The sequence below is a fragment of the Capra hircus genome, chromosome 5 (genome assembly GCF_001704415.2).
Source record: "Capra hircus breed San Clemente chromosome 5, ASM170441v1, whole genome shotgun sequence".
In the NCBI taxonomy this organism is placed as follows: Eukaryota; Metazoa; Chordata; class Mammalia; order Artiodactyla; family Bovidae; genus Capra; species Capra hircus.
The window spans coordinates 64,845,606-64,989,784 of NC_030812.1; the positions used below are offsets into that span (position 1 = coordinate 64,845,606).

Consider the following 144,179-nt stretch of genomic DNA (forward strand, 5'->3'; position numbering starts at 1 on the left):
TATTTTAACTGTTTCATAGTGTTCAGTACCATGAATACATTCACTGTTACGTAATTGTTCCTTCTACTGTGGACATTGACTTTTACAGATTTTCACTCTAACAGACAGCACTTCAGTGAATATCCTTGTTCTTTCCTTCATGTACATGTGGGTGAGAGGACTTCTCTAGGACAGAAGTAAAATCGATGGATCACAGGATATGGGTATTTAAAATCTTAATTATTATTGCCCACTTGCCCTTCAGTGAACCAGCTTAAACCATCTATAACAAGATACACATGAGAATATGTTTTCCCATATTCTAGTCAATACTTGGTATTACCAAACTTAAGAATTTTGTCAATATGAGTAAAAATTCAATTTCATTGCTTAATTTTTTATTTTCTGCTTACAAATGAAATTGAGCTCTTTTTTTCCAAACACTTTTTTTTTCAACATAGAAAAGACAGCCATTTGTATGTTTATTTCCATGAGTTCTATGTTCATATCTTTTGCCCATTTTTTTACTAGGTTATTTGTATTTTTATACTGACTTACAGGAATTTTATATAGCTACTGGATACTTCTACTTTTTTACATTTCATATTTTATTTACTTATTTTTAAAATTAATTTTATTGGAGTGCTGTTGCTTTACAATGTTGTGTTAGTTTCTGTTGCGCAGCAAAGTGAATCAGATATACACATAAGAATACATTCTTTTTCGAATTTCCTTCCCATTTATGTCACCACAGAGCACTGAGTAGAGTTCCCTGTGCTGTACAGTAGGTTTATACATAGTAGTGTATATATTAATATGTTAGTCCTAGTCTCCTAATTTCGGAGAAGGCAATGGCACCCCACTCCAGTACTCTTGCCTGGAAAATCCCATGGATGGAGGAGCCTGGTAGGCTGCAGTCCATGGGGTCGCTAAGAGTCGGACACAACTGAGCGACTTCACTGTCATTTTTCACTTTTCACTTTCATGCATTGGAGAAGGAAATGGCAACCCACTCCAGTACTCTTGCCTGGAGAATCCCAGGGATGGAGGAGCCTGGTGGGCTTCCGTCTTTGGGGTCGCACAGAGTCGGACATGACTGAAGCGACTTAGCAGCAGCAGCAGCAGAAGCAGCAGTCTCCTAATTTATCCCACCCACTTTGTCCTCCCTTGGTAACCATAAGTTTGTTCTCTGCATCTGTGACTCTATTTCTCCTTTGTGAATATGTTCATCTGCGCCATTTTTCTAGATTCCATACACATATGAGTGATATTATTCAATATTTGTTTTTCTCCTCTGACTTGCTTCATTTCTCCTTTGTGAATATGTTCATCTGTGCCATTTTTCTAGATTCCATACACATATGAATGATATTATTCAATATTTGTTTTTCTCCTCTGACTTGCTTCATTCTGCATGACGATCTCTAAGTCCACCAACATCACTGCAAATGGCATTATTTCAGTCTTTTTTATGGCTGAATAATATTCCACTGTATATATATATCACATCCTTTTTATCCATTCCTCTGTTGATGGACATTTAGGTTGCTTCTATGTCCTGACTATTGTAAATAGTGCTGCTATGATTGGAGTGCATGCATCCTTTTGAATTCTGGTTTTCTCCAGATATATGCCCAGGACTGGAATTACTGGGCCATATGATGGCTCTACTTTTATTATTTTATTATTTTTTTATTTTTTAAATTTTAAAATCTTTAATTCTTACATGCGTTCCCAAACATGAACCCCCCCTCCCACTCCCCTCCCCATAACATCTCTCCGGGTCATCCCCATGCACCAGCCCCAAGCATGCTGTATCCTGCGTCAGACATAGACTGGCGATTCAATTCTTACATGATAGTATACATGTTAGAATGCCATTCTCCCAAATCATCCCACCCTCTCCCTCTCCCTCTGAGTCCAAAAGTCCGTTATACACAGCTGTGTCTTTTTTCTGTCTTGCATACAGGGTCGTCATTGCCATCTTCCTAAATTCCATATATATGTGTTAGTATACTGTATTGGTGTTTTTCTTTCTGGCTTACTTCACTCTGTATAATCGGCTCCAGTTTCATCCATCTCATCAGAACTGATTCAAATGAATTCTTTTTAACGGCTGAGTAATACTCCATTGTGTATATGTACCACAGCTTTCTTATCCATTCATCTGCTGATGGACATCTAGGTTGTTTCCATGTCCTGGCTATTATAAACAGTGCTGCGATGAACATTGGGGTACATGTGTCTCTTTCAATTCTGGTTTCCTTGGTGTGTATGCCCAGCAGTGGGATTGCTGGGTCAAATCTCCATACTGTTCTCCATAATGGTACCAATTTACATTCCCACAACAGTGTAGGAGGGTTCCCTTTTCTCCACACCTCTCCAGTGTTGATTATTAGATTTTTTAGATGATGGCCATTCTGACTGGTGTGAGATGATACTTCTTCGTAGTTTTGATTTGCATTTCTCTAATAAATAATGATGTTGAGCACCTTTTCATGTATTTGATGGCTATCTGTATGTCGTCTTTGGAGAAATGTCTATTTAGGTCTTCTGTCCATTTTTCAACTGGATTGTTAATTTTTTTGATATTGAGCAGCACAAGCTGTTTTAAATTTTAAAACATATATAAAGATATATGGGGCTTCCCTGGTGGCTCAGTGATAGAGAATATACCTGCCAATGAAGGAGACATGGGTTTGATCCCTGGGTCGAGAAGATTCCCTGAAGAAGGAAACGGCAACCCACTCTGATATTTTTCCTGTGAAATCCCATGGACAGACGAGCCTGGCCAGCTACAGTCCAGGTGTGTATATGTCTGTTAGTCGCTCAGTCATGTCCAACTCTTTGTGACCCCATGGACTGTAGCCTGCCAGGCCCCTCTGCCCATGGAAACTTCCAGCAAGAATACTGGAATTTGTTGTTATTTTCTTATTTAGGGAATCTTCCTGACCCAGGGATTGAACCCATGTATCCTGCATTGCAGGCAGATTTGTTACCATCTGAGCTACCAGAGAAGCCCAAGAGGTTGCAAGGGTTGGACACAACTTAGTGACTAAACAACAACCACAACTACAACATGAGGATATATATATGCAGATAGTGAGAAAACAAACTTGGGATATATCTGTATTGGAGAGGTAATGGGGTTTGCTGATGAATTTGATTGGAGCATGAGAGAAAGATATCAAAAAGGACTTAAGTTTTTTTACCTGAGCCCCTGGGTGAGTAGTGGTATCATTTCCTGATATGGAGAGAATAGCAAGTTTAGGGGAAGAGGATTATGAAGACTTTCCCTATTCACTCTGATAATACAGCATAGAAATTAAGAGCAAGGCCTCTGGGGTCAGATAGGCCTGGGCTCACAACTGGTGTTGTGTTTTGAAGCATTTACTTAATCTCTCTGGACCTTGGGATCCCTATCTGCAAAATGGGTGTATTAATAATATCTCCCACATAAAGTTGTTGGAATGATTAAATGTGACTATACATGTACCGACTCGATGGACATGAGTTTGAGCAAGCTCCAGGTGTTGGTGATGAACAGGGAAGCCTGGTGTGCTGCAGTCCATGGGTTTGCAGAGAGTCGGACATGACTGAGTGACTGAACTGAACTGAATTCACTAATACATGTGAGGTACTTAAGCGTTCATGGCAAATAGGCAGTACTCCCTCTATAACACTTATCTATTCATTATTTTGAAAGGACCCCACAAGGATGCCCAATGTTCCTTCAATTGCAACATTCTTTAATTTTGTTATCAGTGTGCTAGATTTGGAAAACTGATAGAGTATCAACGTACAGGTTAGATGGGAATGGGGAGATTTGTTATTGTTTATTTGCTAAGTGTGCCCTACTCTTTGTGACCCCACAGACTGCAGCACACCAGGCTCCTCTGTCCTCCAGTATCTCCTAGAGTTTGCTCAGATTTATGTCCATTGAGTCCATGATGCTATGTAGCTATCTTATCATCTGCCATCCCCTTCTCCTTTTGCTTTCAATCTTTCCCAGCATCAGGCCTTTTCTGATGAGTCAGAAATGGGGAGATATGGAAGTGTACTACAGCCACAGCCCTTAGCACACGGCTGTGGCTGTGCACCGTTACTGACCCCCACACCCGTCACCCGGCGACACTTACCCAGTACCATTAGTACTCCTGCTCTGCTGTTGGTCCATGCCTGTCAGAAGGCCCCTCCCAAAAGCAACCAACTTCAATGAGCAACCATTAGTGGCAGCAACCATCACTGCCACAGTGGGCCCCTCCCACAAGCAACAAACTGTAAGTGAGCGACCGTTAGTGGTCCCATTTGTTGGTGGAATAGTGGTCCTCAAGCAGAGAGTGAGGTAAGAGGCAGATCCTGACTGTCTCCCCTGGGGCCCCCAGCCCGCCCGGCCCTGGGCCAGCGGGTGAACTGGTGTTTCAGGGACCAGACTGGGGACTGCATGTTCCAGCAGCAGGCAGCCCACTGGCCTTGGCCCAGGTCTTGAGGGAGCAGTGAACCTCTCTTCCATCCCTGTCTCTGTGACCTAAGGGCAGCAGTAGTCTGCCTGGGTCGCAGTCTGTGGGATCTGGCCATCCCCCACTTCCCCTCCCCGTGGGGTGGCCTGCGGAGTCTGAGGGCCATTTGGGTCCTGGGCACTGCTACCGTTGGGCAGGGTCTGGGGAACTGGCCCTGAGGAAGCTGCCAACTGAGATCTGCCTTCTCTTAGTTAGGACTGGGCCATTGTGGGGTGAAAGCTGTGCCTTGGAACCTTGCCCTTTCTTGTTACAACAGAATAACATTTGTTTGGTAGAGGTTTAACAGGAACATCGTTACCTGATCATGACCTGACCTCAAGAACAAAGCATCTGACAGGAAGAAGTTTGCAACCCATGTGCCTCCCTCACCTTTCCTAGAAAAGGGCTTTGCTGAAATTTTATGGGGAGTTCAGGGGTTTTTAAGGCATGAGCTACAAACCTCCTTGCAGGGCTTTGTTGTAAACCTTTCTCTGCCCCAAAGTCAGATGTTTTGGTATTGCTTGGCCTTGTTGTTCATCAGGCACACGGACTTGTGTTCCAGTAACATGAGCAGCATGCAAGCTAAATTGCTTCAGTTGTGTCTGACTCTTTGTGATGCTATGGACTGTAGCCCACCAGGCTCCTCTGTCCATAGGGTTCTCCAGGAAAAATACTGGAGTGGGTTTCCATGCCCTCCTCCAGAGGATCGAACCCACGTCTCCTGCGTCTCCTGAGTCTCCTGCATTGCAGGCAGATTCTTTACTTCTGAGCCACAAGGGAAGCCCAACAGGAGCAGAAATCTTACTAAATTATTCTTCGAGAGACATCAACAACAGTGGTATGAGAACAGAAGGGAGGGAGGAAATAGAGACTGTGCTACAGAGGAAACATAACAAGATTTGGCAAATGATGAGCTGTGAAAAAGAGGATAAAGGTACCTGACTTCCTAACTTGGAAAAATTGGGACAGAATCATTAACAAAGATAGGAAGGCCAACATATCAGCTTCCCAGGTGGCACTAATTGTAAAGAATCCACCTGCCACTGCAGAAGATTCAAGAAGTGAGGGTTCGATCTCTGGGTAGGCAAGATCCCCTGGAGAAGGAAATGGCAACCCACTCCAGTATTCTTGCCTGGAAAATTCCATGAGCAGAGGAGCCTGGCAGGCTACAGTCCATGGGGCTGCAATTCCAAACACATGTATTCCACAGGAAAGCCAACATATAGAGTAGCCTTGGGGAAAGGAAAAGACACCTTCAGTTTGAATTGAGGTACTAGCAATACTAGAAGTTAGGTATCAAGTAGAATCGTGCCTAGCATACAGTAAGTGCTCAATATCTATTGAATGTTTCATAGATCTTCTGGGTAAGCACTGTCTGATAGAAATACAATGAGAGACACAAATGTAAGCCATGTGTCATTAAAAAATTTTCTAGCAGTCACATTTAAAAAAGTAAAGAGAAACAGATGAAACTAATTTGGATAATATATTTTACTTAATGCCAAAATATTATTGTGCCAACACTTAGTCAATATAAAAATGCCCCCAATACTAATATATTTTCATGCTCTTTGAAATCTAGTACATGTTTTATACCTATAGCATATCCCAATTTCAACCTGCTGTCCAGTGGCTGCTGTACTGGACAGTTCTAGGTGGAGGTGATTGTCAGGCAGTGGATTATAATGACTGAATTCCAGAAAAGAGATCAGTCTAGCATCATCTTCATGGTGGAGAAAACCAGATGACAGGATGGACTTTGTTAAGGGAGAGAAGCTAGAGGAAAAGTGAACCCAAGGCAAAACGGGGTAATAATTCATTTTGTAAGAATTCAACTTCTCCATTGGATTGCTTGGCCCCAGAAAAGAGATGAATTAGTAATACTGATTTGATCCATGTTTTCTTGAATTGCCCGGTTGTTTTCTCTACTATTTGAAAGTATCTTGTTCATATATTTGTCTACTGTCCATATTCCTCTTATTATAATGTAAGTCTCTTTTGTCCATTATTATATTCCCAGGATAGTATTGTTCATACATTAAGGCTCAGTAAATACCTGTGGGTTAAAAGCCAAATCTCTGCCTTCAGAGATTTACAATATGATTAATAGACAAGTGTTCCATAGAAGAAGAAATAACATCATGATAGATTATTAGAGAATTAAAGTCCTAATGAATAGTACTGCTAATGTGGGGTCCAAGAGTTCAAAAGAGATAGATCTATAGGGTTTCAAGTAGCCTAGAAAGACAGAAATGAAATATGCACTGTGTCTTTAATGGTGGCTAGCCTTTGAATATTTAGAAAAGAGGGGCATATGCAAAGATGGAGATGAATAGAAATAGTTTAGTTGTAATAGATTTTGGGAAAATGGAAGATATCAAGTTGGAACAGTAGCCACTGAAGTTTCTGAGAAGGTGTACAAAGCAGAATTTTACAAATGGTATATAAAATGGATCAGAGAAGCAAAAGCTGCTAGGCAGTTATCATATCCAGAAGGTGATGAGGTTTGGATTGTGGTGATGCTTCTGGGGATAGGCAGGAGAAGAGAGATGAGAGATGTTTAAATAAAGGCCTTAATGAATTTTGTTTTGGAGTAAATATGCATTGGATGATCGAATGTGTTGCTCAGGACAGCTCCAAGTTTCTGAACTTGGTTGACTGAGTGATGGTGCCATAAACTGAAAGTTCCAAATGGTAAATTCCTTTCAGGGGTGGGGGCTGAGGGAGGAAAATGGTTGAAGTCAAAATGATGGAAGATATCCAAGTGGAAATTTCCAGTAAGCCTTCAGATGACTAAGGGATTCAGAAAATGTAGGCACTTTCCAAAACGTCTGTTCTTTTTGCCTATATACAAAGTGTTTACTTTATGTGTTTCCCTGTGGCTCTGTTGATTACATTCTTAAGTGTGGTTTGAGGCTCCTCTGGCTTCAAACTTATATTTGTTCTGAGCATGGTTGGAGTAGAGTGCTAATGAGCACAAGGTCATAGGTTTGATCCCCAGAAGGGCCAGTTCATTTCATGGAGAGGAAAATTGTGTTCCGCGGTTCACAGACCTTACCCTTAATCCTGTCTCTAAACTATGTAGCATGGGTCTCCAGGGGGCCCAGTGAGAAAGTGTGAGTGGTTGTTTGCAAATCATTAAAACTACTGGAAGAATGGCTCCATGTGGGTTTATCTGGGATGCCTCTTCAAAAAGCTAGTCTTCCTTCCTCCCTCAGCTAGTGGGACAGAGGTCAGATTTTCAGGGGCAATTACCTGACCAAATGCACATGGAACTGTCCTGGTGATGGCCACCCACATCTGGTTCCCACATTCATTTACTTCCTAGGTAAAAAGCAGTGTACTGATCCAGGAATATGTGGTACTCAGTGCAAGAGTTTACTTATGAGTTTTGGAGTTTTATCTGTTTGACTTTTAGAATTGGCTTATTAATACTAAACAAATAAACCCTGGAGGGCTTAAACATGCCCCAGAGCCTCTAAGCAAACCTTTCACTGATTTTCCTTATCTTATCCAGCTGCTTTTAGCTTGCTATGTACTCTTTCTGCGAAATACAACTCTACACTCAGAATTCTTGCAATAGTCATACAAGGATACAGTATAGAATGTGCTGTGTTTAAGAGTGATGGTCTCCACAGACGTTGGGCAAACCCACAGAAGGCATCTTCCACAGAAGTGTAGAGTTGCCAGCGTTTGCTGGGATAGTATCTGAGGTCTGTTCCTGTGGACACCGCATTTTCAAAAATCTATCCCAGAGATTCTCAAGTTGCTTTTCCAGTGACTGATACACCCCTTGGGTCCTGCAGGAGTAACCCCAAAGAGGATTCGGAATAATGTTACACACACAATGAAAGATAAAAAATAAATTCTTACAGCTTAAGAAGACTTGAAAATATATTCTCTTCTCTTTCAGGGATGTGTTTGCCTCATGAAGGATATTTCTATTATTTGATATTATGGAAAACTGAAAAAACTGAGAAGTAAGAGACCAGACCATCAAATATCATTTAATAGCAATTGCTAAGAATAATCACGATGACTTAGAATACAAATTGGAACAAATATGACTAAAAGTAAAAGGCAGAATAATTGAAGGTATGTGCTGAAAAAGCCAGTAAAACTGGTTGAGAAATTATTGAAAAATAAAAGCCAATGGAGATTTTGCATGATGACAAATAACTGACTTATTTGCATTGTTTCTTTGAATTACTTATATTAAATGTCTTGGTATTATTTAGGAAGGGCCTGAAAATATCATATAAATAGTTAAAAATCATTATATGGAAATTTTGTCACTGTGCTGACTGGGATGGGCTGGGCTAGGGAGAGGGAAGAGAAAGGATTAAAGTGACACAGCAAGAAAATGTTAGAATTGAACTTTTACATTCGCTTTTGTAGTATAAGGATTTTTTTTTTGGCTCAAACATTACTTTCCCCCTGAAATGCTAAGTCAGAGTAAAATTAGGGGAGGAGGTGGTCACTTGTTCAGAGTAGTTGGGGCCATGAGTCAGCGTGTACATGGAAAAGGGTGTGACAAAGCCCATGGAGAGAATTGTGCCTTGAATATCTTAGATCCTTGATAGGTACTGTCATTCCTAATAATAATAATAGAAGTAGTGACAACAAAAGTATCAACAAGAACTGAGGAGCTGACTAGTGCTGGGCTGTGCCAGTGTTTTCAGCCATAGAAAAACCAAAAAGATGAAATGGATAAATTGAGATGATGTGATGAATTTACCATAAAGAGTTATTTATTAAATTTAAGAGACTGCTCTTTAGTCTGAGATTATATTCATGTCAAGTTTTCAAATGATTCCTTTTGAATCACAGGGACGGTGGCCGGGAGGAGCTACCCCATGTCTGAGGTCAGGTGCGACGGCCGAGAGGAGCCACCCCGCGTCCAAGGAGCGGTGGCTGCGCAGGCACAGGAGGGCCTAGATGAGCCATCCCACGCTGAAGTTCAGGAAGGGCGGTGATGAGGAGATACCCCTCATCCAAGGTAAGGAGCAGCGGCTGTGCTTGGCTGGAGAAGCCGTGAAGAGATACCCCATGCCCAAGGTAAGAGAAACCCAAGTAAGATGGTAGGTGTTGCAAGAGGGCATCAGAGGACAGACACACTGAAACCATACTCACAGAAATCTAGTCAATCTAATCACACTAGGACCACAGCCTTGTCTAACTCAATGAAACCAAGCCATGCCCACGGGGCAACCCAAGATGGGCGGGTCACGGTGGAGAGGTCTGGCAGAATGTGGTCCACTGGAGAAGGGAATGGCAAACCACTTCACTATTCTTGCCTTGAGAACCCCATGAATAGTATGAAAAGGCAAAATGATAGGATACTGAAAGAGGAACTCCCCAGGTCAGTGAAAGTGAAAGTGAAAGTGAAAGTGAAGTCACTCAGTCGTGTCCGACTCTTTGCAACCCCGTGGACTGTAGCCTATCAGGCTCCTCCGTCCATGAGATTCTCCAGGCACGAATACTGGAGTGGGCTGCCATTTCCTTCTCCAGGGGATCTTTCTCACCCAGGGATCGAACCCGGGTCTCCTGCATTGGCGGCAGACGCTTTAACCTCTGAGCCACCAGGGAAGCCCTAGGTGCCCAATATGCTACTGGAGATCAGTGGAGAAATAACTCTAGAAAGAATGAAGGGATGGAGCCAAAGCAAAAACAATACCCAGCTGTGGATGTGACTGGTGATAGAAGTAAGGTCCGATGCTGTAAAGAGCAATATTGCATAAGAACCTGGAATGTCAGGTCCATGAATCAAGGCAAATTGGAAGTGGTCAAACAAGAGATGGCAAGAGTGAACGTCGACATTCTAGGAATCAGCGAACTAAAATGTACTGGAATGGGTAAATTTAACTCAGATGACCATTATATCTACTACTGAGGGCAGGAATCCCTCAGAAGAAATGGAGTAGCCATCATGGTCAACAAAAGAGTCCGAAATGCAGTACTTGGATCCAATCTCAAAAATGACAGAATGATCTCTGTTCGTCTCCAAGGCAAACCATTCAATATCACAGTAATCCAAGTCTATGCCCCAACCAGTAATGCTGAAGAAGCTGAAGTTGAATGGTTCTATGAAGACCTACAAGACCTTTTAGAACTAACACCCAAAAAAGATGTCCCTTTCATTATAGGGATCTGGAATGCAAAAGTAGGAAGTCAAGAAACACCTGGAGTAACAGGCAAATTTGGCCTTGGAATGCAGAATGAAGCAGAGCAAAGACTAATATAGTTTTGCCAAGATAATGCACTGGTTACAGCAAACACCCTCTTCCAACAACACAAGTAAAGACTCTACACATGGACATCACCAGATGGTCAACACCGAAATCAGATTGATTATATTCTTTGCAGCCGAAGATGGTGAAGCTCTATACAGTCAACAAAAACAAGACCAGGAGCTGCCTGTGGCTCAGATCATGAACTCCTTATTACTAAATTCAGACTCAAATTGAAGAAAGTAGGGAAAACCACTAGACCATTCAGGTATGACCTAAATCAAATCCCTTATGATTATACAGTGGAAGTGAGAAATAGATTTAAGGGACTAGATCTGATGGAGTGCCTGATGAACTATGGAATGAGGTTCGTGACATTGTACAGGAGACAGGGATCAAGACCATCCCCATGGAAAAGAAATGCAAAAAAGCAAAATGGCTGTCTGGGGAAGCTTTACAAATAGCTGTGAAAGGAAGAGAAGCAAAAAGCAAAGGAGAAAAGGAAAGATATAAGCATATGAATGCAGAATTCCAAAGAATAGCAAGAAGAGATAAGAAAGCCTTCCTCAGTGATCAATGCAAAGAAATAGAGGAAAACAACAGAATGGGAAAGACTCCAGATCTCTTCAAGAAAATTAGAGATACCAAGGGAACATTTCATGCAAACATGGGCTCGATAAAGGACAGAAATGGTATGGACCTAACAGAAGCAGAAGATTAAGAAGAGGTGGCAAGAATACATGGAAGAACTGTACAAAAAAGATCTTCATGACCCGGATAATCATGATGGTGTGATCACTCATCTAGAGCCAGACATCCTGGAATGTGAAGTCAAGTGGGCCTTAGAAAGCATCAGTATGAACAAAGCTAGTGGAGGTGATGGAATTCCAGTTGAGCTATTTCAAATCCTGAAAGATGATGCTGTGAAAGTGCTGCACTCAGTATGCCAGCAAATTTGGAAAACTCAGCAGTGGCCACAGGACTAGAAAAGATCAGTTTTCATTCCGATCCCAAAGAAAGGCAATCCCAAAGAATGCTCAAACTACTGCACAGTTGCACTCATCTCATATGCTAGTAAAGTAATGCTCAAAATTCTCCAAGCCAGGCTTCAATAGTATTGAACCATGAACTTCCAGATGTTCAAGCTGGATTTAGAAAAGGCAGAGGAACCAGAGATCAAATTGCCAACATCCACTGGATCATCAAACAAGCAAGAGAGTTCCAAGAAAACATCTATTTCTGCTTTATTGAGTATGCCAAAGCCTTTGACTGTGTGGATCACAATAAACAGTGGAAAATTCTGAAAGAGATGGGAATACCAGACCACTTGACCTGCCTCTTGAGAAACCTGTATGCAGGCCAGGAAGCAACAGTTAAAAATGGACATGGAACAATAGACTGGTTCCAGATAGGAAAGGGAGTATGTCAAGGCTGTATATTGTCACCCTGCTTATTTAACTTATATGCAGAGTACATCATGAGAAATGCTGGGCTGGAGGAAACACAAGCTGGAATCAAGATTGCTGGGAGAAATATCAATAACCTCAGATATGCAGATGACACCACCCTTATGGCAGAAAGTGAAGAAGAACTAAAGAACCTCTTGATGAAAGTGAAAGAGGAGAGTGAAAAAGTTGGCTTAAAGCTCAACATTCAGAAAACGAAGATCATAGCATACCGTCCCATCACTTCATGGCAGATAGATGGGAAGACAATGGAAACAGTGAGAGACTATTTTTCTGGGCTCCAAAATCACTGCAGATGGTGATTGCAGCCATGAAATTAAAAGACGCTTACTTCTTGGAAGGAAAGTTATGACCAACCTAGACAGCACATTAAAAAGCAGAGACATTACTGTGTTTACGAAGGTCCATCTAGTCAAGGATATGGTTTTTCCAGTGGTCTTGTATGGATGTGAAAGTTGGACTATAAAGAAAGCTGAGCACCAAAGAATTGATGCTTTTGAACTGTGGTGTTGGAGAAGACTCTTGAGAGTCCCTTGGACTGCAAGGAGATCCAACCAGTCCATCCTAAAGGAGATCAGTCCTGGGCATTCATTGGTAGGACTGATTTTGAAGCTGAAACTCCAATACTTTGGCCACCTGATGTGAAGAAGTGACTCACTGGAAAAGATCCTGATGCTGGGAAAGATTGAGGGCAGGAGGAGAAGTGGATGACAGAGGATGAGATGGCTGGATGGCATCACCAACTCAATGAACATGGGTTTGGGTGAATTCTGGGAGTTTGTGATGGACAGGGAGGCCTGGCATGCTATGGTTCATGGGGTTGCAAAGAGTCAGACATGACTGAGTGAATGAACTGAACTGAACTGAACTGATTAGTTAAGGTCCAGAGAGGGGAGCAGAAATGATTCTAAGTATTTTAATCAGAGGATATTTAATACAGGTGATGGGAGAAATAAGTAGTCAAATAAGAGATGGGAGTCAATCCAGAGATCAGCAACATCAGGAAGTCACTACCATCTCTAGAACTGGGGAGACACAGAGAGGAAGTCATGATCCCACCTGAGAAAAGCCATGTGGATGGATCTAGGTCCACCTGGGTAACAGTGTGCTGTTCTAAGTGGGAGGCAGAGCCTGCAACTACTGCTGAAGATGCTATTTGAAGCAGAGAAAAAAAGGAGGAAACACCCCGGCTTATTCCTTCTTCCTGATCTCTATTGCTGTTAGTGCCTCCTTGTCAGCCAAACCTACCTGGAAATCAGAGAAACAGGAGCTAGAAAATATAGCTCTTTGTGAAACAGAGCAGATAAACAGAACGTTGGGAAATAGATATGAGAGTAAATAGATGAACATCCAGTACATTCTAGCATAAATATATAGTAAATTATTTCACTGTATCTCTTACTACTGCAGTGAAGACTAGAGACACCAGAAGAGCGTTTTCAATATTAACTAAGAGAATGGCTCAGATGGTAAAGAATCTGCCTGCAAGAGACCCAAGTTCAGTCTCTGGGTCGGGAAGATTCTCTGGAGAAGGAAATGGTTACCCACTTCAGTATTCTTGCCTGGAGAATTCCACGGACAGAGGAGCCTGGCGGGCTACCATCCAAGGGGTCGCAAAGAGTCAGACAGACCTGACTCAGCAACTAGCACTTTCACTTTCACTTCAGGAAAGGAATGGAGATGTTTCCATTTCCAAAAGATCTTTAAAGGAGAGAGAGACAGAAAAAAAAAAAAAATAGGGAGAGAATATTGGTCCTGGAGTAACCTTATCTGAATATTTTAGATTCTAGAAGAGTGGCTGAATTAGAAGATCTGGGCCAAATAAGGTGTGAGAGTACAATCCTGAGTATGCTTTCTGCCTCTCTTACTGCTGTCTCCTTCCCACTCTAGGGGGGCACTTTCTCCATCTGTTTGTCTCACATCCTTTAGACACTTACACTTGAGTTCTGTTTGTAGGGTGGAATGGAGGATTCAGCCACAGCACTTGTGTAGAGAAGTTGCTGTGATACAGACTATGAATCCCCCAAATTTCCATTTGGAGAGCCTCTCCCCAGTGTTCCCTCAAGTGGAGGAGTTTGAGGACTAGTGGGAGCCACTGACTTCAATAAATGCAGTAGGGTTAGAAAGTCATAGGACAGTTACTCGCTCTTAACTTGCCTGGTAGTAACCATTATAAAGAGAAACCTCCCTTCTAGGCCACATTTCCGACCTTGCTTGAAATCCAAGGTCAAATTTTACTTCTGATGTATTGCTGCTATTGTCTCAAATCCAATTTACATATGTTTCTGTTTTCACTGATTGCTTTATTCTTTTCCAAATCATCTCATCCCATCACAGGGTGAAGGAAAGAACATTTAGAAAACAGATGTTGTATTAACCATAACCATTATCCTTTATTGGATCCCAAAGAGGTTTATCTCTATCCATAAACAGGTGAGGGAGATACAAGATTTCAGCTCAGCTCTACACTTTAAATGCCTCACTGGGAAGAGGGCAAAGGCTCTGCCATCCATCTGTCATCATGACTCAGGTAGGATCATAATTGTTGTATTCAGCCCTATCATACCCAAAGCTCCCCTTTTTATAGCAAACATTTTATGATATACTCTTTAATATCCCCAAGTGAAATTCACAGATAATACATACACAAGTTCAACAAAAATAAAAGTGAAGCCTGAACTGTAATATAAAGTAGAATGAAAACAGTTTGTAGCAAAATAACTTGCATTGCAGAATAGAAATGCTAAAGCTCAACTCTATTAGAAAACATAGTGAACTAGTCAGATATTCACCCCATGTGGAAAATTATGAACATGACAGCTGTAAGAGGACTGATACAGGGAGAGAATGAAGAGATTCAAATAGCACAGTTAGCATTGCCATCAATGATGCTTTTTCTGAAACAGTGGACAATGCCTGATAAAGTTCCAAATGAAATAAGTTACCACCTTCCACTTAGTTTACAATGGTAGCATTCCTGGAAAATTCAATTTATGTTAAAATCATGCTTAGGTAATTATAAATAGGTTTATCATCTGCCTGAAGTGTCTGGAGCTCTAACTTCTGCCCAAGAAATATCCATAATACCCCTTAATCATTTTGATTGACAACTCCAAATGTCCCTGCACATTTCCCAAATGCCATTAGGGCAAGAACTATACCCACTGGGAATCCCTAGAGTGGGATAACTAAGGCCTTTTAGAAGGACAGGGATATAGAAACTAGGAACATGAACTCCGGGAGCCCATATTTTTGTCTGTGGAAGCCTTGCTTCAACCCTATTTCTTGAGACCTCACTGACTGACAAAATGTCACGAGAACAATAGGTGTATTGTTGCCAGAGCTCTTGGCAAGATTCTTTGTGATCAGTTTCTAGTTTTACTTTTTTAGAAACAGTTTATTTCTGAACTATGTAAGGGCTCAAGACATACCTTTCCTGGCTGAGACTGATATTCCCTTGGGTATTACATGCATGATGGGAAGGGCTATCACAAAACGACACTGGGATGTGGACTGTAGAGGAATGGCCGTAGGTAAGGTTAAAGGCCCAGTTAGATATATTGATTATTGAGCAGAAATGCTGATTTATCTTAAGTTCATATTCAAAAATAGTTTACCCCTCAGACGTCCAATTAGCTCTATTTCTGCCTTGTACAGCCAAATATGAACAAGAATGTATCAGTGTATAGAATTGTCTTTGCATCTGGATTGGGGCATGAATGATGAAGTAAAAGCACATGTTTTGATGTCTTCAAATCCAGCTTCCAGGCTGCTCTGCCTGTCTCTGACCTTCAGCAAGTTAAATAATGTCTTTGAACTTCCATTTCCTCATGTGTATAATAGGGCTCATAATAGTGCCAAACTCATAGGGTTTTTATAAAGACTAATGATAAAATATAGGTGAACCACTCAGTGTAGTGACTGATCCATAGTTAGTGCTCAGCAAATAATAACAATTGTTGGGGTGGTGATAATTTATCACTCACACAGATCTTATAGGAAGGAAAATATAATTTTTAAAAAGAGACTATAATTTGACCTTGATGATCTTGAAAGAAGACAATTCTTTGGGGACAGAATTGCTCTTTTGTTTAGGAAAGAAACAACTTTTGGGCATATGCAATGATAAAAGGTGAGCTGGCCTGCCCCAGTTCCCACTATGGGCAAAGCTGTGGTGGAGAACTGTAGCAGAATTTTCTTGCAAATTCTTTCAAGGGGAGAAGATGAAGGGTTGGATAGGAAGTAATTTCTGGGAGAGTTTGCAGAAGAGAGGAAGGGAACTTACTAAGATGACAGTTATGTTTGGCATCTTTCTGTCCTCTTACTTCACCACCCACAAAACTTCTAATGAAAAGGCTGTACCCAGATTAGCCACACGCTTGTCACATGCTGTACACAACGCACTTAGAAGCTTATGGTCACAGGAGGCATGGTGCTGAGCACAAGCAGAATGAGCAAGTTTAGTCCTCACGTTGGTCCTAGGAAGAACCATGGAGACTCTGAGTGAGTGAAATTGGGTGTAATGGTGAGCCCCAGGTGGGAAAATGATACAGGAACCTTTAGTAATATTATTAGTTCCTTAAAATCAAGTGTAAAACTTGTGAGCCTTTTTTACATTTAGGTAAATTTCCCAGTAATTCACAGAGGGTTTAAGTAAAGGGAAACAGCATGAGATGCTTTCAAACAACAAGAGGGAAATTATCAATACTAATTTCCACCTGGTGCTTCCACAAATGCTACTGTGAGTTTGATATTCACAGTGTCTATTCAGTAAAGAATGAGATTTATTGAAACAAAAATTCAGTGTTGAGAGATCACATTCTTATAACATCTCTCCATATGGGAGTGTATTAAGTGCTGCTTGTATATTATGTGCCCTGCGTGATAGAAAAGTTTTTCCTAAATGCTTTGTGTCATGAGTTATAACTCACTGTTGGATTACAGTGAGTGGGATGGCTTACTTAAAACTGCTTTATTGTTAATGCATCTATCATACAATTTATACATCTCTTATATAGTTTGTACAAGTTCTTTGAAATATTTATTTTTAAAAATAACCTGTAAATTTTGTAAGATCTCTCCATTCTGGTGTATGATTAGTTTTATTTTCTTGGTAAGTTTTCATGTTTTATTTGCTGCAATGATCTTAATAAAAATGCTACATTACAATATAATTATTAAGGAATGACACATTACACCAACATTGTCCAAAAGAACTAATTAATCAAACATGATTAATTTTAATGTAATTACTAAAGAAAGATATATCATTTTATTATGACGCTCTAGCCATACATTTTCAAAATATGCTTATTAAACAGTAAATGTCAGATAATGATTCAGTTAGTTACATTTTTAGAAGTCATTAGGATTGATATTCCTCTGCCATAAATGAATTGAATAATAATTTCAAATACAGAGTTATTTTAATAAAAAATATGTTTTGAATTAAGACAGATATAATGAATGACCAATCATTATTTTCTGGTTTCAGAGTAGCAGGGAAGATTAATTCAGTGTCTCTAAGTTTACTTATCACACTTGGCCTATAAATGTGATAAAAACAAATGAAGCAAAACACATGAAGTAATCCCAGGTTTCAACTTCATTAGCTCTTTCAGCAAAAAGAGGTCTGACATAGTACTTGGGGCCTTTGTATAAACTGAATACAAGCTGCATGATGTTTGAAAGTTTTTGATATTTGAATAGACATTTTAATAATACACAGACACAGATAAGAGATGTGAGTAGGTGGCTTGAGGTTTCAGAGTCCCTCCTGCAGTGTGTTTAGCAGCAGGTACAAGATAAATATCCAAAAAAATCAGATTAAGGGATTAACAGTAGTGATTTTGCTATGGGTAAGTGAGTGGGGCCAGTGGGTGGTTTGGAAGGGATTTTTGAGTTCTTCTTTCATTTCTCCTACTTTTACATCAGTGCATTTAGGCCTGGGCAATTAAAAAAAAAAGCATATCCTAAGGAGAGTGAAGGCCATTTGAAGGCGACAGGTGAGATTTAGCAGGGGTTAAACAGGAAAAACTATATCTTAATTTACATTTCAATTGGGCAGTGACATTCAAACTTTTGTGTTCTCTTTTTAAGTGGTTTTTTCTTGAAAGACCTTATCAATGACAGTTGAAGAATGGGGAGAAACGGGGACCATGTTTAAGATCAATGTGGCTTCATAAATTAAGAAAACAGGTGAAATGTATGTTTTAAAAGAGGTCCCTTTCATTTCAGGGTTTCAGTTTGGTCAGCCCTCTACAAAATTTTGAGACAGATACTAAATGAATAAGGACTAAGAGGAAAAAAAGAGTTTCAAAACTTCCCTGGGCCTCTGTCTCATCTATGAGAGGTTCTCTACAAAAAGTATTGCTCCAGATAGGATTTGATTGTTTAAATTTGTATCTTTATCCTGTACCACACGCACTTAAAGCTCAGACAGTCATCTCATCTCCTTTTTTTTAAATAGAAATCACACAAAAAAGATATCTATGTATCAATTTCTAATACCTAACAGAAAAGTCTTTTAAAATATTAACATAGCAATAAGCGAATATGTACTATAGGATTAAACACTAGCATCAAAAACAAACAAACAAACCCAAAACAAAGAACCAACAAAATTTTCTCTTGTTTTTTGCCCCTTTCAGATTTTGGACTTTATGAGCATTGCAGGAGAGGGGCATGAAGAATCACACTTATTTTATTTTAAAATTTTAAAATAAATGATGCCATAATGATGCATAAATCAGATGATTCTTTTGAAAACATCAATGGGAAAGCCCAGGTGATTTGAAGGGAAATGCTCTTTCTAATGAAGAGAGCCAAATAGGATCTGTCTCTAATAAATTAGTACAATCTTTTAAGATTAAAAATAGCAAACACATTTTTAAATAGTCTGATTATAGCTTCAACAAGTCAAACATACATTTCTATCTAGCCTATAGCTTTAAAGAGTTAGTCTATGTGGGTTTAACTTATCATCCCTTATTCCAATATAAAAAAAGAAGAAAAAAACAAGTCATATTTGAACATTAAGATATTCATAAAGACTGTATAAAGTAAAAAACAAAAACAAAAAAATCTTCACAGATTGTTAGCCATCTCTTTCAACGATTTCTCATAAATTTTTCTCTGTCCTTATCAGTAGATAACCCCCATCTCAGAAGGAAATACTTTCCAACACTTCCCAATGAGATCAGTGATTGCTTTTATGAGAGCTACTGCTCTTTGAGATGTTTAGGTGAAGGGAGAATATCTTCTATTAAACCAGTTGACGCCAAAGAACTACTCAAGGGGGATGTGGCAGAAGCTATTTTTAGCAGGTGAATCTATGTCTTTTTCTCTTTGTTTTTATTTTCTCCACTTGCTGAGTATGTTTTAGAGCAAAGCACATACACACACACACACACACACACACACACACAAAGCAACGAGTAACTCAATCATCTTTTAAATTCTGCCATTTGCCTATAAGGTCTTTTTTTTTTTTCTTTTTTCTTTCCCTTTTATACTCCATGCTCCTGAATTAAAGTGTTCAGATTGGATAATATATTGCTAATTTTGTTGAGTTTGAGAGCCAACAAAACAATGGAGCCTTCTAACTTAAAACAATTTTCATCTTCTGCCTTTGCACCCCCAAACTCACAATTTGGTGAACAGTACACTACTTGCAAGTGATAAAAAGTCGAAAGGTGGTGGTGACTAGACCTAATGCTATTTTCTTATGCCATCTAGCTATAGAATTGTTGTTTTCATACTTTAAAAAAATATGTCTATGCTTTCTTTTTTTTCTTTTTTTCTTTTTTTTTAGTCAAGTACTTTCTTAAAGAAACATTAGCACCACATTGGCATAGCCGGCCAAACAATAAATGGGAAAGCAAAATGTGCTACATCTTCCATTTTAAAGCATTCTCCCAAGTGCATAAACTAGTAACAGAAACCCTGAAGCCACAGTGCATGAGATGGTTTCATCTACACAAACATTGACATTCCAAGGAGGGGAAGGATTCTCAAGGGATACCAGGCTTTTTTTTTTTCCTCTCAAAGATTTTTCAAGGAAGTGATTTCTTCTCAATATTCCACTGGACTCTTAGGATGAGTGTCTGTGTGTGTGTGTGTGTGTGTGTGTGTGTGTGTGTGTGTGTGTGTGTGTAGGGTGAGTATTGGGAGAGTTTTTCCTTATCTCTAGAAGAGTGGATTCTGATGGAAAGATGCTTTCACTTTTTTAGTGGGTCTTCCTCATTTTAAAATGTTCTAATAATACAATTATACTATTTGAGGAACTGGGAATGGACATTTGACCTAGGTATTCAGTGTTGTCAATTAAACTGGAAACCAATCCATAAATTGAAAGCTCACTCTTACACGTATTTATAGTTCTTTTGTAAATATCTTGATATTGCCTCATCTTAAAATTCTAAGGTAAAGCTTATGAATTGAGTTGTAAGATATTATGTGCTTCCTTCTGTCAATACTGGGTCATTCTGCTGTACTATACAGTGATTAGCTGGCTTTTGGAGTTGACAGCAATTTGACTTCTAGTTTTAAACAATTTGAAAATAAGATAGTGGGTTAGCATAATTAACTAATTTTTAATTAGCTGATTTATGATACAGTTGAATAGGACTATGTGTTAGAAAAAAATAAGAAAAGTAATACGGCTTTCTATATTTAAGCTTTCCTCACTGGGATATTTTTGTTTATGAATAGAATTATTAGTGAATCAAACAAGTCATAGACACTCTTAAGAATCAATATATTCACCTATGTCTGGAAACATTAAGTCTGTAGAAGGTTTCATGTAACATGTTATTGGTAGTCAGTAATTTTAAAAGGTATACACTAGGAATAAGAAATAAAAATCAGAAGTGCCATTTTGGGAAAATGGATCCATTATCTCAATCCACAGAACCCATATGTCTAGAAAACAGATGAAGAGCAAAACCACCTACGGTTTCTTTTACATTGTCCACAGTGATCAGAACATAGCTCAGCATGATGGAGGTGCTGAATTCAAATAACACTATGGACTGAGGTTAAAATACCAGTTGGCTGAAAGGGACATCCATTAAAGAGGCCTCTTTTTGCATAAGTTTGGAGATATAAGAAATCTGTTGTTCTCTGGCCTCTGAACCTTGAGGTGAGCCAGTGGGATGGAAACTAAGGAGGCTATTTTTGTTTTGCATGTACACTCTCCAAGAATAAAAGGATATAATTTACATGAAATAATCAAGTCTGGTTGCTTTTTACCAAAAAATTCTAAGGCAGATAAAAAGATATGAATGATGAATGATTTGTTGTTTCGATGAGAAAACCTTGATATATAGACAGGAAATATTTTTCTAGGTCAGCGTGGACTCGTTCTTATCATTGGGTTTTCTTGATACCAATTTTTAATTGAATGGATAAGATACATCCACAGAGGACTAAAAGCCACTCTTCTAAGCAGACATGAGTTATGAGCTAGAAAATTTCTATCTGTGAAAGAAACTTTTGTCTCTCAATTTGCAACTCTAGTTAAGCATATTTTTGTCAAAAAATTTAAAAATATATGTTTATGGATTTACTTCCAAGGATAAAAACAAAATACATTCAGGAAAGTAAATTTGTGACTTTTTATTAGTTATTATTTCAGCATTTGAAATCTTGGTCTTAAAGAGAGGAAATAACTGTGGCTTTCAAAATGAATATTCTCATTTATGATATTAAAATAAGTATTATTAGATTGGGTTTCCCAGGTGGCTCTGTGGTAAAGAATCTGCCTGCCAAGCAGAAGATGTGGGTTCAATCCCTGGGCTGGGAAGATCCCTTGGAGGAGGTAGTGGCAACCCACTCCAGTATTCTTGCCTGGGAAATCCCATGGACAGAGAAGCTTGGTGGACTATGGTCCATGGGGTCGCAAAAGTGTAGGACTGATTGAGTGACTAAACAACAACAAATTATTCGATTATTAGTAAATGCCTGGAAGAGTCAGTATGTGCTAACAAAAGGAGTAACCATCCTTTCACTTGTAGAAACCTTTTTTCCTCCTTCTTTCCTTTCTCTGTTTTCACTTTATAAATCTAAATGCAGAATTCAAAATCAAATTGTAGATTCAAATGTTTCTAAGTTATTTTGAATAGTGTTTTAAAAGAGATTGAACTGTTAGCTTTTAACAGATAGTTAGTTGGATGGCCTCACTGACAAGAACTGGCATGTCGAGGGCATTCAGCTTATCAATTTTGTAGCTATACTGTGAATGGGTTGTTTATAGAATTCTTTGCATCCTAGCAACTCAAGGGCTCTGATCTTGATGCCCTCATAACAACTCAGGATAAAAATCTGGAGCTTTATCTTTTTAATCCTCATACCACCCCTGTGAGGTAGGTAGATTACATATTGCCCCCATTTTGCAGATGAGGAAACTGAGGCACAGAGAGGTGAAGTGACTTGCCCAAGGTCACACAGTGGTGAGTCCGTGGCAGAGTCGTCAGATGTTTGTTTCTTCAGCGAGAATAAGAAACCAGGATTATTAAATTCCTAGCCTTCTGCTTTTTCTACTCCTCTCTGGACTCGCCAATCAAATTTGTTATCAGAGGACTTTGTGTCTTATTTTTCTTGGAAGGCATAATTGGGGAGCTTTTCTTTCCCAAATGTTTGAGTTTTGAGTACCCTTCCCCTCTGTGTCACCTTTGGCTCCAGGCTTCCTCTTTAGTTTTGCTTTCACCTTTTACTGCTTTGGCCAGACTCTTTCATATAACAAACTACAAAATAGCACCATTGTACTAAAAAACAGAGTTTTACATACTGTTTGATATATCCTGTATTATTGATATGCTAAATTTACATAGTGCTCTATATGGAAGAAATAAAAAGAGAGAAGTACTGATCAGGTCACACACTAACTCATCTCTTGAAGGAACCATTCAGAGTTTGAGACTTTCTATGCTTAAAACATACACCTAAAATGATTGGCCTCAAAGTTGTAACTACATGCATCTTTTAGCAAGATGTAGAAGAAATAAAGCTTTGTGTCTAAAATAAATGCATCCAACTTATATTTGGTACACATGCCACAGATGGAATCTTGTGGGTTAAAAACTGGTGTGCTACTTAACTGCTTGCTGCTGCTGTTTAGGAGGCCAAATTCAGCAAATATAAAGGTGATGGAGAAGGGAGCGGGATAGAGGAACAAGATTATCAGACACTGTAAAACAAATAGCCTGTGTTGCGTAGAAAGAAGTGCAAATAAAAAAATTTATAAACCACTTAGACAAGCCTGCTGAATGAATGTCACTAGCAGCCAAGATTCAGAGATAAATTTAGTGCAACTGGATCTATACAACACCCATGCATTTGTGGCTCTTGAGAGGCAGGGACTAAGATCTATATATATATTTTCTCTATAGAACATTATTGATAAAGGATCAACAGCAATCTACCAACTCCAGGGTCATTTTTGCAAGGTGCAAAGCTTTGAACAATCACTCCTAAAGACAATGTTGGAATGTTTACTTATTTCATTGGGGGAAATGCCCATCTTTTGAAATGTTATCAAACTTATTTTTGGTAGGTCTTCTGGTGTTGAACAGGTAACTCGTGCAGAGCGAAGGATCCTGCCGGTGGCATGTCATTCTTCACTCTTTAGGAAGGTCTTCCTACATTCTGTAGTTCTTGTTTCCTGCACTCCCTCTACTTGTGTTCTTCAAATGTACTTCCTAAAAATAAGGGAGAAAAATGACATTAATTTGATGAATGTTTATGTGTCCAACCTATCTATTTCTAACACTGGATCTCAACCTTCATACCTTATGTCTCACCAGTCAGTTTAATAGACAACTTGGGCCAGGGTTTTCTGAGAAAGACATAAACAAGTGGATGGCCTTGGGTTTTTAATTTAGACAAACCTCACTAAAGCTACTAATATTTACCCTTGATGGCACGGGGACCACAAATTGCTTTGTAATCATACAAAAATATGTGTTTATTCATCTGCCACTATCACAGGTTCCTTGATAGGAAGGGAATCCTTTAAAATCCAGTCTTCTGGCTTGGAACATCTTTTTCTAGTGAGAAAAACAATCACATCCTGGGATCATCCTCCATTGTTTTATTGCTTTTGGTTCTGTTTTAGTTTCTGTAAAAAGGAGATTAACTTTTCATTTTTTTCTTTTTCTCCTCTGGAGAGAGGCAGAGGTTTTGAAGTAGAAGATTGGGAAGCTTTGTAGCTGATTTGGAATCTACAAAATCACAGACATTCCGAGCTGTGCTCAAATCCTGGTTCTTCTATTTTCTAGCTATGTGAACTTGTGTAAGTGAAAATCTCCTGTGTCTCAATTTCCTCCATAAACTGGGATAATAATGGTTTCTACCTTTTAGGACTAAGGATTAAAAAATTAGAACATAAAATCACTTGTAACAGGCCTGGAACACCATGAACACTACATAAGTATTATCGTTATTTGCTATTATTATTATTATTCAATCTTTATTGGAAAGGAACTATTCTTGGATTAAACATTCTGGGTTCCTTGTTTTGGTGCTACCATTCACCTGTCAACAACCAATTCTGTTATCCAAGGAATACTGAGTTTTGCTTAGAATAGAAACCCATGATAATAGGGACATGTCTCTGCTCACTGTTACACCAAATCTACAGCAGTGCCCAAAACATTTCAGGTGCTCAATAAGTACCTGTTGAATGAATATAATGAACCCTCTGATAATGTGCAGGATCAAGTCATTATACTTCTTCCATAATTATTAATTTACCCTTGAACATACTTAAATAGCAACATTTATTTAGACAAATAAGCTGTAAAATAAAATCCAGAAGGAAATGACATTTACATGCATAAACATCAGGTGCTGCTTCTCTTGATTTTCCTTCTAGTCAGGAGGCCCTTAGAGAAGGATGTAATGGATAATTATTGGTGCAGAATGAGGTTTAAGGATTCCTTTTTCCCAGGAACATTTTCCATCCAGACCAAAACCAAGGGTTCTCATCAGAAGCACTGGAATCTCCAAATCCTTCCTTCTGGCTAAGGAAATGATCACTCTCCCAATCATTGTAAGACATTTAAAGATCATTGTGAGGGACTTTGGAGATCACTCAGACCTGAGAACTGGAGAGGGTGAGAAAGTGGGGCAGAGTCAACTACTAATCACTGGAAATGATACCTATTGACTCAGACCCATAGGGATTTGATCATTTTTCTTACACATATTTTCAGCTCTACCTGGAACATCAGAGTGATCAACAAGTCCTTTATAAAAGCAAATTAGTACTTTGTACGTTGATGGTGAAAATGTCTTATACCTCCTGAATAGAAGGAGGATGACATCATTGTGTAAAAATGTTTATTAAAATATCTAGCTCAGTGGCCACTGAAAAAAAACTCTTTGTGGGAAGAAAACGGGCATTCATGTAGGAGAGCTTGAGATGCTCTCTGTTTACAATCCTGGCACTTTCCCCTCTAATATCATACAGCTTTTACCAGGTTTACCTCACATGCACTTGTTGCTCTACAAAGCATCTGCTCTTAAGCTACCAGTAAAGTTTTTATTTCTAACCTTACACCTTATTCTGCTTCCTTAAAGGAGTTCTCTGGAAAATGGAAGAAAGACATGCAGCTACAGAGTAGACATACTATTGTCCCAAACTCCTTGAAATATTTCTGTTCAGTTCTCAATAGACCCTGCTGATGGTATATGGCTCATCAAACCCCCATAATCACTATTATTAAGGACACTATTGCTCTATCAAACTAATAACCGAATTAATTAACAGGACTAAAAATACCCTAATTTGGGTTTTAACCTCTTTTTTGTTTACAAGGTATGACAGCTTAGAAAAAGGATTTTAAAGAATCTGAATAAAGCCCATTCTAAGGAAATATTCCAGAATGAAACGGTCACAAGTAAAAAGAAAGCACATGAGGTATTTAATCTCCAGTCTTCTTCTCAAGCCAAATTAATCACAGGTTTCCAGATGAAAAAGTTCAGGTATCTTCTATACCTCTCTCTTCACATTCATGATTGCTGTAGCAAAAAGGATTGAGGTTAGTTTGGCCAACCATATAGATCTTATCCCTTTCCCCGATTCAGAGATTCTTTCTTTTCTCTCAAAGCAGAAGTGTAAGGTGTGAAGTCTGAGTGGAGGGATCTTCTGGACTGTTTCTTCGGGGTCTGTCTCGGCATCACAGCAAAGTCCTGGGCAGAAGCTCACTTGATAAAGCTGACACCGCTCCAAGTAGCATGGTCCCCATGCACACAGGCGTATGATGGAGGCCATTCAGAACCAGCTGGGATGTCGTCTGGTCTGCATTTGGCTCTCTCCCCAGGCTCTCACATGTGACTTCTTTGTTGCAGACAATGACAGTGACAAAACAAAAGCACTCAGGGATTTAGTCTCAGTTGCATCTGTTGCTTTGCTCATTGTTTTAATTTAATGACGCGGGCCACACTTGACAGTGGGTGGCAAGTGGAGGCATGCTAGAAGCAGCCGTCGGAGCTGGCACCCTCCTTCAGTGCACTTCTTGAAGGGGTTATGAAACTGTCCCACATTCAGCCAAGCAAAAACTTTTCACTTCAACAGCCTGTCCAAGACAAACAAACCAGCTAAAACTGTGTCTAGTATGCAACTAGACAGATTTTTGAAAGAAAAACAGTAGTGAGTAAATACTGTTTCCTATTGACACCAGAGAAGGTAAGATTATTTACAAAAAAAAATAAGTTGGTCCTCAAGCTCACTGGGGTTGGCTGAGGAAACATACCCTCTGAAGGAAGGGTTAACTGACTCATGAGGGAATAGGCTTGATAGGGGTTCATTTGTGATATACATTATTATACAGTAATACAGTGTATGTCATACACAGATATATAGGAAGCTAGAAAATGCCATGAAGGGATCATTCACATTCCCCCATTTTCTCTTGGCGATCCTAGCTCTTAGTTTTCCAATGGAAAACTGTCCACAAACTTTTTAAGCTCCCTGAGAGCTGACGACAATGGCAATAATAGTCATCTTGATTAAAATTTGCATACATTTTACAGTTTATACAGTAATCTCCGTGAATCCTCCCAACAACCTCAGGAGATGACGTTGTTTGCATTGATATCATTCACAATCTAAAGCTCCTGAAGACTTAGTGACTTGCTTGAGGTCACATAGGAACAAACTGATAGACCTAGAACTAAAACCACCTATTATTTTCATAAAAGAATAACAATTCTACCAGTTGAACATGTGTATGTGCTGGTCACTGTCTTATAAGTGCTAATTGTAGACATTTTCTTATTTAATTCTCATAGTTCTCTCAGAGATGGGTACTAGTGTCTTACCCATTTTACCTTCATGAAATATGAATAAAAAACAACGTGCCTGATTTCTTACAGTGAAGATGTAACCGTGTTTGGGATTTGTATTAGTCGCTTCTGATCCTGGAGCTCACCAGACAGATACTCAACCACGGTGCCTACCAAAGAGGTAGACCAGTATCTGGTGTTGCAAAACCCAAGTTTCTTTCCAATAACAGTAACTGATAATGTCATGAGGTGCCCATGATCCCAGATGGTGGCAGATGCTGGTTTAGAGGGTAAGGCAAGACTCTAAACTAGGGAAGTGGGTACCCTCCCTTATCCCAGTATGAGCTGAGTTCCATTTGTATGCTATTAATGGAGGTCTAATAGCACAATATTCATTTAGCAAACGCTAACCCTGTGAATATGATAAGCCCTTATTTTCTCCCCGCCTATCTTTGTGAGACATTGCCTGAGAGGCAGAATCTAAAAGGATGATAATAGCCCCTTTAAATTTTAGGGAGGAAGCAGTGATGTTTTCAATAGACTATGTTTCCATCTCCACCCACTACAAACAAGTTAAGTATTGTATGACATAAACTCTAAGAAAAGCCTGGAACCCTATAAAAAATGCTGGGAAAATACTGCCCATCATGGAATGTTAATAGCCTATTGTACAGCCTAAAGTTCTAACTCAGCATTGACTTTCTCCTAAAAAGGGCAAAATAGGAAAAAAAAAAAAAAAAAAGGCAATGGATGATTGAAGAGATGGCCCAGATGTCAACTTGTTGAAAGGGATGTGCCCTGGCTATTTTGCTGGCTTAGCCTGGAGAAATGTGAAATATTGGATGATGATTTAAATGTCTCAATATCAACTTTGATATCGCATTATTTTGGGGGATTACAAGTCCAAATTCCAGGAGAGCGAGGTCAGTCTTTCATCTCTGGGAGCCAAGTAGAGTGAGTGTCATGGGGTCAACTCAGTGCTCTGGGATGTGACTTATAAAACCGAAGGACAAGAGATGTATGCTCTTGGTAGAGTAACTGCCTCTTCAGCAAAGAGATAGGTGTAATAGTCTGGGCACAGTGTTGGTCTGCCCAGCCCCCTTTCTATTTATGTTTTTCTGGAAATGACCTCACTCTATCTTTTATGTGGTTAGAGTGGGAAAAGACATTTTTTCCAACATGATCATCTCCTCTGACCATGCATGGTAGATGGGCCCCACAGCCCCCTCCCATAGCTCAAGAGTGTAGTGGGGACATCAGGGCAGACCTAATTTCGGGGAAACCCAAGACTTCTTTATTGGCCATCTTTGGCTCAAGGACTCCTCAGCGGCTTTGCTGACTTTTCTTTAGACGGTACAGCCATCTAGGATGCTTCTCCTCAGTCATCTCTCCTCCTCGCTTGCACTGAGGTCAGACTTGCACTTGCTTTCTGCTGGCTTGCTCAGGCTTCCCTGACCCTCTCCTATTGCTTTTCACATGGGTATTTCCCCTCATCAGACCCTTGCTCCTTTAACCCAGGATCATATATATTTCTCAGAGAACCTGGATTTATATACCTAGCTTGGATCCCAGCTTCCAACACAGAATTGTGTGACCTTTGACAATTGTTACGTTGTCCTCTCCTTCTCAGTCTCCTGTTCTGTAAAATGAAGGGGGGGAGTAAGAGAACCCACCTCATAATGTTGTTATGATTACATGTGATCACTCTTATACATCTGCCTACCGTAGTTGTGTGCAAGAGAGCCAGCTGTTTCAAGGGCCCTTGGTTTAGCTCTCGTTTGTGAATTTGATGGCAACAGCTGTCTGTTCTGGCTTCTGTGCTGTCAGAATCCACTCTGGGTCTGCCTTTGTTAGAGCACTGATGTGTTGTGGAATAAATTAGCTAAGTGTTTGCTTTCCCACTAAAAAGTAAACTCCTTGAGGGCAGGTAGCATGGCCCCTTCACTTCTATGTCCTCCTTGGATGTGTGAGCAAAGTGGTGAACCAGGAAATGCTTGTTAAATTGATTTGCATTTCCTGCAGGAGTGGTGGAATAGAGTTCAGGTTAACAGCAAGCCTTACATGGCTTCCTACTTCTTGCTGAGCACAGAGCCCCTATCCTGTCTTGGAACTTACAGCTGGCAGATTGCAGTACAGTCAATATCAGTGAAGAGATGGAGAAGAGAGAGCACAGTGCATAGTTCACATGCGAGTGAGTGAGTGAGTGAAGTCGCTCAGTCGTGTCTGACTCTTTGCGACTCCATGGACTGTAGCATACCACGCTCCTCCCTCCATGGGGTTTTCCAGGCAGTAGTACTGGAGTGGATTGCCATTTCCTTCTTCAGGGGATCTTCTTGACCCAGGAGTCGAACCCGGGTCTCCAGCATTGTAGACAGACGCTTTACCGTCTGAGCCACCAGGGAAGTTCACATGCTGGAGTCCATCTTGAGTTTGGATTCTGGTCTGACCACTTGTTGGGGCAAGACCTTGGCAAGACATTTAGCCCCCTTAGTCCAGGTTTTCTAATCGTACAGTGGGGGGGGGGTCATAATTATAACATTTACCCTTCAGGCTAATGGTGAAGATTAAGGAGGTGATTTGTGACAGCCTTTACTTCAGGGCATGTGCCTAATTAATAACAGCTATTATTATTGCCTTTTTAGAAATAGTTCCTGTTGGGAGAGCACACCCCATGCTTGAGTACTGCCCTTTCTCTGACTGGGGGGTAATAGCTACTTACCGGGTGCCCAGGGTGCCCTTGACTGATGCACTAGCAGATGCGTACCTCTTGTTTCTAGTGACAGGTCCATCCCTAGGAACCCCCCAGTTTAGGGAATGTGTTTATCCTATAACTATTCACAGAATATCCTGTCTTGGCAATTCCTTACTTTTCAAAGGATACCACCTGACTCTGTTTGAAGTATTTTTGTCCGTGATGTAACAAATCACTACCAAAATGGTTTAAAAGCCTGAAAAAAGAAAAAGGAAAGGGAAAAAAAAGCTGAAGGGTATTTGCCCTTGCTGGCAAGAGTTATTTATGTTGCCTTTAATAGTCCTGAAGGATGTTGTAAAATACTCCAGGGCTGCTTAGGCTGTTGATTTTATGGGCAGCCTGTTTTGTTAGCTGTTTCTGTTACATTTTTAAATTAAAACAACAACAACAACAACAACTACACTTTAAGCACACTATCTTTCCCAGAGGGAGTTGATTTTGGAATTGCTGAAAGGTTCAACCGTTGTGGTATTTAAAAAAGTGAAACACCAGATTCTAGCAATTTCACTGATATGTGCTAAAGATTCAGCATATTTTTACCTAAAAACTGGATTTGATTATTTTTTTCTCTTTAGCCTCCAAAATAGCATTGTTTCATCTGACATAAAACATACGTTGGAGTCCTTAAACTCATGTATGCAGTAATTTATATTCTAATATTCTGGAGAGATGTGAGGCTCAAGGTTGTTACCTTTTGGTATCATTTCAATGCAATAGTGATGAGTTCAGAGATTAGTCGGAAAGGGTGTTACCCTCTTTCACTCATGCTTTGTGTGTGTGACAAATCTGGGCAGAACATTCAAATACTGTGTTCTGAATTTTCCTCCTCTGAATTGAGAGAAATTTTGCAAGTTTGGAAGGCTTTTCTGAACTTTTAGGATGAACAAAATAACACTACGACGAGTTAAAGTGATTTGCATCTGTTGGAGGTTGACGTGAGTCTTCAGCATATAAAAGTAAACATGTATGGTGCCAGCCAGTGCTTTTCCAAGACAGAAAATGGTGCAAGAACAATTCATGTGTTTATACAGTTTAAAAAAGATCAGAATTGTGCCCAAAGTAGTTTTACTTCCATCCTAGTGTTCTTGGAAGAAGGAAACAAGTATCATTATTGACAGAGACAAACCAGAGCACCCAACAGTGGCCTTGGTCCATCAATACTGACAAAATAATCCTATGTATTTTGATCCCTTTTATATTTTTCATTTTTCTCTAGTCCTCCAATGCCTCATGAATGATTCAAGTTTGCCACACTCAGACTGTGACATAAATATTACATATTCTCAAGTCTACAATAGGATTCCTTATCTAACCCTCAACCTGCCATGGTCTTACTCCTAATCATTTAGAATTTTTGTCTTGCCATAATTGTCATCTACAGCTGTGAAAATACCACATCATATTTTCATGGATGGCAGAGCTGGCTGGTCTTTGATTACATGACCTCTTGGAGCTGGCCAGACAGAAAGCTCCATGTGAATGTTTATATATTTTACAGAGTATTTTGTAAGAAATTCTGGCATGTGAATCCCACTGTGTACGCGCACACACACATACACACACACACACACAAGTAAAGAGAAAATAATCTTCTTTCTCCCAAAACTATTTGCTGTAGTTAACTACAGATTGTAAGTTACCACCAAGGATATTTGGAATTAAAGTTGGATGGACCTTTAGCATTCTTATTTCTATCAAACCTCCACTTTTTCAAGACTTAGTTTTCTGTCCAAATAGATCTTAAAACTATAATCTAATCAGTGAATAAAATAGATGGGAATGTTTGGAAATGTTTTCTAGCTCTTATTACTGATGGAGCAGTAGCCCACTGAGCTATGATTGAGTTCCTAGTGTGGTGAGAAGTTTCTTTGCTGATCTCTATTAGTACCAGACATGAGCTCAGAGGCCCATTGTCCCACATCTCTCATAACTTCCTTGCTGTTCTCAATTTCCATTTCTCTCTACTTGAGTTTAAATGTAAGTCTATATTTCTAAACCATCTCTTTTGGTTGCAGGATAAAAACAAGGTAGCCCTAAGGGTATTAAAGTATTAGTCGCTCAGTTGTGTCTAACTCTTTGTGACCTCATGGACTGTAGCCCACCAGCTCCTCTGTCCATGGAATTCTCCAGGCAAGAATACTGGAGTGGGTTGTCATGCCCTCCTCCAGGGGATCTTCCTGACCCAGATATTGAACCCAGGTCTCCCGTATTGCAGGCAGATTCTTTACCATCTGAGCCACCAGGGAAGCCCCCCTTAAGGGGGTTAAAGCAGTCCCATTAAAGAAGGAGTCCTAAATAGATGAGTATCAGGGAGTGGTACTCAGATTTCAGTTAGAGCTCTTGGATGAAAAAACTGATTTTGACCTTGCAGATCTGGAAATTTAATGGCCACTGAAAAACTTTTCCTAACCTTGCCTGGTCCTTCTTTAAAAATGGACTTATCAAAAAAAAAAAATGGACTTATCTTGCCTAGGCCAATACATATTGTCACTGATTTTCAAAGGATTCAGGAGCTGGGCTTTTAATCACTGGAGAATTCTATAGTAGATATTTAAAAACTCGTAAAGGCACTCTGCTTCTTTTAAAACAATTTATCTTTATTTTTATTTTTTATAATTATTTTCTATTGGAGTATAGTTGCTTTATAATGTGTTAGTTTTTACTGTACAGCCAAGTGAATCAGCTATATGTATGCACATATCCCCTCTCTTTTAGATTTCCGTCCCATTTAGGTCACCACAGATCACTGTAAATGATTTATCTTTTCATTGTCAGCAAAGGCTTCCACTTTACCTCTAGACTATCAGTTTTGTCCTGGATTAAAAGTCAGCTCTCTGTTGTCTAATAAACGTTGCTCAAAGCCCTATTCCCTTCATACAGGCAAGCAAAGAGAACAGACTTCATCTTCCTCCATGGTGTGTAACTGGACTTGAGAAATGGCAAGCCTTGTTAGTTAGGAAAACATTGTTTCCTGTCCGTGAGTGGTGGGAGGGAGAGGGTCAGGAGTCGGAGGGGAGAGGGAGGAGGGGCTCTCCCGGAGCTGCTTTCTCTGCCTCCTTTTCCACCCTTACATCCTAACAGCACGCACATGAGAAGCTGTATGAGGTTTTGTTTGTTTTCAAGAGATGTTTGAAAGAAGATCAAATGCTTGTGAGAGGCACTGAATCGGCAGCCCTAGAAACTGAAATGTCCCGGAAGCTGTGTGAGCCCGGAAATATCCCACATTTTTATTTATTTTGGCAATTTTACTTTAAACTAGTAAGGGCTGGAGTTCATGCTACAATTAAATTTTCCTCAGGCACTGTGAAATGAAAACACATATTACATTTGATTTTAACTGGTTGAGAAAAATGGTGGTTTTCTGAAAGTTCTTTTCTACAACCTCAAAATAAAAGTTAACAGTTCCTCGTACAGGACAGTGGAGCTTCCACTGAAGTTGGATAATTCATAGAACTGGGGTTCTCTGGGTTGGAAGGGGTCTTAGGTCACTGAATTCTCTTTCTCCTATCATGTGCTTGAAAGACACTACCACATCACTGGAAAGTGTTGGTAAGCTTAAGCTTGAAGTTTTTGGTGACAGGGGACTCACTTCCACTTGATGAGACCTGTTTCTTTTTCAGATGGCTCTAATTTTAAAAACTAAGAAAAATAATATCAACTAAAACTTTAATAGTGCTTACTATGTGCCAGGTACCATTTTAAACACTATAATTTATATTTGTACATACACACACAATCTCAATAAATCCTCACAACTCTTATGAGGTAGATTCAATTATTACTCCCATTTGGCAGATGAGGAATCTGAGGTACAGGTAAATTACATTATTTTCCAAGGACATACAGCTATTAAGTGAGATAGCCAGGGTCTGAAACCAGGCAGTCTGAGTCTAGATTCTGTACTCTTAACCACTATGTTTTATTGCCTCTCTTATCTTTATCATTCTCCTTCATGCTTTGTACAGAGGTTTACATATCGTGGGTACTCAGTAAAAATATTTTTCAACAATTTAAGGATCATGAATCCTTACATATTCCTGTTAGTTTTACACACAATCATCAATTTGCCCTAAAAGAAAGAGTTGAAACAGAGGGCTTTTAAATTATAATGAATACTCTGCCTACTTCAAGAAAGCATTGAGGGGATAAATAGGGAACGTAACGTTCACTATAAAGTACTCACTCAGGTGGTTTCCACCTTTAGCAATAAGTCCTTGAATGAATTCAGTCTTGGCTTGAGTATAGGAAATTCCAAACACGCAAAATTTGTGCAAGCACAGCTCCTCTGCCTTCCCTCGTTTACTCTGCACTTGCATCACCGTCTTAGGCAAGGACAAGAGGAATTATTTCATCTCAGCAGTGCTTCCCTGGTGGCTCAGACAGTAAAGAATCCACCTGCAATGCAAGAACCCTAGGTTTCTTCCCTGGGTGGGGAAGATCCCTTGGAGAAAGGAATGGCCAACCACTTCAGTATTCTTGCCTGGAGAATTCCACAGACAGAGGAGCCTGGTGGGCGACAGTCCACGGGTTTGCTAAGAATCAGACATGACTGATCATCTAACACATACACAGTGCTACTTAACTTTTATGGTCTATTTCCCTACCACTCTTCCCCTCCCTGTCTCACTCATTTGACCATCCATCCTTTCATTCATCATTATATGTCATGTATCACTAGTGCTTCTTCTAATAGTAAAAGGGATGAAAGACATCAATAGATTCTTTCTGTTCACTTAATTTATGTTATTTAGAAATCACATGTAGGCATTCAAGATGACTGCTTTAGAGTTAATATAACCCATTGCAAAAAGAAAGAAAGAAAGTGAAGTCGCTCAGTTTTGTCCAACTCTTTGCAGCCCCATGGACTGTAGCCCACCAGACTCCTCCATCCATGGAATTTTCCAGGCAAGAGTACTGGAGTGGGTTGCCATTTCCTTGTCCAGGGGATCTTCCTGACCCAGGGATTGAACCCAGTCTCCCGCAATGCAGGCAGATGTTTTACTGTCTGAGCCACCAGGGAAGCAGGGTTTTAACTAATAGTTTGATGGTGAAGCATTCTTTACCTGGAAAGTTTTATTGCTTTCTTTTCCTTTTAAGGTCTTTGCCTTTTTTCTTGAATGAAGTTCATTATTGGGTATAATTGTCATTTATCCCTGTGTTATAATTGCATTGATCCAGTCATCAATGAAAAAGGGAAAGGGTAATCCTCTAAGAAATCCCACAGGACACTGACTTACTTTTCTGCCAAACTGTGGTCCCTTGAAAAGCCATCTCAGTTTGCAGGTTACTCTCAGGTAGTAGAAACAGTAGGTGTTGGCTTATGCTTGAGGCTTATGCCTGAGGCTGGTTCCAAACCATAGATGTATTAACAGGAGAACTGGGAGTCTCCTGAAGAAGGTGGCTGGCCAGATGGGCTCAGGCTCCAGCCTGGCTTTTATCTTTTCTGATAAGCCAGGACCCACTTTGCAACCACAACAGCAATGTTTTGGCTCCCATACGATACTGTGACAAGCTCGTGATCATACTTTTTCCTCCTGGCTTGAGACTTGGGCATATCTATATATCATATATCCTGGGTTTTCAGTGAACCATGGACAAAGGATGACCCTGAAGTAGAAAGCATGGCTGGGGCATGAAGGACAAGTAGAAAGGATGTTCCTTTACACCTTGACATCTTCAAAGTGGGCTATTTGGATGAAATGCTTCACTGTTTGTCTTATCATCTTCTTACCCTGTGTCGTCATTTGCTTAGCTGAGCACTTCTCTCTTGCATCCTCCCTTAGCTCTTATAATTCACAATTTGAATGATCTTGAGACTTTTTGCTTTATTATCTATGAAGATACTAATCCTACTGCTTAAATCAAGGAAACTGAAGGAAGAAAATCTTTAAGACTCAAATTCTGTGATTCTACCTGGTGTTTCTTTACCCTCAAGAAAATTGAGTGCTTTTGTTCTCATTCACTCCCATCTTTTCCTTTTGGAATTCTTTCTTAGTCCATGTTGATTTTGTGCTGTTCTCTGCTGGCCAGAAAGAGGGTGTGGCTTAGAAACCAAGCCATTTTCAGCCATCCTTCAGCCATTTCTAGATCTCAGTATCCTTATCTTTAAAATGAAGGGACTGAAGCAAATGATTTGAGTCCTTTTGCAGCCCTGACATAACATGGCCTTGGTATTTCATGGAACATAAACTCATAGGATTTCAGGTCTAAATATCTAGGGGGAGGGGGGAGGGGGCGGCATGTGTGAGAGAGAGAAGTTTATAGGTGATGGAATCATAGGGCAGTAGTCAGACATCAGGAGTCTTTGGTTTGGGGCTGACTTGTGTCCCCCACCCCACCCCAAATCCACAAGTTGAAGTCCTAACCCCTAGTACCTCAGAATGTTACTGTATTTGGAGATGGGGTCTTTACACGGATAACTTAAGTGAAAATAAGATCATGACGATCATATTTTAATCCAGTATAACTAGTGTCCTTATAAGAAGAGGCAATCTGGGCACAGAGATTTGTACAGAGGGAAGATGATGTGAAAACACAGGGAAAAGAAGGCCAAATCCAAGTGGAGGAAAGAGACCTGAAACAGATCCTTTGCTCACAGCTCCCAGAAGGAACTGATCCTGCCAATACTCCGACTTTGGACTTCCCGCCTCCGGGAATGTGTGAAAACGAATTTCTGTTGTGTAAGCCACCTAGTCTGTGGTGTGGTACTTTATTCTGGCAGCCCTAGCACATTAATACATCTTTTATATCTGATTCCAAAGTGCACACACAAAAAGTTCAGTGACCTCCTTTCATAGGTAAGCTCTCAGGCCTCACGGGCCTTTAAGCAAATACTGGGTGCCCTTTGGCCTGAGCTTGACTAAGAAATGCAGCCTCCAGTCACCCTGTAGGGAAGGAAATCTGGGAATGTTTATGACACAATTCAGTCTTGCTGAAAATTTGGGGCTAATATTTAACTCTGGACATTTGTTGACATGAAAATTCTTGTAAAATTCACACAAAAAATTAAAATGCATATAAAAACCTTGATTTTTATTTTAATTCTTATTTTTCTGTGGGGAAGGGAATATTGCTTTATTTCCCTCTTTTGTGATTTTTGCTCATGTTTTCATTCTTGCCACTGTCTTTGGATTTTCTCAGGCATTATACGTTACTTTTCCATTTCTCCATGTTTATCAGCCTCTTCCTACAACAGGTTTCTTCTCCTCCTTCTGTCCCATGCGTTCTCTAGCTCCAGCTGGCCTACTTTTCTTCATTTCCTTTATAGCATCTCCCACTTTTCTCTCTTGCTGTCTGCTTCTCTCTCATCCTCCTCACCTGTCTTAGTCTTTCTTTCCTCCGTGTTCCTTTCTTGCCTGTGTTCAGTTTCTAGCTCCAGTCTCTCTCCTCTGCTCTTTCATCTTCCCTTTCATCTGCTGACTTGCTTCCGTCCCCTCCTTCTGTTCCCCTCCTGGGTGTTTCTTTGGCCCACCTTTCCTTCTCCTCTGAGACTTCATTTTCTTGTTGGTAGATGGGAGCTGATACTGTAAACATCACAAAAATAATTGCATTGAGAACAGGTGGTCCCCTTGGTGTCCCGGAAGACCAGAGCCTTTGAATGCCTTGGCTCCATAGATGCAGAAGACAGCACTGGTGCTGGAGAGGTGTCTGGACCTCAGTCACTATCAAACCTGCCTTTCCGGAACTTAGGGACTCATCTCTGACACTACCCACCCCCTCCCAAAGTAGAAATTGAAAGACATTGGGTCACCTGGAAAGAGAAAGATTTAACCTGCCTCTGCTTACCTTGAGCACACTTCCCAGTCACATTCCCCTAAAAGGTATGTGGGGCTTGGTCCCTGACACATCAACTGGCTCCTGTGATCTCTCTGAATCAGATTGTGCCCAGTCCCTTCCCATCACTCAGGGTGGCTCCCTGGGGTCACATCTCTGCTAAGGCCCCTGTTCCAGCCTCAGCTGCAAATGAGGACCAGGAAGCAGCCAAGGTGTCATTATGAGCTTCTTGATCTCTTATCATGTGCCCTCTGCACGATGCTAGTTTTAACTCCAAAGATTAAAACCACTAGTTGGTTGTTTTTCAAGAGAGTCCACAGGGAAATCTGAGAGCATTTAACTTTCCTTATTCATTCTTCCTCATTTTCTTCACCTTCTCTTTAGTTCTCATTCTTTCTACTTAGTGACGAAAATGTAATCACTTACATACATTTGTTCACCCATTTATTCACTCACTCAACAAAGGTTTATCAAGTGACCAATGTGCATCAGATCAGATGATTTACATATTTTTGATGGCATAGACAGTACCTCTAAGGCTTGTTTAAAGTCTCGCTCTTAGTACTGACACCTGCAGATTTTGATCGTTAGAATTTTCTTGCTGTTCTTAGAGCCAAACTGAAATTTCTATTTTATTCTTTGTGTTTGCCACTAAATGTGAATTTCTATTAGTTCCAATTTCAGAGTGTTATTTTTCTTTGCATGTTTACAGAATATCAGGACTTGAAAGGTCACATGCTTTGTTCATACAGTTATGACAGAGCTTAACACTTGTCTGATAGTCACTTTGTCCAGTGTGGAAAGCATTGCAGGCACATTAATGACCTGATGAGGTAAACGGTACTGCTATCCCATCTTTACTGATAGTTTCATCAGCAAAGGCTTGGGAGGCTGCATTATTTGGCCACGGGCTCTCAGCTGGTGATTGGTGAAGCTAGGATGCCAGTTTTGTCTGATGCCAAAGCCCAGGTTTAGTCACTCTTCCCCACCATCTTCTGGTGATCAGATGGGCCACAGCAGTAGAAGGGAGAATTTATAAGGTGGAGTGAGAGAAAAGATGAACCTCTCAGGGGAGAATGGAGCTCTTTTGACACTATGAGCCAGAAGTCTATGAGGGTATTAATTACTATTCGGATGCTGCTGCTACTAAGTTGCTTCAGCCGCATAACTCAGATCTCGCGAAGATGGGCGACCCTCACCGCCGCCCCTGGTGGGCTTACCTTCTGAGCCTTGGGCATGTCGGTGTGGCGCTGGGCACGGACTGAGCGGGCTGACTTGGTGGGCTTGAGAGGCGCACAGTACATCTCCAGCCTCCTCAGATCACAGCTCCGGAAGCAGCACTCATCCACGATTCCTGTCTGGGGCGCTCTCCGACTGCTCGAGCCGTACCCCGTGGGCTTGTCTGTTCAAATCAGAGAGAGGCCTAGTTTTAGAGTGGGATAATACGCTGTGTTCACTGCTACACCCAGCCCCTGAAAACTCCTCTCCCCATACCATGTCAACCCACACCTTCATAAGTTAGTCTTCTTTTGAAGCTCCTCCAACAACTCTTGACCCTCCCAGATTTTTCCAGATTCCAGTATATCTCCAGCAGTCAGTGCTACTCTCACTGGCAATAGCTCATTCATCATTCATTTGTATTAATTGTCCTCAAATTCTTAGCCACCTGTAGTCGAGGATCTTGTCTATGCCCAATCCTCACCTCTCCTTATATATTGGCTTAATTGAGAGACTGCTAGGAAAATTAATTAAAAGATCATGTTTTCCATTTTCTTAATCTTTTTAGCAAATCTGCATGGTTTTTGTGCATAGGATGGCTCCAGTGTTTGTTCTTTGTCTTATCTGCTTCCATTATAACATCAGACTGAAAATCAAAGAGGTTTTAAATCTGGGAAGGTCTCATCCCTTAACTGATGTGGAAACCTAGACTCAGAGTTGGGAATGACATAAACAAATGACAAGTCATTTAAGTTTCCTAGGCCTCAGTTTAGCCATTTGTAAAGGAGAGTTAATATGTTCTTTCTAATGATCGCTTAAGGATTACATGGCATACTGTATTAAAAGTACTAAGTGCATCACTTGACATCTACTGGATCCTAAATATATGTTAGCTTGCTTTGAACGTCACTTTCTAGGATCATATAGGGTCTATGAAGAGACAGCATTGCTACTGACCACATCTAGAAGCTTTGGAACTTGAACTGATAACAATACCAGTGTGATAGGACTTCTTCTATCACCTTAGAGGGATCAGAACCATTAGCTCTGTTTTCTTATAGAATAATCACTAGACTAAGAATGAACTAAATGTCCACCTTTCATTTGATTCTGATTGCCCAGAGGGAACACCATGAATCAAATTTCTTTTGATATTTGCAAATCAATTAGGCCTCTTTATTTGGCAAGTAGGTTTTAGTTGGATTCTATTTTGTTTTGTTTTGACTTGGACACACTTTTCCTGGCTCTAGAATTAAAAAGAGGGCAAAACAAGTTATATGAAACTAAATTAAAAAGGTACTTGAATTCTTTGTAAACTTTTTGTCATAGTAGGACTTTTGTTACACCAAATCTTACTTATACATCAGTATACAAAATAGACAAAAGTGAAACTGCCATGGCTTATGCAAGAAAGCCATGGAGCTTGGCTTTCTCTGCCTCCTGTTCCTCCCCTGGGAGGTGGAGGGCCTCAGTCTTCTTCACTGATGTCCAGGCTTCATGGAAAAAAATTTGTGAACCATTGACCCAGAAGGATCCAATTAGTCAATGTGATGTATGTTCAATCTCAATTTCTGACACAGAAGACAGCATTATATTTTAAACAGAAATTCTTACATTCATGTAATAATGATGCTGTACTTCAGGATGGAGTTTAGAGAGTCAAAATCCCTATCTATATTTTGAACTCCCTGGTGGAAGGAGATCAGACCCATGGTCATGGCCTGCTACCAAACTAGTTTGGCCGCCTTGCAGCCCAAGGGGCCAGCCATTCATTGAATCTTCTGAGGATCCAAATGTGTTCCTGATGCTTGGCACTGGAACGTGGGGATGCCTCCTCCCTTTAAGGCAGGTTTATCGTCATTCTTAGGGCAGCTGGGGATAGAACTCAGCGAGGGCCCAATTATGGTCTCTCTGGGTGGGGTGTGCTGCTTTTGCTCAGGGCAAACCCTGTGGACTCCTCATGGTTGAGGGATTTGGAAGCAATGGGGCAGCTGTGCCCAGCTGGAACCTCAATGGTGCTTTCACTTGCCATCGGAGGACTGCCCAGTGCAGAAGACTCTCTGCCTCTGCTCGCCAGCCGGGGCAAACCAGGGCTCATATGGTCCCTTGAGCAATGTAAACAATGCTTTTTTGCTGTTGTTGTTTTTCGTTTGTTTGTTTGTTTATATAATATTTTCCTGGAACTATAAATTAAAGACACAAATGGGCTTACATGGTTCTTTGTGACCCACAAAGGACTTCTACATACTTTTAGCTCAGTGGCCATTTCAAGAGGCTGAAGGAGTCAGCCAGTGGAGAGTAGCTGATACATTTTGGTTTTCTCTTGGGGTGGGAGAGAGGGCAAGGTGACTCAGCCTACTTTGAGGTAACTGTCCTCATCATCCACCACAGGTAACAATTGCTTTTTGCTGAAACAATGCATTTCTTAATGGGATATAACTGAGATTCACTTGTTGACTTTGGAATGGTAATTTGAGGTTTAGAGGTAAAGTGGCAGGAGTGGTTTCAGAAACCTTCAAACTTGGCTAACTTAGAAATGACTAATTTCAAAATTCATCCTTATGGATTGAAGATGGGGAAGGATAACCTCTGTGATCCGAGGACCTACTTAGCACCTCTGTTTTAAGCATCCCTTCTGTTTTCCTCCTGACACTCCATAGGTTCTGGAGCTCCTTGCGTGCCACTGGAGGAAGACTCTAACCTTCATCCGAGAATAACATTAAATGTTGTGTATATTGCATATTCCCTTCTTTGTGACTGTTGACAGGCATGAAACTCACCACAGGTCTGTTTCCTTTTGTGAGACAGAAGGTAATCATCAGCACAGCAAAAAATAATAGCACACACCAGGCATCTGGTTTGTCACCTCTTAGATGAGCTCAGAGTTTGACATAGCTCAGTCTATGAAATAGCTGTGCTTTTTAGTCCATAGATCAGTGAATTTAGGAACAGAGAAATGTAGGACTCTTCTGTAATGCTCTAAAAAGAAAGTTTACTTTATGTCTATATCTGTTTTTTAATATTGTTGAAATATTATAGACTTGGATTTTGACATAAATATAACTACCAGTTATCTCTAGCCACCGCAATGCTAGAAAGATGCTTTGTCTACTCATAATGTCTACCGTGGACTAATTGTACTTCATTGAAAATATATGAATATGACAAGTGTTTACCTTGCCTTTTAAAGTTTAATTGATCCTTTGAAGTATCTTATAGACTTGATTTCTGGTTCTACATCAAGATATTTAATAACAACAGAAAAATTTCTCACCAATTGAGAGGCCAGTGTTAGAGGGTCAAAGTTTTTCTCTTTATCTTCAAATGCCTCATATTTCTTATTTTTCCAGAACCAAAATAAAGATATTTGTTGCTATGGGCTAGAACTGGGAGCCTGATGCAATGCGGTTTACCAGGAAAACAGTAAAATAATTTGCAACAGTATCAATTTTGAGAAAAATAGAGATTTCTAATGATCTCAAAATTGCACCTATTGTCATTATGGGCTATTTTTAAATGAGATGGAATGAACAGTTTTAAAGGGATCCTTACATTTAAAAACTCTTCATTAAGCACTTGTTATCAATAATTGTGCTCCAGTGGGCAGAACTGTGGAGAAGGCAATGGCACCCCACTCCAGTACTCTTGCCTGGAAACTCCCATGGACGGAGGAGCCTGGTAGGCTGCAGTCCATGGGGTCGCTGAGAGTTGGACACAACTCAGTGACTTCATTTTCACTTTTCACTTTCATGCATTGGAGAAGGAAATGGCAACCCACTCCAGTGTTCTTGCCTGGAGAATCCCAGGGACAGGGGAGCCTGGTGGGCTGCCGTCTATGGGGTCGCACAGAGTCGGACCCGACTGAAGTGACTTAGCAGCAGCAGCAGCAGGGCAGAATTGTTAGGTGAACAGGAAACAAATGTTGAATTGATATAAGGAAAAAATGTTTAACAATTTGAACTCAAAATTGTTAAAAAATGGGACTGACTTCTTTTAAAGGTAATGAATGTCCCATTGCTGGAATCAGTTATGTAAAGGCTGTATGAACATCTGGTAGAGATCCTAGGAGCATATTCCTGTATTGAACAGCGTCTGACTGCTATGGTCCTTTCTATTCCAAACATTCAGCAATATGTAAAGAAATGGAGAAAACTCATCAAGGCCAACTAAATGTTCAGTATGATTGGAAGCCACTTACATTGTCTTCAAGAAAGAGTCCAAATATTTTCTAAGTTAGAAGGTTAAAATTTGTTTTCTGTTTGTCACTTGAGTTCCTGAAGATGCTCAAACTATTTTTCTGTACTCAATACTATAACAAAAGACAGGTGACTGGGATAATAAATATTTTCTACAACTAAGTATACTCCCAGAGTTCTGTTATGCCAACATTATGAAAGGTCCATATACTTCCTCAACTGTTAGAGTGAACAAGTATGTATAGAATTTCACAGAATTTTCCTTGATGATGAAGTATTGACTTTGGAAATCTATATATTTATGTATTTATTTTTCAGTAGATTTGCTTCAGAGCACGCAGACCAAAGACTGCTTAGCAGACAAGTTGGCTACCACCTAACTAGGCCTGAATCCTCCATTAGCTGACACAAAGTACCATCATAGCATTCTACTCTATCTTGAAAGTTGGCCAACAGACAGAATTCCAATGATTAAACAGCTGGCTCCTATAATTACAGCACTTCCTTTTAAATAATGCATGGTCAGTGGAGTAATTCAATAATCTTCAGGGCAAACTTGCTAGTTATAAGGGTTTGGGGCAGAATTGCAGCATCATCAAAACCATCCCAATTAGCTGAGTGTCACATTTTGTCATGGATGCAAGATGCTTCCTTCCATCTCTGAAGAAGAAGGGCTAATACTGAGATTAAACTGGGGTCATCACTTCTAGAACAAAGAACTCTGGTCATTCATCATTGGGTAAAAACAAAACAAAACAGTACTGCTTTTATTGATGCTACATAAACTGGTGTTTCTTATAGCTTTCTGAGAATGTAGTTGGGACATCGTACTCAACTTTAATTTCCTTTAAAACTTCCCCTCTTGGTTATTGAGAAAGCTTTCCTTTAATTATTTTAACTATATCATTAGAAAGAAGAGACATTGATTTGAAAAATCAGTATTTAAATAATGAAAAAAGCAAACATTTTTCAAATAGGGAAATCTTCAATTCTGAAGACATACAGTTGTTACTCTTTGAGTTCCAAGGACTAAAACTGTTCTCTAGAAACTGCTAAAAGAAGAAAGCTGAAAAGTTGATTGTATTTTGAAAACAGAAAAAAAGTAAGACAGTTCACATACAGAGTGAAGCAAATCAGAATATCAAATATTGTATATTAATGCATATATGTAGAATCTGAAAAAAATTGACATAGATTATCTTAGTTACAAGGCAGAAATAGAGACACAGACATAGAGGACAAACCTATGTATACCAAGGGAGAAAGCAGGGGTGGGATGAATTAGGAAATTGGAATTAAGATATATACATGAGCGATACTATGTCTAAAACAGATAACTAATGAGAACCTACTATATAGCACAGAGAACTCTACTCAGTGCTCTGTGATGACCTAAATGGGAAGAAAATCCAAAAAAGAGTGGATTTATGTATAAGATATAGCTGATTCACTTTGCTGTATAGCAGAAACTAACACAACATTGTATAGTAACTATACTACAAAAATTTTTTTAAAGAAAGAAGTAAGATGGTTCGAGTTGTATTTTCAGAGCTATTTCTAGAAAATTCACCTTTATGTGTCTGGTAGAAAACACACATGGGTTATTAACTAATACAAAACAAATTTGCATTTAACTTTGATCACACAATCAAACACTACAGTTAATACGTGTAGAAGTCAGACACTTAGGTTTCCTACACCAATTATCTATCCAAAACCTCTAGATGTTTTTAAAACTTAGAAAATTCTAAATTTACACAATTTAGGATAACACAGAATGATTAGTTTCTTAGGCAACAATGCTCCATGGAACCACCTTATCTAATAAAAATTCATCCAGTTGACATAATTCTGTATGGGATGCTAGTAGGAAAGTTTGGTAAAATGTGAGTAATCTTAAATTTATCTCCAAGTTAGCATTTTAACTGTTATTTGCCTGTGTGGAAACGTGAGATTCACTTCTCAGTCTTTCCTGTTTTATGGCTTTATGTGGGAAAACAACTCCTTTCATGAATTCCTAACATAAGGAAAATTGTGATAGGGCCATTACCTAGATCCCAACTGAAATACATTGAATGGTCAGTATTTCCTGAGTTCATAGGATTTGCATTTATTAAAGCCTTTTGATGAGTCAATATTTGCCTTTAAAAATTCCGCAGAAATTACACTTGAGTTGAAACAAACATTGAGATATATGTGGTCATGTACTTAGGAAAGGTATGGAAAGATGCCTTCACTGCTGTTAAGATTATACGCATCATAACGCATTTAGAATAGCAAGAGTCTATACACACACAGACTCAAACACATATTGGGGAAGTAAGCACCTGTCATTATCAAGACTATTGTCAAAATATTTTAAAATTAGGATTGTTTTTGAAGAAAGTTTTCAAAATATATACCTATTGCCTGCCTCATATGTTGCTTGTGGACTCTGCACATTTCTGCCTTTTCTGTAGGTCTTTCCAAGTAGGTCTGGCCTTTGGCATTTACAAAAGTGAACACTGAGAAAATGTCCTCTTTTCTATGAACAGCATGTCATAAACTTTTCTTGAAAGCCTATCAAATTTCATCATTGATTTCACTTTGGCCTGTGTTAATTTTTAATTGCCAGTTTGCTGGTCCCACTACTTCTCAATTGGACGAGGTCATCTTTTCTAGGAACTGTGGCCCTATTCGACCTGCCACCACCCCCACAACTCAGCAACTCATTCCCAGCTACTAAATCCCCATAACCCCAAAGACCAAAGTCTTCCCATTACCCAATCAAGTCAATGTTTGTGTATCTCTGGGCAGGAAAGGAATGAAGCAGAGCTTGGTGAGGCTGCTCCTTTCTCCAAATCTGCTTTTCTTTTGGAAGCCCCAACTCAAGGGCAGGTGTGAAACTAGTGCTGTTCAGTCTGCCTGTGTCCCAAAGGCCAGGGAACTAAAGCGTAAGGCCTACAGGCAAGAAAACTAGAGATTCAAAAAAGAAACATTACTGTTTTAGGGCTCTTTGGAGAAATGGGCCGACAGAGTGGGAAGCAACGTGATGTATTACTTTAGCCTGAGACAATGCCCTGGAGGGCGAGCGTCTTGCCAGGTCAGCAGAATTTACTAGTTTAGGTTTGATTCCAGGGCTTGGAGGAGACAGATGTAGCCAGCAAAATTATACTTTGGCAAGAGAAATGCTTTGCTGGACAGAAATGTTGTCCTAAGGGAATGGTTAGGTTTATCAATGTCTAAGGTAGAAGATAATCAAATGCCAGGAGGTCATTTTTATGTTTGAATTATTTCAGTTGGGCCTGCTATATAAATTAGCTACCATTTTCCAGTTACATAGTTTTCATTATTTAGGACATACTGCAGGATTTGAGTATGATCTGCCCGTGACATCTGTCATACCAACGAAGGAGGCAACATGTGGCTAAAAGCACAGGTTTTGGAGTCAGACAAATCTGGAATCTGCCACTTATTCATCATTCACCTTGGGCAAGGCACCAAATCTTCTAAGACTTAGATCCTCTTATGTAAAAAAGACTGTTGTGAAGGTTAAATGAGAATGTATGTAATCTACAATGTCTAGGTAGACCGTTGCGAAGGCTAAATGAGAATGTATGTAAAATGTTTGTACAATGTCTGGTATGCAATAAACTCCATTAGTTCCTTTTTTTTTTCAATGAGGAACTGAGCCAGAGCAATTGTTTCTTTAATTGGGGTTTATTTATTTATGGCCACACGACACAGCATGTGAAATCAGGGATTGAACTTGCGTGCCTGGCACTGGCAGTGCAGAATCTTACCCACTGGACCACCAGGGAATTCTCATAAATGTTAGCTGTTATAATTACTATTGTTATGGAGTTGAGTTGGTCAACAGGGCTAACTGGGAAGGAATGCTCCTCCCTTCTTCCTTTTAAAAATGTGTCTTTCCAAAGCTTTGTTAAGAGATGGCTTTTCTAGATAAAACAGGACTATTCTCTATTAAAGTGAATAGTTTTAATCTGGAATAGGCACTTTACAAGAACAAATCCTCCAACTGAGTCAAACAAGTTATGTGGGCTTATCTTGAACTCTTGTCGCCTTTGATGTCTCCCAAATAATCCACTCACTAAAATAATTGGTTTTTCAGCATTACTAACTATTTACTTATTTCAAAACAATGCTGCAAGGCATGGGATAAGTGTAGACAAAATACATGGTCAGAAGTAGTTCCCCAATCACTTTCTTTTTTTTTTTTTTACCTTTACAAATTTACTTATTTGGCTGGGCTGGGTCTTAGTTGTGGCATGTGGGATCTAATTCCCTGACCAGAGATTGAATCCAGGCCTCCCTGCACTGGGGAGTCTTAGCTACTGGACCACCAGGAAAGTACCCCCAATCACTGTACACCAATGTATGTACTCCTCCCTTCTTTCTTTCTCTTCTTCCTCTGTATCTATTCCTCTTCTGCTGTCGACAATCACTGACATTCTTTTTCTCACTGGTGCACTTTAGGGCCAAAGCTCATATTATGCAGAGTTCATAGTAGGGTAAGAATTAGAGTTAAGTTCCCTTTCTGAAATGACTGAAATCTAAGGCTCCCTTTCCTGCCAACCATGCTTTGGAAATAAGCAGCCACCAAGTATACAATGTCACCAGTCCCACTTAATCACTACTCCACCTTGGACCCATGCCTGAATGAGATGAAAACAGACAAAACAAGAGAAAGGATAAGAAGGGATGTTGAGGAATCACATGTATGGACCTGAGTTATCTCACTTTTTTGAGAAAGACTGTGACGGAAATTGTAAGATGAATCCGGCTCCAACGTAGAGATTGTAGCCATGCCACCACCAGCATTATCTCCGATACTTACACTGTTATTGTCAGTTTACCCTTTCAGGTGTGGGAAGAGAGGCCTCGTAGGCAAAACATAAGGCATTCATGAATAGAGGGCAACGCCCCTCTTTCTGGTGCCACAGGAAGATGAATCAGCCAAAGGGGTATTAAAACACATTCTCTTTATTTTCAGTTTCACTCTAAAGTCTATCATCTCTCTTTTCTTTTCAATTTGGCACCTGCCCTGTGTTCTCAGGGGCCCTACTCCCCATCCGTCTCCTCGCTCAGGCCTCTGTGTTTTGCGCAGGGTACATCTGGAGATTTTCCCAGGGGTGGGTGTGACACGGTCAGCATGGCAGGTGAAGGGGTGGCGGCTGCCAGGGCAGTCTGGCGTGTCTGAGAGAGAGTGTTGGGAGGTGGAGGCCCTGTAGGGAGAGGCATCCGGGCCTGCATCAGGGAGTGAGCTGTTGGAAAACAGCCTCCACGGCAGCAGAGACAGCCCTTGGCATCACTGCAGAGAAGCAACAGCCAGAGTCAGCGACAGGTTGAACACAGGAGAGAAGCAGGGAGGGAGAGGGGGAGGGAGAGGTGGTTAGAGCATTACAGGATATAAATAACTGCAGTGTGTGCACTTCAGTGCCAGTTGGGTTGTATGTGATGTCCCTTTCATGCTGCTGTGTCAACAGCGTCGTTCCTGAATTGAAAAGTCCTGGGGAGTGTTTCTATAGCACCTAGCACTGTGCCATATGCAGAGAGGAACTAAGAAAGCAGGCAATATGGTATACTGAAAACAACATTGGCTTCCAGCCGCAGATTTTTTGTGCAAACTCACAAGTCGCACAGATTCTCTGAGATTCAGTTTTCTCATGCAGACAAAGTACTGGGTAACATCAAGCACTCCTCCTAACAACGTGACTCTAAGGGTTATCTAGATGGCCCTGGGGCCCACTTTTTAATCAACAATGCATATATGGCACATAAGTGCTTTTCCCTGAAAGTGAAAGTCGCTCAGTCATGTCCAACTCTTTACGACCCCATGGACTATACAGTCCGTGGAATTCTCCAGGCCAGAATACTGGAGTGGGTAGCCTTTCCCTTCTCCAGGGGATCTTCCCAACCCAGGGATCAAACCCAGGTCTCCCACATTGCAGGAGGATTCTTTACCAGCTGAGCCACAAGGGAAGCCCAAGAAGACTGGAGTGGGTATCCCATCCCTTTTCCAGCGGATCTTCCCAACCCAGGGAATTGAACCAGGGTCACCTGTATTGCAGGCAGATTCTTTACCAACTGAGCTATGAGGGAAGCCTGCTTTTCCTTAATGATAGAGAAGAATCTACTGAAGAAAAGTCTGATGAAAGAACTAGGACTTTCCTCTTTGTCAGGTTTAATTTTAGACAAAAACAAGATTGATATTTCAGAATAACTTAAGAAAAGTAGGGATCAGCATTGAGTATGATGGAGGAAAACAGAGAAAATGTTCAATATAGAGGTGGGTTTGAGTAAGGAAAGGGGACAAGACCATGTAGGGGGACTGCAGAAGCCAGATCAAAGGCACGATACAGGTGTGAGTTAGGAGGCTAAGAAAGTTAAGAGAGTCATCTGCTGGAGCTGTTGAAACAGAAACAATTTCCATCTCAAAAACTGAGATCCTAAAGGTTTTAAGGCATGAGGAAGTGGCCTTGCTTGTGTGGGCACTTGGAAATCAGAATGAGTATGAGAAAAGTCTTTCTAGAAATCACTGGACATGGTCTTTTAACATTTCACAAAGCTGTATCTTCTAAAGGTAAGTGATAAGTCCTAGAAGGGTTGTTAATATTGTTGACCAGAGCACTGAACATCCTAGTATTCAGTATGGGTAACACTTTATTTCACTGGCTTCCTGAGTGTCTGTCTATGGTATATGAATCCTCTGTGTGATATTCAGTTCCTTCCTGGGGGGACAGGTGCAGAGTCCCCAGAAAACTCCATCTACAATTGCATGTTATTTTATCTGATAACATGAATGGGCATCCAGATAGGTCATCATCTCTGTCATTGGTATTCAACATCTGTCCAGAGGACAAAATAAAAAGAGGACCATTATAAACATGGTTTTACAAATGCTGCACTTTTTTTTTTTTTGATAAAATAAACTAATGCTGAGCTTGTTAAAATTTTGAAACCTGTACAGGGAGTTCTCAAGCAAGTGATAGTATTAATATGATTCATCAGAATACCAAGCAAGTATGCAGACTGAGGCTGAATGTTTCCTTTGGAGAGTGATTATATTATCTAGGGGCTTCCCTAGTAGCTCAGCTGGTAAAGAATCTGCCGGCAATGCAGGAGACTTGGGTTTGATTCCTGGGTCAGGAAGATCTGCTAGAGAAGGGATGAACTACCCACTCCAGTATTCTTGGGCTTCCTTGATGACTCAGTTGGTAATGAACTCGTGTGCAGCGCAGGAGACCTGGGTTAGATCCCTCAGTTGGGAAGATCCCTTGGAGAAGGGAAAGGCTACCCACTCCAGTATTCTGTCCCGGAGAACTCCATGGATTGTACAGTCCATGGGTTCACAAAGAGTTGGACATGACTGAGTGATTTTCACTTCTACTTTCTTTCTTTCTATATTATCTCAGAAACTTTCAGCTAAAATCTGGACTCAACCTATCATTCTGTTTTTCTTTTTTTTTCTATAGAATTTTGCTAGTATAATTTTCTTCCCTCCTCCTTAATGTTTACTTGCTTAAACATGACTAAGACTTCAACAGTTTTCATCAAATTATTGTATTTTATTTTTTATTTTTATTTATTTATTTATTTATTTTAAAATCTTTAATTCTTACATGCGTTCCCAAACATGAACCCCCCTCCAAAAATTATTGTATTTTAGAAGTTCTTGTATCTTTGGATATGATAGCTGTCCTTGACGTTGACTTCAAGGTCAACTAAGAAGTATCTTAGTCATCTGACAATCAAAGAACTCAGTTTTAGCCACCCCACTCCTCCAAACCTCCTTCCCTACCCCCAAATATTATTTTTCTGAATTAAACAAGTGAAGTATGAATAAAGAGAGAGATGTGGCTAGGTTGCAGCTCATCTCCAAGCTAAATCCTGTTTTCCTCTTTACTTCTTCTGGGATCAATATCATGTCTGTTATCTCCAAACCTCATTCAATGCTTTTAGCAAATATTATTATCAATCAAGAAACATCTCTGCTTCTCTTATTTATTTTACTAACGGAAAACATTTTCAGCTTGTAATTTTGGCTGGAGAAACCAAACATTTTCATTTTTATTTTTTCTCACATACTCAAACACACTTGTGAATGACCACATTACTCTACTCTGGGACCCCACTCAGAGGCAATGGCCTCTTGGCCTTTGAGCCAGTCACTCACTTCTGTGAATTTTCTTTCTGAGAACTGGAGACAATTGCCCCAGAAGTCATTTCCCAATTTATCACAAAACCTGTCCATGGCTGCAGAATTAGTTGGCCTCACTAGAAGCAAGCAACGTGAGGCCTGATGTGTCCTACAGCTGCAGAGGCTCCTTTGTGCAGGGACACTGGGCCAGGGTAACTGCTTGTGGGATATTTTATTTCCCTTAACACTTGCCTTCTGTCTGCTCGCTTTGGCTCAGGTCTGGATTTGGGAAGCCTGCATGAAAGCACTGCTGATGCTAATATTTGGCATGATTGTTGTTGTTTAGTTGCTAAGCCATATCCGACTTTTTTGGAACCCCATGGACTGTAGTCTGCCAGGCTCCTCTGGCCATGGGATCTCCCAGGAAAGAATACTAGAGTGGGGGTGCCATTTCCTTCTCCAGGCGATCTTCTCAACCCAAGGATCGAACCTGTGTCTCCTGCATTGGCGGGCAGATTCTTTACCACTGAATCACCATGATTAGCTCTGACCTAACTCTATTGGAAAGTCAGGGCTCAAGTTCAGGAGCAAAATGCATATCTGTCAAACAGAGCAGCCTCTATTCTCTCTTTCCAGACTTCAAGCAAGTACCTGCTTCCTTATAATCCTATAAGTAGCCTCTCACATGTCTGAGAAGGGAAAATAAAAAATCCAGTGACCTCTTAATGGGTATGGTCTCCATAATCACCACAATGTCAGTTAACTACCTATTTGTATAACATTATTTCTATAATATTTGTATAACTGCATGTATAAACCTTTACGATGATGAGAAGAAATGATTGTCAAGGTCTTGCAGCACCTTCTGTGTAATAGGGATGGGAGGAGAAGTGAAGCGTTTTGACTCTGAGTAGCAGGAATTCTGATAAGAAAATGTAGAGAGAGTTACAAACATTCTCATTGTTGAGATATCAGTTCAAGTCTTTGATAATGATTTTCACAAGAAAGAATGACAGGAAAAAGAGGGCTGTTGCTTTAGAAATATTTTCATCTACTTCTAAAGACTTGCTAAATTTATTAATTTTTCTTCTCAAGCGAGTTCTTGCCTTCCTCTTCGTCCTCCTTTGCTCTTGGTTCAGGATGATACTCTGAGAAAGGTGTTCCTAGTCTTCCTGTATCTTCTCAATGAACCAGTGCTCCAGCGGCCCACTGAGATCTGCCCTCTACAGGCATTTCCCGCGGTCAGACTATGAACCATCATAAATTCCTTGCATTCTTAAGAACATCTGTGCCTTCTTTTGCCACATCTTTTTTCCTGGTACTCAACAGGCCACAAATCATGCTGGACTTCTTCTTCCAGGCTGTTGATGTCTTAACACTCTCCTTTCAAACCAAATTCCTCTCTTGTCCTTGGCTGTGGCTCTTGGCTTTCCAGCCTTCTCATCTCCCCCATCTGGGTTAGTCATCTGTGGCATCACTACCTGTGGTTCTTTCTCCTTGCCTTCTATCTGGCCTGAAATGATGCATTTCTTCAAGTGTCAAAGTTACTAGGCAGACCATACTACCTGGTTTGATGCTTAGTTAAGCTTCCTTATTGCCAAATTCAGACTGAAATTGAAGAAAGTGGAGAAAACCACTAGACCATTCAGGTATGACCTAAATCAAACCCCTTATGATTATACAGTGGAAGTGAGAAATAGATTTAAGGGACTAGATCTGATAGATAGAGTGCCTGAGGAACTATGGACGGAGGTTTGTGACATTGTACAGGAGACAGGGATCAAGACCATCCCCATGGAAAACAAATGCAAAAAAGCAAAATGGCTGTCTGAGGAGACCTTACAAATAGCTATGAAAAAGGAGAGGCAAAAAGCAAAGGAGAAAAGGAAAGATATTAGCATCTGAATGCAGAGTTTCAAAGAATAGCAAGGAGAGATAAGAAAGCCTTCCTCAGAGATCAATGCAAACAAATAGAGGAAAAGAACAGAATGGGAAAGACTAGAGATCTCTTCAAGAAAATTAGAGATACCAAGGGAACATTTCATGCAAAGATAGGCTCGATAAAGGACAGAAATGGTTTGGACCTAACAGAAGCAGAAGATATTAGGAAGAGGTGGCAAGAATACACAGGGAAAAAAAAAAACTTCACGACAAAGATAATCACGATGGTGTGATCACTCACCTAGAGCCAGACATCCTGGAATGTGAAGCCAAGTGGGCCTTAGAAGGCATCACTATGAACAAAGCTAGTGGAGGTGATGGCATTCCAGCTGAGCTATTTCAAATCCTGAAAGATGATACTGTGAAAGTGCTGCACTCAATATGCCAGCAAATTCAGAAAACTCAGCAGTGGCCACAGGACTGGAAAAGGTCAGTTTTCATTCCAATCCCAAAGAAAGGCAATCCCAAAGAATGCTCAAACTACTGCACAATTGCACTCATCTCACACACTACTAAAGTAATGCTCAAAATTCTCCAAGCCATGCTTCAGCAATACGTGAACCGTGAACTTCCAGATGTTCAAGCTGGGTTTAGAAAAGGCAGAGGAACCAGAGATCAAATTGCCAACATCTGCTGGATCATGGAAAAAGCAAGAGAGTTCCAGAAAAACATCTATTTCTGCTTTATTGACTATGCCAAAGCCTTTGACTGTGTGGATCACAGTAAACTGTGGAAAATTCTGAAAGAGATGGGAACACCAGAGCACCTGACCTCCCTCTTGAGAAACCTATATGCAGATCAGGAAGCAACAGTTAGAACTGAACATGGAACAACAGACTGGTTCCAAATAGGAAAGGAGTACATCAAGGCTGTATATTGTCACCCTGCTTATTTAACTTCTATGCAGAGTACATCATGAGAAACCCTGGAGTGGAAGAAACAAAAGCTGGAATCAAGATTGCCAGGAGAAATATCAATAACCTCAGATATGCAGATAACATCACCCTTATGGCAGAAAGTGAAGAGGAACTAAAAAGCCTCTTGATGAAAGTGAAAGCGGAGAGTGAAAAAGTTGGCTTAAAGCTCAACATTCAGAAAACGAAGATCATGGCATCCGGTCCCATCACTTCATGGGAAACAGATGGGGAAAGAGTGGAAACAGTATCAGACTTTATTTTTGGGGGCTCCAAAATCACTGCAGATGGTGATTGCAGCCATGAAATTAAAGGATGCTTCCTCCTTGGAAGAAAAGTTATGACCAACCTAGATAGCATGTTGAAAAGCAGAGACATTACTTTGCCAACAAAGGTCTGTCTAGTCAAGGCTATGACTTTTCCAGTAGTCATGTATGGATGTGAGAGTTGGACTGTGAAGAAAGCTGAGCGCTGAAGAATTGATGCTTTTGAATTGTGGTGTTGGAGAAGACTCTTGAGAGTCCCTTGGACTGCAAGGAGATCCAACCAGTCCATCCTAAAGGAGATCAGTCGTGGGTGTTCTTTGGAAGGAATGATGCTCAAGCTGAAACTCCAGTACTTTGGCCACCTCATGCGAAGAGTTGACTCACTGGAAAAGACTCGGATGCTGGGAGGGATTGGGGGCAGGAGGAGAAGGGGATGACAGAGGATGAGATGGCTGGATGGCCCCACTGACTCGATGGACATGAGTTTGGGTGAACTCCGGGAGTTGGTGATGGACAGGGAGGCCTGGAGTGCTGCAATTCATGGGGTCACAAAGAGTCGGACACGACTGAGCAACTGAACTGAACTGAAGCTTCCTCTCCTTGACTTAAAAACAGTGGTGCAGACAACATCTTCATGTGCAAGAATACTTGGGAACACTAAAACCCAGAGGCTATTTATTAGCTAGTGAGAAAGTAGGAGCTGTATTAAGACCTAACGGTATAATAAAATGAAGTTTGAACCTTTTCCATTAAATGCAAGTTTCTCTGGAGATTGAAAGGGGCATTTCATTCTTCTGTCCATTTTACGTTTAAACCTATTTCTTTCACATTTAGAACAGATGGATGCCTTTGCAATAATATATTACCAACAGTTTCCCTTTGTTGAATACTTTCTATTAAAATTGTGTAGTAAATATTACTTTTCTTGTCTTATTTCATTTACAGCATCTGCATGAAGTAGGCATTATTACTATATCTATTTTACAGAGGAGGAAACTGAGATTTAGCAAGGATAAGTAACTTGACCCAAATTATATAGCTAGGAGATTACCAAGCCAGTTCACCTCAACTGGGGATGCCTTGAAAGTGAGAGAATTCTCAGATGAGGAAAAATCCTGAAGCTGATACCATTACTGGGATCCTCAAAGGCACATCATGCTAAAATCCATGATGGATATGGGGAAGGGTATCTAAATTGGCCCGCCAACTCCAGGGTTAGGTAGAGCTCATGCGGCAGACGGAGGTTTAGCCTGTGTATCCCAGAGAGTGCCAGAAGGAATGCCACGCATGGCTTTTGCCCTCGAGAAAAAAGTCTGGGCAGCCCTGCGGTTTAAGGCATGGCTTGGCGTTCACATCTCACCCAGTACACTGCGATTCTTTCCACTTTCAAAAGGGGCAGTCAGCTCTGTCATGCAGCCAGACCATCTTATTTCCAACCCCCTTGAATTGCACAAAGTCATAACAACTTTAGCAGAAATTGAAAAGAGAAAACTTAACCAGACTCTTGCTATCCTAACAAATCAAATATCATAAGTAAAATTTTATTTTTAGTTCTCACCCAGATGCACGCAGCATTTTGACACAGGTACAGTCAGCCTAAATTCAAGGTAGTATTTTTGTGTTTTTTCACTTAACATTATATTGTAGGCATTTTTCATAGTGTTATATAATCTTTATAATTATAATTTTAAAGCCGAAGAATATTTTCTTGAGTAGATTTGCCACCATTTATTTTTAAACCATTTTCCTGTTGCTAGACATTTAGGCTATGTCCAGCTTTATCACTATTTTAACTAATGCAACAATAAGTGTCTCTGTGAACATAACTTTCTACTTCTAGATTATTTGTAAGAATAAATTCCCAAATAATATTATCAGACAATCCTAATTTGATGAAAGCCCACAGTTTCTTATAAGGACTAAAACAGAGAATTATATCCAGATTTTCCCCCAGAAATAGAAAAAAGACCATCAAGGTGAAACATAAACAGGAATCTTACCTGCATCCCATGAATTAGAATAAAAGAACCAATTTCTGTTTTCAATTACTAGTGCAGTAATTGGACTGCAGTTTCCTAGTGCGTCCAAAAGTTTGCCGAGTAGAAGAAATACCAGGAAAAATGAAATTGATGAGAAGAGACCTTGGTTCTCAGTTTTCAAAATCATCAAGTGCCTAAGAGTTTCCTTCTCTGGGGTGGGGGGAGGGGATCCCCAGGAGCATAGCCGCTGACAGCATCATACCCCCATAGGGAGTGGAGGAGTTTGTGGTCCAAATAGCAAAGGCTCTGCTCTCATGATCCTTCTGAACTCAGGTCCTCTCTGGAATACCTTGTCCTGCCCAGCCTGGAGTCTCTCAACCTGACAGCCCATCTAATTCTAGATTTGACCACATCTGTCCTTCTTTTACTACATTATTCTTCTCTTCCTTATAATCATTCCATCACAAATGTTCATTGAACACCTACTATATTCTAGACACTGCTCTCAGTCCTGAGAATAAAACATGAACAAAACAGATGAAAATGGGATCACAGGTGGCCATGCCCTCAATGACCCTAGTTCCTGTGACAACCTGAAAGGAAGCTATAGTGCAGAGATGCTGGCCTCAGCAGTTCAAAGATCACTGCCCAGAGTGGCTGGAGTCTGAGTCTGGCAAGGGAGTTTCCTTCCAGCCCCTGAGAGAACTCTTGTCTGAGGGTTTCATTCCCTCTAACCTCTTTGAAAGTGCAAAATGATTGTTTTGTGCATCACAAACTAGCACTTAATCTATACATTAGTCTTTGTTTTCTGTTTTATTTCAAATGGTAAACATTCTCCATCCACATAACTGCCTCCTAAACCCCACTGAAAAGACCAGCTTCAGGTTCATATGCCTGTGGGGACTCTTGAAGCCGCCAGGGCCCAAGGTGACTCAGACGTCATGCGGTGGGTGGTTACACAGTGATATGTATCAGTGCGTCTCAGGTTGTGCATCTATCAGTATCATCCAGAATTCTGGTTAAAACAACACTGTTGGGGTCCACCCTCAGTTTGTATATCAGGAAGTGTGAGCTGGTGCCTGAAAACCTGTATTTCCAAGTCTTCAGATGATGCCCTTGTGTTTCTGGTCTCCGTGGGATACAGGCATCTAACATAAGGATGTCATATATGACTAAGTGGCAGAGTGCTGCTTAGGAGGAAAGGGCCAATGAGGACTGACATCCAGAGAAGGACCCCTTACCCTTTCAGGACTCCATAAAGACTTCCTACCTCTTTTGATAATTGGCTAATAAAGGTAACCATATGTTAGTCTGGTAGCAGATCTAGTTTTACTGCAAGAAGGAAAAAAAAAATCATAACCCTCCAAAGTAAGAAACTACACTGAAACAAAAACCACATGTTGACCTTTTTCCCTTCCCTGCCTTTTTTATTTGCATGGCCTGTGTCATTCTGACTGTAGCTAGCACCTGAAGACAACAAGCCAGGTTGCAGGGAGGGAAATTAGAGCCCTAACATATTCCCTGGCCATGCGGAAAGCTGGAAACACAGGGACATCCTCTGATATAGAAAGCTGCCTTTTCCAAGGACCAGGTTCAATTTATTCTTACACTTCCAAATTGTCAGGTGGGTATTCAAGCCAGTCTGCTCAATTGTAAAACTTATTTCTAGATGACAGCTTTCCCAAGGATCCACATCTATCGTTTCTATGTCCTCACCCTTTAACCTCCCAGGCTAATGTAGAGAAGCCGAACAGGGGGTTGGATTTTTGGCACACTCTCAGGACCACATCATCAAAACCTCTTTGCAGGGGTCATTCAAAACTCATGGCAAAGGAGTGTGCAAGGGAAATACAGAACCGGGTGGTTATATCTACCAGAGGGCATCCAATTTTGCAAAAAAGGAAAAAAATCATAATTTGCTATTTGTCAGTTAGGCTACACGTACGCATCAGCATTTCTTGAGCAAGTGTCAGGATCAACCCTGCTGAGGAAACAGGGTTAATTAATCCAACTGCTTCCATGCAGAAGTGGCAGGAAGAGGACAAATGCTGCTCTATTTCTTTGCCGAGCTCTTCTCTTGAGAGCGTCTGTGAGGCTCCCATAGCTTTAAATCAAATGGTGCCCTGCAGGCAGGAAATCCATATCGGGAGCAGGGGGAGGAAAGCAGGGGCCACTGCTGGCTTGGCAATTATAACCTTCCTCCAGGTCCCTGTTTCCATTTCCCTTTAAAGAAGAAGTTGGGTTTTTAATGATTCCCTTTCTAGTCACTTCCTTCCCGTTGCCTTGCGAGGTCATTTCAGTGCACGCCTTCTTCACAGATCTATTTCTGGAAAACATCAGAGGGAAAATGACCTCATTCACTAATTGGGAAGCCAATTGGGTATCCCCAGGGTTGGCTGGTACTTCTGTGTTGAGGGGTCTCCCCACCCTCCCTGGCTGTTACTTATCAGCATCCTTTGCGAATTGAGCATTCCATCAAGGCTGAAGGAGCTTGGGAAGAGGTACAACACTTGGTCTAGCCCCAAGAAACTCAGAAGTTAATAAGAAACATGAACCAACAGGTCAACATGAGAGCAAAAACTTAGTAGAACTTTAGTACCAAACAGGTCCTTAGAAATCCTTTAGTCCAGAGATGAGTTCTGGTAAGAGGCCTGTGAATCCTCTACAGGGTGTGTAATTATGTGTGTTTGTGGATTTTCCTGGAAAGTGGAAATTCAGACACTCAGAAGGTCCCATGATCTGAGGAAAGTAGGGAAATACATGCCCAGGCTTGCAAGAGAAGCCAGTCGTGTTCCTATTTTGCTTTTAACAAACATCCAGCTGGCCTGCACAGCATATACTAAGTGCTGCAGTCAATGTCAAAAGACATCATAGGATCTAAGACTCCCCTTCAGCCCAGTGTTCACCAAAAAGCCACGCAAAAAGCTTAGGAAACAGCTATATGTGTTATCCCGTTTTAGAGAGTCTGAAAGTTCACCAGCCTGTTCAAGCTTGTGAGAGATTCAACAGTGAAGAAACCTATCTGATAGTAGTGAAGTCCACTCTCTCTATATTTAATGGACCATTGGACTTCTATTTTCCAGAAATGTCTATCAAATTCCTACAGAACTAAGGCTGAAATTCCTTAGTATCCTGAAATTCCTTCCATTTATCACTGCTTTTGATTAAAGCAAATGAAAGAGTCCTTTGGAAATGTCAATAATTTACTAAGGAATGATGCATTATCACAGAGAAGGCAATGGCACACTACTCCAGTACTCTGGCCTGGAGAATCCCAGGGACAGGGGAGCCTGGTGGGCTGCCATCTATGGGGTCACACAGAGTCGGACACGACTGAAGTGACTTAGCAGCAGCAGCAGCAATGCATTATCAGGCTTCCTTTGTGGCTCAGCTGGTAAAGAATCCGCCTGTAATACGGGAGACCTGGGTTTGATCCCTGAGTTGAGAAGATCCCCTGGAGAAGGGAAAGACTATCCACTCCAGTATTCTGGCTTAGAGAGTTCCATGGATTTTACCCATGTGGACATGACTGAGCAACTTTCACTTCACTTCAAAACATTATCAGCCGTCGACATCCCAGCAAAAGTGAAGTCTAGGGCTAGGAGAATAGACTATAAAGAGGGTTGGTTTGCTAAGGGGGATTGGTTCAGAATAGCAGACCCCTGTTACATTGTAAGATCTTCAGAGCCACCCCCACCCCCTGGGAAGCTTTCTCCTTGGGAAATCTACCACATTGAAGACAGCTACCATCTGGACATCTATCATTCCACTGTTTCTTTCAGAACATTTATCAAGATTTGATTGGGTTCTGTTTATTTATTGCCTGACTTGTGTTTGTTTCCTTCCTCCCCACCCCCACTGGAATGCAAGATCCATAAGATTCTGTTCACTGCTATAGCCTCAACACCCACTGCAGGCCTGCAAACAGTACGAGCTTAAGGAATACATTTTGGTGGTATACACTGTATGGACATGCTACTGAATGAACAGAGAAATTGTGATTTTTTCACTGCTGTATCCCCAGTGCCTTTCATTAAGGCTCAAAAAGATACTGAGTCAAATGGATGGAGAGAAGTGGTGTGTATTGCTTATCATGCTCAAACCATGCTTGTGGGTATTGGGAGAAGTGAGTGATATTCAGATTCATATGTGAGTGAAGTTGCTCAGTCGTGTCCAACTCTTCACGACCCCATGGACTGTAGGCCACCAGGCTCCTCCATCCATGGAATTTTCCAGGCAACAGTACTGGAGGGGCTTGCCATTTCCTTCTCCATCAGATTCATATAGGATTGATATAAATTTTCCTTTCTCAGTGACTGAAATAATATACTTAGAATGTTTTTCAGGTTGTACGAAGGCAGGGAAAGATTCTCAAGCATTAGGAGATAGGATTACAACTTAAAGTGACCTTTAATCGTTTAGAAGGGGGTGGTCGTTAAAAACAGGAAGATGTTTAAAGTGAACAAAAATAGGCTCCAGTTGGCAGAGACAAGTACTACAGCAAGATACCTGTGGACTCTGAGTGAGAAAGTTCAGCAACAAAACTGTAATATAACGCGGACGTATGTCAAGAATTATGAAATGAAAGCCTGGAGAGTAATCTTTCCACAAAACTTGGCATTGCTGAGGTTTTAATTAGAGTGGGAACTCAGATTTCATTCTCCTATTTTAAGACTCATTTGGAGAATCTGGAAAGGATCCAGATAGGAGTAAAAAAAAAAGATTAACTAGGTGGAAAATAGAATGAAAATTCAGCCCAAAAAAGGAAAGACTAAAAGGTGGCTTAATCTTCACCACTAGGTATAATAAGGGTTATTACATGGAGTATTCCTTCTCATCTCCACTGAGGACCAGACAAGGGTAAACAGACTTGTGCTGCTTTGAAAGTGTTTCTACTTTAGCATCAGGAAGAATTTCTTGATTGTAAGGGGGAAACATGCTGACCCAGTGTGCTGTGGGAAGCTGCCCTGGAGATCTTTAAATGTAGGATGACAACCATCTGCCTTGGAAGGCTTAGATAGAAGCAGGGGACTGGACCTAAGGACCTCTTGGCTTTCCTTCCATCTTTGATTCTGTGTTCAGAATCCCAGCCACTAAGCACCCCATTCTACACTAATCCTCCATTCCCGTCATAAGACAGACCCCACACTGTCAAAATCCGAAAGGCTTCCCCCCGGGAGGAGCTCAATTGTTCTCTTCTGAATAGGAAGGAAACTGATAGTGTTGCTTCAGCTGCTTCCCTTCTCCAGCCCCCACAGAGAGAGGCCAGCTCTTGTCCTGATGGGCCTCCCCAAATACTGGGATGGGTCTGCTCTCCATCTTGTGTGGGACTGGAAGATGTGCATCCAGTTGGAGACAGTTGATACCTCCAAGAATCAAGGAACATCGGAGCCGCAAGACATTTCAGAGCTAATCCAGTCCAATCACCTGCTGCTCAAGTGAGGAGACTTCAAAAGCTGCAATGACTGTCTTCAGGTCATGCAGCCAGTTCTCTCTGCTTAGGACTAAAATATACACCTATTTTTCTTTATTCCGCAGTGGCTCCTCTCTAATTGTATGTTAGTTGGAAGGAATATTTTAAATGCAGATAGAATGTCTAAAACCATATCTGCAGTAGCTTAACTGTAGGTGAAAAGATAGGAAAGGAAGAGCAGAAACTCCTCTGGCAGGTTATGGATACCTGGGAGTATCATTCAACTGGAATGAGTATATACATGTCACCCTTACTCTCTAGTAGGTCACCGTCTCCTGTTAGTGAGGTCAGTGGACCAGGAATATTTTAAGGCTTATTCCACTGCAATATGTTATGATACTGTGATTTTAAATTTTTGTTACCAAATAATAGTGAATAGAAACTCAGTTGCTGGACTAAAGGAATGAGTTTGGGGGGAAGATTATTTGTGATGTAATCAGATAGCTGCTCAGTTTATTCGAGACTCCAAAATGACAGTTTTCTTTCTTTTTATTTAAAAAATAACTTAAAATTTTTACATTGGGGTGGGGGATGGTCAAGCTTCAGCTGTCACCTGTGCAAAGAAATTTCCAAACCTGTTCCTCTGGACTGTCCTCTCTGAGCTTCAGACCACCACCACTCATGAGCCTGGGGATTATCTTCTGAATGCCCCATTATTATTCAGTATCTCTAGAACCAAAGTGAAAGTCCTTGCCATTAACAAAAGTCAACCCAAGTCAAATATTCCTCTGGACTTGCCCATGTCTGCACCATTATCCTCTTGCTTATCCAGACCTGAAATCCTACAATTATCTTTGACTACTTTCTCACCCTTTTTCCTTTTGTCCAGAGAGGCAACATTTTGTATCAAGTCTTCCTCTATCATAGCTGACAGATTTCCCAATTTCTGCCCATTCCCACTATTCCTGGAAAATTCCAGGCACTCATGACTGTTCTGTCTCCAGCTTTTTTCTGCCCTTGTTTATCTTTCAGCTGAACTAGAGCAAATGAGGCAGGTGACAGAGGATTGCAGTTTCAGAAGTCAAGAGCGATAACTGGGAGTGGGAAATAGTTGGAAAACAGACTATGGCTTGAACTAACTTGGGAGAAGCGTGGCACCACAAATCCTCAGAGGTTGGGCAGTATATGGATTTTCCACAGAACGTGGAAAGGAGGTCACAAGACATTTTGTATAGATATTAGATAAAACTGTAACCCAAGTAGACTAGAAAACTTGGGGACATCTGGTTTATCATTTAATTCTTGAAACAATTCTATAAGATAATAATTCTGTAATAATTCTATTCTTCCCATCTTACCAGTGAAAATAGTGAGCATTATAAAAGTTTATTGATGTCTCAAGACCATTTACCTACTAAGTGGCCAAGCCAGAATTCAAACTCAGGTCTGTCCAAGCACTGAATCATTCTACCACAGTAATCCTGCCTAGAGCATCTTAGAGCATTCTCAAAGAGGCACTGAATGAAACACTAGAAAATAAAGCCTAGTATACCTGTTAATCCATTTACTTGATACAGCAGCATGGAGAGTACCAAAAGAGATATATTTTTATTTACCCTTTTCCGGAGTGACTTCTAACATTATTTTGCTTGGCCTAATAAAGTTATGTGAAAACAAATGATCTTTGCATTATGAAAATATACTCCCTCCTTCCATCATTTTAGGCTCCTTTTTAAGTTCTGCTGATCCTAATTGTTATCTCTTAAGGTGCTGAGAAGCTTGTTAATTGCTTTTGTCTTGTTCAACACCATCTAACAAAGGCAGAAAGGAAAGGACAACTGAGGATAAAGTCATTCTCTTGGGTAGCCATTCATTTGCTCTAATACAACTGATTAATAGACAGGGCATGAAATTGCTCAAGAAACATGGCCACTGGGAATTTTGTTAATATTTTCTATACCCAACTTTGAAAGTGAAAAGTGAAAGTGAAATCGCTCAGTCTTGTCCTCCATCCATGGGATTTTCTAGGCAAGAGTACTGGAGTGGGTTGCCATTTCCTTCTCAGGGAATTTCCCGACCCAGGGATCGAACCCAGGTCTCCCACATTGTAGACAGATGCTTTATACCCAAGTTCAAATAGTTTAAAATCTGGAGCGAAGCCAGCTTCATATGCAAGCAGAATGATAAAAATAATAATAAATGTTAGCTGAGCATCTACTATGTGCCAGGTGCTAGTCTGAGCACCACTGGTCACTTCGTATCATCTTATAGGAACAAAGAGAGTGTCCCTATACCTGTGCTTGATAGCATGGAAAATAGTCCAGAGATCACAGAGCTCATCAAGGAATGCTGCCAGGACTGGCATCTGGACCTGGCTGATGCTAGATCAACCTTTGATTCTGTGGTGCATACGTGAGCACCTAGCGGTATGACTTGTATTTTGGGGCGGTCCTTCTGGCAGGGATTCCTACTCATTGCTCAATACCCATTTTCCCTCTTTCCATAATAACAGAAATCCGAATTTTTAGTTAACCGTGTTTCTCAGACTCCCTTGCAGCTATGTATGGCCATTTGCTGACATTCTAGACAATGGCACATAAGTGAAAGTATTATGTGCCAGCTTCTAGAATCCTCCCTTAAAAGACAACAATTTTTTTTTTTTTTACTTTTTGAAAATCTTGCTGACTGGAATGCTGTTCCTAGATGTTCCAGGAGCTAGTGTGGGCCATAAAGATGGGGCCAAAATGTAAGGATGATGACATAGCAAGCTATTAATAGAAGGAGCCTAGATCTCTTAGGACTTTGTGAAACAGAGCTCGTGTTCAACAGCCCTGATCTATGTATCTTGGGATGTCTGCATGAGAGAGAAATAAACTTCCATGTTGTTTAAGCCAGTATAATCCTAGAACTCTGTTACTTGCAGAGTATCTTAATGATAACCACTTCTTCAATGAACAAAATTCGCTGGTCACCGAATGACTCCTGCTGCCTTGAATGTCCCTATTATAGCTTTGTTCATTTGGATTAGGGTATACTTATACTGGGCTTCTTGGAGAAGGCAATGGCAACCCACTCCAGTACTTTTGCCTGGAAAATCCCATGGACAGAGGAGCCTGGTAGGCTGCAGTCCATGGGGTCATGAAGAGTCAGACACAACTGAGCGACTTCACTTTCATGCATTGGAGAAGGAAATGGCAACCCACTCCAGTGTTCTTGCCTGGAGAATCCCAGGGATGGGGGTGCCTGGTGGGCTGCCGTCTATGGGGTTGCACAGAGTCGGACACGACTGAAGCAACTTAGCAGCAGCAGCAGCAGCAGACTGAAACAGGAGAGTTATGGTCATACAAATAAAGCGTTCTCCCAACACTGCCTCAGTTTCACAGGGAAAAAAGAGAGAAACCTCTGTAAGCAGTTATTCATGGATGTATTTGCTCAGAAATTCATGCAACAAATGTATTTACTGAATGCTATTTGGTAGGCATACTTTTGATGGGTTAAATATTAGAAAATATTAAGGAAATTCAAATCTATGGTGACAAAATAATTTCTAATCTAAATAGTCTTCTGCAAAGTTAAAATCCAGTTTAAATACAAATCACTTTAAAAAGCAAACAAAACTGTTAATAACCTACCATGTTTAAGGCACCGTCCTAAGTGTTGAGGAGTATGTGACAATGGCTGGGTAAGGCAAAGCCCTGGCCTTCACAGAGTTTCTGATTCTGCAGCAGAATGAGATAGCCCATCATATAAAGCAGAATGAGTATAAGTGACATAGCAGGTACAGATACAATGAAGGTCAGAATAGAAACCCTGCTGAATCTCCACTCGCGAGAGAGACGACTATCTCATGGATTCCTTTAGTGCTCCATTGCTGTGGTTTTCTGCTTGCAGAATAGAGGAGGCAGTGGAGTTGTTCTACCACTGATGTCTGCACTACTGTGGGATTTCAGCAGAGGCTTTCTGTCAGGACATTGATGATGGGACTGCTTTCTCAGAAGAGAGATTTTATGAGTTGAAAGGTCTTTTCCAACCCTATAATTCCATGGTTCTTCTATCTCCATTCTTAACAGAAACTCTTACCATCTGGACTACCTAGAGTTTCTAGGTTTTGTCATATTATATGTACTCTGCAGAAGGAAAATATGAACATGGGTAGTTCAGAGACCTCCAAGAGATGCTACCTCATGGATTCTCTTTTTCATCTCTTCCAGTAGAATAGATAGAGGTGCCCAGAGGAAAATGTTCAACAGCATTGAATGGGGGTTGTGAGATGAAGACTTAAGCATTTTGGTAAAGGGATGGATTCTTTAGAACTAGGAAAATCCATCCAGAGTATATCTGGATGTTATACCTGTGTTACAGGTGTGTGTGAGTTTTACACAGTAGATTCTTTAAAGAGGAGGCACTTTTTCCCAGGGCTTTTACATTATTCTCCTATCACTGTTTCTTTCTCTCACCAAATTTCATGCTTTTCTTGCCCACTTCACTCATTTGTTGCTCAAAGCTGAAAAATCTCCTTATTTTTACACAATTCTCATAGAAATTGCTCCATTACAAACAGTAAAGGAGTAGCACAAAAAGCTAAGTGAAACATTTTGGTTGTGACAGAAACCTTATTTGCCTTTTGGCCCCGCTTTCTGGCTTTCTTTGTGAAGTCCCTCTTGCTCTGATGGCCCCAGCAGCTTTTCACCATAAGCGGAAACACAGCCACCAGGCAATGCTCCACTTGGAGACAAATGAACTCCTGATAGCTCGAGGACTAAATTAGATCTGATAAAATACTGTCTTTTTTTTTTTTTTTTGACTCCTCAATCTATTTTCACCCCTCATTTGAAGGTCAAGGGAATGTACCGTCTAATTTGGAGACTATAATTATTACCATATGTTGGCAAATACAGATAAAGGACATATTTTCTTTCTCTTAAACTCATTTTGGTGCCCTTAAATTCTATTGATATTTTAAATTTCATTTTCTCAGTATCTACGTGCTGCTTGTCAATATTATGTTATTCTATCTGTGGATCTAGTTTTGATTCATGATTTCCAATTTGAGTAAGGCTGTAATAAATTGGGTAGATTTTCAGAAGAAGGGTCTTGGGTCATTTCTCCTAATCTCCTATTTATTGCAGGCTTTGGGATCTAGGGATACAAAATTGCTGAGGGTTAGCCTTAAAAGAAGCTTCCTATCATCCTGTTGTACAAAGTTAGTCTACTAGTGCTAGAGGAGAACAAAGAAAGGATTTTTGAAAATGAGAAATGTTACTGGCAAAAAAGTAAGCTAATGTCAAAATATACATCCTAATGCCATATCAAGTCAGTCTCACATCTGGAATTTGATCAGTGGTTCCCCACACATAGTCTAGCTTCTATATTCTGAGAACTGTTTCAGGGAGACCAGTTGGCTCCTAGATAGGGGATTGGGTTCATGAAAGAAGTTTGATCAAAAACAGCTCCTTACAGACTCGAGCTTCAGGGGTCAGAGAGACCATTGCTTTTTCTTCTACATGATCAACTGTATATTTCTCAAGCAAATAACTGGAATACTGCCTTTTTAAAAAAACCATTTTCTATTTTGTTTGTTTGTAGAGTTGGTAATAAATTTCTAGGAAGTTAGTGCTTCCAGAAGTTTGAGAGCAAGATGCCAAGTTATAGTCCCATGGAGATTTTATGGTGACCTTTCCTTAATACCTTCCCAGGACAAGAGACAGCAGTGTACCTGGAATTTCTCAATACATGTAGGAAAACAGAGAGGACCAATGCGTCTGACTCCAGATGGAAACCAACATGTCACACAATTCAAGTTGCCTTTCTTGGTTGGCTGGGTTTAGAGGAAAGATTAAGAGCTCAAACTGAACCTAACAGTGAGACTTTCTTGAGAGAAGAAATTTAAAACCAGTAACTATATCAGTGGCAATGCATGCTGTTGAGAGAAATAAGAAGAAAATAAGAAGAAAAGGGGGAAAGAAGATGGGAGCTTGAGTAGAAAGATAGTCTTATAGTTGGTAAGGAAGGAAAACTTGGTACTGTAGAGTCTCCTCCAGAAAAATCCAGGGCACAAGGATCTCACCAAGCCTCATTCTCCCTTAGCACTAGCATCCTGTATCTTTTTGACAAAACTCTAAGCACCTAAGGCAGAAGCCCTGTCAGTCTGGTTCAACACTATATTCCTAGAACCTGCTACAGAGTCTGGTGTATAATAGTTGCTCAGGAAATATCTCTGCACTGAGTACATTTTATTTTAGCACTCAACTCTGCAGAAATATAATGTCCAATATGCATAATGCTCTTGCCAATTAGAAAATTGGAGATCATTCTATGTGCTTGTTTGTTTGACATCCTTCCAGAAGGCAGAGTGCTGTGCTTGTTGTTGTTCAGTCACTCAGTCGTGTCCAACTCTTTGTGATCCCATGGACTGCAGCATGCCAGGCTTTCCTGTCTTTCAGTATCTGTTGTCATTGACTGAGTTTCAAGGTAATTAAGGACACACAATAAAAGTATAATTTTAAAAGACGATAAGACCTTCTTTTCCTATGGCTATGGGAGAACAACATCTTGCAGGCCAGAAAAGAGTTGGGTGAAGGAGGAAGAGCATAGGCTGGAATCTGCCAGAGCAGTTTGGCCCTCAGGTATATCTAAGTAGCAAAGCAATTTAAGGACATGGGCCCTAAAAAAGAAAACAGCACCTGCCTTGCTGAACAGTCTAGTCTGGAAATTGCTAGGTTAGCAACACGTTGCACCCTGTGAAAACTTGTGACTCAATGTGAAAAAAAAGAGGTTTTAATTAAATTGGATGTTTTTGAGTCTCCTGTAGGGAGCTGGGATTGGGGGGTTGAGAAGCTGAGAACTTTATTAGGATAGAGGGAGCCTTCTCAGAAACCCTGGAACCCCACAGTCCTTGGTGAGAGACTTCATCCATGGGTGGCTGCATTTTTGTCTTTAGAAGCTCTGTTACCATTAGCCTTCTTTTGCAGCCAAGCAGGACTGAACCTGGAATCGTGTTCTTGGTCTGTGGCCTGAGATAGTCCACATCGTGCTTTTCCAAATGGTTTTTTAATGAGTTGTAGGTTTTCAGGAGTGAGAGAGTTCCCTGTGAGGCGTAAGATTTCTTAGGATTTTTTAAAAAATTGTTTTGAATTTAGAAAGATGATCTTAAGGAGGTGTGGTGGGATTAGGGGACATTTGGGTCCTCAGCCAGTGGACTCTGATACTCAGTTCAATTCAGGCAATATGAATTGAGTACTTGATACACGCAAAGCACTGTCTCAGGTTCTGAGGATTCTAAGGGGAATAAGATGTCAAATCTGGCTTGAAGAAGTTCATAAATGAGCACATCTTGAATTCTAATGTAGAAAAGATTGGAAAAAATAATTGTAGGTAAAAGAGAGAAGCCAGGAATAGGGAAAGATAAATTCTTGCTGACAAAGTTAGAAGAGGTCTCACTAAGGAAGGAATATATGAACTTGGCCTTAGAGGTTAGCCAGTACCTCCACAGCTAGGGAAGAAGGAATGAGGGGGGAAAAGCAAAGAATAAAGGCATGCTGGAGGTAGGCAGCTGAAAAGGCAGCCAAGGACCATGGGTGCTGGAATTAGCTGCCTGAAAAAAACTTCAGTTTTGTCTTACTCAAAAGCTATGTGGGAACTTCCCTGGTGGTTCAGTGGTTAAGACTTCACCTTCTAAAAAAAAAAAAAAAGACTTTACCTTCTAATTCAGGGGCTGGGGGTTTGATCCCTGGTAAGGGATTAGGATCTCACATACCTTTCAGCCAAAAAAACAAACCCAAAAATAAAAAAAATAAAATAGAAGCAATATTTTAACAAATTCAGTAAAGACTGTTAAAATGGTCCACATAAAAAAAAAATCTTTAAAAAAAAGCTATGTGCCCTTAAATACGTTATATATTTCTGGGTGCCTCAGTGGCCTCACTTGTAAAGTGAGGAGAATGAGAGAATTCACTTCACAGGTTTCTGTGAGGATGAAAAGAGTTAATACATATCAGTGCTTAGAATAGGATGGTGCACACAGTAAGAGCTCAGAAAGTGCCATTATTATTCTTTAATACAAATGTTGCTCTAAGCTATCTTTTGGGGCTTATCCTGAGCGACTGTCCCCTAGCAGGTGACCCCTGCACATGTGTCCCCTAGTGTTTGCTCCTGCAAGAATCCTCTACATTCTGTTTATATGCTTTTCCACTGACTTTGTTTCTCTACCCAGTGTTTCCCCATCTGTCAAAACCCTATCTATTCAAGGTCTACGTGAAATACCAGATATGACTTCCAGACAAAAGGGAGTAAACTCATTACACTTTACAGGCACTGTGGCCAATTTTTGGAAGCTCCCTTTCTGAAACTTGCCATTAACCAAGGCTATTACTGACCCTCTAGAGTGACTCCTGAGGTCTGGGGAATGTCAAGGTTTTCCCTCCTGTCTCCCTAGAGGGGAGTGCATGTACCTGGGGAAGGGCCAGTTTGTTCTTCTGCTAGTCCTAGATTTCCCTGAAAGGTGACAGCCACACAGAAGGAGCAAGGTAAAGCTGGCCAACTGCGTGTCCCAGTGTTTCACTTAACCCAATCTGAAGCCCACTGCCACCTTTGTAAATAAGCCAATACTTAGAGCTCTTCATGAAGCTCCTGAGAACATTCTAGGCCAGCCTATTTTAGAAGGTTGAAATTTGTTCCATAGTTGAAGCTGAGAAATCACCCAACTGGTTAAAACATTTCCCATCAAGGGGTCAACCGAGTCAGAGGTCAACATTAGCCATTGAGTCGGGCTGTTGGACAGAACCCCAAATATTTGATGGGGAATGCCAGGATACGTGGGAAGAAGCCTTTCCTATTTTCTGTTTACCTAGCAGTCTGGGAACAAATTGATGTTCAGTCTCACGTTTCCACATCCCACTGTGTCAGAGAGTCCAGCACAATGCAGTGCTCAACAGAGAGGTTCAGGACTGAGAGCTTCTTTTCTATTCCTTTCTCTCCAGCCTGGAGAATCCTGCCTGAAGGGGTGAGGGAAGGGAACTAGAGGAAGGGAGAACATGGCCCCAGCCACCCACCGTGCGATTCCTGGGTTTTGATGAGAGAAGAAATCATTGGCTCTGACACTCTTGAGTTGCAAGATCCAAATGTATTTTGACTTTTTAGAAGAACCGAGGACTCAGGTTTCACAGGAATGATCCCACTCAGAACTTCTGACTTACAACCTAAAGCCGCTTGGCTTCTGAGTGGTGAATGCACAGCAAGTGCCGTGAGCAAAGTGACATTGTGATGCCTGCGAGTTGCACAACTGCATGATGTCAGCCTTCTGATGGGATCTGGGCTGTTGAGCAATGCCACTTGGAAGAGAGTGGTCACACACAGAAACCTGTCCAACGGTTCTAAGAATTTTATATCTTTAAAAATATTCAATAGATGTCTTTATGTGTTGGAAGCCAGGCTTTCAAAATCCCTGATTAGTGTTTTTCCAGAAATCTCCCCCTGAATCTTGGGTCAGGCAAAGAATTTCCAGTTGACAAGCTAAGTTCTCTTTAAAATATGCCACAGTGAAACCAGAATTGGGCATTTGAAGTAGAGGAGGAATCTCTCAGACTGGTCCCTGCTTATTACATCTGCCCTTTCCTCCCAGTTATCTCTACCTATAGCCTCTTTCTTTCTTTTTATCAGGTATAACTGCTTTACAATGTTGTGCTAGTTTTCACTGTACAGCAAAGTGAATCAGCCAGGCTTATTCATAAATCCCCTCTTTCTTGGATTTCTTTCCCATTTAAGTCACCACACAGCATTGAGTAGAGTTCCCTACAGCCTCTTTCTTAATGCTGAGTCTGGAATAGCTGGCATCAAGACCTTGCATGAGGCAAGGTGGGTGGACTCAGGTAAGACTTTTTCCATTGCCTCACCCTAGCAGGCGGAAGCCATGCAGTCTATTGCATTCCATTGCGCCTGGTACAGCACGGAGGTACCCTGCTGCTCCATCCACAAACCCTCGTCCCAGGATGAACCTGGCAGACAGCTTGGATGGGAAGCTGCCATTTCTCTCCCTGGCCCTGGAAAGAGATGAGTCATAGACATAAGTAGAGGACAAGGAGCTGGCTAAGTAGGCCTGAAGAGCTGGGATCCCTCTGCATCTTCTTCCCTCCAGAAGGAGAGAAAATCACTGCATATCTTGACCACGTGCTCAGTAACTGCAACCTGTGGTTTGGGACCCTTCATAGACTGATTTTTTACTTTATCCCTTTAGTCATTATGCTCACTGCTAATATGTTAATAGCTGAGGATCCACATGTACACAGTAACTCGGGAAAGAGTCTCCTTTGTGAAAAGGAGAACTTTGGTAATAGAGCTTGGTGACCTTCTTGAGAGGTGTCTGAGGGAAGAGTTTTGTCCTTTTTGAATTCCTAACTTCGATAGTCAATTTTTCCATTTTTTAAAAAAGGTATGTGTGTGTGTGTGTGCGCGCGCACGTGTGTGTGTGTGTGTGTGTGTGTGTGTGTGTGTGTTCTAATCGGGATGGTAAGGAGAGATCCTGAGGAGCTGATAAAGTATGAACAAATGTACTTCAAAGACTAACAACTAAATTCAAAACTCAAATGAGAAGAGAGTCTTCATTTAGGGAAAATCAGAGAAAATACCACAGGGAGGAAAAGGTATCAAATCTAACTGTTAGCGTGTCATAATATTTTGTCAGGAGTTTTTCCCTCATTTCTGTTCAACTACCGACTTTCAGCTAGCATTAATCTTCTAATCAAAAGGGAGCAAATCTATTTATAATTGACATAAATGATAGTCCTATTTATAGTTCTCTTTGGCGTTCTATGTTTCTCTGTGGGAGATTTTCTCTGAAACAAAAGCCTACTTTCTGAAGCAACTGTGTTCCAGGGACAGCCTTGATCATTTCTGTTGCCCGAGAGATATATTTAATTAACCTCTTATCCTTACTCACGGGATGGTGGATTATGAGAAGCACTGACCAATAATACAGCTATTCCTGCTTCTGCCCTTGTAATTCTAGTCCATAGAAAGCACACATGCCCCAAAAAGGAGAGGCTGCAGAGGAAGCTCTCGAGGAGGATGCAGGAATTCAATGCCATCCTGGCTAACCCACTTGCAACCTCAGTATGTACTCCAGTCTAGATCAGGTAGGTATTTCACTCAGTTGTGTCCAGCTTTTGTGACCCTATGGATTGTAGCCTGCCAGGCTTCTCTGTCCATGGAATTTTCCAAACAAGAATACTGGAGTGGATTGCCATTCCTTCTCCAGGGGATCTTCCTGACCCAGGGATTGAACCTAGGTCTTCCACATTGCAGGCCACCAGGAAAGCCATGCAAACACTTCCTTCAAAGTATCTCTGGAAGCTTATAGCTGGCCTTGATTCCCTGAGCATTTTGTGATGACTCCATGGGTATTATCTAAACTGATACTCACAAAAAACCCTTTTGGGAGGCAGGGAAGGGCTGACTGTACCCATTTTACAAGCAAGAGAGCTGTCCAAAGGTACCCAGGTTATAATCAACAAAGCCAAGTCTCTTCAGGGTCTCTTCACCTCGAATTCAGAGCTTCTTCTAATACCTAATATCTCTTTGGTAACAGAAGAAATATTCAAGTATACCCAGGCATTCATAGTTGGATTTCTGTTTAATTCAGAAAATCTCTGCTTTGAGGAGTTCTTGCGCTGAAAGAAAAGGAACCAGCGATGCCCATGTTCTTTGGGTCAGATCGTATCTGGACTAGGGGATACGGAGGATCAGGTGGGAGGGGGAAACTCATGACTCCAGGTAGAATTTGCATTGAACTTGTAATGGAGCTGTCCTTGGGTTGTCACTGGACATCAGTTGGAAAGACTGGTTCAGCAACTCCACAAAAGGAAGGGTTCTTTCATGAGCTTTCCATCAACTCAAAGTCAAAGCACTGTGTTTGCCCTTATTTCTGGCCTCTCTCTGGCAATATAACTCATTCATACCTCTACCTAGTCAAGAACCCAGGCAGATAGAAGGTACATAAAAGTGAAAAATTCCACCTTACTTTTAAATATCAGTGGAAAACCTCATAAGATGGTAGATAGGGAGAGGAAAATGAAAATTCCTGGTCTTCATTTGTAGACATGATTTGAAATCGGCCATGTTCTAGAGGAATAGGAAAAAAAAATGCCATGTTTGTATTTATTGTTTATTTTATTGCCGTCAGATTAGCTTGATGATGACTCCTACACATGGGTAAGTGCTACATCCTTGAGCAGGTTTAAGACAATCTTAAGGCTGGTTTGATGTCATACTTTGAGAATTTAATAAGTGCCCATTAATATTAGTTGTCTCTACTGGCTTTCTTGTTTCAGTTTTCTTGATTTCTAGCCCTATCCTGGGTACACAGTTGTCCATAACACACTGCTGAATTAAATTACAGTTAAGAAGAGTGGCTTTCTTATTTTTTGGTTCACAGTTTACAACTGATCGTTTTGATCAAAATGGTTGGATCCATTTCTGAAGTCACTGAGTTTTGACTTCATAATCTTGTAACTTGATGGTAGCCCTTCTGCCAAGGCAAGAAGGACTGAGAGCACCTTTCTAGGCATTCAGTAACTTTAGAAATGGACATTTTGCTGTGTAGTATGCAGAGCTCTTTCTATTTCGTTGTGTTTTTTTTTTTTTTTTTCCCCCTGGGGCAGTTGTGCTCTACCTGGCACTGGCTCAATCCACTCTTTCAGCCAGGCCCCCAGGAATGGAAGGACTCCTGTAATTCTGACACAAAATGAGCATACAAAAGGTTTGCTGAAGTTCCTTGTGAGACATGTGATAGTGATTTAATCTGACGATCATAGCAGCTTCCAACGAAAAGGATCATGTTCTGTTTACCTATATTCCCTCAGTAGTTCCCTTTAGATACAGCGTTTCTCATTCCCTACTTGAAAATGCCTAAAAGTCCACAGGAGTCTTCCAACTTAGCCATGTCTGCCTGTCAACTGAGTTACTGCCTTCTTGTGGGTATACACAACTACTACGGGCTTGACAGGCCAAAGGAAAATGGATAACTTAATTAATTCCATGCAAACACAGCCTGTGCCATCTGTGTACAAGGGGGTAGGTGGGACTCAATGGCCTTCACCTTTGAGGTGCTTTTAGTGAACTAGATGGCATCAAGCATGAATACTCAGTAAACACACACACACACACACACACACACACAATATAGGATAGATTATGTGTTGTTAGAGGAATATTATCGCTATTCAGAGGAAAAGGAGTTAACATCTGGCAGAAAATTGTACAGAGGAGGTGACATTTAAGAGAGGAACAGAAGGAAAACTCAGGAAAATAAAACGTGTGGTAGTAAATTGTCTAGGTCGGATGTTGGAATATGTAGGGGGCATGTGTAAACTCGGATGCCTATCAGAGCCATGCAAGTCATATAAAGGAGTGAAGTGGACCAGAATAAGGCAATAGAGAATGGTGAGGATTTTGGTAAAGCAGAAAATATGGGCCAATCTAGAGGAAAGAGTCATCTAGTAAATATTGAGACAGACAATTCAGTTTCATGAAAACACTGTATTTGTCAAACAAAATACTTTTGAAGACTAGATATCACTTACAAACTGCCAGTTTGTGAACACTGCTGTAGGGAAACACTAGTTAGACATTAGAAACAAAACATTACAAACAAAAATACATTTGGGAAGTTAGATAGAGACCTTGTATAAAATGCATTACCATAAAGCTGGGGAGTTTGGATTCAATTTACTTAGCCATGAATGGTCACTGGAAATTGTTTAGAAGAGGGATAAAGTGATTAGGACTGTGCTTTAGGAAGATTAATCTCATGGGTGGGATGGCTGGTGTCAAGCACTATTGGACACAGAGCCATCACTGAGGAAGCTGTTGCAATAGTTTCAGTGAGTGATGAGGGGGACCTCAACAGTGATGGGAATGGAAGGAGGCACACATGTGCAATCTTCCAGGGAATTGGTAACAGCTGTTCTGGATCTTGGTGCAAAACAAACTACAATGCTACAACTCGCTTTGTCTGAAGAGCTGGGTTTGATGGTCTCCACTGTCCTAAACACTCTGAGTGATTGTGCAACTTGTCCATCGTTCTGGCTGGGAACCTGGCCTTTCCTGCTTTACGAGGTCACTGACCAAAAACTCTACTTGCTCTTGAAGAAATATCTCTTTGATGATCTCTAACTTATTGAATGTCTAGTTTTTCAGAGTTAAGTTTTTATCTTTACCAAGGGGATTTTCTTGTCTTTTCAATGCTACCTGAACTGTACTCTTGCTATGTTTGAGGAAAGCTGCAGAGTTTGTTAAAAATAAGACCAGTATCTTATTCATATGCATTGGCAGTGGCTATCCTAGTGCCTGGGTGACAGTACACAAGCAAGAATTGAGTGTTGAATTGAATAAAAAGAAGGATAGACGACTGGTATCCAAGGAAATCTTGCATATCTGGAACAAGAGTGTCAGGGATCAATGTATGCTGAGGCCATATGGGTATATAGATGAATAAATCAAGCCTGTAAGGCAGTGGTCCCCAACCTTTTTGGCACCAGGGACTGGTTTCCTGGAAGATCATTTTTCCACGGACCAGGGGGTGGGGATGGTTTCGAGATGATTCAAGCATATCACCTTTATTGTGCACTTTATTTCTATTATTATTACATCGGCTCCACCCTGTATCATCAGGCATTAGGTCCCAGAAGTTGGGGATCCCTGCCCTAAGGTACTGTGATCAGCTGGAGGGGCACATACGCCACTTAGAAGGCTCTAGCCTATAGCTGCCACGCAGGAACACCAGCCAGCAAAGTTAGATCACCCTGTTTTTCAAGGGAAGCTGTTAATCTTCATCTCTATTTAAAATCTCTTGATTTTTAAAATTTCAAAATTTGAAAAACTTATCAAGTAGATCAAAGAGAACGTGTTTGTTGACTAGGTTCAGGTGGGGTGGGAGTAGGGTCTGGGACCATTTGGTGACATCTGTTCTAGAGTATTAACTCTATGAGGGTAGGGGCAGTGCTTACGCGTTCCTTTCATCATTTCATGTTTTGCTAACTAGAAGGCACTCAATGAGTCAAGTGCACTGGAATAAAATAGGGGAGAATTATTCCTGTCTGAGTCAAGCTTGGGGTTGTCTGATTGATATAATTTTTTAAATTGCTTACTACAACTTTATTTAAGATCCTTTTACAGTGCTGATTTCCTGTGCAATTTAATCTGGAGTTGCCATGATATTAAGTATCTCTTAATAAGTTCAATGAAATTCTGAAGGGATCCAGTTATGATGTCATAATAATGAGAGATTAGAATGAGAAAATGCATAAAGGTCCAAGTCCAGAAAGAATCCATTGTGATACCAATTTGATAGCACAATGAATATGATAGAAAAACTATTACAGTGCATGTCTTTGCAGAACCACATTGAGGGATGTGATTATAAATGGATGCCAGTACATATTTTTTACTTGATATATAATGAGTCCTTATTTGCTATTATGAAACCTCTTTGAAGGCATGGCTATATACTCCCCTGAGTATTGCTTAGGACAGAGCACATGACTAGCCAATGATGCTATAATGGAATTGATTAGTTAGTGCTATAATTTTACATCCATACATTTTACTAAAGTACTGAACAACAGCAATGAAAGAAGAATGCTAATAAGGCAATATACATGATCCACATCCAGTTAGATCCCTTAAAGATTTTTACAGATTTCCACGAAATTACAATAAATGTCAGTTCTGGAAAGGTCTTAGAAATTATCTTGTCAACATTCTTTCAATGGGTAGAGTGCCAGAGTCAGCGATATTGTTGTGTGAAAATGCTGTGGGTTTAAGTCTAAACAAATTCAATATATATGTGTGAGCTAAGTCCAATACCGCCTTATCCTAGAGTTGAATACAGTGAAGATGTGGCAGGTACTTAATTTTAAGAAAAATGTTTGTGAAAAAACATGAACATTCTATCCATGGCTTATTCCCCTCCCCTACCCCTGGAAAGTTGTGAAAAGAGATCCCAATAATCCCATTTCAGAAGCAGACTGTCTTGGTTCATCCTAATACCATTGTTCCAGGGGAAACAGGTTTGAAGACCCATGGGACTAATCACCAAATTTATCAAGCTATTTCCTGGAAGAGGTCTGAGTAAATCCAAGATTCCTTGACTTCTTAGTGCAAATCCTCCCTTTCTTTTAGTGTCATTCAAGGAAGAGAAGTTACAAATGGGCTTTCTCTCACTTCTACCTACCCAGCTGAGGCATCATGTCTTTCTGAGGAAGCCATGTCTTTCAAATAACCAGACCTTCACTAACGGGCTCCTCCTGAGGAAACAGCCCAGCTCCAGAATGGGTCTAGTGAAGGCTATCAATTGGGGAACCAGCTGTCCCTTTTAAAAGCAGATTTAAAGTTTATCCCTCATCTCTCAGTAAGTGACAGAAATCCACTTTTTCTTAGTTTAAAACTATTTCTCTTACATCCCAATGGGCATCCTAATGGAACTAATCAACTTGAAGCTAGAAGAAATAATACTAGAACCTGGCTGAGGATGACAAAGGCAGCAATATGATATGAGTAAAACACACATTTCTCCCCTCAATGCAATTAGAAATATTTTTTTAAAGGACTCTTGCTTGGCTGTTCTTAAAAATGTAACTATTGAAAAAGAAACTGGCAAGATCTTAAGGCCTGGATCTCAGTTCCTGGCCCCAGTGATGGGTTTGGAAACTGCAGCCACAGCAATTAGGAGTTCCAATTTCCAGTTCACAGAAGGTCAGGCCATGGGGTTATGCGTGGAGCAGTTCTATATTTCCTCTGAGGAAAGACTCCACCAACTTCAGAGGATTAGGACTTGATACTGTCGAATCAGCATATACATTGTTAACCATCACAAGCAAGTTTGGCCCCAACACCATTTTTCAACTCCTTAGTGAAAGTTTAGATCTGAATATTTTGTGTTCTCTCTCTTAGACGAGAGAGAGAGATATCAGTCAGCAGGTATTTGCTATTTCCTGTGATTCGGTAGACCAGGTCTCCTCAAACCCTCATGTGCATAAAATCTCCTGGGTATCTGCAAAAATGCAGCTTTTCTTTTAATTAGTTGAGAGTAGGGCCCCTGGTTCTGAATTTCTAACTAGCTCTCAGTTGGCTTTGAGTAGCAAGACTCTAGATCCATCTACACTAACCTGTAGTTTTACTATGTGACACTGTAACATTTGTTAATTAAACCCAATTTTCCCATCATTAATAAAAGATTATTTCTTGTCACAAAACGCTTTCCCAGGCCTTCAGTGACGTCTGGCTTCTTCTAAGAAATAGACTATTTTGTTCATTATTTTAGCTATTTTTGCAGGGCAGCATTGAAATCATTTTTATTGACTGAAACCAATTACCCATGGAATGACTTTAAGACACTAAGTAATCAGTGCCTACTTCAGAACCAGCCAGAAATAAGCCAGAAGGACTTACTTTGATGGTGGTTGAGAACAATGTTACTGAATCCTTGTCTGATCTCTCTGGTAAGGGAGATCTCCATAATTGCATGCAAAGTACTGGTAACCTACAGAAATGCCAGCCAGATTTGTGGCACTAATACTTTTACAAGTCTTATGATTCATATGTTTCAGGGCCCTCAGGATGTCTCTCTTAAAGTAACCCTGAAATAATGCCTACAGTGGGAGGAGGTCACTGATCTTCTCAAAATCTATCTCCAAATATCTGTTCTATAGTGAGAGGCAAGACTCAGAGTAGGACACTTTGGAGAGCCAAAAACATCTCTATACCAAATGGAGAGAGTGGAATTATTAGGTGAATGAAATTAGCTGGCAGTGGCATCTATGCCTAAAACATAACCATCCCTTTAATAGAGAACATTTGCTGTGCTTGACAAACTCAGAGTGAAATGGTTGGATCCATAGGAAGGAACATGCTGAAAATGGTTTCAATATGATCCTGCTTTTTCACTCAATAGCCATTGATTGAGGGTGTCCAGCCAAAAACAATGAGAAAATGAGCCAACAATAGTCTTACCCTTTGACCATATTAGGTATAGTTGCAGCTGAAATTTATTACATGTTTCAGGAATAACAAAGCATCCATATGGAACAAATATTTGGCAGTATGGCAGCTGATGAAACCAGGAAAAATTAGACAAATTATCAATTGCTCACTCCCAAATTACCCAAAAAAAGAAATTAGATCCATTTCAGTAGCTTTGCTTTCAAATTTCTTCATTCCATGAGTCACCACTACCTTCTGCCAAACTAAATATGTCTATGAACGGCTGGAAACTTTAATGGAAAGAAACATAAAACTCAAAATACGTAGGAAAATTTAAGCTTCTTCATGGAAGGCCTTCATGGAAGACTAGCAAATCAGGAATGTTTAGAGACAGAAATAATGCATCAGGAATACCTTTTGTTTTGGGTCGCTTCTGAGTTAACAAGCAATACAAAATGCATCAACCAATCAACTTGCTAAAAGGGAGAGAATGATTTTCCATTTTAGAGGCCATTTTCCAGTCACATGGCCTCTAAACGGAAAATGGCCTCTAAAACGGAAATTCATTCTTTCCCTTTTTGTTTGTTTTAAGCCTGCAAACCATCAAACTACTAGAGTCTGTGAAGATCCATAGTCCTACAGTCAGGTTGATCAGATTTGGGATAAAAAGACTTGATAATATTATCCAAATGGGTGATAGAAATTGGGGAAAAGTTCTTGTGAGTGGTTAAGGGCTTAACTTTTCAAAGACTATTCCGATGCATGACACCAGAAGAATATGATATAGCTGTTCACTTTGAGTTTATGAACTGTGGTTACTAGTGCTACCTTCATATGGGTTTATCAAGGTTAAGTGTAAAACATCCAGCTATGCAAAGAGCCCTAAACAGAAGGGTGAGGTGACTGAATTACCGTCCTGGCTTTCCCATCAGCATGCTTTGTGACCTCATGCACATCATGTTTTCTCTGGATTTTTGCTTCCCTCATCTGGAAAGTGAGAACACTGAACCAGATTGCTCTATATGGTTCTTCCTACCTCTCCAGTTCTTCAGTTATACTTTGGTAAGGAGAAAGCACTTGTGTTCTCTAAAGGCTGGTGCTCTTGTTGTTATACCTACCTTAGGACTTATTTGCCAGGAATATACCACTTGTTACATATCTTCCTTGCCTGTCACTTGTCCTTTTAGTATGCTTGCCTCAGTTGAAGTAAGAAACAGGAATTGAATGGAGGTTCTGTTCTCAAAACCATTCTCATAGGTGAAATCTATTTGTGTGGAATCCTATGATAGCTCTTAAAAATTCCCTATTGACTAGAATTAGCTTACTGCTGATCTAGAAGTTTTCACTGGGGCCACAGTTAAGGAGTCCCAAGGGGTGACACCTCAGGTAGATTTTTTCCTTCTATACCTTCAATCTCAGATCCACAATGGCAGCAGTATCAAATGCAAAGTCATGGGGTATTCCCTGGGGACTGTTAGAAGGAGATAGCTTTTGGAATGCCTTTTTAAACATCAAGTCAAGGAGTGTTATTAAGTGCCCTGCATGCTGCAGAGGACAGAAAAAAACTTTCAAAACTTAGTCTCTGTTTTTTTTTTTTTAAGAACTCAAAGGATAATTCATAGTGGCAGTAACCAGTATTTGACTGTGGGTTTCTACATCAAATGTTGTGTCTCCAGCAGTAGCTGTATGTAAAGCCTCTGGGCTAGAAGAACCACATGTTCACATGTCCATATGGTGATCAGACTCAGAACTTTTATTTCACCAAAGCCATGCTCAAACAAAAAATTCAAATCTTCTAAGTCAGACTATGATAAGGAAGCAGTTGAGGTGGACAAAGATACTGCGAGTACAAAGATACTTTTTTGATTACTGAGTATATTCCCTCTGCTGAGCATTGCTTCTTTGAGGGTAAGCAAAAATCACCAGTAGCTGACTTGGGAGAATAGAAATCTTTTTGCTTATGTGTGGTACCTCAGTGACTACCTAACCACTATCTGGAAACTAACTCTTTGAGCAAGCTCAGTGTGGTAAAGTGATAGGTCCCATTTGGTTTTTTTTTTTTTTTTTTTAAATACTTTCTCCAATAAGGATATAAACAGTAATACTGAGTAAGCATTCTGAAGATCCATTAATAGACTTTTGGGTGGTCTAAATTCAAAGTGATAGATGAACAGAAGATACAAGCATGCTTTTATTTTTAATTAACTAGGTTGAGAAGATACACCACCAAATTAGCTTTTCTACACTGTAATTATTGCAGAACCATTGAACTAATGGTTCAAAGTCACTAAAGGCTAAAGTCAAACCACTATTCAATTCAGTCCACTAATAGTGACATATCTGGATTCTCTTTCAGTTTCCAAAGCCTTTCTATAGCTGAGCCTTCAAAGAACTCTGTGGTATAGTATTTTTAATTCTTATTTTAAAAGTGAAGAATATAAGACCCAAGGGAATTAAGTGGCTTCTTCAAGAGCATGCAGCTGTTAAGTAAGGGGGCTGGGTGAGCCCCAAATGTGGAACCTCTGATTTCCAAAGTAATACTTTATTGATCTCTTTCTGCTTTCTGGTGGGCCTGTTTATAGATAATAAAATGACTATAATGATACTCAAATAGGAAAGACACAAGCAGGGAAAAGGAACCAGGCTTTTTCACTCTGAATTGAAAGTCTATGACCAAGAAGGGAACAGCCACAAATACTGAAGTCAAAGAAAAACCACTTTTTTTTTCATTTATTCCAAGTTGTCATACTCAAATTTCTAAGCACACAATGTTGCTTATTTCTGCCTTCCCATACTTCTGTTACTAAAATAAATGAGTTCCATAGTTATCAGATGAAAAGGAGGGCTTGCAAATACCTTTTTTCTTTTTTTGGTAGCCTATAGGAAGAGAGCTTTATTTTCAGAGAGAAGCTTTCAGAACTCCAGTAATTCTTCTCATTGTTTTACTCTGGGTAATGAACCATAGACCCCATTAGCCAGTGCCTGATAATTAGTTTGTGTATCTCTTGCACTCATGGCTTTCCCATCTCTCTGGCTGCTTTTCTTCTGGAGCCAGCTCTAGTCCAATAGTGCTCAACAAGTGGAATTTTGCACCATCCCCCTCCCCAGGGGATTTTGGCAACACCTAGATGGATTTTTGATTGTCACAACTCGGAGGATGGGACTTCTGGCATCTAGAAGGTAGAAGTCAATCAAGTATGGTGCTAAACATTTTACAATGCACAGGACAGTCCCTCTCCACCAGCAAAAAATTATCTGGCCTAAAATGTCAACAGTGCTGAGGTTGAGAAATCCTGTTGCCCATGGCACTGCTGGGGGAGGTGAGTAGGGAGCGGGAAAATAGAGTCGAATTTTAAGACAGGCCACTTGGTCTTACAAAAGGGCTGGGGCTGGAGGCAGGAAGGAAGGAGGAATGAGGAGGCTGAAATGTGTATAGTGTCCCCAAGTCAGCTGAATCCAGGATTCCCACCCTTCGTGCTCCTTTCCCCAGTTTCAAGATTATCAGGAGTTGGTTGCATGTAGGTTGGCTCAGCACAGACTTTCTTCATCACTTGCCTCTGATGAAAGACCCATTTCATCAGGGTAAATGGCACAGAGGTAGGACCATCTTCTCAGAAACACTCACAGAATTGACTCTATGACTAACCCATTCTGAAAGCTTAAAAAAACCCTTCCAACAGCCTTTCTAGTACCTCAGAGAGACCACAGGTGAAAGAAGAAAAATCTGAAGAGATTCATAGAGTATTTGCTTGGAAACGTGCAAAAAAAAAAAAAAAAAAATCAGGTGTAAATTTCTTTTGGCTTAGGGCTGTCAGAGAAATCTCCAGAAAAGAAGCGGATCCAATGACTCGTCAGGCTGTTTCAGATTTTCCAGGAGCACAGCTTTGCTAAGTCATTCCAAAGCAGTCCTACCCAAGTTGACATTGGAGAGAGTGACCAAAGAGTCAGAATAATATAATATATAATAATACTCTAAAGCATGACCTGAAGTGGATTTGGAATGCCCCAGGCACATTGAAAGACCAAGTCATGGTATAGGAAAAAGGCAGGGAATACCTATGGTTTGTACAAATTTCTACAGCAAGGGAGTAACAGTCTCTCATTCTCTGAACTCTCTAACTTCAATCTCAGGAAATTTATTGGAATGAGAGCATCACCAAGATCTATGTTCATTTGGGTGAGACGGATTGAAGGCATCTCCTGGTCACTGAAATTCATCAGGTAACTTAGACATAAGCGTGGTCCATCACAGATAAAGGTAGAACACAGCATGAAATCAGGAAACAGAATCAAGAGTATCTCCTCCTTCTTACTTCTGTACTAATTAGCAGGGGCATGACCTTGGACATGTCCCTTCTTTCTGAGTTTAACTTCTCATGTTTGACTAGATTATTTTTCAAGGCCTTCCAAGCTTATAGCAATCTTCAATTTTACTTTCTGTGAACAATTAGGTAGTTTTATTACAGAGATACATACTTAATCAAGAATCGGGTTCTTGGGTATCTTCCCAGGGACTTCAGCATGCCCATTCTCTCTCTCTCTTTTTTGGCATGGAAACCCTTATCCCTGCACAACGCCTGAGCATTTAATGCAAAAAAGGTTTTCATTTAAAAGACTGTGTGGTCTCTGCTGATTGCACAACTTCTCTTTGTATCCATGCTGCTGCTGATCAAATATTGCAAAGCCATTAATTACCTTCGGACAAATGCAGAGGGCCATGTGCAAAAGTTCTGGCCAACTGCGTAAAGTAATATGCCAGATGTAAAGTAAGTGAAGGGTTTTTTGTGGTATTTAAGGTTCAGTGAAAAAGTAAGAGGGGCAGCTATGCCAAGAATGAAAAGCCAGAGCTTGCCAAGTGCTTCTTTAAGGGGCTTTAGCCAATGTGAGACTAAACAATGCATTAAATAAGCATACAACTTACTGCACTTAAAGAATCGCACGTCAAATAACAGCTCTTTGCTATGTTTTAAACATGATCTCACATATAGATAAAGACAAGTGAAAGGTTCTGTTGTCATCTCCTTAGTCTAACAGCTAATAAGGCCTGGGGACTTGAACTTTCCAGGCAACCAAAAGTAATTCTTTGTGATGTTAGAGCTTGCTGATGTTCCACAGAGAGGTGTAGGATGGAGCTCTGCCAGGGCAGCAGCTCGGTACAGGAATCATTTTTTGCCACCATGGTTGTCGAAGACTCTGGCTGCATGAAAGAGCAAAGGTTTCGTAGCCCATTATGAAGAACTATGAGCAATCTCCTTGGGAGAAATTTCCCGCCTGTTTGCAGAGTGTCTGATTCTTTGGTGTAGGCTCTGAAATCAGAAGAAAGTCAGCTAGAGGCTTGAAGTTGGCTCTTTACAGAGGCCTTGAGAAATACTGGCATGGTCCATGATGTCTGGACTAAGTATACAGAGACCCAGCTGTTTGGAAAACACCAACACTCTTCTGGATCCAAAATGGAGCTATGAGCCTACCAGCCATGAACATCTGAGACCTTCCAATACTGATGGTCTTCAAGCAACTGGCAGAGAGGCACCTGCACTGGTGCGAGCCTCCCAGCCAAAGCTTCTGCAGCTCCTTCCATGTCAAGTTGGGGAAGACACTTCCTGCCTGGCTTACTCTCAGGCTTAGGTTGCCTTATGACCACTTCTCCTTTACCACCTCTCTTCTAAAACCCAGAGAGAGAGAGAGATGCCTGGTCCAACAAACAGTTCTTCTTCAGTAGGTCTCTGAGGAAAAACAGCAGAACTCATAGCCACTAGGAAAGAAGCACTGGAGGTCTGGTGGCCAAGAAAGAAGAAAAGTTGAAGTTGGCCGAAGGAAAGAGTCCCCCAGATCATAAGGCATATCCCTGTGCTCAGCAGGGAGCTGCGGTGTGCCATCTGAGTGGAGTCCGGTCTATGAAGGTAAGGGACTCAAATGGCAGCAGCCTCTAATCAAAGAAGCTTTTCTTGTGCAGCCTAAAGAAATTCTATAAGTATTTCCTAAGTTTTTCTAGAAGGTAAACTGAAGGGTCATTCCATGGATGTCTTCCTTGAGTCTCCTTTCAAAGAAGTTCAGAATCAACTATGCCCCCAGGGGTTTTTGTTCCTGCTCTCCCAGAAGAGGCCAAGGCTTTTTGGAAGCACATCTCTACACTGCAACACTTTGGACCTTTAAGCAATGTGAATGGGCAGATGGACATGCTTCTTGGACACAAGAGACCTTGACTTTGGTTCTGGATCCATCCAGTAAGATAAATCACAAACTCTCTGTGTCTCACATTTCTCACTTGTCCAGTGAAGCAATGATTTTTACCTTCTAAGACTGGGGTAAAGACATAGTGAGAGAGCTTCTACAATTGAATTTTGAAAAAATGAAAATGCTAGTCAAGCATAAGACATACTTTGTGCTACTGATACTACTGCAAGTGTTACTATTAGCAACAGGTTTTATCAGCTGCCCCTACAGAGAGAAATAGGTTTCTCTGGTGGCTCAGTTGGTAAAGAATCTGCCTGCAATGCAGGAGACCCGGGTTTGATCCCTGGGTTGGGAAGATCCCCTGGAGGAGGAAATGACAATGCATCCCAGTATTCTTGTCTGGAGAATCCCATGGGCAGAGGAGTCTGGCAGGCTACAGTCTATAGGATTTCACAGAATTGGACATGACTGAAGCAACTTAGCACACATCAAGGGAAATGAGTGTGTAAATGAATTGGGCTGCCCAGACGTTTGCAGTAGATTCTGTGACTGATCCCAGAAGAGAATAAATAAGTATAATTGCTAATGTGTTTATGATGCTTACCATGTGCCAGGCAGTATTCTAATTTAATATGTTCAAATAGATTAACCAGTTCTGTGAGGTAGTCCTTGTTTTGGAGATGAGGAAATTGAAGAACAAAGAGGTTAAGTGACTTGCTCGATGCCACCCACCAAGTAAGTTACAGAGCTAGAATTCACATCCTGGATTCTTGGCAGTACAGACCACACTTGGCCCTGACTCCCTCCCTCTCTTGCTTCTTGTTCATCAGGGAGAAGATGGTCTTGAGATGCTTGACCATATCAGAAAAATGCAAATTATTGCATTTGCAATATTGCAATATTTTCTAAACTTGCACAGAAATCATCACTTTCTTAGAAGTCCCTTGGTTGCCCAGACTAGTCCTCTTGGGCATATTTAAGGAGTAGTAGCCACTAGTGAAGGTCAATATGAAAACTTACTGTTTCTCTTTAAGAATATTTGTGGCCTGTTAGCTTAGTGGTGCTAATGAGACCAGGGCCAAGGTCAAATCCCACATGTTCCAATTAGCTTCAAAGAGAAAGTCACAGCCAGTGACTGTACCTCTAACTTTGACCAGCTGTCACACAAATGCATAGCTGGAGGTCTAAGGGGTGCCAAGCCAAGGAATTCAAATGGTGTAGCTCAAATCCAGCCCCACTCAGAGCAATGCTAGTGGTGGCTGAGTGTGTCTTTGGGTGTTCCCAGCGCTGTACTCTCTTCTTTAATTGGATAGGCAGTCTTAAAAGCCTGGGAAAAGGCTTTTAGTCAAGGTTTAGAAGACTATAGATTCAATCTGCCCTTCTAATTTTTAAAGAGCAGTTAAAAACTGACCTACTTAACTGTCCTTTACTTTCAGGAGACTGAAAAAAATGTAAAGATGAGAACAGTCAGTTAGTCCTTCCTAGCAAAGAAAAATGGCAATCTGTTTTCATGAGGTGTGTGCCTCTTTGGCCAGATGACTTGCATGTATTTGGTCATGTCTGAGCTTCTATTCCATCCCTGAGGGGTTGGAACTCAGCTTAAAACAAAATAAAACAAAGGCACTGGCTTCTCTCGCTTTAAGTAGGTGGGGTCCCCTATCTGGAGATGAACAGAAACCATGTGAAGAAGATAAAGGAGTCTAAAATGTTCTTTGGTCACTATTTAGATCCAAGATTCTCCTTTCTTGAATAGTACCAAATCCTTGCTAATTACAACCTAGACTATGAGTCTGTTAAAAGTTAGAAGAGGTCATTTACTTGAACAAAATCCCCTTGTTTTATAGACAAGGACATTTTGGCCCAGGAAGTTTAAATGCCTGCCAAAGTCATACAGCTAATGAATGACAGGTCTGGGAGCAGTTTTCTGAGCACTATATTTCAAATGAAAGAAGCTTGACTTAATAATAATAACCTCAATCTAGGAAGGTTGTTGCAATCAATAACAATGAAATTCATTGCAAAGTTTTACTTAAACTCTTTATAAAACAGTATGTTTTAACACATGAAGAATGCCATTCATTTATTCAGACCTGTTCTTAATAAGCATGCATTGGAAGTATATTTTACAAAAGCTATAAATCTGGACTAACCAACAGGGCATCCAACTTTCCTTTCTAATTGATTTACTTCTCCTTTTCCCCAGACCGCGGAGATAAAGCATATACAGTTTATTTAAGGGACTGTTTATAGACTCTTAAAACTAAAAAGGACCCCAGAAACTCGCTTTCTTTTGGTTGCTCTTAATTGAAACCATTCAAGGTGGTTGGTTGTCTGTCAATTTTTAAAGTACCTCCAAGGAGAGAAATTCCACAAGCCTCTAAAGCATATGTTAAAATGGTTAATCACCATGACTGTCAAAAATAGTATCTATGGCAAGCTGAACTTCCCCTATTTTTCTTGAAGCTCTTTTCCTCTTGCTCTGTTCCATGCACAGCAAGGTTGTGACAAACTGCTCTCTATGAGCCTCCTCCATCAATCTGGAAAGATAATAGCTAGCTCTTCCCAATGTGCCAACTCCATTAGGCCACCATTTTTCTCCCAAGACTATGGAAGTATAAGACTGGCTGACATGCTCTCTTACTATGATACATAGGGAAGAATCAGAACTTAGCTCTTCTTTGCAACTTTCATTGCATGTAATGTCTGGTGAAGCTGTGTTAATTATAGAGGAACTTTTGCACTTATGCTGGGAAGATGTTTTCAAAACAGATAATCGAGAAAGGTGGCAGGCTCTGTGCTCTAGTGGAACTTAGGCTTATAGAGAAATACGAACTCATTTAGAACATTGGGTTGATCGATACAAAATAAGTGTTATCCCCCCCCCCCCAAAAAAAAGTTATTCAGGACAGTTCTGTCTCTTAATAGGATTAAAAATTCCCCTTGTTAAATATTCTGGCCCAGTAAAAAAGATAGTTATGGAGGTAACATGTTTTTAGATGTTTGCATTTCAAACTAAGATCAGAAACCCCCTTCCACAGTTAGGAAAAATCCATACATTCAAAATGGATTTGAAGCAGCTTAAAATGAAGCACACAGCCACAATAAAACTTTGAAAGGGGTAAAAACAATAATAAGAGTCAATTGACAGGGGATAAAGGTAGGGAAGACTGTTTTCCTCTAAAAAATATTTCAAAGGCTATAAATGCTTAGAGCTGACTTCTTCACACACAGTAAATCTCAAGGGACAAAAAGGAAACTCAATAAAATTTGTTGACAACAGTTAATGCCTTTAAGAATAATTGGCTCAGACACGAAACAGACCATCAATGTAGCTTAGGGAGGATCTAAATGCCGCCTCTAAGTCATTGTTGGCATACATTGTATTCAGTTGAAAAGAGATAAAGTTTTATCGAATAGCTGGGTAAATATGAGCCAGGAAGAATTGTCCAAAGTACCTGACAAACCTAATTCTTGATGATTCTAAAGACTAAGATCCCAAACAAGTCATGCCATTACATTCAATGGGATTCAATTCAATTCAGTCCTGCCAGTTCAACAGTCAAAGTTGAGCCGCAGCTATCTCAGCCAGGCATTGAGCTAGATACTGGGATTCAATGGTAAACAATCTGGCCTTTGGTATCAAGGAGCCCATTGAGAGGGTAGATCTTGGTCAGCTGATTTTAAAAATGGGAAAAGCATTTAGGAAAAGCATAAAGGATTGCATTTTTCTTCCATGATTATTTTCCTCTATGATACTTGATAATAATTTTTTTTTTTAACCTCCTAACTAGATTGTGAGTTCCTTGAAGGCAAAGTTAATCTCTCATTCATTTCTAGGTATCTCACTTATGCCTGTACAGTGTCTAGGTTCCATCAACATTCTGAATTAAACAGTTTAAAGGGGTTAACTTCTCTTGGGCAAAAAGGCTAGTCCAGTTGACTAGAAAATTAACAAGAATAGTTTTGTGCATGAAAGTTTAGGTCAGACAAATAATTTACATCGTCACAGAGTGCTGCAAACCAGAACTTCTGAAACCTAGACTCTCAGTAATAAAACACAATTTATAAAACCACTTTCTATCCAAAGTTATATTCTATACATTAAGAGTTGCCATGTAGAAACTTCCCCATTCAAATTATTAAGATAGAATTAAAACACATTTGTAAAATCTGATCATTTGAGTAATAGAATGCCTTCCAATGAGTTGAAATCAGTTTCCATCATAGTTGTCCAATACCCTTAATTCTTTGTGTGAACATATATAAGTATCAAAGGGTAACTCGGGATCCGATTATTTTTTTTCTTTCTCATTTTTTGTCATTTAATTGTAAGCATCACAGTCATAGAAAGATCCAGTTTCCATGCACTGTGCATGGAAATCCTGGAGCATGTCACATCAAATGTGGCAATTCAACCTGGCACATAACCCAAGACACTTGGGGGCTCGGCCATTACCTAGTGAACTGGATAAAAGGAAATGGCACAAATGGATTATCAAAGCGAAAGAAAGGTCCTCTTGGGCATGATAGCTGAGACCCACTTATCCATTTTTTAAAATGTGGGCCAGTAGTAGCAAAGCACAGAGTGGTGACAAGCCATCGCTGGGTGATGCCGATGTCACACATTTGCCTTCTGCCAGATATTCTGAAGGTGAAACGGGTCTGCTATTCGAAAAGCACTCACCCAATGAGCTCATCCGCCTGCACAGAAGCGGAGAATGGGATAGAACTGCCTTATTGCCAGAAAAAGAAGTGAACTCACTCAAAGCGTTGGCTGGAAACAGAGAGTTGGAATTTGCCCATTCAAAGAGTAGAAAGCACTTCTCACTCTCTGTCACTAGTTGTTGAAAAGCTATTTGTCACCGAATCTACGATGAGTACAGACCATCAACATGCCTATCAACCTCTTCCTTCCCTTTCCCCCTTCCCATCCCAGACTGCTACACTCACAGACCCCTCTCCAGTCTCTCTCTCTCTCTCTCACACACACACCTTCGTGGGAAGAAGAGAGAGACTGGAAGTGTGTGAGTCATCACAGGAGCTATTCAAAGCCTAGTGGGTAACTGAGGTAAGCTGTCTACACTTAAGCCACATGAACCTCTAAGAATGATTCACAGTCCTGAAGACCTGAATGTCAGTTTCCTGAAACTCCCTAAACTTGCAAAGAATTAAACAGAACGAGCATCTGGCTTTCCATCACTCAGTGTCCTGTAACATACATGAGCCAGATGCCTCTGAGGTGTGTTCTCTAAGTGATCCATTCCCTCAGGCAGCAGGGACTCCCGTTTGTGTTTATTATTTATCCACAAGCATGGACTTGGCTGTCTACTTTTTATTGACTGTTGACTTTTTAATCACCTGAGACCTACTTATGGGATAAGTGACCTTGCACTTGTCAGAAACTCTTTTCCAGATGGAGACATCACTGGAGAGCCCCAGAGAAGGGTGACATCAAAGGAAGGCAACAACAAAGACTCAAGGTCAGCGTGAACCGAGGGCAAATGAACTCAGCATTTCAGTTTGCATTGAGCGAGAGCCTGTGTCTTTGCAAATGTGCCTTTCAGCGACTCTCACCTTCTGTCTGTTCGGGTGATTTCATATCACATGGAGACATCTGGGATGTGCCCCTTTGCCAAGCCCACCTTCCTAGTTTCCTCCAAGTGACCTGGCACTTAAAACATCCCTACACGTTCACATATGTTGCCATGTGCACCCACAGATCTGGAAAACCAAAACCCCAATCCCCCCGGGCCATTTTGTCCTGTCTTTCCCCGGAAGGAATGGAATAGTGAGGGCAGAGCAGAACAGTTGCGGGAAAGTCTAGTGGGAAGTAGTTAAAAGACAAACTGCTAAGGAGGAAAACTCCATCCAAAATCTGCAAAACGTGCCACGGCCCCGCTGAAACACTAGGCTCGCATTAAGGTGAGGAATCTCGGAGGCTGAGGATGGCTGCCAGCCACAGGCAGTCATTCAGTTCTTCACACACTCCCCGCAGTTGTAAATCCACAGAGCAGCGAGAGGGAGGCTACTTACTGAAATAAAAGCCCCTGTCTCCACACACGAACTGGAGAGCATCCACCAACTCAGCCCCGCAGAGGGTCTCGGGTCCCGCCGTGGCAGAGCTGGTGAAGGCGAGCAAGCACAGGGCCAGATAGAAGAGATGCGAGGAGGATGTGACTGGCATCTTCACCTGCTGAAAGAGCAGAAGGAGGGTCATCTTCCTCCTGGGTCCTTGCCAGGGGAGCGGGAGCAAGGCAGGGGTGCCTTTAGCCCAGCTCTGCATTCCTGTTATTAATCAAAACTATCCCCTCAGGAGTGCAACAAGGTGTGTGAGTGACCTCTGAGCAGGTCTTGGCATCATGCTATCTGACTTTAATCCTCTTGCTACTGTGAAACCTTGGGGAAGTCCTTCTTGAACCCTTTCTTTATGGGTTCCTATTACAATTCAATGAGATAAATGTCCTGAAACATTTAATGTGCGAAGGTGAAAGATGCTCTTATTGCACACCACTCAGAGGTCCTGGTAAACCTTTGGAATCATCAAAGGTTAATTTGTGCTCAGTCCAGACTTGGGACCAGATATGTTTTATTAATTTAAATTCTCTCAAATTGGCCATCCACAGATGGCATGTGCATTCATTACTGACCAGAATATTAAATTAACCAGAACGTCATTCCCCAGCTACTGATTAAAGAGAATTTACTGCAGCTGAAAAAGAACTTGTGAAAATACTATATATCATTATAGCTTTTTTTTCTACTTAAGAGAGGCAGAGACAGAGAGAAACAGAGGGAGAGAAAGAGAGACTGAGAGATTTCTTACCTGCAGAACATCAGCAGTTAACAACGACAAGCAAAAGTTAAAAACTAGGAACAGGAAACATCTGAGAATTTCAGAATGAAACTGGTTTATGGTAAGTAAACCCGACTCCTTTTGCATTCTAAAGCCCCTTGTGTCAAGCTCAATGTCAGATCAACACATGTGTAGACAGTGCCTTCCATGAACAGGGAACTGGGCTCAAAACCTGCAAAAGTCTTTTTTTTTAAGTCTCAGGAATTCTGACTTCATCTGTTGGAGGGACTTGAGTGTCACTGTATCCTTTTTATAGCAGAGACCCCTGGTTGGCTTGACTTAGCCAGTGACAGACAGCCAACTGTCAGCCCTGCCAGAGGCAGGATTCCTGTGGCTCAAGTCTCCATCCTTGCTCTCAGCAGTGAAACAATGCAAAGGTGATCATTAAGTTTTTCCACATTGCTACTTGTGGCACAAAGATGTGGTTTCTTCTAGGAAACCTCCCAAGGTGAGTAGCTTTATCCCTCTCAGATGCATTTACTTTCAGAAGCATCAGCAGAGTTAGTGACAGGATGTTAAACCAGGGACCCTATCAAAAGGTCATAGAGTTAAACTGGAAACTATCATTATGAAAAGAGGCTTTTCTGAACATCCCAGTGGTGGCAGGTCCATTCAGCTCCATCACTTTCAAAGAAACAGGATCAGTCATTTATTTTCCGACCACCTTCCTTGCCCTCCCTGGACTCTTAATGGCTCGCTACATCAGTGGCAAAGTTTGCTCCATCACTGTAATTAAGATTTCCATTTTTGTGGCCAGACTTTCAGTTCAGCAATTGGGGAAAAAAACCCTAACCCCCTGATTCTCGTTAACACAACATAAATATTTAGTTAATGCTTGTGAAACAGTTGAAGATGAAAAGCGTCCTCTATTTGCAAATCATCATAAATAACAGACATAAAATAGAAGAGGAGGTGAAAGCTTGATGGAGAATTTCTTCCATTTTCTCCATAGGACCTGTTCATGGAAACCCTCCACCCCCACATAGCCAAAGCCACAGGGACTGCTAGAAACAAGTTGTCATCCAATCCTCATCTTTCTTAGTTGTAAAATAATTGGTGGGAGTTTTCCCTTTCAGTATTTCCAGTGGAAATCTCAACAAGCCCAAGCCAACTGGACTTCCTTGCCCTTTTCAAAAGAGAACACTCATAATTGATCTTACAGAACATACCCCACACTCTGGTAACCAGCCAGTTCTAGAACGTATGTTGTTTTGCCAGTCCTGTTTCTCCATTGCTCCCTTCTTTGTTGAGTTAATGGTGAAGCTTAAGGCAAAGCACCTGCAACTGCAGATGCCTCCAGGTTCTTCAGTTGTTGTGAAATCCAGGGAAAAAGGAACTCAACTTAAAGCCTTATGGAATTGAGAACTTCGTTAGATGTCAACACTATACTTTTAATAGCTATTTCTTTTGTATAACACATTTAAACTCAGCAATACCTATCAGTCTCTAGCATTTAAGAATTTAAGATTTATTTTTTACAGATTTCCCCCTATCTTTCTTCCTTTGTTCCCCTTTTTGCTGAGTTATGTTCTCAGATAAATATCAGCACTTATAGTTCTAGGACAAGATAGAACCTCTAGTGCATTTTCTTTTAGTTCAGGAAACAGTCCATCACACCCACAGAGAACCAGAGAATTTATCACATTATGTTCCCCCAAAAGAAAACAATGAAGAACTTGCTTAGGAGTTAAAAGTTTGAAATGAGTGGCCCCATATGTTCATCATTTCCTTGGTCTTTTATTTTTCCAAACACAAAAGAAATGAAGAGAGAGAAAGGAGAGATCTGAAAGAAAGAAATGAAAGAAGAACTAGAAAGAGACGAGCAAAAAAAAATTCCAGAGCACTCTTTCTCAAAAATCATTCACAAATCCAAAATTTTAAAAACCTTTCTTTTTATCTTAAATAAATGGAATATCAATTGGTTCCAGATGTCTGGGTTATAATAAAAATGCCCAGCAAAATTTGAGGGCAACAGTCATAAGAAAATACTCACTGTAGGTGTAACCATTTTTGTTTGTTCCAGATCTTTTACAGCAGGTCAGGGTGGGTATTATGAGACTGATGTGAATAGAAAACTGAGGACTTAAAAACATGTGCTGCTTTCTGGGTGGGGTTTGTGAAAGCATCTAGTTACATTTGGACACCCAGGCAGGTATGCTACGAGCCTGGGTAAACTGCCTTTTGTCCATTCAGACAACAAACAAATTGCACGGCTGGGATCTGAGTCAATCTTTTCCTCCCAATCAAGCCACTGATTTCCATCGTGTGCCTATTGTAGCCGTCCTGGACAAGGACCGAAGCTCCAGTCCTCCCCTGTGCCCTCTTCCCTCTGACTCAAACACTTGGAAATATCTTGAGACTCACAGTACAATCAGCTTGTGAGCTCTGCCTGGCAGACACCTTTACTCATTGAATTACATTTGAAAGAACCACGTAGCTCCCTGAAACCACTTCCTGCTTCAAGTACAGGAAAAAGCAACAACTTATGGCTAGCTAGCTCTACTTCTGAAAAGTTCAGCATACACAGCATGGAAAGTTCATTTGGAGTTTTCCAAACTTGTAATTAATGCAGAGATAACACTACACAGCCCCTTTTAGGATCCTCTAAGTAGGGAGACAAAATCCCCAGCTGTCAGACCACATAGCATATGTGTATACTGACTTCATTTCTTTTAAAAGCAAGGTAGGCAGTGTGCATCTTGGCTTCTCAAGGGTGGCAGGATCAGGTGCCCGACAAGGATGTATTCTTAACTCCTAAGCCACTGACTTGACTAAGAAACGTCCTAGTGGTGGAGTGCTTGAAAGCGGCAAATGAGTGTTGGACTAAGCGGTAGGGACGGATCATGAATTGAGCCCACAGGCAATTGCATCGGGGAGCCAGTGACAGCAGCTTAAAAATGCTTGCAAATTGGAAAAATACAAGTCTTGAAAGATATAATTTTGCTGAGAATGGAAACTTGAACTAGGGCCAGTTATTGGAAAGGCGAAGTCAGTGCATTGACAACGCTAGCCAAATTTACCTAAAGAGACTTTACAATCCCAAATACAAAATCCGTGTTTTACAACACAAAACCCCAAGTCCAAACTTCGCCCCTGAGAGTCCTCTTCAAAAGAAAAAACTTGGAATAGCAGTTGCTAGAAAGTTTCCGCTTTCCATATACAGTGTGCATTTGTTTAAATTATCCGAATATGCAAGGTCAGCAGGAGTTCTTAAGGAGTTCTTTTTCAGAAGAGCAAACGAAACTTCACTCTAACTTTGACTCTCTGGTCATAAGTGCAGAGAGTTCCGGGACCTTAGCTCCAAAGATCATATTTAAAAGCTTTAATATCATTTAAAATGTAACTCTTCGTATGTGGCATGCCTTGTAATCAAAAGTCCTGGCCAGTTACACACACGCACACACACACACCACACAGTCCTACATACACATGAACATGGTCTTAAAAATAAAACATCTGCACCTGCAAAAAAAATCCAAAAGTTCATATCCATGCCCTATAGCCCTTAACCATAGACAGGATTTAAAGGAATCTTCTATAATGACACCACTCAAGCTCTGAAGAAGTGGAGGATTTAGCATAAGTACCTTGCAATAGTTTTTACTCATACAGATATCTGTGCAAAGGCATTTATCTCCCGGAGCTATTTTTTCAGATCCCACAGAATTGCATATTCAGCAATTTATAAATAACTCCCAGTGCCGAAACAATGAAAATTCTAAAGTGAAGAACATTTCTAAGCAGAAGCAAGCAGTACACAATTTAAAGAAAATTCCCCAATGACTTCAAAGAGTAAGAAATATTTACCTTCAAGAAATCACAAAAGCAGCACTTAAATAATTGGGTTGGAAGACTGCTGATTTTTCCCATTGCTTCTGAAGTGCAAAGTCTGGAAATGAATTGGTTAGCAGGAATAATGAGGCAAAAAGAAATCCAGGGAGATGGGAGATGTTGAGAGCAATGTCACATTTCAATTTTGAGGACTTTATTCCATTGCGCAGGCTCTATCTGCTCTGAATTTAGCAGTGACAGTGAGATTTAGCAAACAGAAGAGGGATTTAGAGAAAATCCTCACATTTATCTACAAAACACAGACACTGTAGACAGGAAACAGCTGGGGGAACGCTTGCCTTCTCTCTCTCTCCCTCTTCTGGCAAAGTTATCGAGTAAGGACTTTTTTGGGCATGGTGACAAATAACATCATACCTTTGCATTTTAAAACTAGAGCACAGAAGCATTTTTTTCCCTTAAAAGAATGTGTGTTAGTGACAAGAGGAGCAGACATTAAAATCCTGATGCTGTCCTCTGATTAACTTTCTACCGGGCATGAAGACACACACATCTGCTAATACACCTTACCCGTATGAAAGGAATATTCGTGGAGGATGGGTGAGCAATTTTATATTCCAGAGCCAAGACAAAATTTAAAAAACAAGAAATGAAAAAAAGACCATCTCAAGCATACTCTATGATTTTAACCCTCAAACGACTGGGGTAAACTAGACTGGAAGACGGCGCTGGGATGACCCCTCGTCCTGGTTGCCAAGTGAGGGGAATGATCTCATTTCCTAGAACCTGGAAAGGGGCAGGCAGCTTTGTAATTGGCTCCCCTCAGGACACTGTCTCATGCTTTTTGCCCACGACAGGGCAAAGATTTTGCTGAGCTGTAAAGCCAACTGAAAAAATAAAATCGAATCTCTTTCTTCCTTCCTCTACTCTGCTGCTTGGCCCCCACCCCGACCCCCACCCCACACCAGGGGAAGGGCATCTGAGGGGCAAATGATTTTCCCACTGTTCATATTTTTCTGCATAACTTGAACCTGTGTGTGTGTGTGTGTATTTGTGTGTGTGTGCACGTGAGTGCATTTTCTTTCCCCCCTTTTTGTGTATTCTAAATAACACCAGCTGGCTAGCAATACCCTCTCAAGGGTTATGATGTCATTCAAATCTCTCAGCAGGATGAGTGGCCAGCAACATGGTCCAAGCCAGCTGTTTTGCTATTTATAATGTATACTTGCCTTTGCCATTGAGGATCAAGTTGTGATCTTTTGTCGATAGAGTTTGTACCAATTTCTCATCAGTTTTGTGAAGGAGGCGATAAGAAAGCGGATTATGAAATAAGATTGCAAAAGCCCAGCTTAGACATCCCACTTTCCCTGGGGTCTATTGGGGCATGGTTTTCTGGAATGGTGGGAGTAGCCTGGACCTTGTATTTCTCCCTCTTGATTCTCAGGGGACACAGTGATCCTGATGCTTCGACTATAAACAAAGGTTTGCTTGAAACTCTTGTCTAGGTCTTTATGGCCATGGCCAGGAAGCTGTTGCAGAGGTGGGTGCCCTTAAAGGAAAACCTGATTGGTTTTGAAAGGGGGTTGAGTTCGCTCAAGCCTTCTCTGTGATTAAACTTGGGGCAGTGTTTACCTTTAAGAAAGACAAGTTAGACACGAGGAGTGATGCCATTCCAACAGTGCACTATATTCAGCATTCAGTGAGTGCGCTCCTACTGTGTGCTCAGTTACACACACCACAGGGCCTTTCAACTAAGTGGCAGAGGCAGAGAGGAAAACAGCACTGTCACGTGGTGGGATGCGCTTTTAAAAATATGAAAAGTGCACACTTTCTCTGGAAAGTCAGGGAAGTGAAACTACTGAGAATCCAGGATGGAGGAGGAGGGGTGTGTCATGAGGAGCTTTGAAATGCAAAGTTGGGAAGTTTCAGGGGATGTGTTTTGACCTGAAGAGATACACATCATCAAGAGGTAGGCGGGGTGGGGGGGCATCTTCAGGTGTGGGGGCAAGTCCTGTACTTTGAGAAGAATCCAAGACCTCCTTTAATGAGCCCCACTTCATGCATTTAACTTAGGAATTGTTCACTAAAAATCTGGGGTTTGGGTTTATTTATTTTTTAAAATTTCCTTCAGCTTCAGCGCATCACACCTTTTGTGAAAAAAGCCCAGCCTCCTCTCATGGACTTTGAAGATACAGATTGTCTCATGGGTTGAAAGATCTCCGATTTCCATGCCTGCCGGGTCTTGGCGATGAGTGCCTCGCTCTAACGCTGGGCATCTTCACCGGTAGAAGGCCATGGCATTCCCATTTTAGTTTTCACTTGTTTGAATCATTCCAAGGTGTCCTGGGAGCCCACTGCCCTCTCCAAGGCTTCCCCCTGGTCTGATGTGCTATCCTGGAACGCCGTGTGCACGGATCACCTTATCCCCAACCATTTTGTGGGAAAGGCTGCTTCGGGAGACAGAACACACGCCGTTCCATCTGACACAGGTCTCCTGCGCTACCGACACACTGACTCACAGTCTCTTGGTTTTATAACCCCAATTACCCTTAAAGGATAATTGGGTTTTAATTTATGTCCTAGTTTTATGTCACAATCAAAAGAAAACTGAAATTTCAGTGAGTCGTAATTATCATCAGCTGTACTGTGGAAACATTCCGATGTGAGCTCTCAGTTTCCAATAGGGAAAGCAATTTCCTGAAGTGATTATTGTACACTTCAGTGCGGAGAATGGTCTAGATTTCTGGGTAGGGTGAGCCAGCAACAGAGCAATCATTCCTAAGGAAATGACCATTTTCTTGGTTAATTCCAGGAGTCAACCTGAAAGCCAAAGGGCAATAAATGTGCCATGTGATGACTCTTTAACAACCGAGTCTGCACCTGTTTAGGGGGAAAAGAGATGAAGGCACCTATTACCAGAGGTTCCGAAGTGGTAGTAAATCTAATCCTCAGGAAGAGTTCAGGTCAAGAGGCCCTACTGGAGAGAAACATACAGGGTTGTTCTAAAATTACTGAATGATTATGTCGTCTCCTGCCTGGAACAACCTGACAGTTAGATACGGGAATGGTGTGCCACCAAAACAGCAAGGATGTGCTCACATCATGAGAACATCCACTCCTGGAAACGCGGAGATTCACAGCTTCACCTTTTGCATGTGCAATGCCTGTGGGATATAAATAACTCTCCCCTAAAGCCTTCTTCTTGAGTAGTGTATTTGCATAAAGCTGCAATCTCAGAAGACTTCTGACACCTTTCTTTAAAAAAAAAAAAGTTGTTCATCTCCTTAAAGCACAGGCTGACTGAGATTCACAGAAATGGGAGGTGCTGGACCCTCCACACTTTTTGCTTGAGCCGCATTTCCAGTCTTCCCCATGTCAACTGCAGAGCTCCCCATTCAAAAAGTAATCTCCTATCCACGTGCGATGGGGAAGACTTACAGCTTTTTTCATGGATGTCTGTGCTGACTCCTGAGAAAAGCTCAGGATGGGTATCTGGAGGTAAGAGGACTTTGGAACCAAATAAAGGGTGAGGTGTAAGGTTCTGGGGCCATCCAGCAGGCAGAGAACTTGGGGTCAACTACTGGGCCTATCTCTTGGCTCACGGTTTGTGTGGCAGGTTGGTCTGGCAGTGTATGGTCCAGTTTCTGAGATCAAGATCTTGTCAATTCACAATGTAAAACTCCGAGGAAAATGCTGGGCCTCAAAAATACAACATGCTGCTGAACAGGGGACTAATGTCAGCACCAGAACTGCTCAGAAGCAGATCTGTGAGCCCACAGAAAAATCTTCAGCTCAAAGGAACTGCTTTAAATCCTTAGAGGCGCTTTTTCCCCACAGCTAGGGAAAACAGTAATAGGGAGAAGAAATCCTCCCACTAGAGAAATCAATGCTTTCTTTTCAACATCAAACTTGGATCTTATTTCTTCTAAAATGTCAAAAGGGCATATGCTGAGAACAGGCAGAAGCAAAACTTCTGTGGTTTGGGGAGCAAAAGAATTCTCCGTAATGGCAGACGAGGAGTCACTGCATGGGGCGAGGATGGCTTGGTGGAGGGAGAGAACCAAGGGCTCACCACAACTGCCCCAAGTTGAAAAGAAAGTAAGGAAAGGAGACAACAGTTCCAAATTTCTGGGGCAAGTACCCAAAGAGCGCTTTCTTTTGGAATCGAAAAATGTGCGCGCCCTCTAGTGGCCTGTGGGGAAACTGCCACCGCAATTTTAACCGTTGATGCGTGGAGTTTGGTAGGCGTGGGGCGTTTTGAAAAGTTCTGGGTTCAAATATACTTTAAATTGCACTAATCTTTTTAAACAAATAAGCTAGGTATTTAATTCACTCTAGTTTTTTTTTTTTAAGATAAGGGTGCTAAGAGGAGAAGAAAAGATGATAAACTTTATGAGAGAACGGATGCCATCTCCTTGACTCTACTCAGTGCTTACTCTTGGGCTCCAAATAAGATTTGTTGGTTCAATCCAAGTCTGGAAAATAATGATAATGAAGGTAAACTATTTCACATAAAAAGGCAATAAACTCTCTGAGAGCGAAATAACCAATTTCTCCATTTTATAAATAAGAAAAATGAGGGGTGAGGGAGTGATGAATAGAAAAGTGACTTGTAATGTAACAAATTTAGATTGCACGCTGAGCTCAAATCCAGCCCCTTAGTCTGTCCTCCTCTGTTTCTTCCACAGCAGTGTTCAAAATGTGGGTTTAACACTGATGGTCAAAGACACGGCATTAAAGAATCACATAAGAGTGGAAGTGGTTCCATTTTTAGTTCTCTTTCTAGCCTGAATTTGCTGAGGGAAAAGTCTCATACATATCTGTACATATCTGTCTTCAGTGCCTGACAGTTGCTAATCACTTTTTTTTTTTGACAAAACAACAACAAACAGACAAAACAAAAACAGAAAAAACGAACCTTACGTCACAAGTCTTTGCATGCAGTGGCTTTATCCAGAATTTGATACTACTGTTTTGTTTTATGTTATTCGTTTTTAATAATGCTTTCTATTTAGGACTGGTGATGCTGGTTTTGAAGTAGGTATTTTAAAGCTTAGTTTTTAAATCTATGTTTCTAAGTCTTAAAAAATCAAGTTAATAAAACATATTTTTAAAGTAAGTAAATTATGTTACAAATGGCAGACAATTACAGCAAAAAATGGTACACTTGGTGTTTGAATTCCGATGTTTGGGCATCATTGTTGTGTAACATGCTATGTATTAGGAAAAAAAAAAAAAGCAACAGAGCCACAGTGAAAAAAGCAGGGAACAAAGACCCTGTATATAAAACATGCCACCCTATAAATGTGTTAATTATGTTTCCTGAGGTATGAATTCATGCCCAAGGTAATAAAAACAGTAAAGCCTCTTACAGGCAGAGGAAACACTTTCTATGGAAATGAGATTCTCAGTGTTGTTGTAAACATTTATTTATCTATTTGACTGCACTGGGTCTCGGTTGCAGCATGAGAACTCTTAGTTGCAGTATGTGGGCTCTAGCTCCCCGACCAGGGATTGAACCTGGGTCCCCTGCATTGGGAATGCAAAATCTTAGTCACTAGACCATGAGGGAAGCCCTCCTAGTGTTGTGATGTGGGAGCTAAGTCTGCATGCTATCAGACTCCTGCATTGTGGAGGCCTTTTTGGTCTCTCCTTTCCCCATCAGTAGCCTTCACAGACCCGCAAGAATAGAAAACAGTCTAATTCCCTCATGATTCCCTTGTAAACAAAGATCTGTATGTAACTGAATCTGTGATTAATTCTGGGAATGGCACAGTGCCTCAAAGTAAATAGGCACCAGCAGACCCGGGTTACATTATAACCCAGATCAATCTGAGTAGTGCTGGGTAAAGGGGAACGAAGGTGGAGATTGATCACCCAATAGTCTTGCCAGAGATTCCATTTTGAATGATTTAACTGCAGTGTTTATCTTTGATAAGCAGATTTTAATGGAAAAAATGAAATGATTACATTTGATAAAGATTCTCTACAATAAAGGGTGAGGCAAAAAGATCTTATTTCTGGTGAACCCTGAACTTCTTGGAAAAGCTGGTTCATTAGAGCATCTCACTCTTTCTCTGGGTCAATTAAGGCAGTTTTATCATCCCCTTTGAGAGCAGGCCACACAGCCTCCAGCCTCGATTTTTTACTTGAAGGTGGCTGCTGAGAAATGTTTCAGATTGCTTCCTGTGAGTGTTCCTGAGTAAACAGAAGTATGAGTAATCAATTGAGGAGGAGACACAGAATCCAGGGGAACCCTTGGAAATGACCCATTTGGGGAGCATATATCCTTGGAGACTGTACCTTATCCTCTGCCCAACACAGACCCTTGAGGGTTCAGTGCCATAGAAACGTACACTTTGCTCCTTTTTATAACACCTTGGTAAAGCCCTCAGCTTCTTCCAGAGCTCAGAATAAATCTTTAAACCCAGTTACATTAGTCAGAGTTCTCCAGAACAACAGAATAAATATGATCTATCTGCATATCTATCTATCTGTCTCCTCTCTCTTTTTTAAATTTAATTTTTATTGATGCTAATGGTAAAGAACCCGCCTGCCCATGCAGGAGACATAAGAGACGCAGGTTTGATCCCTGGGTTGGGAAGATCCCCTGGAGAAGGGTATGGCAACCCATTCCAGTATTCTTACCTGGAGAATCCCATGGACAAAAGGAGCCTGGCACAGGATACAGTCCACAGGGTGGCAAAGAGACACGACTGAAGCAACCTGGCATGGCACAGCACATAGTTGATTTACAAAGGTGTGTTAGTTCCAGGTGTACAGCAAAGTGACTCAGTTATACATATATCCATTATTTTTCAGATTATTTTCCCATTTAGGTTATTATGGAATACTGAATAGAGTTTCCTGTGCTATAGAGTAGATCCTTGTTGATTATGTTTTATGTATAATAGTGTGTATTTATTAACCCTTCTCTTGATCAATGTATTTTAAGGAATCAGCTCATGTGATTGAGGAGGTTTAGCAAGCCCAAACTCTTCAGGATAGGCCAGAAGACTTGAGATTCCGGAAAGAATTCCAGTTTGAGTCCTAAGGTGGTCTGCTGGCAGGATTCCCTCTTCTTTCAGGGTGATTGGTCTTTTTCTATTAATAAAATGATTGACTAGATGAGGCCCACCTTCTTTATGGAAGATAATTTGCTTTACTCAAAGTCTACTGATTTAAATGTTAATCTTATCTGAAAACGCCTTCACAGAAACATCTAGAGTGTTTGATCACAAATCTGGGTACTGTGGCCTAGCCAAATAGACCCATATAGTTAACCATCACATAAGTGGTTCTCAAAATGTACACTCACTGGTCCTCCCTCACAAAAACTGAGCAATAAGGATAGTTGCAGAAAAGAAAACTTAATCAATTTCATCTCTCAATCCTCAGTTTTCCTCCCATACATTAAACTTCAGATCTTGAGCTTACTGTTCCTTGGTGGTTGCCAAAAAGAAATCAGAGCAACCTTGCCTTGACTACATCACTAATATTTTATGAGGATTCTGTTCACTGGTGACAAGGTTCATTTTTTCCTCCTGCTAAGGGGACAAGTGTGTACGTAATACTCGTGCACATCCACACTCATGCCACTCAAACACATGTGCGCAGTCACACTTAACTTCTGCACTTAACTTCTCCAGATAAGAAGCGTGTTCATTCCCTTACTTGAAAAATTGCAGTTTTGATCAACAGAAAGAAGTTTCAGGAATAAGGTGCTGTTTGAGGTAGGGTGATGTCCTGCTTTTTTGGCAAATGGAAGGAGAGGTTTCTTTCTCACATGCTTTTGTCCTGAGAGACCCACTCAGTGTCTGGTCTAATGGGGGTCCCATGATCCTTTGAGTAGCAGGATGACAAGTGATTTTAACTCTTTATTTCATACTTTTCTGCATTTCTAGTTGTTATTTCTATTTAACAGGTATTACTTTTATAGTCAACAGTTGTTAAAAACATCATTGAATAGTGCTATCTGTCCTTAGTATTAACTGAAAATGTAGCTTATACACGTGTGTTTATGTGGATGTATGTTTAGTGACTTAGTTTACCTCTTTATTCTTCAAAGCTTAAACCTCTATGCTTAACGGCTCTGACTTGGCTTGTTTATGTGGCATCCACACACACTTGCTCATCAAACCTCACCCTCATTTCCCCCACCTTCCTTTGTCATATCTTTGTCTTTGAAGTTCAGCTCTTCATCTCAATTTGCCCAGCATTCTTCTAGATTGGATTGATGAATCCCTGGATTATTGCATGGGCTTCTAACCAGCCTTCCCTCATTGAAAGAAAGAAAGTGAAAGTGATAGGTGCTCAGTCGTGTCCTACTCTTTGCAACCCCGTGGACAGGCTCCTCTGTCTGTGGGATTCTCCAGGCAAGAATACTGGAGTGGGTTGCCATTCCTTTCTCCAGGGGATCTTCCCAACCCAGGAACTGAACCCTGGTCTCCTGCATTGTAGGCAGATTCTTTACCATCTGAGCCACCGATGAAATCTAGCCAATTCAGTTAGCTAGAATCATCTTCTTCAAACACCTCATTCATGTTGCACCTCCCAAGAGTCCCTTGGTCACATCTAAGTCCCTTCCTGCCATTCAAAACTCAGCCATTCTTACTCAGCAGTCTTCTTTTGCTAATACCCATCATGGCTTCTTCACAACCCTGTGATCGATCACCTGTTCATTCCTTGCCCCAGCCTAGTGTTTGGCCTTTAACTGGTTCTTACTAAATATTTGTTAATTAATAATGATAAATGGAAACAGTGACAGACTGTATTTTCTCAGACTCCAAAATTTCTGCAGACATTGACTGCAGCCATGAAATTAAAAGACACTTGCTACTTGGAAGAAAAGCTACGACAAACCTAGACAGCATATTAAAAAGAAAAGACATCACTTTGCTGACAAAGATCTATCTAGCTAAAGCTATGGTTTTTCCAGTAGTCATGTATGGATGTGAGAGTTGGACCATAAAGAAGGCTGAGTGCTGAAGTATTGATGCTTTCGAACTGTGGTCCTAGAGGACTTGAGAGTCCCTTGGACAGCAAGAAGATCAAATCAATCAATCCTAAAGGAAATCAGTCCTGAATATTCATTGGAAGGACTGATGTTGAAGCTCCAATACTTTGGCTATCTGATGCGAAGAGCCAACTCATTTGAAAAGACCCTGATCCTGGGAAAGATTGAGGCTGGGAAGAGAAGGAGGCAACAGAGGATGAGATGGTTGGGTAACATCACAGATTCAATGGACATGAGCTTGAACAAACTCTGGGAGATGATGAAGGACAGGGAAACCTGGTGTTCTGTAGTCTATGGGGTCCCAAAAGTCAGACCCCTCTGAGAAACTGAACAACAGCAACAAAGTATTGAGTCTATACTATATTCAATTCTTTATTTTATATTATAAAATAGAAAATATTCAATTCATTATTTTATTTAATGATTTCACTTAATTTTCACATACCTCAATTTCCACTTTTGTTTTAAAGCACCTGCTGCTGTTTTGGAAGCATGTCAAATTCTCAAAAATATTTGTTGGGTGAGTGAAGAGAAAACTGAGCTGGGAAAAGTTAAATGATTTACCTGATGTCTGATGGTTAGTAAATTACAGAGCCAGGATTCAAATTCAGTTTGGTCTAATACACTGCACTGCATGGTAGATGGGTAATCTCCTTCAATATTTTGTTGTATTCCCTCCAACATTCCCCACAGTACCATGTTGGACTTTCACTGGTATTCGCTAAGGGGATGATTAATTCTAAACAAGAGCTTAGAATAACTGTGAAGTTCACTTTCAAAGCAGGCAACCTGAAAATTCCAGAGATGGGCACTTAGGATGGAGTCTGGTTACAGCTATGTTTGGAGCATCTTAGGGTTGCAGCTATGTTAGGAACATTTTAGGGGAAACTATCAATGAGAGACTATACTTACTGGTCCTCATTCCTACTGCTTCTCACCTTAACTACTGCCTCAGAATACATAGGAAATCAAGTCCTTGCAAATTTTTCTCTGTACCTTGCTGCTTTTAATAAAGCAAAGTAAGCAACCAAAGCTGCAGAAAGAGACAATTACTCTCCAGAAAGAAGATATACAAGAGTCTAAGCCAGAAGCAGGCAGAGCTTGTTTCATAAACTGAAAGCCACTTATCCTCTTCAATCACAGTAAGAACAAAGGACAGATTTTCTGGGGTGTAGTGTTCCTAGAGTTTGTGATGTGGGCAACGGCAATAAAATCAATTCACACTTTTCAAACATCAATCAACTGAACCCCACTCTGATTTAGATATACTTTGTTCTGATGAGACATAACCACTTTGACCTTTCCCACTCTGTGACAATTTATGCTCTACTTCTTAGAGTCCTGGAGGCTAGGGCAAGCTCAGTCTTTGGTGTCTATACTTCCTTAGGTTAGGGAAGACTCTATAGGTTGTTGTGGAAGAAATGACATAGCTAATCTCTCAATTTGCCTTAGAACTGGTACAGCTTGGGGGTTCTCAAAAGCTATTGCTTTGCCTATCTGGAAATTCCCAAACGGAACTATGATAGATTGGGGACAGTTCCTAAAGTCTTACTGACTTTGCTCCAATTCAAGATAGGATGGTTTGACCAGAGTATATTCTCACTGACTAGTATTTTAGCCTTTTGCTCTCAGTCATCCTGTGCATTTGTTTTGTTTTACTGCTCCCTTCTTTCCCTGGCTATTGGATGCTTGCTGAACTAATTCCTTTTAATCAACTGCTCTCTGGCTTTACATCCAAGATTCTTCACAAGGAAAATGATGACTTCAGATTTGGACCTTGCTGAGGCTAGAGCACTGCCAACTCAACTGGCAGGCTCCTTTTCAGCTTGGGTTCCCATCAAGGTAGCAATCCCACATTCTGGACTGTCCAGCTTCTCTGCAAGGTGCCAAATTTGTTAAACTCACTCCACTGCTTTGGAGAGCAAGAGATAATCCAGAGGCAATTGTAGCATCTGCCAAGTTTGGAGAGAGACTGGGATAAATGAGGATATCTGTTGTTCCCAAGGAGCTATAGAGGTCAAGTCTTCTACTATCTGGACTTCTCTGACCTACTATCTTTTATGGATTTTGCAGATAAAACAAAGGTTTTCAAACTGCAGACAATTTTCCAGGTGTTGCCCCTATGGACAGCCTCTTCGGGGCAGGGGACTCTTGTGATCCAAACCCAAGTGACTCTCAAGCCCCAGACACAAAACAGACAAAACATAAACCCCCAAACTCCTGGTGGAATGAAAGGAATCTGTTCAGTGGGAGAGAAGAACCAAGAACAGACACTAAGTGCAGTCAAGAATAACCAGACAATAGCAATCATCAGCAGTTAGCACCAGTGCTGATAAATCTGCGTTTTTATGCTTTATAAATAACAATTCCACAGGATCTTCACTGAGTCCTTTGAAAAATTTCAGTGGCAACCATGTCCCAAACAGGCCAAACCCAGAGCTGTGGGATCCTACATAAGAGGGAATTTTCTTTGTGAAGGGAAACCATTTCTGAAACACATGACTGAAAGATACAATACATGAGTTGGGGCAGTCCAACTGTCCATGCTAAACCTGAGGTCACTCTCGACTAGAGGAAACATCATTCTCTTAGAACTACTAAATCGTTGCCTGGGGAGTACGTTTACACAACTCAGTGTCAAGCAATTTGGTTAAGTCCAGAAAATGGGCAGGAAATGCCAGGGCTGGGCTAACATGGGTGCCCTGAGCTAAAGCATGACCTTAAATGGGTCTATTATTGACTTTCTTAAATATATATCATGTGGCAAAATCTTGCCTTATACAAACCAGCTGAAGTGTGTGATGTAACCGTGTTAACACGTTTTTATAGTCCTGGAAGAATGCGACAGGATTGGGTCTATCAGTAATCATGTAAAGAAGCCAAGTATACATTCCAGATGTTCATTTTGTCCTAATCATTCGCTAGGAGCAAAGTAGAGGCTTTCTCCTTGCTCAGGAAGTCTGATTTTAGTAATTAAGACAGAGACACACTGGAAATCTGATACATTTGGAATTATAAGGCTAAATCCCAAGTTCCAGTTGGGTGGATGGATGTGTGCAAAACAAAACAAACATGTAAAAAAGAGTGGGAAGAAAGAAAAAGAAAAATAGCAAGCCAAGGCAATTCTATAAGACCTTTCCATCTGAGATCTGTCTTTTCTCGTTTAGCCTCACAGGGCTATGCTCATTTCTACTGTCAAACAGCCTTCGCTGGAAAGGTCCAGGGGTACAGAAAGTGAATGCAGATGGAGATCAGCTTGAATGGATCACTGAGTAACTGACCTTTGTAGAATCAGACCGTTCAGTGTCCTGCATGGTCCGAAAAAGCTGCTTTTATTTGTTGCGTTGCTTACATTTCAAAATCTCCTCCAGAAAGAATTAGTTCTAAGCAATCTCTACTGCGTCCTCTTAAAAAGTGTTCAGACTTTTAGACCAGAGCTATCTGCCTCACAGTGTGCTTTATCCTGGAGGACAGTGTATTGAATCATGCTAACTTTTTGGTTGAAGTTATTATGGAGTCAGTACAATTCCCAAGCCCTTTACAATCCAGCTTGAACTGATCTTTGTGAACAAATGTACCTCATCACGTAACTTCGTCTGCCTCTCTGGCCAAGTTGGGACCTACTTACTACACAGGCTTTGCCCCATATGACCCTTTAGTTCCTGATGAAGTATCTTCACCCTCACCTCAATGCCAGCTCTTTAAGTTGAAAATTGCAGCGCATTCGTCTTTCTCAATCTTTCTGCCATCTCTTTGCACCTCCACCCCTGTACCAACTAGAGGTAATGATTCATCCTATCAACCTCCATATCTTTTTGTCCCATATCTTTTTTTCTCTTGTATACACTTATGTCATATGAAGATTTTTATTCATATATTTACTCCTTCATTCATGAAATAGTTACTGAGCATAATACACAACGGGCTAAGAACCAGAAATACAATCTATGTTTTTCTACATGTATTCTTCTACCCAGCACCTGGATTAATTGATTGTGACCTTGACCCACTTAAAAAAAAAAGGCCTCTTAGAAACACAAAGAGTGAGTGTATTGTGGGCGCTAATTGTGGGCTTTAGCTATATAACATGAGCCCAAAATAATTTTTTTAATGCAGGGTGACTTGAGAGATGGTAGTTAATTTAATGTTGACATAAGACTAGAAATATAAGAATCTAGAGGCTGTTCTTTTCAAAAAAAAATGAGCATGCAAAAATTACCTGTTACAGCAATCATGGTTTAAAGCAGCAATAATAAAAACTAACATCTCAAGTTGCTTCAAATCTCTTAGCTGGCAGAATAAGCTTAGTGTTATAAGCTGAATCAAATGTTCTCCTCATTTGAAACTGTAGTTTCTATAAATTGAAAGCACAGAGGTAGGAAACAAATATCCAAATGTTCTTGAAAAATGAGCAAGCAAATGGATTAAGAATAAACCTCAGTTAACTCATCTAAATGCTACAGATAAAGATTTTACTATATTTGCCTTGAACCAGTTAAGGTTTCATCATGCTTGCCTGGCAACATTATAATAAACACAAGTAAGTCTTCCAAAGTGACCTCTGTGGTCTGAGTCCACGTGGAGCAGACAACTCTCCAGTGTGGATATTTGTATCCCAGTTGGTGCCCTCCTAGTTAATGACCACCTCAAGTCAAAATCTCTTATGTTATAAAGGTCAAGGAGCTCAAAATCAAGCATCCTAAAACACATTCCCTTTCTGTGTTGGCATCAGGATTGTACGCTTTACCACACCATGTCAGTTTCTGATCCTATATAGGTAGCAGATGTGGTTCTAATTGAATGTGGTGAGTATTCATGAAACCTCTGCTATGTGCCAGCTCCCCTGGGAGTCACGATAAAGAACAAATACATGATATGGTCAATGACTTTGAGGAGCTTGCTATCTACTTTAGAGACAGTAAACACACACACACACACACACACACACACACACACACACACACACAAATCAGAGATGATAAAGCCATGAAGTGTTAAACACATGATCAATTTCTAAATTACGTGATTGTTGTTACATGTGTATTACTGTGGTGGGCAGAGAGCAGAAAATGGACCCTTGACACTCCCTGGTGAGCTTACTCCATTTCTCTTGTCTGTTCACTCACCTCCTTTTGTAGATAATTGTTTCAGATCGTCTTTCCTTACCCTAATTCTCTACAACCTCCTCACTCTTAGTTGAAGACCTTACTTCATGTTTCATCAAAGGCATAGGAGCAATTATAAGAGACTTTTGGCAAGCTCATCCCGTAATACCTATTCCTTTTTTTTTTTTTTTGGTCATATATTCTTTTCTTTCCTGTTAGTAGACATAAAGTTCCATGCTTTTAGTTGAGGCCAACCACTGCTTGCATCCCCTCTTGCCTATGCAAAGACCTCACTCTAGAAATCCCTGCCCCCTCCTGTATTTCTGCTCTTTCTCTCTCTCTCCTGCATCCTTCTCATCATCACATAAATATTCTGGCCCTTCTCCCATCTTGATTCTACTTCCCCATCTAGCTGCCACCTCATTTCTCTCCTTCTTTTTACCACAAGCATTATTTTGTTGAACTTTTTCCCACTCAATTTTTAAAAATTATTGTCATGGAGAGCAGGGGAAATCACAGTTTATTAGCACTCAGGATTCCTAAAGGTCTGGTTCCAACTGGATAGAAATAAAACATTTAGGGAAAAAGAAGACAGCTCTTAAAATTAGGTACAGTAAAAGGAAAATTGAGATAAAATCAATGACTTGTGTACCACAATGAGACATCACAGCCAATAGTCTAGCAAATAGATTAGTGTCCCTAAACTTAACTTTGTTCATTCAGCTCAGATTTCTTGAAGTGGATGAACATTGAGAACACAAATTATTGGTAAATTAGGCACTGTGCTTATGAAACTGATTTATAACAATAATTTTAGTCTATTTTTAGGGAATAATTTATGCTGTAGAACTGAACCAAAATTATGGTAGATGTAGGTAGAAGCTATTCGAGAAAACTCATGGAAAATCAGAAGCTGCAGTAGACAAAGGTCAACTGGTAAACTGTCAAGACGATTTTTAAAACAGTTGATCTGTAAACATCTAAATGAACATGAACTATTTGATAAATATATATCTATCAGCAGCCTCCAAGACAAAGGCAATCAATGTCATCTTTTCATCTTACTACTGAGTACTAAGAACTTTGAAGGGCCAGCGACAGAAAACCATGACCATCTTCTCCCTTCAAGATCAAACCTCGTTACTTGACTAACAGAAGAAACCACAGAAATGAAAATCCAACATTTAAAATAATCACTATGCATATTTTTGCTGGGAGGGATAGGAGAGGAGCAATAAGAACGTTAGAGCTTTATGTTCCATGTTTCAAGACAGGAATCAGGAGTACAGTATTGATAGACTCATGGAACTTTAGAATTGGGAGGGACCTTAGAGACCATCTCAGGCCCAACTGCTTATTCATTTAATATCTTATTGAAATGAAGATCTGAGGAGGGATAGTATACAGAATGATGAGGTAGAGTGATCCCAACTGAGCAAGAGCACAAGAATGAAAAAATGTGTATTTTTGCTACATATGTTCACTAGTATGTCCAACTCACACACCCATACATGACTACTGAAAAACCAGTAGTCATGCATGGATGTGAGAGTTAGACAATAAAGAAGGCTGACCACTGAAGAATCTATGCTTTTGAGCTGTGGTGTTGGAGAAGACTGTTGGGAATCCCCTGGACTGCAAGATCAAACTAGTCCACCCTAAAGGAGATCAACCCTGAATATTCATTGGAAGAACTGATGCTGAAGCTGAAGCTCCAATACATTGGCCACCTGATGTGAAGAGCTGACTCATTAGAAAAGACCCTTGTGCTGGCATCAGTCTTTTCTAAAGACTGAAGGCAGGAGGAGAAGGGGATGACAGAGGACAGGGTTGTTGGAGGGCATCACCAACTCAATGGGCATGAGTTTGAGCAGCTCCAGAGGTTGGAGATGCTCACGGAAGCCTGGCATGCTGCAGCCCATGGGGTCACATAGTCAGACATGACCGAGTGACTGAACACCAAACATGTTCACTAGCATGGCGCTTTGTAGAAAAGTCAAAGGGTAAACAGAGAGGCTTCTTGGACATATCAATGGGCACCTGCCTGGAAAAAGCATTTCTTCTGGATTTGTGTGCCTCAGAAAAGAAAGGCAACACTAAAAGAAAGGAAGTTTAGAAACATATTTTTGGATGGATAGGCCAAGCTTAAAGATGGTCTAGATGGGGAGTAGCAGCATCATGTGAGAAAGAGTAAATAAACGTCCCCCAAAGTAAGTGTCATCAAAGTTGAGACAAGACCCGGGTTTAAATCATAGGAATATCACTGAATAATTCTATGTCCTTGGCAAGTTATTCATTCTCCTTGAGCATGCTTTTCTACAATCCCAGGATGAGACAGACTGGGATGAGAATCCTAGAAGCATCACTGATTGTGTGTGTGACCTTGGGCAAATTATTCATTCTCTGGCATACTACTTACTTATAAAATTGGGATATGAATACCTACTTCCCAGATTGAGCACACAAAAAGTGCCAATAGACTAGATGTTATCAGTGCGAGGATGTTTGTATATATTTAGTATTAACAATTGGCTTGTAAAATTGTCCAACTTGGAAAATATTTTGTGTTATCTGCACACAGTTTGTCTAATGACCTCTCCTTGGAAGAAAAGTTGGCTGAAGGTCAAGGTGACCTGTTTCAAACTGCTTTGGGTAGTCCCAAATTTATTTATTGAGGAATAATCCAGCTAACATGAATAATGCAAAGTTCTTAGGAAGTATCACCTACTATGATATTTACCACCTCTTTCATCAAGCCATAGTGGAAACCAAATCTAAAAACTCAACCTAAATAGCTAGCCAGAAGAATTTCTGATTCTGAAAGTTTATTCAAACTACAAGTAATTACATTGATCTTTCTGTCATATCTACCAGCTGTGATTTCGAGAAGCATGACATCAAATATGAGTATTTATCTGATTTTAGTGATTTAATGATGGGATAGTTGCAGTTATAATCTTTGTTCTGCCATATTACCTCTCTAGATGATTAACTGAGGTGAAGTGGGGAGCATGCATAAAGGTTGGTCAGAGGAGTCAAGGTGCAGAGGCTCAAAACCTCTTTTTCCCATCTGCTAGAGGAAAACAACTTCCCTTGAAAATACAAACAACCCTGGAAAGATTACCATTTACCCAGAGCTTAATAGGAATTGCTTTGGTGTTCCAAATAAGGCTAATGGAGATCCTCATACTTTTTGGCAAGAACAACTGTTGCTTTTCAACACTTCCCAAGTCATCACTGAAGCCTGCTTCAGAGACCAGTTTCAGAAAGAAGGCTACTTTCTTCTAAAAGACCACATGGACTGACTTCCCTATGCTTTTGATCCCAGGCCTCGCGTCACCGTGGGGGGTCTCTGTACTTCTCTATACATCTCTTAATGTGACTTACTCTTCTAAGCCTCTTCCGCTGTTTCCTCTGGAACTCATGACATGTCATCAGTAAAATCCCCCATTTCTTCATCATCTTCTGCTTCCCCTTTTTGTTCTACAGACTGCAACCTGCCTCTCCAGGACAGTGTTTTTTTTCCCTAGCCTTCTCTTGGGACCATTTTCTTTTTTTCATGCATTTCATGAACAACAGGGACACGACATGATGGATTGGGTGTCCCTTGGGCTTCCCAGGTGGCACTAGTGGTGAAGAACCTGCCTGCCGATGCAGGAGACATGAGACTCAGGTTCAATCCCAGGGTTGGGAAGATCCCCTGGAGGAGGGCATGGCAACCCACTCCAGTATTATTGCTTGGAGAATCCCAGGGACCGAGGACACTGGAGGGCTACAGTCCATAGGATCTCAAAGAGTGAGACATGACTGGAGTGACTTAGCACAGCACAACATGGCTACTTCATTTTTGCTCTCTGTTCCCTAAGCTATTCCATTTCCAGTTCTTCTGGACCACAATCTATCAGAATATGCCACCTTCTCTCCCTCCTTGTTGGTATTATCCATTGACTTCTTGATCATTCCCTTTCATTTGCTGAAGATTTATTCTCTATATTGTTGAGTTCCTTTCCACCACTGTTCTGACACCATTCTTGAGGAATTCAGTATTCATATGCACAGACTATTTGACAACTTGGCCTCTAAAGTCCTTGACTTCCTTGCATCCAATCATCTGCTTCTCCAGGTTCATACCTTAGTCATTGTTAACTGAATTTCTTCTAGCTTGGATAACTCAGTCCACAAGTCCTGGTTTAGCAGTCAGTTGTGGTTTTGCCCCTTCCTTAGGTTACCAAATATTGTCTCATGAAAATCTCAATGCTGAAGTGTGCTTGCTTCTACCTTAAACCAAAGTTCACTTCAATTTTACATTGATTTCTGGAATACACTAGATAAACATGGTCTCAGGGAAGGAAAAAAGATTTGTCTCCAAAATCTTCATTCCAAGTACCTCACTCCAGAGGATGGAAAGACATCTTCTGTCTTTCCAGCTCACTTATTTCAGTACTCTTACTCTCACCATTGCTTCTCCCGTTGGGATCTCTAGTCCCTTCATTCTACCATGTTTTCCTGTCTATTGTCTCCTCATGCCCTTGCTTCCCTCTTTATGCAACTTAAATTCCACCACACGTCACTTGAATCCATTCTCTTGTGTTCATATACCTTGTCCATCTCTCCTCCCATTGTACTTGTCTGGCAAAATACTAACTCCAAATCTCTGTCAGCTGCACCATACCTGCACCTGGGCAGCTGAACGTGGCCAAAGAAAACACATAATCAGGTGAATAGCCTCACTTAGATTTTTTGACCTCAAACATCAAATCAACCTTCAGAACTGAACTGCCTGGAAAACCATGACATTTCCAGAAATGATGTGGAGAATATTGGGGGAAGGGACAAGACTACATGCAAAAAAACTGGGTAGAATTTGAATGAGATATTCAGAAGAGATGATGGGCTGTGGACTAAGGAGGTTGTCACAGGCATGGAGGTCAGAGCATACTCTCTCTCCAGAAATATTTAGGAGGTAGAACTGGCCTGATTTGGTGAGTGAAACTGAACTTGGGCAGTTAGGTAATCAGCTTTGTTCATATCATGAGTCATTGGGTAGAAACTAGAAACAATGCACAAATGAAGTCATTTTAAATTTAAGAACTTTATTCAGAGTGCTTCACTGGGGGATTGAAGGGAACTTATTAAGATGGCCATTCACTTCTTTCTTCCCTAACCATCGTTCTATAAGCGTCCTACTTCAGACTTCTCAAAAAAGGCCTTTGTAGCTTCTCTCTACTCCTATTTTTTCACTTTTATCCTACTACACTTTACTATTTACTGTCTTCAATGTGAGGGGTGGAGAGATGATATTAACCTCTATTAGTTAAAAAATTATTTATTTAGAAAGAAAATCAATTCAAATAAAACTAAGTAGGAAGTTAGAGAACATGCTACTTCCAATTTGGAACATTTCAATTTCCCTATTAAGTGACAGAGTTAATAGGCAACTGGATATAATAATTAAAGATGTAGACCTATGTGTTGTATCTATTGTTTTTGCCCACCTAGGATTCATTAATCCACCTGTTAAGAGCATTCTGATTTTCTCTGAAAAGTTACCCCTTTCTCACCCCAGGAGCCTCATCATTTTCCATGTCTTTCATCTTCCCATGCTTATCTCTATTTGTTTGTTTTATTTGCTTATTGCTTATGTCTTCTTATGGAATATAACCTCCATGAGCCTATGGATTTTGTTGTCCACTGTTGCATTCCCAGAACCAAGCAGCACTTGGCAAGTAGTAGGTCTTCATGTATGTTAAATAAATCAGTGCCAATTTGGTCAAGGTTGACCTGATTTCTGCCTTCAAGTGTGGTGATGTAGCTAAAGCTTAAGAAAAACTGTCATATTCTACTTCATTGGTGACAATGATTAGTTTAGAATCGACACATAAACCACCATGGCCCCAGAACTGTAAGCATGTGCTTTTGGAGCTTCAAGGGGCTTCATGGAAGAACCTGGACTACAAAGTCAACCCACAAGGAAGCAGTGCTAAGAGACAAAATGAATGAGACCAAATCCTGATGACATTACTTAAGATCCTGGGTCAAGACAAGCACATTACACTGAGACTAGACATTCTATCTTTTGTTTAATTTTGTTCAGGTTTGCTTAAGTTGAATTGCATTTTCTGCCACTTATAACAAAGAGTCCTGATGAATACAGGTTGTAACTGAAGTGTTGTAAATAGATGACATCACATGGACAGAATAGATAGTGTGAGAACAGAGCACTGAAAACACCTTATTTATGGATGAACAGAAGAAGGAGGCTAAAAAGAAATGTCAGAGCAGTATTAAGTTCACAGAAACCAAATAGAGAATTTTAAGGAAGACAAGAGGTTAGCAGTATTGAGCTCAAACTCAGCATATCCACGAGAGTCACATAGAGGGCTTGTTAAAGCACAGATTGCAGACCACCACCCCTGAGTTTCTAATTCAGGGGTAAAGTCTGTGTGGGGCCCAAGAGTTCAAGTCTTTAACAAGTTCCCAGGTAATTATTTTTGCTGGTCTAGGGACGACCTTTGAATAATACTGCTATAGAGATTTTGAATAAGGCAAGATTTGATAAGGGGAAGGGAGAAAACTGTCTGTGTCTGTGTTGTGGCAGGCACTAGAAGGTGCAGGGAATTAGAAAGGATTGCAAGGAGTGGAGGCAGTGAAGTAGATGGTTTTTTTCAAGGCATTAAATTATTAAAGCAATGAGAGAAGGGAACAGCTGGAGAGAGTGACGGGGGAAGCCTCTTTATTTAGACAGGAGAGATTTAGGCATGTTTATTTGCTGAGGACAAAGGGTTGTAATGAAGCCTGGACAAGCTGAAGATACAGGGGGTGAACCCTAGAATGATGAATTGGAGAGGACCAGAGGAAACAGCCGGAGAAGGCAATGGCACCCTACTCCAGTACTCTTGCCTCAAAAATCCCATGGGCAGAGGAGCCTGGTAGGCTGCACTCCATGGGGTTGAACAGAGTCGGACATGACTGAAGTGACTTAGCAGTAGCAGCAGTAACAGAGGAAACAGCTGGGGTCCTCAGGTGGAGAGGCTAGTAACTGAGGAAAGGGGATGGAAGCAGATGTGGAGAGGTTTGTGGATGTAGGATCCCTGTTTGGATTGCCTCGTTTTCCTTCTAAAATAGAAAAGAGGTTAATGTGCTTAGAGCAAGGAGGAAAGTAGAACAGGAGGTTTAAAGAGGAAGGAGAAGATTTAAAAGAACTGTTGAGAAAAATGAGAAAAAGTTGACTGTGGACAAATAGGAGTTTTATTCAGAGCACCAGGGGCCCAGCTGTTTTTGGAGTCCATGATCATAGAATAGAGGGACTTCCCAGCAGAGCTTGGCAGCCCTGGCTTAGGAGCAGACGAGGCAGACTGCGGCATTCATCCAGGATAGGGGTGACTTTCCTTCTTGTTCTTTTAAAAACAATAATACCTCCATTAATTTGTGCTCCGGGAATAAAGCTCTTTACTATGAAAACAGGCAGTCTGAAAAACAAAAACATGTCCATAAATCACAAAGGCAGAACATTTGTAGCCTTATGACAAAATTGCTCAGTACACAGCTCCTTTTTGTCCTGGACCAGACCCTTGTCTAGATCAACATGTGAAATCTCTGAAAAATATCTTCTGTCCTAGGTCCCCTTGACCTAATTCAAGGGTCTGACATCTCCTATTCTCTTCAGCTCCATCCCCTAGCAAACCTGGAAAGGATGTGATCATCACTCTGCTTGTTGCCCTTTACAGATTGTTGGAAGCTTTCACTTTGTGTGTTGCTTTAGTCAAGATTATGCATATTTAATGCTTTTGCTCCAGTTGTGGAAGAATACTGGACTTACCTTTTAAAAAAGATGTTTAGGTGACACTTTAAAAGAGGAGGGGTGCAGGTGATGGAGATGATATGTCTGATCTCCAGGGCTCTGTATTGCATCCATGGGTGGGCTGGGCACAGAAAATGCTCAACAAGTTTCTACTAAATAAATGAACAGGTGATTAAATAAACAACAAAACTAGTGTTGAGCTGGAGTGGGGGTGGAATTGAGGTGAGGACGGGCAACAAAATTGTTGGAAGTGAAAACTATCACAACCTTTGAAGAGGGTACCTTTTAAGGGAGTTACCTCAGAAGTCAACCCTGAGACAAAGATTTGAGGGTAAGTGATTTGAGATGTGGGTCTAAGAAATATACATACTTACGTGTGCAGAAAGTACCATTGGGAGGGTGAAGAAGAAATTGGAACAGTGATTCCTCTGGCATGGAAATTTGGGATGAAATAAAAGGCAGACAAGGTGAAAGGGAAATGTGTGTATATATATATATTTTTTTTTCTTTTTACTATAATCTTTTGTATTGTCTGGGCTTCCCAGGTGGCACTAGTGGTAAAGAACCTACCTGTCAATGCAGGAGACATAAGAGACTCGGGTTTGATCCTTAGGTTGGGAAGATCCCTTGGAGGAGAGCATGGTAATCCACTCCAGTATTCTTGCATGGAGAATCCCATGGACAGAGGAGCCTGGCAGGCTACAGTCCATAGGGTTGCAAAGTGTCGAACATGACTGAAGCGACTTAGCATGTACCATGCACTCCCTGTCTAATTTTTAAATATGTTCATCTAGAACATATTTTAAGAAATTAAATTTTCAAGCAACTTGTAGTTTGCATGCATGTGTAGATAGTAGTTAATAAAATAGAAACCTCTTTGCCTACCTCCATTCCCACCTTGTAATCTCAAGGGAATTGAATCTCAAAGGATTTCAGTAATTTCCTGGGGCTCTTAGATGTCCTCATGCTGGTATGATTCCATTTCAAGACAGTCATAAAAGTGACTTAACCAGGTGGTATTTTTCTGTTGCATTTTTCACAGGTCTCTCCATTCTTGGGAACCAAAGAAATGGTGGTTGATGAATGTTTTTAAGACAAACACAAACAACAGATAAGTTCTGGCACAAACCAGACTAGATATTCTTGATAATACACTGCCAGCAGAAATGTTATCATCTTTGGGAAAACCTTCTGAGTGGTCATGACACTCTTGGGCAGAGAAGTCAGTCCTTAGCGGCACTAGAACGTCTCAGTATTTGGCTGGGCTGTGCCATGTCACAGAAATGTCTAATTAACGTAGGTCTTTATTTTGAGGAACTGGTGCTTTTTCTGTGGGGTGTTGGAGGGATAGAGGAACTGGGGTGGGGTGGCATAGAGGAACTAATTTGCCCCCATGAAACTGCTGAACCATTGATGTTTCTTCTCTTTTCTCAGCCTCTGGTGGAGAAGAGGATTAATCAGCTAATTGCTCAATTTAATCAGTGACAGGCAGCCGCATTCAGAATAGACTGCCCAGATGAAATGGTTTAGTCTTTGGCAGGGAGTTGGGGAAGAGGTACAAAATTCCCATTTCTCTTAGTTGGAGCCATTGAATAATAATAGAAAAGGTCATAATTTCTCATCAAGATCATAGCAACAACAAATCCTAAATGCTCTCCCTGTCTCCAGTCTTGCTACTTTTAAAATCATCTGTGGTCATAGTGATCTTTTTAGAATGTGGATATAACCCACATTTCATTTCTTGAAGCCTTTTCAGGACTCCTATAAAGTAAAACACATTCTACTAACCAGGATGCTCAGTCTTTCATGGTCCAGCCCCTGCCAACTTTCACACCTACATCACCTACCATTTCTCACCTGTTTGTATTTCCAGCAGTGCCTATGGATCATTATATGCTGCTCTGGTTCTCCTGTATTTCCAAGCCCAGAGACACCTTTCCCAGCCCTTTGGGTTCCCGTAGCCCAGTTAGGATCCTACTCTATTATAGTATTTATTATGTGATGTTGTAATTTCATATTTCCTTATCTATAGCCTTCATTACATGGTAAAACATTTCTAGATATAGACAGTCCCTTATCTTTAGTTTCCATGCAGTAGTCATTCAATAAAAGTTGTTTACATAGACTAACTGCCTTATGTCTTACTCTCTTCAAGAGCCTCTACTTGAATACTTCAAGCTTACCACCTCTGTAGATGTTGAATTCTACTCTTACTATTTTAATGACTGTTTAGAATAGTGTTAAGGAGCAGAAGGGGAAAAGAGAGAATTTGGACTGTGGTGCAGCAGCAACAGGGCCTTAGATGACCCCACAGGGAGTCCTGAAGCTGGGGTGGCCCTTTAGAGTGGGGCCAAGTTGGGGGAAGGAGGCTGAGGTTTTATATCCCTGCATAAGCCAGATGTTGCATGCAGGCTGCCCATGGAGGGAGTCATGACCTTGGGGAAGGTGACTATTTCTAACCAAAGACAATTCCTTTAGAGGCCTAAGAGCTGAGAGCTGTGGTGGGAAACACTCCCAGCATTGGAGTCTATATACCTTTCAGTCCTGTCAGGTGATCTGGGCAGGGTGTAACTGTATCAATTTACATTCCCACCAACAGTGCAAGAGCGGTCCCTTTTCTCCACACCCTCTCCAGCATTTATTGTTTGTAGATTTTTTGATGATGGCCATTCTGACTGGTGTGAGGCAATATCTCATTGTAGTTTTGATTTGTATTTCTCTAATAATGAGTAATGTTGAACATCTTTTCATGTATTTGTTAGCCATTTGAGCCTGGGTTCAAATGTGAGCTCCATCATTTGCTAAGTGTTCCAATGATCTGTTGCTATATGACAGACCACCTCTGAATTTTCTTTAATTTTATTTTTAATTGGAAGATAATTACTTTACTATATTGTGATGGTTTCTACTTTCATAAACATGAATCAGCCATAGATATACATTGTCCCCTCCCTCTTAAACTTCCCTCCCACCTCCCTACCCATTCCCCTCCCTAGGTTGTCACAGAGCAACCAGTTTTGAGTTCCCTGAAACTATTCCCAAACTTAATGGCTTCAAAAGCAATCATCATTTATTTATAGCACATATCTACCAGGTTGGTAGCGGTCAGTGGGGACAGCTTGGTTCTGCAGTACATGGTGTTAGCTGGGGTGGCCCATCTAAGGTTGAAAGTGCCATTTCCAAAATGGAACAATTTCAGCATGGAACTCTCCACTGGGAGGTGTGGGCTTCCTTATAGAATGGTGCTTGGATACCCAGGAGGAGTATTTCAAAATAACCAAGCAGAAGATCTATCAGCTTTAATAACTTAGTTTCAGAAGCCACAGATTATCACATTTTGATAGAGGGTGGCAATGCTACATTGTAAAAGAAAAAGTGAAATTGGAGCTATTCTTAGGGCTATTTTTGGAACATACAATCTTCCATAATCTACCTTTTAGGTACAACAATTCATATTCATCCTTTATGCAGAATATACTTACACCCCTTACTCAGAATCCAAGTCTTATCCCATTATGGCATTGGGTACAACCATCTGAGTACCATTCTGAAGACCTGTGACTAAAGCAAGTATAATTTGGGACAGGCACTGAACACATAATTTTGGAAGGCATTGAACAACCTCATAGACATTTCCATTCAAAGAGAGAGAAAAATAAGAGACATAACTGTTTGGGGTCATAATAATTCTGGAGTCATATTCTTAGATCCTTGATTAAGGTTCATCCTTCTCCCTGGAGTGATTTTCCACAGCACTTGGGTCTACCCTCTGACTCTTGGTTCCATCTTCTGAATTACCCTTTATCTTCTATAAACTGTAGCCCATGTTTATCTATGAGTCATTTTCTTAGTCCACATCCCAGTCCAAATGTGTCTTTTAATTTTGTATAGTTACTGTCCTTTTTAGCAATGCTTCTACCAGAAAACTTATCAAAAATACACTGTGGATTTTCCATGAATCACATTAATGTTTACCCACTAGACAAAAGTTACACTACAAACCCATTTTAAACAGGTACTCAATCTTTGGCTCCCTCTAACATTCAGAAAACTAAGATCATGACATCTGGTCCCATCACTTCATGGCAAATAGATGGGGAAACAGACTTTATTTTTTTGGGCTCCAAAATCACTGCAGATGGTGATTGCAGCCATGAAATTAAAAGATACTTTCTCCTTGGAAGGAAAGTTATGACCAACCTAGATAGCATATTCAAAAGCAGAGACATTACTTTGTCAACAAAGGTCTGTCTAGTCAAGGCTATGCTTTTTCCAGTGGTCATGTATGGATGTGAGAGTTGGACTGTGAAGAAAGCTGAGCACCGAAGAATTGATGCTTTTGAACGGTGGTGCTGGAGAAGACTCTTGTAAGTCCCTTGGATTGCAAGGAGATCCAACCAGTCCATCCTAAAGGAGATCAGTCCTGGACGTTCATTGGAAAAGACCCTGATGCTGGGAGAGATTGGGGCCAGGAGGAGAAGGTATCGACAGAGGATGAGATGGCTGGATGGCATCACCGAACTCTGGAAGTGATGGACAGGGAGGCGTGGCGTACTGCAATTCATGGGGTTGCAAAGAGTTGGACACGACTGAGCAATTTAGCAGCAGCAGTGTAGTGTAGTCTTTTCCAATGAGTCAACTCTTCACGTGAGGTGGCCAAAGTACTGGAGTTTCAGCCTCAACATCAGTTTCTCTTTCAACAAAAGGCTTTTTAGTTCCTCTTCACTTTCTGCCATAAGAGTGGTGTCATCTGCACATCTGAGGTTATTGATATTTCTCCCAGCAATCTTGATTCCAGCTTGTGCTTCCTCCAGCCCACTGTTTGTCATGATGTACTCTGCATAGAAGTTAAATAAGTAGGGTGACAATATACAGCCTTGACATACTCCTTTTCCTATTTGGAACCAGTCTGTTTTTCCATGTCCAATTCTAACTGCTGCTTCCTGACCTGCATACAAGTTTCTCAAGAGGCAGGTCAGGGGCTCTGGTATTTCCATCTCTTTCAGAATTTTCCACAGTTTATTGTGATCCCCACAGTCAAAGGCTTTGGCATAGTCAATAAAGCAGAAATAGATGTTTTTCTGGAACTCTCTTGCTTTTTCCATGATCCAGCGGATGTTGGCAATTTGATCTCTGGTTCCTCTGCCTTTTCTAAAACCAGCTTGAACATCAGGGAGTTCACGGTTCACATATTGCTGAAGCATGGCTTGGAGAATTTTGAGTGTTACTTCACTAGTGTGTGAGATGAGTACAATTGTGCAGTAGTTTGAGCATTCTTTGGCATTGCCTTTCTTTGGGATTGGAATGAAAACTGACCTTTTCCAGTCCTGTGGCCACTGCTGAGTTTTCCAAATTTGCTATGTTGAGTGCAGCACTTTCACAGCATCATCTTCCAATATTTGAAATAGCTCAACTGGAATTCCATCACCTCCACTAGCTTTGTTCATAGTGATGCTTTCTAAGGCCCACTTGACTTCACATTCCAGGATGTCTGGCTGTAGGTGAGTGATCGCACCATCGTGATTATCTGGGTCATGAAGATCTTTTTTGTACATTTCTTCTGTGTATTCTTGCCACCTCTTCTTAATATCTTCTGCTTCTGTTAGATCCATCCCATTTCTGTCCTTTATCAAGCCCATCTTTGCATGAAATGTTCCCTTGGTATCTCTAATTTTATTGAAGAGATCTCTAGTCTTTCCCATTCTGTTTTTCCCCCTCTATTTCTTTGCATTGATTGCTGAGGAAGGCTTTCTTATCTCTCCTTGCTGTTCTTTGGAATTCTGCATTCAGATGCTTATATCTTTCCTTTTCTCCTTTGCTTTTTGCTTCTCTTCTTTTCACAGCTATTTATAAAGCCTCCTCAGACAGCCATTTTGCGTTTTTGCATTTCTTTTTATTGGGGATGGTCTTGATCCCTGTCTCCTGTACAATGTCACAAATCTCTGTCCATAGTTCATCAGGCACTCTATCTATTAGATCTAGTCCCTTAAATCTATTTCTCACTTCCACTGTATAATCATAAGGGATTTGATTTAGGTCATATCTGAATGGTCTAGTAGTTTTCCCTACTTTCTTCAATTTCAGTCTGAATTTGATAATAAGGAGTTCATGATCTGAGGCACAGTCAGCTGCCAGTCTTGTTTTTGCTGACTGTATAGAGCCTCTCCATCTTTGGCTGCAAAGAATATAATCAATATGATTTCAGTACCGACCATCTGGTGATGTCCATGTGTAGAGTCTTCTCTTGCGTTGTTGGAAGAGGGTGTTTGCTATGACCAGTGTGTTCTCTTGGCAAAACTCTATTAGCCTTTGCCCTGCTTCATTCCGTACTCCAAGGCCAAATTTGCCTATTACTCCAGGTGTTTTGACTTCCTACTTTTGCATTCCAGCCCCCTATAATGAAAAGGACATCTTTTTTGGATGTTAGTTCTAAAAGATCTTGTAGGCCTTCACAGAACCATTCAACTTCAGCTTCTCAGCGTTACTGGTTGGGGCATAGGGTTGGATTACCATGATATTGAATGGTTTGTCTTGGGAAAGAATAGAGATCATTCTGTCGTTTTTGAGATTGCATCCAAGTACTGCATTTCAGTACTCTTTTGTTGACCATGATGGCTACTCCATTTCTAAACTAAAATGGACTGGAATGGGTGAATTAACTCAGATGAGACTCTTTAGGCTTTCACTAAACCCTTTAGGTTGCTGCCTACTGTCCAATCCTAAAGTCAATGCCATATATACACACATACGTATACACACATTTTTTTTCCATTCTCAGTACCAAACTTTGTTTATGTATTGCTCCATAACATACTATCACAAACTTATGACTTACAGTAAAGACAAGTATTTATTTTATTCATGAATCTTCAACCTGGTCAGTGCTCAGCAGGACCATTTCATCTCTACTCCTCCTGGTTGGGGTTGCTCAACTGTTTTGGATGACCCACTTCCAAGATGGCTTATTCACATGACTTGCAGTTGGGTGCAGTCTTCCAGTTTCTCTCCTTATGGGCCTCTCTGCAGGATGACCTGGGCTTCCTCAGAGCACAGTGTCTAGGTTACAAAGGCAAGTATCCCAAGAGAACCGGGTGGAGGCCGTATTTTTTTTTTATGTCTATTGTTTCTCAAAAATCATCCAATGTCACTTTGCACGCGTGCTCTGTTGCTAAGCTGTGTCTGACTCTTTGTGACCCCAAGGACTGTAGGCTCCTCTGTGCATGGGATTTCCCAGGCAAGAATACTGCAATGAGTTGCCATTTCCTTCTCCAGGGGATCTAATGTCACTCACTGTACCATAATCATAATTTTACCCAGAGCTGAAGTTAGAAAGTGTGGGCCCCACCTCTTGAAGAGAAGAGTGTCAAAGTCGCATTGTATGAAGAGTGAGGATAATGAGAGATATTGTTACGGCCAATTTGAAAAATATAACCTACTAAGGCATGTTATATAACTGTTCTGTGCCTTGGTATTTTCTAAAGTTTAGGACCTGGGAGAAGACACATTACTAGAATTCTGACTAGCATAGAGTAGAAGGAATTACCTGTTCCTTTTATCTATTTTTGTCTTTTAAAGTTTTTTTTTTCTTTTTTGATATGGACTATTTTTAAAGTCTTAATTGAATTTGTTAGCATATTGCTTCTGTTTTATATTTTGGCTTTTTGTCCCCGAGGCATGTGGGATCTTAGCTCCCTGACCAGAGATTGAACCCGCACCCCCTGCATGGGGGAAGGCAACATCTTAATGACTGGACCACCGGCTAAGTTCCTCCTTTTATCATTTATACCAGGATTCTGCAAACTGCAGCCCAACGTTCATCTAGCCACCCCACCACTGCCACCCCCCAACCTATTTTTATTGATTAAGTTTTCCTGGACCACAGCCACACTCATCTGTTTAGGTGTTAACTCTGGCTGCTTTCTCGTTATAAAGGCAGAGTCTTATGCAGCAGAGACCATATGGCCTGAAAAGAGTAAAATATTCACTCTTTGCTCTTTTAGAGAAAAAGTTTGCCAATATCTGCTTTCCACCCTACTCAATCATAGAGAGCTGGAACTGAGAGGCACCTTAGAGATGATCTTGAGTGAATTCCATTCTATGGATGAGGATGCTGAAGCTCAGACAGCGTTAAGTGACTAATCAGAAGTAAAGTTTTGATCGTTTTTACTATTCACTGTGTTTCTAAGCATTTTTATAAACATTCTCTCCTCTCATCTCTCAGGAAGGGTCGATTTTCATTCCCAATTTATGCCTAAGGAATGGGAGAACTCAGGTTAAGGAATTTGTTTGATTACATAGTGGCAGAGCTGAAATTCCAACCCAGGCCTTCTGGGCTTTAGACTTGTTAACCATGATAGCAACCTTTCCCAAAGGGCAGACTGCGTCCTTGCATCTGAATCATCCAGTCAGTGACTCATTGCACCATACATGTCCTAAACTGAAGGTTCGTGACCCTGGCTATACATCAGAATTACCTGAGGGGGTAGCTGAGAACACAAGTGCCTGCTAAAAATACAAAGCTTGTCTTAGTCTGTTCAAGTAAAGAGGAAACTTGGGGGAGGAAAACTTGGCAGCTTCCGTGGAGCCAGGGTCAGCTTCCAGCCAAAAACTATGATGTTGAGCTTTTACCTGCATCTTTCTTCTACTTTAATATTAGCACATTTGCAGGGGATCTAAAAATGGGAAAGAAGTGCTCATTTAAGCTTCTTACTTTGAAATAGTATAACAAGTGTAACTCCATTTTTACACATGGGAGTTGAGTTTTATTTACAAGAGATATGATTTCCACATATATATTACAGGTCTGGTGAGTTACATAATTGGCAGGGCAGGGATTTAATCCTTGTTCTTTGGGGAAGAGAAAAGCTTTCTAATGAAGGTTTTCTCATTTACAAAAAATAAATCTGTGTTACAGCCTAGGAAGTGGCTTTTGAGAAATTATAGATTCTTCAAATGTGGGAATAAATTTTTTTTCTCATTTTGCTCATTTACTCTGTTACAAAACTCAACAATGTTTTGCAAAATTCGACAGTCTCTTGGATTTTAAAAATGTGTTTTGTAACCTGAAGTCAGATGAGGTATCCAGCTCCCATAATGCATGTGTTGCCCTCATGTGATTAATTACCTTGGTTTGCTCAGGACTGAGGGGTTCCTGGAACATGAGACCATCCTTTCTGAGAATGGGAAAGTCGCAAGCAAACTAGGTTGAACTAGGACAAGTCAGCCTACTGGTAGCCCCAACTTGGATACAGAACTCAGCTGTTCCATGGACTTCACAGAAAGCTGTCTACTCACCATTTGTGACCAACTTTTCTCATCCATTTCCTCTTTCCCCATCCTTCCCTTTATAAAGAACAAATACAATTCTCTTTTTGCACAGAGAAGAATTGCACCCACTTTCTTGAAGCCTTAGCACCAACCATTTCATGGCCCCAAGGCTTCAGTTTCTAGTCCAAGTAAGCTTTTCATAACTTTCCTTGAAACAAACACTGTGTGAGTGGAATGCTGTGAACACAGTTTCATCTTGTCCTGTTACTCTTTTTTTATATTTCACCTTATTCCAAATGGATAGATTTGTGAAGGGTCTTTCTAATTTGTGATAATCTTTTCCCATTCATCACATGAACACCAGTGTACTTGCTACATAGTGCCATGTAGAAGAACATGACTAGCTCTTCAGCCTAAGACAAGTTACTCGACTCCTCTGAGCTTGGATGCCTCACCTAGAAAATGAAGTAAAACAAACTGATTTCTAAGATTCCTCCTGCCCTGACATTGCAGTGTACTCTTCACTGTGTGTGTGTGTGTGTGGTGTGTGTGTGTGGGGGGGGGTGTGTGTGTATGTGTTAGTCGCTCAGTTATGTCTGACTCTGTTGTGTCTGATGGTAGTCTGACAGGCTCCTCTGTCCGTGGGATTCTCCAGGTAAGAATATTAGAGTGGGTTGCCATTTCCTTCTCCAGGGGATCTTCCCAACTGAGGATTCAAACCCAGGTCTCCTACTTTGCAGCCAGATTCCTAACCATCTGAGCCACTTCACTGAGTTGAATGCAACTGGTCATGATCTTTTTTACATGTAGCCTGGAAATCTCACTACAACATCCTTTAAACATGTACTAATGTAGAACATGGAAATACCAACAAGGCTGTTTCTTAAATCTTTCATAGCGATGATGTAACAGTGGCCATTTTGTCTCCATCAGTTCAGAAGTTCCTGCTCCCTGCCCAGTTCCCCTTGGTAAAGTGCTAATTTTCCTTTTTAATGGCTGTGAGGCATGTGGCAACTTAGCTCCCCAACCAGGGATAGAACCTACATGCCCTGTATTGAAAGGTGAAATCTTAACAACTGTACCACTATGGGACCACTGGACCCCCTAAAGTGAAGTCGCTTATTCGTGTCCTACTCTTTGCAACTCCATGGACTGTAACCTAACAGGCTCCTTTGACCATGGGATTTTCCAGGCAAGAATACTAGAATGGGTTGTCATTTCCTTCTGCAGGGGATTTTCCTGACTCAGGGATTGAACCGGGTCTCCTGAATTGCAGGCAAACGCTTTACCCTTTGAGCCACCAGGGAAGCTGGTGGACCCCCTAAAGTGCTATTTAAAGAGTTGTTTTTGAATTAACTACTTAGAAACAAAAAGATACATCCCTCCCCCAACCCTCTAACTTCAAAAGTATTGTAAGGACTTTATATAGATTGCAAGAAATTTGGAAAATATAGAAAAGCACAAAGTATGACAAAAATCACCAATAATCCTCCCCTAGGGACATAAGGTGGAGAAGACAATGGCACCCCACTCCAGTACTCTTGCCTGGAAAATCCCATGGACAGAGGAGCCTGGTAGGCTGTAGTCCATGGGGTCGCTAAGAGTCAGACATGACTGAGCAACTTCACTTTCACTTTTCACTTTCATGCATTGGAGAAGGAAATGGCAACCCACTCCAGTGTTCTTGCCCAGAGAATCCCAGGGACGGGGGAGCCTGGTGGGCTGCCGTCTACAGGGTCGCACAGAGCTGGATACAACTGAAGCGACTTAGCAGCAACAGCAGCAGCATGGACATAAGGACTGGTAAACTTTTGGTGTATTTGGTATTTTTTTAAAAAAAACCACTGTGCTGTGCTTTTTTATAATCAGCTTTCTTCACTTAGCAATGGATTGCACTTTCTCATTTTATTGTGAGATTTCTGAGGGCCCAATTGTGTTATTTTTTATAGGTAATCACACCTGATTTAGTTAAGCCTCTGACTGGATGTTGAGGGTTCCTACTTCCCTGGTGGCTCAGACAGTAAAGCATTTGTCTACAATGTGGGAGACCTGGATTCAATCCCTGGGTCTGGAAGATTCCCTGGAGAAGGAAATGGCAACCCACTCCAGTACTCTTGCCTCGAAAATCCCATGGACAGAAGAGCCTGGTGCAGGCTACTGTCCATGGGGTCGCAAAGAGTCGGACATGACTGAGCGACTTCACTTTCTTTCTCAAGTTTTTATAAACAAACATCTAATAAATTACTTTCTTACCAGATATTCATTTTTATAAGCTTTTAATTTTATATTGCAATATAGCTTATGAAGCCCAACAATGCTGTGATAGTTTCAGGTGGACAGCACATGGACTCAGACAAACATATGTATCAATTCTCCCCTAAACTCCCCTCTCATCCAGGCTGCCGCATAACATGGAGCAGAGTTCCCTGTGCTCTAAAGCAGGTCCTCGTTGGCTATCCATTTTAAACATAGCAGTGAGTACACATTGATCCCAGACTCCCTAACTATCCCTTCCCCTCTCCACCTCCCTGGCAACCATAAGTTTGTTCTCTAAGTCCGTCTCACCAGATATTCTTAATGGAGAATTTCTAATATACAAGTTATATACCTTTCTGAGTTTTTAATGGGACTTTTAAATTGTCTTCCAAAAAGTGTTCTCAAGTTACACTTCCTCAGGCTGGATATGAGAGGGACTCTTCCTTGCAGCTTTGCCAACAATTAGTCATGATCAGTGATAACACCAGCCAAGGGCTTTGGGCAGTGGCAAAGTCCAGTGTTACAGCACAACTCTGACACTGCTCTTTGATATTGGTGTGTTTATACAACATCCAAAAATAGAACAAGAAAGCAAACAGAGACATTGATCATTTGGGGTCAGAGTCATCCACCTGGTATTGAAGCGTCTAAACATACATCAGGAGCTCTTAACCTGAAGTCAATGAACCTTACCCCAGACATTTGTCCAACTTAACATGTCTGTTTCAGCTTGAACAAACTGATGGCCTTTAAACCAGAGGGCATAGCTGCTCTGAGGAGACTTGAAAATAAATAAACGGTTTATGAGAAAAGGAGTGAGGGGAACTTGCCCATAGTGAGTGTACTTGCCCTGTGGATCAACTTATTTCATCCTGAAAGTATGATGTGGATATATTTTTAGACCCATTTAATCAATTTTTTTTAGACCTCATTGACAAAATGGGTCTAAAAAAATACCCACATCATACTTTCAAGATGAAATAAGTTGATCCATGGGACAAGTGTACTCACTGTGGGCAACTTCCCCTCACTCCTTTCCTCATAAACCTTTTATTTATCTTCAAGTCTTCTCAGAGCAGCTATGGCCTCTGATTTAAAAGCCATCAGTTTGTTCAAGTTGGAATAGACATCATTCTATCAATGAGCAGGGGCTTCCCAGGTGGTGCAGTGGTAAAGAATCTGCCTGTCAATGCAGGAGATGGAAAAGACCTGGGTTATATCCCTGGGTTGGGAAGATCCCCTGGAGTAGGAAGTGTCACCCCACTCCAGTCTTCTTGCCTGGAAAATTCTATGGGCAGAGGAGCCTGGCGAGCTACCATCCTTGGGGACGCAAAGAGTCAGACATGACTGAGCGATTGAGAACGCATATTAGTGAGGGACTGGAGAACTCAGAAAGCCTGAAACTTCTCCTACAGTCATCCAGCTAATTAAGAACTCCTCTGGGAGCTGAGCCATGGTTTTTTTTTTTTTTTTTTTTTTTACTCTAAACAAGTGCTGTTCCTCTTACAACACAAAGGCCTTCCTTGAAACGAAGACTAAGACTGAGATTTAAAAGAAAGTGTAAAGAGAATGTGAGGTTAAAAGCATAACACCTAGTGTACAGTAGGACTTTAATGCATTTGTGCTGAGGGAGTGAATGAATGACCAATATTTCCTTCTGATCCTTGGTTTCAAGTGTCCTAAGCAATAGCAAAATGATTGGGAAAGCTTTCTCTTCCATTGAGTTTTGTCCCAGCCTTCACCCTTTAATTATGGTCCATATTTTCTTCACTCCAAATTAGTTCAGGACAGCTGACAATAGTTTCGCGTGCCATGTCTGGGTGGGAGAAGCGAGCCGAGAGAGGTGGGGCTGAGTGACATAAATCTTCTATTTTTGGTAGGTAGCAAACCAGCAGTTTCATGTGGTTAACTTAATAGTTCAAAGCTAAAATGCTGACATTTCTTTTCATTTGAAGTGTTTATGTGAGCAACAGACCCACTTCCTCTTCCTTTTTAAGGTCTTGGGGACACCCTACCCTGTTTCCATGGAGGAGGAGCAGAACAAGTTTGCTTGTTCTTGGTGTAACAGCCTTTAACGTGACCCGTCTTCCAGGCATTGGTCGCTTTGGACAAAGGACTGGGGAGAAGGATGGGCAAGACTTTGATGGGAGACATAGGATAGATCCAGAAGAAGCTCACCAGGTTGCAGCGGCAGCATGGTCCTAGAACAGGGCCTGGGATGAGGCACAGGACTCTAACTTCTGGGGTGGGAGTGATGTGGATAAGAATAAAGCAGATGGGGAAGCAGGGAGAACAAAGCAGAGTCCCTGTATGACCTGAGAAATAATATGAATATTTAGGTCCAATAATTAGTCACAGCCTTGGGAGTTAACCCCTGGGCAGTGGTGATAGATGGTGACAATATTATAAAGCAAATACCCAGGCTGATGGAACGGAGTGTAACCAGGGGAGGGCCATTTTAAACAAGATTGTCCCAGAGCAGTTGATCAGAAAGTTGAAGGGTGAAGATACACAAACCTTAGGAAAAGCTGCGAAGGAGGAGGCCAGGCAGAGGAAGTAGCAGCTATAAGGGCCTCAGATGGGACTGGGCTGCAGGTTCTGGGGTCAGGGGAATGAAAGGAGACCTTTGTGGGAAGAGGGAGGCTAAGAGATGAGGCTGGAGAGATGTCCATGAGGTGGGATGGGCAGGAACTTGAGGATTCCGGTTCAGAGTTTCGGCTGTATTTTAAGAACAATGGAAGGACATTTAAAAAGTTTTCCATGATAGAATGGCATGATCAGAATTTCACTTGACAAATTTAAGCCTGGCTGCTGTCTGGAAACTGTAGAGGGGCAACAGAGCATCCAGGTAAGAGACTTCAAAACTTTTTGGGGAAATCAAAGCCATTCCTCAACTGCTTGTGAGATATCCCAGAAAAGGCACTTGGCAAAAGATCACACTGCTCTTCATGAATATCTAGGATTCATATTGGGATGGAATCATGGACAGAATCAAATAAGAACTATTTGGACACTCTTATATGAAGATGTATATATGTAAAGGAGATGGAGAAACATATGTTTGGAAAAGTGCCCAAAATCCATGCATCTTTTGATGAGGTTAATTAAACATTCATTTCATTCACTCCCTCTTCCTTTCATAAAACAAATCTTTGTCAGCTGTCTGTTCTGTGCCAGGAGATATGCTCTATCCAGGGAGTTCAGTGGAGAATTAATAGAGAAGATACCTACCTTCCTGAGGCATGTGGTCTGCTCTAGGTAACTTTCATAGTTTCCAAGTTCTTAGAGAACTGATTCATGTGGAAACATGGGGAGGACTGATGGAATTTTACATGGAAAGAGACTTGAGTTCTTCCAGGAGTGGGAGCTTGATGAATATTTGTTGACAAACAGATGATGTTGAAGAAATCATTAAACTTCCTTGATCCTGTTTCTCCCTTTGAACAGATTAGAAAACCTGGGTAGGGGGTCATACACTCAGAGTGGCTTCACTCAGTGTTGAATTCCTATCACGTAGAACCTGGATAGAAAGATTGCGTGACAACACCTGAGCAATCATAACATTACTAAGAGTAGAACAGACATTACTGGCCTCCTGAATGGGCACAATAAGATCTGTGTTATACTCCCCATGGAGTCATCTTGCCAATAAACTGGACACTAGTCTAGTTAAGCATCTCCATCTACCCATCAGCTTTCCAGAAATAGTGGGATGGAGGAACATGTTTAGTGCTCCCCAGGGAACAAGTATGAAAGTGAAAGTGTTAATTGCTCAGTCATGTCTGACTCTTTGTGACCCCATGGACTGTAACCCTCCAGGCTCCTGTGTCCATAGAATTCTCCAAGCAATGATACTGGAGTGGATCTTCCCTATCCAAGTATCGAACTCAGGTCTCCCACATTACAAGCAGATTCTTCACCATCTGAGCCACCAGGAAGGCCCTGGTGCTCCCCAGGAAACAAGTATACAGCCATACAAATTAAATGCAGGCAATTCTATAGGACAAATGACCTGGTTTCTTTCTTTAACAAACGAATGGCACAAAAAAGTGCTAGGTTTGGGGTGAGAAGGCACTGCTCTTTTAAGGGAAACTTATCATGTTAATGTCGTATTAATTTTGTAAAGGGTGAAAATAGTATTGGGTTTTGCTATAGGCAAAAGTCCTCAGGCATTTTATGCTACAACATGGATGAAGTTTGATGACATTCTGCTAAGCGAAAGAAGCCAGGCATGCAAGAGGACAAATGTTGTATGAGTCCACTTATTCTGGGTACCTAGTGTATTCCACTCCAGTACTCTTGCCTGGAAAATCCCATGGACTGAGGAGCCTGGTAGGCTGCAGTCCATGGGGTCACGGAGAGTTGGACACGACTGAGCAACTTCACTTTCACTTTTCACTTTCATGCCTGGAGAAGGAAATGGCAACCCACTCCAGTGTTCTTGCCCGGAGAATACCAGGGACGGGGGAGCCTGGTGGGCTGCCGTCTCTGGGGTCGCACACAGTCAGACATGACTGAAGCGACTTAGCAGCAGCAGCAGTGTAGTGAAATTCCCAGAGACAAAAAGTAGAATAGAGGTTGCCACAAACTTGAAGAGGAGGGGTTGAGGAGTTGTTCTTTAAGTGGTACAGAGTTTCAACTGGAGGAGATGAAAAAATTTCTAGAGATGGATGGTGGTAATGGTTGCATAACAAAGTGAATATACTTAATGCCACTAAACTGTACACTTAAATGGTTAAAATAGTAAATGTTATGCTATATTTATTTTACCAGAACAAAGTAAGTCCTCAGGTGTTAGAGATAAATGCTAGAGTAGTTACACATAACTAATATAATGATTGGGATATACGTTGAAACAATTGAGTAAAACAAAATAAATAGAAACCCTGGAAAACAGAGAGGAAATAGGACTAAGAAAATATGTGTAATTGTTAAGTTGGGTGATGGATAATGGGGGTTCATTATACTGCTCTTTTCCTTTTTTTGTATGTTAGATATTTAATACAAAGTTTAAAATATATCTATCATGTTTTAGAATGGTGAGTTTAATTTTCTGAGATGTTCTGAGCATTATACATATTTTAAGAACACAGAGAAAAAACCCCCATTATCCTAAGCTGTTGTGGTATGAAATTGAGCATGAAATAGACCCAAGCTAGAGGAGGCGGTGATGGAGATGGCTTTTTAGTGAGTGATCCTCTTGTGTTATGCATGATATTCCTGCCACTCTGGTCAGATTGCCAGGAAGAATAAGCACAATTAGATATATCAGTGTTGCTTCCTGCTGCCTCCACCTTAGAGTCATTAGGGAGCTTTTAAAAATCGTAATGCTCAGCCTCCATCCCAAACTAATTGGGGTAGACTCTCCAAGGATGGGCTCCAGGGAGTAGTGCTTTTAAAAACGCTCCCTAGGTGATTCTAATGTGCAGTCAAGGTGAAGAACCCCTGGTCTATAAACCACCTGGTACCTAGCTGGTGCTCACAAAATGCTGATGGAAAATGAATATGGAGCTAGTTACCTGGTATTACATGTTTCAGTCATTTGACAAAGCCTTTTACGGAAAAGAATTTATATACAAACTTTTCTCCCTCTCACCCAGGAGATCCAACTTCCAGAGGCTAGGTACTTGTTTCCTGATTGTCTACTAGAGTAGGGGCACTGATACCCAAGACAGTATTGTGGTGGCTGTTAGCAAGAGCCTGGAAAGATAAGAACAGTTTCAAAAATGTTTTTTGGGGCATCACAAAACCCCCATTGTAACACAACGCTCTTTGGAATAACATTAAAGAAAAGTGAATTCTGCCCGTTTATCAAAGGGAAAATGAAAGCCCCTTGGACACAAATTTTATTTTGAAGCTGAAGCCTTTAATCAAATTGACATTAAAGATAGGGTCCTTCTATGAACCGAGGAATGATAAGCAGCATTTGTGATCCCAATGTGTGGCTGCTGGTATTTAACTCTGTGTTTCACCTCTGATGGGTTGAGAATGGACAGATTTTCACTAGAGAGAGTTATGCAGAAACAAATGGAGATCTTCCACTGATCCAGTTAACTGAATGTGGTGGAAACAGCTCTTGCCTTCCCTTACCTCTTGCACCTTGGGATTTGGAGAGAATATTTACAGGGCAAACTGTTCAAACAGGCTTACCAAAAAATTAGCTCTAAACTTTCATTGCTGGTAACATTCATGAAATGACAGAATAAATGATCCTAAGTCTTCAGTGTGCGTGTATATAGTGTGTGTGCTTGGGAGTGGAGGGCTCATCTTTTTATTTTGTCAAAGCCCACCAGGGTAAATAGAGGAGTAGGATTGTTAGATTAAGCAAATAAAAAGGCACAATGTCAATTAAATTTGAATTCAGACAAAAGTTTGCAACTATTGCTTGGGAAGTGCTTATGCTTAAATGTTTTTTTTTTAAATTTGAAATGCAAATTAAACTAGACATCCTGTATTTTATTCTATACTTTTACAGAGAAGAAAAGAGAGGTCTTCTTAGACATACTGAATTTAAATATTTTATTCAAGGATGCCCAGGATGTTTTGGAGGTACAGGTAATCAAGGAATGTCCAAGAATATGGGCCAGAAGGGTGATATTGGAAGCCAGTTTAAAGAAGTCAGGAAGTCAGTGTATCAGTTAACAACTGCTGCAAAACAAGTCACTCCAAAATTACATGGCTTAAAATAATCATTTATAATTGCTAATGCTTTTGCAGGTTAGCTGTGATTTATCCTCCTAGACTGGACTTGGGTGAGTAACTGCATCTCTAACTGAAAGTCTGTAGTCAGACTGTGTTAGCTCAGCCTCAGGCTATTGCAGGTGCAGGAGAGGGGACTGACACAATTGTCTCACCCGTCTTAGGGGACCAGTAGGATAACTTCTGATGATAACAAAGCCATAAGAGAGTGAATGGAAACATGAGTCCTCTTAAGGCCCCAGCTTGGAACTAGCACACTGTTATTTCTGCCTACATGCTGTTGGCAAAGCAAGTCATAGAGCTAAAATCAAGGTCAAAATGTAGGGGAGTACAGCGCACCCATGAAGAAAGCATGGCAAGGTTGTGAGTGAAGGAAGTGTGAAGAATTGGGGTGAACAATTCTGTTTACTATAGACAAGCACAGTGAAACTGAGGTTTAAAAGAAAGAGATGAAGCCCCTGTCACCTTCAAACCCAGAAAGGACTCAGACATAAGGGGAAAGTGAAGTCGCTCAGTTATGCCCGACTCTTTGCGACCTGTGGACTGTAGCCCACCAAGCTCCTCCATCCATGGAATTCTCCAGGCAAGAATACTGGAGTGGGGTGCCATTTCCTTCTCTAAGACATAAGGGGAGGAGGAGCCAAAGTAAAAAGTCTGGGGAGCTGGGCTACAAAAGTCACAGGGATACAGATTCAAGGGTTATTTGATTTTTAATTTGACCCCGTGATTCCAATATTTCCATGTTTTCCACCAAAAGTTTTCATGCATAAAGTGGAGATTTAATGATCTCAGCTGTGAAAGTTAGAGGACAGGAGTATAGTTTGAAGTTCTCTTAAATTTTATCCATGACTTACATGTATTCCTTGCCATCATGCCCACCATTAATTACTTCTTTGGTTGAAGAGGCAAGACACTGAGGCCATTATAAAATGACAATTTTAATTTGCTTCTATCAGTACTAGTTTGTGGTCAGTGTTTTTTCCATTCAAGTAGGAGAAACCCAACTTGAATTAGCTCAGTAATTTCCCTGAAAAGGGAAATTACTAAAATAACTAAAAAGGCTGGAAAGACTAGATTCAGGCAGGTTTGGATCCAGGTGCTCATATGATGTCAACAGGAATCTGTGTTTCTCCGTTCCTAGGCCCTGTGCTGGCATCATTCTGAGGCAAGCTGCTGCTTCATGATGCTACAATGGGTTCTGAAAGCGCTGAATTTACTCTATCAACTTGGCAACCCAGATAGAAAAACCATACCTCTTTTCCTTTAGTTCAGTGAAATCTTGGAATTGAGTTTCAGGCTTAACATGGATGCAGTGCTCACCTCTGAGTCAGTCACTGTGACCAGGACAGTGACTTGCCAGACATGAGTGTCTGAACCTGGATCATGAGGTTTGATTGGCACCACCTAAGTCATGTGGACTGAGAGTGGGGGAGAAGTGGGAAAGTTGAAGAGTCATGACAGATGGAAAATATGCTGGGCAGGTAGCAAAGCAACAGTTATCTCTGTCCAATGGCTCCTTGTTGTCCTTAGAGTAGAAGAGCCTGTACCATCTGCCCTCCCCATATCTCATTACCTCATCTCCCACTGCTGGCCTCCGTTTCATTCGGCTTCAGCTGTACTCACTCTTGCAGAAGCATTTAAGAGTCACTGTCTTAAGGACTCTTGTGCCACCTGTTTGGTCTCTCCCTGAGACCTATCCTAGATGCTTTATTTTGATAGCAATCTGACTCCTCCTCCATCACTTCTGATTTCTCTTATTCTGATTTATTCTTTTCTCATTTTTTCATAGTACTTCTCATACTGTATAATTTAGCTTATTTTCATGTTTATTGTTTACTCTCTGTGTCTATCTTCACTCTTCCCCATGCTCTAGCCCAGTAGAATGTCAGCTGTGTAAGGGCCAAGGTCTTTGTATCACTCACTAAATTATCTCAAAGCCAACAATAGTGTCAAGCACATAATACGTGCTCAATAAATATGTGTGGAATGAGTGAATGAATGAATAAATGAACCTAATACACTTCCTGAGAGGTGCTAAATATCACATTAATTTGATAGGAGAAGAAAGATTTGCTAGGGTTGCAAGTACACAGAACCCAACTCCCCAGTTACGTACCCATGTCAGAAACATCAGTGTTTTCTCTTGAATATGAACAAGACTTAGCAATCAGGCACTATCAATCAATGAAGGGTGTCTGGAGACTAGAAAAACACAAGATGGAACTTGGGATGTCAGTCCAGGTGTGATACAAATGCAGAGGACCAGGTACCTTGTCTGGTGATGCTGGTGGCAGTTGGGGGGTTGAGTATGAGTGAAGTCGCTCAGCCGTGTCTGACTCTTAGCGACCCCATGGACTGTAGCCCACCAGGCTCCTCCATCCATGGGATTTTCCAGGCAAGAGTACTGGAGTGGGGTGCCATTGCCTTCTCCAGACTAAGGAAGTAGATGGCACCAAAGTGGAGGTGATGGACACTGAAAGAGACAAAGAGCTGCTGTGTCCAAAACAAGATTGGACCTTAACATTTTCTACTGTACGGAATAAAGGAAGGAGATGCCTTAGTTACCTGAATCAAAACCGAAGAGTGGCTTCTGGGTTCATTTTTGTTGTTAAGTTGCTCAGTTCTGTCTGACTCTTTGCTTCGCTATGGACTGCAGCACGCCAGGCTTCCTTGTCCTTTATCATCTCCTGGAGCTTGCTCAAACTCAGGTCAAACTCTGGGCTCAGGCTATGTATATAATTATGAGGCAGCTTTATTTGTACTTGTTTTGCACCAGCTTGTTGAGTCTATTACTTGTGGGCCAAAGAAACTTCTCAAAGTCACTGTCCAGTCAACACAAATTCATGGAGTGTTCCAGGTGTGAGCTTAGACGTCTTCTTCCACCTATCTGAGCTATTGCTGTGCATTTTTCTCAAACATGAGCACCACTGATTGAGCTCTGGAGAGATCCACTGTCCACTGCCCAAGTTCCATTTGGCTTTCTAAGGATGAATACTTAGACTGATGCTATTGAGAAAGATTGTAGAGAGAGGGAAAGTGAGCTAAGATTAGCAGTGGGTGAGGTTATGTGCCATCTCTAGCCAGAGCAAGCATTTGGAAGCAAGCGTATTTGGAGGGCCCTGTCAGAAAGGTTACTTCCTAAAGTTTTTCTGGGAGAGCTTCACTTGAATTTCAATAGCAACAAAAATATAAACAAGCTCAGGGTGAAAGCAGAATGGGTAGTCTCCCAAACTGGGGCTGTGTTCACCAGGGATCTTTTGGAGAGCTTAGATCCTTGGCAGGGTCTTTCTTTGCCAGCGACCTCGTGTTTATTTAACTGTCCAGCTAAAGTTTCACTCTGACATTTCGGCAATGAGGCAGAGTCCATGGATTTTGGGTGACCACTCAGAGAGGAGAAAGAGAAAACTGCTCAATAGGGCTGCAGGGAGATTCTTCAGGAAATTTCTGCTTTTTAGGATGTTTTCTTTTTTGATCTTTCTTTTTTTCTTTCTCTCATCACAAGGTGCTCGTCTCCAAGCTCTCATCTTCTCATTCATGATTGTGCTTGAGATGACCTGACTGTATTGAAGCTGGCAACAAGCGCTTACTGCCTTCAAGGAAGGGGCAAAAAAGCCTGGGGGTTGAGGGGAGGCGGGAGAGACTCAGAGAAGGGCAAAAGATGATATGTGTCAAGAGAGTGTTGCCCTGAAAGCGGGGAAGGAGTCGGAAAATATGATTTAAGGGAAAAACTCCTTTTTTTCATACGCAAAGGGAATTAAAGCAAAAACTTTCCAGAAAATTTTAGCAGTTGTTAACCTTACAGAGCTGGACAGGACGTCTAGAAAGGGACAAGCAAGTGAGGGAGAAAAGACTTCTGACTTTCATTTTATCATTCTCCACATTGTCTGGTTAGGTTATCTTATGTATCTACTGTTTATTAATCCAAGTCTTTAGAAAAGAATAATCCAAACAAACTAAACCATAGGGGCTTTGTCTATCCTACCTTTATTTACTATGATCCAGGGAAAAAGGGCCTCGTTTACCAGACGTGTGTGTGTGTTAGTTGTGTCCGACTCTGTTCAAGTCCATGGACTATAGCTCTCCAGGCTCCTCTGTCCCTGGAATAATTTTCCAGGCAAGAATACTGGAGTGGGTTGCCATTCCCTTCTCCAGGGAATCTTCTCAACCCAGGGATTGAACTCAGGTCTCCTGCATTGCAGGTGGGTTTTTTACCTTCTGAGCCACCAGGGACGTCAGATGTGTAGACTTAGGCAATTTATTCAGCCTTTCTGTGGTCCATTACCTATCTGGAAAATAGGCTTAATAATAGTGTCTGCATCATAGAGTGGCTGTGAGAGTTCACTGCTAGAAGGTGTATAAAATGCTAAGCCCTGGGTATCACAAGCGCCCAGTCATCTTGGCTATCATTAGTATTGTTCAAATTCTGTCAGCAATCTGGGTTAGTTTGTCCTAAAGAAAGTACCCAGTGGTCATGACAAGTGACTAAGACAGCTGTGGCTGTGATGGGTGATGACAGTGATGATAATGATGGTGGTGGTGGTGGAGGTGGTGATGGGTGATAGATGTTTTCTGAATGTCTAGCACATCAGAAGTGGGGGAAGAAGCAGCTGTTTGGAGCTGGAGCTGTAAGAACAAGCAGAAGGCAAGGTTGATGGGATCACAAACACACCTGTCAGCATCTTAGTAAAATAAATTGTCTGCCTTTCGCCATGCCCTGAATATATCTGAGATAAATCTGACAGGAATAGAAATTGTGGAGAGACCCAACTGATAAACAAGAAAAGAAGTATTCTTTAATGTGATGAAAAGGTACTCTTCCCCACCATCTTCTACCAGCACTCCTTAAAATTATTTACCTTTCCTCTTACTATGTCCAGGGCTAGAAGGATCTTAGCTACTTTAGGTCTTATGACTTTAGAATCATAAAATCATTGAATCCTTAAGGACTGAAAGGGACCATACAGATGAACTGAAAGTCTCAAGCATCAGGCAACAGAAAACACATTTCAAATGAACTTCTAGGACTAAGACATTTATTTATCTCACGTAATAAGAAGAGCTGGACACGACTGAGCACACACACACAGTAAGAAGTTAACAGTAAAGATGGGCTTCAGGTTTGGTTGATCCAGTGGCTCAATCATACAGTTCAGGTTCATTCTCTCTCTCTCTGCCATGCCACCATTGCTGTGTGAGCTGTTTTTGGACTGCTCTCTTCATGTGGTCATAAGGTGTTGTCAGTGGTAGGTAGAGCACCATGCTTTCTTGTTTCCAGCCAATGGCGAGGGATGGGGTAAGGAAAAAAGTGGGAGAGAGAGACGCTTCCCTCCAGCCACGGAAAGAAAAGTCCACCTGCGCAATCAGATTGAGCCAGTTCAGGATACACACGCACCTATCATAGTGGTCAGGAGAACGTCGCGTGCTGCAGGAATTTTAAACTGATCATGAGGAAGGGGGATGAAATGATGAGTTAGACCAGGGTTTTCAGCACTGGCTCTATTGACATTTAAGGATAATTCTTCATTGCAGGAGCTATCTTGTGCACTGTCAAATGTTTTCAGCGTTCCTCATCTCAATCCACACAGTGCCAAGAACAAGGGGTAGAGTGGATAGAGGTGAGGCTGGGAGGAGGTCAGGGACTAGATGAGGCAGGATCTTTCAGGGCATATTAAGGATTTCAACTTATATCCTGAAAGTGCCAGGAAGCTACCAAAAGGCATTGCTGCTGCTGCTAAGTCACTTTAGTCGTGTCTGACTCTGTGTGACCCCATAGACAGCAGCCCACCAGGCTCCGCCATCATTAAGTAGAGGTTAATCTTAGCTGTGATCTGCAAAAACAAAAGGAGATGCCTAGGAGGAAAAACATGGGCACCAGTTATTGCAGTAAAGCGGGTGATAAATTATGATGTTTCAGCTGGGGTGGTAGAGGTGGAAGCAGATAGAAATGGATGTGTGTGAGCATTACTTACAGTGTTAAACTAGATAGAATGTAGTACTGGAGTAGATATGGGGGTGAGGAAAGGAAGATACAGGACGATTCAGGTTTCTGATTTGCTTGCTTCAGTGTATATTACCTCTCAGGAATTGGGGAGCATTGGAAAAGTATCAGATTGTAGAGGAAGGATCAGGTTCCAATATGTTTGAGGCCCATGTCAGTTATCCAAGTTGAAATGTCAAGTGGACAGAAAGAGGTACAAGTGTGGTGCTTAGGGGAGAAGACAGGGTTGGAGATAATAACTGGAGCCTTGGGTGTGGTAGGCTCACCTTGAGGGACACTGACACTCACTGGTAGGATCGAGATCCTTGAGTCAGGGTCGGGAGGATTCCAAGAGAGGGCTCTGTTACTTAGCTCCCAGCAGGACTTTTTGAGAGAGAGGGCTGAGGGCTGGATAAGCAGTGATATACGCTGTTGGGAGAAGATGGAAGATGAGGACCTAAAGATTGTCTGTTGTATCTAGTAATATGGAGGCCATTGGTGACCTTAGCAAGAACCATTCTAGAAGTGGTTTGTTTTGGGGTCAGAAGACAGATTGGAAAGGCCTGGAGAGCTTATGGGGGAAGACATGGTACAGAGTTGTTCCTCCTGGAGACATCTGGCTGTGGAGGAAGGAAAAGATAACTGAAGGGGGAAATGAGGTCCAAGGAGAGTTCTTCTTTGGATTGAAAGACACTTCGGTGTGTTTACACGGTTTACAGGGGAAGGGAGCAGAGGTTTAGAAACACAGGAGAGAAGAAGATGGAGGTAGAGAGAGAAAGAAATTAGAAATGGATAGTGTAAGTTTCCTGAAAAAGCAGGATGGCATGGAAGCCAGGCCCATGAGCCTCAGAAAGGAGGAGGGTCCCTCTGCTGTTGTAACCAGAGAAGAGCAGGAGGGACATGCGTGTAGGTGGACTTGAGGGGCTGTGGCAGGAAGTTGATAGCATTCCTGTTTGAATCCTTTATGGTTACTGTGAGGGCTTCCCAGGTGACACTAGCGATAAAGAATCCGCCTGCCAATGCTCAAGATGCAAGAGACAAGGGTTCAGTCCCTGGGTTGGGAAGATCCCCTGGAGGAGGAAAAGGCAGCCCACTCTATATTCTTGCCTGGAGAATCCCATGGACAGAGGAGCTTGGCGGGTTATGGTCCAAGGCGTTGCAAAGAGTTGGACACACCTGAGTGACTGAGCACATTGTATACCACATAGTTATCGT

General features: G+C 41.0%; 1 protein-coding gene across 9 annotated transcripts; it reads right to left on the minus strand.

The window, feature by feature from the left end:
• IGF1 (insulin like growth factor 1) lies at window positions 17,378-97,567 on the minus strand. 9 transcript variants are annotated; one of them, XM_005680537.3, is made up of 4 exons: window positions 96,862-97,188; window positions 92,235-92,391; window positions 39,208-39,389; window positions 17,378-23,873 (listed from the first exon to the last, which is right to left on the minus strand). In XM_005680537.3, the coding sequence occupies exons 1-4, from the start codon at window positions 96,922-96,924 to the stop codon at window positions 23,814-23,816; spliced, it is 462 nt and encodes a 153-aa protein (XP_005680594.1). In that variant the 5' UTR covers window positions 96,925-97,188; the 3' UTR covers window positions 17,378-23,813. The 9 variants fall into 9 exon arrangements, with proteins under 9 accessions (XP_005680594.1, XP_005680596.1, XP_005680595.1 ...); XM_005680539.3 differs by lacking the exon at window positions 96,862-97,188 and adding an exon at window positions 95,048-95,380; XM_005680538.3 differs by lacking the exon at window positions 96,862-97,188 and adding an exon at window positions 95,048-95,380 and having other exon boundaries at window positions 92,235-92,394.

Coding starts and splice junctions, on each gene's coding strand:
- IGF1 (XM_005680531.3), bottom strand. CDS start 96,924: ATGGGAAAAATCAGCAGTCTTCCAACCCAATTATTTAAGTGCTGCTTT. Junction 92,395..96,861: donor GCTTTTGTGATTTCTTGAAG/GTAAATATTTCT, acceptor CTGCTCTTTCAG/CAGGTGAAGATGCCAGTCAC. Junction 37,738..39,207: donor ACATGCCCAAGGCTCAGAAG/GTAAGCCCACCA, acceptor TGATGTTTACAG/TATCAGCTCCCATCTACCAA.